Consider the following 144,179-nt stretch of genomic DNA (forward strand, 5'->3'; position numbering starts at 1 on the left):
AGTACAGGGGAGACAGTATGGGCAAATCCAAATTGGGAAATGAATGTGAACCCAAATCTGGTACTGTTTTTGGTAGAGGCTTGGTGCTGGGCATTGAGTCAGATATGATTACGTGCCTTTCAATTTCTGTAAAGAATCAGGAACTGATTGCAGGGATTGGACTTGTGTCAGTTAATGAGATTATATGAAGAGCCAAGCCATGCCTACCAATTGCCAAAAAAAAAAGTGCTACTCTATAAAATGGGCTGGTGAGTACTTCTCATAAGAAATATCTTTTGAGCATATTCAGAGGTGTTTGCTTGGAGGTAAATACATTCTGGCTCTACTTGGAATTAATCTCAGGTCAACTATAACCTTCTTGTGTGGGGGCTAGAAATGAGGAGACAGGCATCTCTATCTTCTTACTATTGTGTGAAAGACGGCCTTGGAGGTCTGTTAACTCCCTGTCTTGGGTGGGCATGGAAGTAGATATTTATTTATTTTCTATAGCTGCCCATCTCAACAAGTGATTCTGAGTGGCTATAAGTAACTCTGGGCAGCTAAGATATCTAAGTCCTGTGTTTAGATATGACCTCCCTGGCCTCTCCAGGAGACTCTGAATTGTTTTAGACCTGCAAACATGACTGCTGGATTGGGCCTGGCTTGCATTTTCCTCAAGAGGACACCTGTTGCCATGTGGAAAAGTCCCCAGGGTGTGTGTGGATGTGTGCACATACACATGTGGAAAACTTTCTGCATCCTCCTTTAAACAAACCCTTCTGTTCTTACTCTTCTTTAGATAGAGTAAGTTCTTGTCAAATGACAGGGCAAACAGATTTGAGTGTATGTTGGCAGGTCAATCTTAGTCTTAACGCCCCCCTGCCCCCCACTCTTCTGCTATCCCTTAAGGACTCTTAAAAAGAGCTTAATTCAGTGGCAAAGTGCCTGATTTATATGCAGACATTCTTAGGTTCAATCCACAGCAGCTACTTTCAGAAAGGAAAACTTAGCAAGCACTGGGAAAGAAGTACACTGGCCCCCTTCCATGCCCCCTCCTGCCCCCAGTCTCCTGCTGCCTCCTGAATACCAGAAACAGCTGCCTGTCAGAGGAGAGTGTTTCTGGGTTAGATGTATGAACAACTTCCATGGCTGCATTCACACAACATGCTAAATGTTAAAGCTGGTTTAACAAACACAACAGCTATGTTTCCATAACATGCAATGCCCAAAGAAAGAAACCTGAATGCCTTCACAGGACAGCCTGCTTCACATAATTTCCTGGCTTACCACAACACTCTGACCCATAATTATCCAGGCCATTTTAGGCTAGCATGCTGTGAGATCAGCCTTGTTGTTCCTTCTTCCTAGGTCAAGGGAGTTTATTTAAAGCCCCCACAAACCACTGTGCTGAGTATCCACCAAGAGATCTGTGTCCCCTCTGGTATTTGGGAGTATCCCTGTGAGGGGCAGGAAATTGGGAATATTTTCAAAGGGCTTGTCAAAAAGCTACAAATGATGTGAAACTATTCCCCCAGACAGAGAAACAACAGATCTAGGGAACCCATGCAGTTTTAGAGATGCCCCCCGCCGTGTTTCTTTCAGTGAGTCTCTGGCTGTGTGTGTGTGTGTGTGTGTGTGTGTGTGTGAGACAGAGAGTGAATGGGAAAAAGGACCTCCCTCTTATAGGATTCAGTACCTTGCCTGAGAAAAGGTATGTTTGTAAAGTTCAGGAAAGCGAGAAAAATTCTCTTTGGGGTAGTTCTTTGGGGCAATGTTAATACTAATTTGCTTTTAATGTGCATGTTTTACAAAATGCGAAGAGCAGGCTTGCTGGTGGGGGGACATGCATCAAGTTGACTGCAGGTATGGAGAAAGAATTTCTCCCCTTCTCTTCCCCTGCAGTCCCAGCAAAGCTTCTTTGAGCTCCTTCAAAATTCCTTTGAAGTTGGGAGGAAATACCTCTTAATGGCCAAAGAAATCATAACAGAGGGGCACTAACTGCCAGAGCTGAACTAAATACATTATTTACTCAAAAGTAAGTTGACCCTTAATTTAAGAGAATCCCCTTTCTCCTGCAAAAGAAGAAAGAAAGAAAAAAGAAAAAAGAAAAGACGCTTCCATAGACATATTCTCAACAAATCTAAGATGACCCTCCAATTTCAAAAGTAATTCCTTTGGAGAAAAACCTAGTCTTTCTTTCAGGCAAATACAGTGTTTTCGTAGCTTTGAGGACATCTTACACAGATGATAGGCAGACAGTGAAGGAATTCAGCCCTTCTGGGAACATGGGACTCCAGACTGCACAAGCCACTGCTGAGACTTATCCTGGACCTTGGCTTGGCAGAAAGCCTGGGATGGTCCTTTCAGTGCTTCCTGCAGCTCTTGGGCAGAGAAAGGGAGAAAGGGGCCAGCAAGGCCTAAGGAATGGGGAAGGAAGGAAGGAAGGAAGGAAGGAAGGAAGGAAGGAAGGAAGGAAGGAAGGAAGGAAGGAAGGAAGGAAGGAAGGAAGGAAGGAAGGAAGGAAGGAAGGAAGGAAGGAACCCTGTCATCACCCCATTGTCTGGGTTGGGCTGAGCACATGACTTGGGAGCAGATCTCTGCTAAGCTCATTCTGTCCCTGCCATAGGCCACTTGCCCACTGGGGAGCAGGAACATCGTGGCCCGGAGCCTCACCCAGGGCATGTGGTGGCAGGAGCAGCAGTGCTCGCTCGCTCCTGGGGGCTGTTCACTGGCCTCTGCCTTTGCAGGAGGCCAGGTGCCCCACTTATGCTTCTGCTCCTTCCCTGCCCAGCCTCTGCAAGCCTGCGTGCCCTCGGCCTCAGGCCAGTGGCTCATGGAGCCCTCCTCGAGGCCGTGTTTCCACACACACAGCCCTCCAGGCCTCCCAGGGTGGCCCTGTGATGTGTTGCTCTTGGTGGGGGTCTCCACGGGGGGGTGGGTCGGTGCGCATCACCCAACCAGTGCCTCCCAAGAGAGGTACAAGAAATGCCCCCTCCCCGAGGCCTGTTTTCTTTTCCGTTCTTTCTTTTTGCCTGAGAGCTGCTCTCCCGCTGGGTCACTCATCCCTCGCGATGCTCTCATCCATGGCGGGAAGGACGTCCAAGCTCAGCCCTCCACTGCTGTGCACACTGGAGAAGGACACCATGGTGTGCAGAAGCACAAGGACCAGGACGCAGAGCCGGATTTTGCTGTGGCTGAGGCGAGACCCAGCAGAGACTGGCAGCAGAGATGGGTGTGGATACTGGTGGTGGTGGTAGTACAGGTGGTAGTGCTGCTGCTGCTGCCGCTGCTGCTGCTGCTGCCGCTGCTGCTGCCGCTGCTGGTGATGGGGGGCATCGTGGCGTGGGCTGTGGAATGACTCCGACTCTGTGGATTTGGAGGAGGTGTTGTAGCTGCGGTCGGGCTGGTGGTCACAGGAGTCCCACTGCACATCACAGCACTTTGCTTCCCGGTCAGGCAGCTGGTTCTCCAACAGCCCTGAGAACACAATAGCACAAGGATTGTCTATGGAGCCCGGGAGGAGGCAGGCACCCTCAAATGACTATTTTACTTACTGCCTTCTATAGCCTCAAAGCCTGCGGCAGCCAAAATGGTAGTTAGAGAACAGCGAGGATAGGATATTGCACAAATATTTCCCAGATGACTCCTAAATATCTCTAGCATATAAAATCCACTGCGCGGCCTGCGTGGGCTGTTGGCTTGAAGAGCTCCTTTGCCCTGCTCTTAAAGAAACCGTCTCTGTGAGATTAGAACATGCGATGCCACATTTGGATTCAGAGGAATATTATCCAGAAACACTGACTGAGATGAAGCCCAGCTGCCTGATGGGTGGGGGACCGAGCTCAAAACAGGGAAAGTGAGTGGGGCTAGGGGGAAAAAAGCTAGGATAATGAGGTAAATAAATGGGCCAATAAAAAGCATGTGGAAGCCTGCCACATGCTTTTAAGAGAAAGGTCCATCAAGCCTTTAGAAAACAGGACAGCTGCTTTCATCTACTGTATACTGCCTAATATTGTGGGTTTTTTAATTAGAGCAATTGTTTCCAAATCTGCTTCATTACACTCTCTCCCTTCCCTCTCAAACCCATTTTGTCAACAACTGGGGTATCTGAAATGAAATCAAAAACAAGGTGCTGCTCCAAAATATTTTGAAATTTAACTTTATTTAATATTCATCCATATGCATAGCATCCCATATTTTTCCTCATGTTTCTTTTTTGGGTGGCTAATCCATTCACATTCTTTGAAAATGTTTCTAAGTCATTTGCTACCAAAGTATGGTAGTGCAAGAGGTCCAGGACCTTCAAAATAGTATTAGTAACTTAGGAACTCAAATAGCTTCCAGAGAGATCTCTCTTCATTTTATCCTTACAGCAGCAGCAACCCTGCGAGATATGGTGGGCTAAGGGAGAATCCAAAAACCTGAACTTGGATCACCCTAGTCTTAGTCCAATACTTAACTGCTACACCTGTCTCTCACTCTCTTCTTAAGAGATTGTTTGTGGCCCTGTTCCTGATGTGGTATTATGTAAGTGAAACATCTGACTTACACACAGAGACTTTAGAAACCACAAATAAGCAACCAATTGCAAAATAACTCAGGTACATCCTGTATGTTCACTGCTTCAACAGAAATGAACTTGATTCATAACACCATAAAAATAATCTGACTGATACATATTCTTGACACCTTCACATGACCTCAACTTGGGGTCTGTGCTGATGTCTTGCAAGGAATGTAAGCATCACATCTTGGAATATTCCATCTTCCCTAATCTACAGTTGTGACATCAGCTACTGCAAGGCTCTTTGATTATATTACAGTTAAAAATGTCTTACAATGTTAATATTGTATTAATATTAATATTTATGTTTTAATATACCTAACACTGTGGGAGGTCCATCTATATGTGGGTGTGGGTCCATCCCCCACTTCTAATCTGACTTGACTTTCCTCTTTTGAACACAAATAATCATATTTCTAAACTGAAACTTGCATCATCATTTCTCTTCAGTGCCATCTGTTTTGTCTCTTCTCTAATCTCATCCAACAGTTTTTCTGCTACCTTCAACGCAGAGGAATGAAGAACTGCCCTCTCTTGCTTGACTCCTTTCATAATCTAGTTTTGTCCACTCTCTTGAGCAATTTTCTTTCCTTTAGATTTCTTCATTCAAAAGTTCTTCTCCATAAAAATCCTGTGGCAGTCCATTCTTGCACACCTAATGCCTCCCTGTCTACCATTCTTCCTCTTCATCCAATTGCGTATCTCAAAGACTGACCTTTGCATAGCATTGTAAAGTTCTTGCTCTCCAACAAACCTTTTAATTCCTAATTTGATCATCTCCATGTGTTTTCTCCATTTCTATGTAAAGATCTCTCTCACCTTTACACAGAAATCTATCATACCCTTTTTAGCAATCATTTCCAGCCCTGAACACCATCATGCAATATTGCATTTTAATCCAAGAACCACACTGTTACCATTATTACTATGATGCTGTTTCCTGAAAAACTTGCATTTGTTTATGAAGCACTTGAACAAACCCCTAGCACCCATTCCAAGCATGGAAGAAAAAGCACTGTCAATACACTACAGGTAGTCCTCACTTAACAACCATTTGTTCAATGACCATTTGAAGTTATGACAGTGCTGAACGAATGGTAGTTACGGCTGGTCCTCAAACTTACGGCTGTTGCAGCATCCCTGCGGTCACGTGATCAAAACTTGGGCACTTGGCAGCCCACTCGCATTTATGACTACAGCATGTGCTTCAACTCTCCCCATCCCTCTCCCCCACAACTCTGCCCTTTTAGCAGCCATCGCTGCCTACTCCTGCCACCCCTGCCATCCTCCCACTGACCTTTACCATCTTCTTCCTCCCACTGCTGATGAGGTGCACCAGGCTGAGGCAGCAGCTGGCCCTTCATGAGACTGCATGGAGGCCTCATGAAGGGCCAGTAGCTGTCTTGGCCAGGTGCACCTTGTCAGCAGCATGAAGAAGATGGCAAAGGTCAGCTGGGGGCAGCAGGGGTAGGCCATGGCAGTGGAGTGGTGTGGCCAAAAGGCAGAGATGGGGGGGAGATAGGTGATGGAAGGGAGTTGAAGAAGAGGCAACCATGGCAGGACAGGAGAAATGTGAGGTCCTTGCCTAATGATCACAACCAGGACTACCAGAACTGCCACTGCTAAGTGGTATGGTCACATGATGTTTTGCCTAACATCTGCTTCACTTAGTAATGGAAATTCTGGTCCCAAATAGGATCATTAAGTAAGGACTACCTGTATCTGGATAGAGTTAAATCAACTCACTGCTTCTGGTGATTGGTCTTGTTCCCTGCCAGTTACCCCTGAAGCATGCCCCAGTGTGCACAGCTACAACCTATCTCCTGTTTCTTTGCAGCATTAGTATTAGCTTAATAAATAAGCAAATAAATGCCAGGTGTGAAATGCCTGTGCTGTCTGTATGCTCAAGGCTATTCACAAACATGTAAATGCAGGACGTCTGCCGTGATCCAGCAAGGAAAAGGGAGATGCTTGTGTGCTTTTTTCTGGGACACTTCCAAGTCCCCCTCCAAGTCTTACCCGTACAGAGGAAGCCAGGCAACCCTCCATAGATCAATTCATCGTTGTCAGGCAACACAAAGGGGCACCTAGTCTCCACCTCCAGGCAGTATTGCTTGCATGGAATCCGGTGTTGGCACTGTAGTTGTGTCACATCAAAATACTCAGAGCACAGCCAAGCCTTGTAGACAGCCTACATGAAAGGAACAAGAGTCCAGAGGCAATAATATATTAGCAAATGCCCCCAAAAGAATCTGAATGGTGGTTGTTGGGATATAGTCATGGACAACCTCAATTATGCATTGTCTTGCATAGTTTTACTGAACTGTTAATAATGTAAAATACATTGGTGGAAAATAATCTACCTTCAACTACAGTTCTCAATTTTTAAAAGGAGAAACCTTGAAACTCCTAAATCCTGTCTTGGAAGCCATTCTTCCAAAGCCCAGGTATGTGAGGCTGAGTCATTTGTGGGGACACTGGAGACTACTTTAATAGGAAATTATTGGGAGAAAGATTATCAGCACTGCTTAAGCTTTCCAGATGAGAACATGTGGTTGCTTATTTAGTGACCATTCCTCCAAGCAGCTGCAGAAGAGAAGTAAGAAGCAAGGCTGCTCCGGCACTTCTTCTAAGAGATCAGCTTCTTTAACTGCACTTGGCAGCAGCCAGTCCAACAAGCTGCTCAGCAAAAGAAAAGAGAAGCAAGGCAGTTCCATGGCTTCTGCACCAAGGTCAGATACTTGGCATCTCCTGAAACTAGCCACCACCCATTCCACAAAACTAGCTGGGTTGCAAAAACTACACCTTTAAAAGGTTGGGGGATGAGACAACTTGCTTTTTTACTTTTGTGAAACCATAAAACCCTATTGTTGGTGGCCATTGAGCCCAACCCCCAACTCAGTGCAGCAATTCCAACAGATGGCTGTTCAGCCACTGCTTGAAGGCCTCCTGAAAAGAGAGCCCACCACCTCTCTGGCTGACCGGTTCTACTATTGAACTGCTTGTACTCTTATTAAGTTCAGTCAGAATCTGCCTTTTTGTAACTTACATCCTGTCTTCTCTTCAAAAGAGACTCTTTCAATCTCCCTTTTTCTTTGTGCGTTTGTTCCTGAGGCTGGGGGCAAGTGGGGGACTCAGTACTGACATTTTCAAATTATTCTAAGGAGTTTTGGACTAAAAAGGTAAAAATCCTTTAAATGAATAATCAAATATCGTTCACTGTAATGAAGGGTACAAACCTGCACCATGGTTGTCAGGGAAAACACAGGCATGGCATGACTAGCACAACTAGGTAGACTTATAAAAAGTGAAAACTCAATGTAAAAGTTATATAGAAGAGTTTCACCGCCATGGGACGCTGACACACAACACAAAACAAAAACGTCTCCTGACTTTGTTATCGTCTTCTTGTTTCATCAGAAACTGGTTTGATTTTAGAGAAATAATGTTACTAAATGTTTAATTAATAGTAAGAGATTAACTTCTAGGTACTTTTATATCTGTGCTGGAGAAGGTCAGAAGCCACTTGTCTGATATGCTTTTCTGTTTATTCCCACATCATTTTAGTTTTTCCTGTTTCTTTTTTAGACTTGTATTCTATCGGCCTTATATTCTGCATTATGTGTTTTAATTATATCTTGAAAAATAAAAAAATAATAAAGAGGGGAAAAAAAGGGAAAAAAAGAATATGATGTAAAAGAACTGCACTAGTAATTGCCCGCTTACATGGAAAGATAACCAGGTCACCGACACTTGAAAAGAGCCAGATGTGACCTTCTATTCAGCAAATTTACATCTCTCCCTAATTTCAGCTAGATGTATTTGTTATATCCTGTCTTTTGCTGAGAAGCTCAAGATGGTGTACAGACCACTCCCTCCTCCCTTTTCTCCACACAACAACACCACACCATCCCCACCCCCACCATGAGTTCTGCTGGGCTAAGAGAGGGACTGTCCCAAAGCCCCCCAAGGAGCTTCCATGGCTGAGGGGGAAATAGAACTGGGTCTCTTTGCTACTAGTCCAGTACCTTCACCACAGAACCACCCTGGCTGTTGCTACTGCTCTTACGGGACAACTCGGTGCATTGTGTCTTGTCTCTATCCCCACGACCAAGGTAGAGTAGAGACCGGCTGTCATGTTCATCGTTTCAATGTTCTGTATACATCGTAACGTTTCGCATGTCACTTTTCTAACCCGTGTTTGCGGGTTGGAAATTTCCAGCCGTGCCAGGCTGTAATCTTCTTACTGCAACTGTGGAATGTATGTTTGGGTTAGTGACTCTGTTCAAGGTTACTTTCTCAGGCCAAGGTGGGTAACGGTTGCTAACACCTGGGAGGGGGTGGTTGCTAGGAGGGAGGAAGGGCGGGGCTGGTTTTGAAGTGAGGGTTTTTAGTTTGTATTTGGCGCGCTTTTGCTCATTCTCAGCTTTCTTCGTATTTGCATACTATTCTTTCAATAAATCAGTTTTTATTAAGAACCTGCTTGTGAGGCTGAGTATGTCAGAATAGGCAATCATTACACCAGCTCTCAAAAGAGAACAAATTATACTAGTATAATTTGGGCTAGTTCAAGGACTCAGGGAAAATACATTAAATCTGGATGTGCCCATTCTTTGGCAATATCTTTCTTAATGGCAAATCTTCTGAAAAATAACCAGAATTCTAGCAAAAAAATGGCCATTCCTACCAGAGAACAATTGCTTTACTTCAGCCATTAGAGGGATTCCCAAAGCTCTCAGTTCTGTTTAGCATGTTCCTGGTGCACCACTCCTGATAGTCCAGGTGTGGAGATCCCCTGGAGTTTGAAAACAGAGTAATGAAAGGCCTGTCTTTATTCATATAAACCTGGTCATCCAGTCCAATTCTCTAGAGGGCTAATCCATGTTCCAGAGGTGCAGCAGATGGAAGTGGACATTTTCTATTTTAGCATCTCAGCTGTAAAATGCCGTACCTAGTAGATTCAGTGGATCCTTCCTTCAATGCACCCAGATGCTAAGGGAAGCATTCTAGTTCCAGGATATGGACGAGCTGCCCTTGGCCTTTATTGGCATGCTGTTATTATCTTCTATATTATCTCTGTCTCTGCTATTTTAATATTTTATGTTCGTTTTGATTTAGATCTCCTTCCTTCCAGGACTGACAAAGGAGAGCCCCTATCTTGAAAGGAAGAGGATGAAATAGGTCATACAGTCATACTGCTGGGGAGTAGCGGGTTCTAGAAAACTGGCTGCAGGTGTCATCGTATCTTCCAACAGCTTGAGAGCAAATGATATATTCTGGGATTCTTTTTGGAATCAGCAGCAGCTGCTAAAATATTTGTCTGAAAAAGAATTACAAATATGCACTTGCGTACATGGATTCATCTAATCCTAAGTAAGTAGACAATTTGGAACCCATTTCCATCTTCCCGGGGTGGAATGAATGAGTCTGACCACTTTCTTTTCCAATTTTGGGTCTCCATGAAACTCTGCTATCAGGTAAGCTTCAAAAATTAGCATCACAAAAGTCACAGCCAAAATAAAAATAATTTCATTCATTTCATTCATTCATTCAGCACAGTTGTATACCTCCAAATATTGTTTCTCATTGATGCTGAGCTTCATTTTTAGTATTTTATTATGGTCCATTGTAGTTGGGCAGCTGTGAGAACTGTAGGTTCAGATACCACAATATTAATAAGCTTCACCACATGCCTCTTGGGATATAGGAAAGATATTTTACTGAGATACAGTCTATTCTCCTGCAAAGTCACAAGTGCGTCAGATTCCCTTGCACCCCGCATTAAGTCCATTGGGTTTTCCCACCTCCCTTTTGAAACTGAATGCTTGCAATGTCTTTCAGTTTTACCACTCTGTTCCCAGGCTCTGCTCTTTGAGATGGTGTCTTCGAGATGGTGTTACTTTAGATAAGCAAGTCGCTACAACAATTTCCTCTGTGTCTGCTTGTGACCTCTCTGTTCCTAGGCAACAAATCATTCTCCCCCCACCATGTATTTTTTATTTATCAAATTTATCACCACCCATCTCCCCCACAAGGAGGGATTCTGGGTGGTTTACAATAAAATTAAAATCAAGGGTCAACCCATAAGCAACCCATGGCAGTGGAGATGTTCCAGAAGCTATTAACTATTGCTTCTGGGATGATCCTCTGATAGCAGCTGTCATAAATTTGAATAAATAAATAAATGGACGTTGAATCAACTCAACTATCCTTTGAACAATATGGATCAGGCCATTCCTGGAATTCCATAGAGTATAATACATGCATTACATATCCATTATATTATTCCCTTTCAGGATAAGCAATGCTAGGCAAAGTGCAGAAATAAAGCAATAAATTAGCAAAACAAACAACATGAGATGAGAAAAAATAAAGAAAAATCTAAGACAACATCATTCCATCAAGCCTCCTTCCCTTTACCATAACCACACACACTTCTATGGCATGTTGCAACATAATTATTTCCTCACATCAACTTTTCATTTGTTCTGTAGTGTATCTTCTACCACTTTTTTAAGCAGGACTTTTCTCTTTTACTTTTCTTTCTTTTTCTTCCATGTCCATTTATCCCAATTCTGACACTGGTCTGTCCCACAGTGATACCCATTCATCAACCTTGAATCCTTCACTAATTCACTGTCTTCATTGTCTTTATAAACAATCAAATCAATCATTCCTTTGTTGTATTATAGATGAATAGACTATCCCCATTGCTAGTTATTCTTAAAGGCTCAGGCATTATTTCTGCATTCTTGTCTCCTTCCTACTTATCCATTCATATCATGTAACAGAATAACTTTTTTTTGCTGGATTGCATTTGTTCAGGTTTTTGTGCCATTTCCCCCCCAAATTCATGTCTGACTCTTCAATTATCATTGTCCATTAGATTGTAACATGGGTTCCTATTTTGAACATACAACACCATATTTTGACATAATTTTATTTTAGTCTTTCATTAATTATACCTTCACTTCCATGTTATGTATAGCGGCTGGATAGCATAGTGGTTAGAGCGCCACCTTTGGCGTGGGAGACTGGTGTTCAAATCCCAGCTGTACCTAACCTTACCAGTAGGGGTTCTTGGCAAAGATCCCCTAACACTTCACCTGCCTACCTCAAATATGAGAGTGACATGAACTAGGAGAGTCATGCCAGCTCGGATGTTGCCTAGATTAACAAGGTCCATGTCAGATGTTGGGGAACCAGGACAATTGGACGATAAGTGGGCTACTGGAACAAACCATACATGGATGTGGTGGATTCTGGCACTGCTGCTAGTTCTCAGGAAGAGGAGAGCACATTCCAGAGAGATAAGAGGATTCACAGTCTGAAAAGTGTTTGTGGGAAAGATAAGAGGTTCACGGTTGCCCTGCCCTAGAGTCTCCCTGGTTATTTGTGCTTAGGTCAGTTAGAGTAGCTTTATTCTGGCAAGATTCTGTGTATATGGTGAGAACAATAAAGAACTAGAGTTGGAGATATTGGCTCAGTGTGGTTCTTGGCCTGGTTCCTGACAATGGACGAGACAAGAGAACCTGGAATTGATGGAATGATATTACAACAGTAGACCTAATAAGCGGGGATATATGAAATGTATGAGGAAACTATGGATGGACAGAAGACCGGCATCCACACTAATTAAGAAACAGCTAGTTACCCAATGCTTCAACATAGTGAAGAGGAAGCTGCTCTTACAACTTGAGATAGGCCAGTCGGTCTACACATTATATCCCAGACTCAAGAAGACCTGGAAGAACAACCAGAGGTGCAGACAAGACCTGAAGCTGGAACGTCACTGCCACCCCCTTCATTACAGAGCACAGCAGCTGATATGAGGCAAAAGATCATGGATAAGCTAGCTACAGTCAACTCTCAAGACTGATTACCAAGCTCAGTGAAGAAGTACCATCAGATAGTATGCTAGAAGATGCCAATAGAGCCCTCATGACAATCCCTACTACCACTATAACTCAAACCAATGAACTGGTATATGCTACAGCTGCTGTAATCCCGGAAATGCTTGGCTACATGATCAAGAAGAACAGCAGTACATACCTCCCCTGGAAAATCAGGTTGGAGACTAAGATCAAGGCAACTTGGAAATAAGTTTGTCAGCTGGTGGAGCTACAGAGTAGGGTATGGAGATTAAGGATAAGACTTGACTACTGAAAAAATGTAAGGGCCTGACTCTACCTGAAGACCTAGAGACTGCTAAACAAAGGCTCTCAGGACTGGCTACCAGGCTAAGGAAATATACTAGAGAAGCAGAGACCAAGAAGATAAATGCCTTGTTCACCAAAGAACCATCCAAGGTGTACTCCCACCTGCAATGCAACAACACAGTAACAGCAGAGCCACCAACAGCAGAAACTGAACAGTACTGGAAGAACATATGTGTCATGACCTTGTTGCAAGGCACAAAGAGCCTCACAACGTAGATCATGATCATCAAGGAATAGAGGAAGAAGATAATTAAAACAGGGATTAAAACAAGCACCCAAAGCACCCACACCCATGGACCCATATACAGCTGAAAAGAAGGACATCGGATGAGCAGAGATAAGCCGCACCTGGTGCCCTGGAGGACACACCAGAATCGAGAGGACAGGAGAAGACACCGGGAAAACGCCCATGCAGCAATCAAGGGTCCCATCAAGAGGGATTGGGACAATAGAGGGTGGAGGAGCCCGGGACCATACAAGAGGGTATAAAATGGGCACCTCCACACCACACCCCCTGTTCCCGTTTTTCGTTCTGTCAGCCACCATTCCAATAAACCAGAAATCCTTAATACCCATTAAGTGAGTCTGTGTCTTATTGCGAAGCGAGACTGACCCTGACATAAAAACGGGAACCCCCAAATTTTTTTTACCTAGCACCTATCCAACAAGCGTGTGAGGGACCCAGCTAGGTATGGAAACTCACGGAGCGAGGCAGCGCAACCCCTCGGCACCTGGCGACGAAGCCCCGCTCCCCTCGGGCGGGATGTGGCTGAGGTCCGGGCGGTGTAACGCCCCGGTAAGTATGGGATCCAGCTCGGGGGAAGCGGAGGGGGAGGGAACCACCCCGGCGCCCCGGAGCCTGCGGGCCACCGGGGGCGAGATGAGGGGACCCTCTCCAGGCTCGCAGGCGACCCCAGAGGAAACGCGAGACGAACCGCCACCCAGGGCGCACGGAGCCGAGGAAGCGCCTGGCACCCCGGAGGGACCAAGGGAAGGTCCGTCCTCCACGACGGCCAACGGCGAGGGCAAGCAGAATGGCGAGGGCACCAGCGGGAGTCCGCAGATGGCGGCGAGGCTCAACGCGCTGGAGGAGGGGGTGCAGGAGATACGGCTGATGCTACAACAGCTGACAGCAGCACAGGGACCCCGCGGCGGCAGCAGCGCGGAGGCACACCCGAAGGAGAGACGGCGGGGCGAGTGCGGCGAGCGCGGCGGCGGCGACGGCGGAACCCAGCCCAAGGAGCCCACCCGACGACCGGAGGTGCACCTGGATGAGAGATGGAGTGGATACCCAGCGGATGGTGGCGACTACGGTGGAGCCCGATCCCAGGAGCCCACCCGCCGATCGGAGGCGCACCCGGATGAGAGATGGCAGGACGACCTCGGCGGCGGCGGCGGTGGAGCCCGATCCCAGGAGCCCACCCGATGGAGAACGTCCTGCCCCCCCACCCGGGCGACGGGTTGACTGACTTGCGAGGAGACCCAGAGAGAGACACAGATACCGCAAGAGGACAGGAGACAATCCAACCTGCAGCAGCCCCCGTGGAGCATGCTGCATGGCCCAGAGGGGACTGGGAGCCAAACCAGAACGGCTGCCAAGGACTTTGGCATAAAGTTTGATGGGGACCCCTCCAAACTCTCATTTTTCCTGATGAACGCGAGGTATTACCTCGAGGAATGGGGTCCCTGCTTCAGAACTGAAAGGGGCAAAGTGAATGCCCTGGCCATAAAGCTAAAAGGTCGGGCCGCCAATTGGTACGTCCAGCTGTGCCAATCAGGCGCCCAGGCACTGCAGGACAGCACAGAATTCCTGCAGGCGCTGGAGCTGCACTTCAGGGACCCCCTGGAGCAAGAAAGAGCTAAAAGGGCACTGAAAACACTCAGACAAAGCCAGCGCTCCATGGCAGAGTATGCCATGGAGTTTCAAGCCCTAGCCGGAAAAGTGGACACCTGGTCTCAATCAACTCTGATTGAGAAATTCAAACAAGGACTTAACTTAAACATTCTCTGGTGGGCACTCTGCCGCAACAATCCCAACTCCCTGACCGAATGGATCCGGCTGGCAGGGGAAGCAGAGGATGCCCACAACACGTTCCTCCATGCCAAGAAGGAAGTGCAGCAGACAGAGGCAGTGAGACCCCCATGCACAGCTGCAAGGCAGGGGAAGTCGAGACCCCAACCATGGAAGGAGGAATGGGACCGGCGCTTCGCCAAAGGGCAGTGCTTCACGTGCAGCAAGGAAGACTATAAGGCAGCAGCATGCCCCAAAGCGACACCCAGGGAGAGCATGAGGAGGGCACCAACCACACCAACCCCAGCGCCAAGAAAGCGACCATCAGCGAAGGGGGAGTACCGAGCCAGACACTTCCCCTACAGCTCAGAGGACAAGGGAAGCAATCCCGACGAGCCGACGGGAAACGACAACCACCTGGCCTAAGGGGTGCCGAAGGACAGGTGGAGAACAGTGACAGGCGCAATGACAAAGGGGTGAGTGAGGAATGCCCCACCCTCTATGTCACCCTCACCCATGGGGATAAGACTGAAAAGGTCTGGGCACTAATTGACTCTGGCTGCTCCAAAAGCCTAATGCACCCAGACCTGGCAGCCGCGCTTAACCTCCGCTGCTATCCACTTCAGCACCATTTGGTGTTTACGCAGCTCGACGGATCTGCAGCGGGAGGGGGCCCAGTCACCCAATACACCAGAGAAACCATGCTAAGGCTCGGCAGCCACGAGGAAAAATTGGCTTTCATCGTGGCACCGGTGGGACAACCCCTACTCATACTAGGGATCCCATGGCTCGTGCAGCAAAACCCAGTCATCAACTGGAAAACCAGAGAGATTAAGTTTGCTGACGGGCGTTATCAAGCACCTTCAGGGAACAGGGTCCCCTGAGCGGCCATGGGGGGGGCGATGACGACTGCAGAGCACAGAGAGGCGGCACTACCAGAGGGACTGCCAACCAAATACGCGGACTTCGCCGACATCTTCGGCAAGAAAGAGGCGGACAAACTCCCCCCCCCACAGGAAAACGGACTGTACCATTGAACTGGTACCCCTACCCAAACCCAAAATATATGCCATGACCCAGCGGGAGCTGGCAGCATTAAGGGACTTTGTGGACAAAAACTTGGCAAGAGGTTTTATCGAGCCTGCAAACTCTCCAGTGGGAGCGCCAGTCCTCTTTCGTGAGAAAAAGGATGGGTCACTGCAGCTCTGTACAGATTACCACGGATTAAACGCAGCAAGCATTTCAAATAAATACCCCCTACCCTTAATAAAGGACATCTTGTCCCACCTGGCAAAGGGTAAGGTATTCTCTAAACTGGACATAAGGGAAGCCTATTACCGTATACGGATATGGGAGGGGGATGAGTGGAAAACTGCTTTCAACTGCCCATTGGGGGCGTTTCAATATAAGGTGCTCCCATTCGGACTGGCAGGAGCACCGGGGGTATTTATGCAGTTAATTAATGAGGTCCTGCGTGACCACCTTTTTAAGGGTTTACCTCGACGATGTATTAATCTACACGGAAACGGAACGTGAGCACGAACGCTTGGTAAAAGAAGTGCTCAGGAAACTCCGCAAGGCAGAAGAAACTTCTTGCGAGTTTCACAAGAAACAAATTGACTATCTAGGGTATAGGATTTCAGCTAAAGGAATAGAAATGGACCCAAGCAAGGTCCAAGCCATACTGGCATGGGAGCGCCTATGCACAAGGAGACAACTCCAAAGCCTCCTCGGATTCACCAATTTTTACAGGGGGTTCACCCCAAGGCTGGCAGAGATTATTTTACCACTAACTAACCTACTTAAGACTAAGGGCTTGGGGGACACACGCAAATCAAGAAACCCAGGGGCGCTACTAAACTGGACAGCTGATTGTCAAATGGCATTCAAGAGACTAAAAAACCTCTTTACAGCTGAGCCAGTGCTACAACACCCCGACCCCACCAAGCCTTTTGTGGTGCAGGCAGATGCCTCTGACTTTTCCATCGGAGCCACCCTGCTTCAAAAGGACTCCGACAACCATCTAAAACCCTGTGCCTACCTTTCCCGCAAATTCTCCGAAACAGAGCGGAGATGGCATGTATGGGAAAAGGAGGCATTCGCAGTAAAGACAGCTCTGGAAATGTGGAGGCACCTGCTAGAAGGGGCCACCTGCCCCTTTGAGGTCTGGACGGACCACAAGAACCTGGAGGCACTCAGCACGCCAAAACGGCTCAGCCCGAAGCAGGTGCGTTGGGCTCAGTTCTTCAGCCGGTTCAATTTCATGCTAAAGTTCATACCGGGTAAGAAGAACTTCCTGGCGGATGCCCTCTCCCGACGGCCACAGGACGACATGCAAGCCTCCGACATCGTGGGGACAGTATGGACCGAGAAACAGCTGGGCTGCCCAGCGGTCACGCGCAGCCAGACAAGGAATCAGCGCATGCCAGCACGAATGACAGGGAACGATCGGAGCCGGCGTTCAATTTCACCGAACTGGCAACAAAGACTCACACAAGCACTACAAACAGATACATGGTTGCAAAACAACCGACACCATGTATCTGTCAAGGACAGCATTTCCTGGAAAGAGAAAGCCTTGTACGTGCCAGAATCACTGCGGGGAGAAATCTTACACAGATCGCATGATGACAACACTGCGGGACATTTTGGGTTTGTAAAAACCCTTCACCTAACGAGGAGGCAATTTTGGTGGCCAAACCTGAGAAAAGACGTGAAAGACTACGTGGCCAACTGCCCCACATGTGCCACCACCAAACGGAAAGGGGGGAAACCCCAAGGGCTGTTACAGCCAGTAGCCAGCCCCTCCCACCCATGGGAAGAAATTTCCATGGATTTTATTGTGGACCTCCCACCCAGCCAAAGGAAAACAGTGATATGGGTGGTAAAAGACTATTTCTCTAAGCAGGCACACATCATCCCGTGTGCAACCATCCCCTCCGCACAACAACTGGCACGCTTGTTCCTAACACATATATACAGGATCCATGGCCCCCCCTGCAGGTTGGTGACTGACAGAGGCACACAGTTCATGTCAAAGTTTTGGCGGGAATTTTTAAAACTAATCGGGACTAAGCAAGCACTGTTCACTGCGTGGCATCCACACACGGACGGATCTACAGAGATCCTAAACTCAACACTTGAACAGTTCCTGAGGGCATTCATAAACTACCAACAGGACAACTGGGTAGACCTACTACCTTTTGCAGAGGTAGCCTATAATAATGCGGTACATCAGAGCACTGGCCACACCCCATTTAAGGTGGTCTACGGAAGGGACTTTGTACCGATACCAGAACTGCCGCAACCAGAGACCCCGCCCTGCTCACCAGACGACTGGGCGGCACAGCTGGCAACAACCTGGCCAATCATCCAAACAGCCCTAGCAGACGCACAAACCACGTACAAAAAATATGCGGACAACCACAGGGCAGAGGCACCAAACTACAAAGTGGGAGATAGGGTCTACCTCTCCACTAAGTTCATAAAAACCTCACAACCCTCGAAGAAACTGGCACCGAAATTCATCGGACCCTTCAAAATCACACAGGTAATCAACCCAGTTACTTTCAAATTGGAACTGCCCCACAACTTGAGACGGGTCCACCCAGTATTCCACTGTGCACTACTGAAACCAACAAGCACATCCAAATGGCATACGGAAGAACCCCCGCCCCCACCCGTAATGATAGACAACCAACAACATTATGAAGTACAAGAGATACTGGACTCAAGAAAGCAAAGAGGTAAGCTGCAATACCTCGTTAAATGGAAACATTTCTCACACCCAGAGTGGGTCCAGGCACAACATGTCATGGCAAGACAACTAGCTAGACAGTTCCACGAGGCATACCCAGAGAAACCAGCACCATAAAGACATCTTTGGGGGGCAGCATGTCATGACCTCGTTGCAAGGCACAAAGAGCCTCACAACGTAGATCATGATCAAGGAATAGAGGAAGAAGATAATTAAAACAGGGATTAAAACAAGCACCCAAAGCACCCACACCCATGGACCCATATACAGCTGAAAAGAAGGACATCGGATGAGCAGAGATAAGCCGCACCTGGTGCCCTGGAGGACACACCAGAATCGAGAGGACAGGAGAAGACACCGGGAAAACGCCCATGCAGCAATCAAGGACCCCATCAAGAGGGATTGGGACAATAGAGGGTGGAGGAGCCCGGGGCCATACAAGAGGGTATAAAATGGGCACCTCCACACCACACCCCCCGTTCCCGTTTTTCGTTCTGTCAGCCACCATTCCAATAAACCAGAAATCCTTAATACCCATTAAGTGAGTCTGTGTCTTATTGTGAAGCAAGACTGACCCTGACAATATGGGAGAAAGGGAAGACACATAACACCAGTGTGAAGTGGCTGCAGGACCTGAGAGTAGACCACAGAAATCTCCCAGAGTAGGGACCAGTCACCATCACAGTAGCAGACATTCAGCAGGTCAAGAACATGAAGAGCTGGACAGCACCTGGCCCAGACATGATCCACACTTACTGGCTAAAGAAACTAACAACAGTGCATGAATGCCTACTGGAATAGATGAACCAGCTGCTAGCAGCAGGCTCCCACCCAGACTGGCTAACACAAGGTAGGACAGTGCTGATCATGCAAGACCCCCACAAGGGAACAATACCATCCAACTACTGGCCAATAACCTGCCTTCCCACAACATGTTAAGTCCTATCAGGCATCATAGCCACCAAGCTGCAGGATCATATGGGCCAATATATAAGAACAGCTCAGAAGGGCATTAGGAACAACACCAGAGGCTCCAAACACCAGTTGCTCATAGATAGAGGAGTTGCCCGAGACTCAAGGTTTAGACAGACCAATCTGAGCACTGCCTGGATTCACTACAGGAAAGCCTACAAGTCAATGCCATACATGTGGATCTGTGAAAAACTGGCACTATACAAAGTCAACAGGACACTCAGGACCTTCCTCAAGAACTCAATGGGGACTGTGGAAGATGACACAGGAAGTCAACTCAAGACAGCTGGCACAAGTGGCCATCAAGTGTGGCATATACCAAGATGATGCATTGTCCACTGCTGTTCTGCATGGGCTTGAACTCCCTCAGCCAGATTATCACAAGAACTGGATATGGATACAAGTTTAAGAGGGGAACTACCATCAGCCCCCTCCTCTACATGGATGACATCAATCTGTATGCCTCCTAGCATGAATGAGACATCAACTCGCTGATCCACCTGACATGGATCTACAGTGAGGACATTGGGATGTCATTCAGACTAGAGAAGTGTGGCCGGATGGTAGTAAAGAGAGTGAAGGTAGTTAAGACTGATGGGGTGGAACTACCAGCAGGCCTCATAGCAGATATACAGACCAGCCACAAGTACCTTGGTCCCACAGTCACATGGGAACCATGATGAGGAGGCAAGGAAGACAGCAACATCCAAGCACCTCCACAGGATGACAGGTCCTGAAGAGCCAGCTCAGTGGGAAGAACAAGATCCATGCCATCAACATGTATGCCCTGCCAGTCATCAGATACCCTGCCAGTATAGTGAGCTGGCCAAAGGAGGACATGGAGGCTGCTGATGTGCAGACCCGGAAGCTCCTCACAATGTATGGGGGTTTCCACCCCAGGTCCAACACCCAGAGACTGTACACCAGCCAGAAAGAGGGCAGGCGGGGTCTGGTGAGTGTCAGCCACTGTCCTGGATGAGACCCAGAGCATCCAGGAGTACATCAGTAAAATGGCACCTAAAGATGAGCTGCTGAGAGAATGCCTGAGGCAGCAGCAGCCATTGAAGGAAGATCAAACAGAAGAAGTGCCTTGGCAAGACAAGACCCCGCATGGGATGTACCATCAACAGATAGCTGAGGTGGCTGACATTGGGAAGTCCTACTGGAAAGAGCTGGAGTAAAAGACAGGACTGAGGCACTGATCATAGCAGCACAAGAATAGGCATTAAGCACTAGATCCATAGAAGCAGGGGTCTACCACACTAGACAGGACCCAAGGTACAGACTGTGCAGAGAGGCCTCAGAGACAGTCCAACACATAGTGGTAGGGTATAAGATGCAGGCAGGAACAGCATCCATTGAACGGCACAACCAAGTAGCTGGCATTGTATACAGGAATATCTGCAAAGGGTATGGGCTAGACCCTCCTGTCCAGATGGGAGTTTCCACAGTAGGTCATGAAGAATGACAGGGCTAAGATCCTGTGGGACTTCCAGATCCAAACAGACAGGCAGGTACTGGCCAATCAACCAGACATCGTGGTAGTAGACAAGGACCAGAAGACAATGGTGGTGATAGATGCAGCAGTGCCAAGTGACAGCAACATCAGGAAGGAGTATGAGAAGCTGGAGAAGTACCAGCCTCCCTCCAAATAACTGAAAGACCATAGTATCAGAATTAATCTGGATGAGAGGCAGGGCAATGGTGGCTGCTGATGGAAGTTTTTTCTGTCCCACTCTATGATCGAGATTGCTTTGTTTTGTTTTGTTTTGTTTTGTTTTGTTTTGTTTTGTTTTGTTTTGTTTTGTTTTGTTTTGTTTTGTTTTGTTTTGTTTTGTTTTGTTTTGAACTCCTAGCATTTTAGCCAGGTGTCAAGCTAAGAAAGCATGGCTGGCGAGCCCTGGGACACCTAGGCTGATTTTCAACATCCAGGACAGCGCAGAAGTGGCTCTCTACCAATGCGGTACAATGTGGCTCTGTACACCAACTTCTCAAATTGACTGCATTCACTTTACCCCCTCCACCCCCTGACATACATACACAAATCCCTCGCTGAAGATTTGAAAATACCTCTGAAATTCTAACTGCTTTCCTAGATTGGATATACTGCTACATTATACAAGATTTACAAATTACTCTTCTATATTGGATTTACAATATTTTTCGACAGCAGACCAGCAGAGTTTCCCACAGACAGAACCAGAGTCACCTTCATTCTAAGTCTGCTAAAGGGACCAGCAGCCAAATGGGCTATTCCCATGGTGGAGAACAACGACCCAATTCTCAATGACTACCAGAATTTTCTGGCAGGGTTCCAAGCACACTTTGATGACCCGATCAGAGAGGTCACTGCCAGCCGGGAAATTTGGAAGCTCAAGCAAGGCAACAAGAGAGTGGGAATCTACATTGCTGATTTCAAGCTGTTAGCAGGAGATCTGGACTGGAATGAGAGTGCCTTGAAAGACCAATCCAAACAGGGGCTGGATGAAGAAATTAAGAATGAATTAGTGTGCCAGGGAACACAGCTACCCTAGAAGCCTTATATCAGTTGTCTGTGGTCATAGATGCCAGGCTAGAAGAGCTCAGACAGATGCAGCCGAGGAGAGGAAGGGGTCTCAGGATGCTTCCAGGATTTCCAGCTCTCTCCACAGCACTTCCTTACTCAGGACCAGAGGAGCCAATGCAGATCGGGGTGAGCAGAAGGCTTACTTCCGAGGCTGAGAGACAGAGAAGGAGAGAGAGAGCCCTCTGTTTCTACTGCAGAGTCCAGGGGCACATGGTGAGAGCTTGCCCAGCGAGAAGCCAAGCAAATTCCGTAAGAGCCCCAGGGCAAGTGCCTCTACTTCCAACCAGGGAAACTCCATCGGTCTCCCTCCACAGAGCTCAGCAGGGAGACCATCAATCAATTAAGAAGAGCTCATTCCGAGGATTCCAAGCAATCCTTTTACTACTTACCAGAAATAATGCGCGTATCCCCAGAGCACCAGGTCAAGCTAGAGGCCCTCATGGATTCTGGAGCTTCAACCAATTATATTGATGTACAGACTGTACAAGACTTCAACATTCCAACCATAGAATTGCCACGTCCCATAGAAGTGGAGACCATTGACGGCCAGCCCCTCAAGGCAGGGCCGATTAGAAGGTTCACAGAACCTGTGCAACTAACAACGGGAGACCACATTGAGTGGATCCAACTTTATGTTACAGCATCACTTAATGTGCCTATAGTCCTGGGCACACCTTGGCTGAAGATCCACAACCCATTGTTGAACTGGACTATGGGAGCAATCTCCTTCCCAGCTAAGGAATGCCAGCACCACAAGATTCAAGCTGCTCTCCTCTCTCCAGCAACCAACGCAGTCACGGAAGCAGGGGGGGTCCAGTTGCCAGCCAAGTATGCAGATTTCACAGACGTTTTCAGCGAACAAGAGGCCACAGCACTACCCCCACATAGGGACTGTGATTGCACCATTGAGTTGATACCAGGAGCCAGGATTCCAGCAAGGAAACAATATCCCATGTCCCCCAAAGAACTAGCCACCTTAAAGGATTACTTGGATTCTAATCTCCAAAAGGTGTTCATCCGACCATCTACTTCCCCAGCGTCTGCTTCTACCTTCTTTGTACCAAAGAAGCCTGACCCGTTGGCACCGGCAGCTCAGGAGGCACCCATGAGAGTGATCCACGATTTCAGTTTTTTAAATAAACTCACATTAAAAGAAAATTATCCCATGCCGTTAATATCTGATCTGCTGGATCGCTTACAGAAAGCATGCATTTTTTACTAGGTTGGACCTCAGGAATGCATACAATCTGATCTGGATGAAAGAGGGACATGAATATCTGACTGCTTTCGACACCAGGTTTGGTAAATTTGAGTACCTTGTTTTGCCCTTTGGCTTGTCTAATGCAGGAGCCATATTTTCCCAATTTATGAATCAAATTTTCTCTGATTTACTAGATAAGTATCTGGTCATTTATCTAGATGACATATTAATTTTCTCTGAGGATGCTACAACTCATGTAATGCAATGTCTTACAAAGACTGAGAGAGAACAAGCTGTTCGCCAAGCTAGAGAAGTGTGCCTTCGATTTAACTGAATTACATTTCCTGGGCTATAAGGTATCAACAGAAGGCATATCCATGGATCCTTCTAAGGTCCAGGCAATTCTCTCTTGGCCACCTCCCCGAAATGTTAAAGAAGTACAAAGATTTCTAGGATTTTGCAATTTCTACAGGCGGTTCATAAAAAACTTTAGTGACAGGGCTAGACCCCTCACACAGCTTTTGAAGAAAGGATCAAAATTCATTTGGGGGGAGAGAGAGCAAGCAGCCTTCCAAGAATTTAAGCAACGCTTTGCATCCCAGCCGCTGTTAAGACACCCTGATCCCACGAAGCAATTCATAATGCATTCAGATGCTTCTGATATTGCCACTGGGGCAGCGTTATTGCAATATACAAACAAAACCGAGAATACATTGCTTCTGTGTGCCTTTTTTTCACGCATGCTCTCACCAGCAGAGAGAAACGATGATGTTTTTAACAAGGAGTTGCTGGCAATTAAAGCAGCATTCCAAGAGTGGAGGCACTGGCTAGAAGGTGCAGCCTTTCCTGTGAAAGTTTGCACCGATCACAAGAATTTACAGCTTCTACAGAACACCAGATCCCTCACCCCACGCCAAATCAGATGGAGCCAGTTTTTCTCCTGTTTCAATTTTGTTATTTATGTGCCCAGGGCGCAAAACTGCTTGGCAGATGCCCTGTCTCGATCCTTTCAGGCAACCCCCGCCACGCACCAGGAGGTACAGGCTACTATATTACAACCTCACAACTTTGATCAGTCTATGAGGGGGAACCAGAGATTTTAGCAGCAGGCAGACAAGCAGAGGACCTATTTACAAGAGTCAGAGCTCAGCAGCAACAGGACCCGTATGCCAGGGCCAGGATGGATGACCTCCAGAGGGGCCCGCAAGACACTGCCCCCCCATTCAAGGTGGAGGCAGGAATCCTCTAGCATAGTTGGCGATTATATATTCCCCCTTCATTGAGGGAAGAAGTACTGAGACTTTGCCATGACCATCAAACGGCAGGCCACGGAGGTGTTTTCAAAACTCTCCATAGAGCTCTGAGAGACTACTGGTGGCCTAAGATGACTGCAGACATAAAGAGTTACGTTGCTTCTTGTCACACCTGCAGATGAGCCAAGCCTCTCCCAGGGAAGCCCACAGGACTCTTGCAACCCCTACCCACCCCCAGTAGGCCTTGGGATACAATCTCCATGGATTGCATCACTGATTTACCCCAGGTCCAGGGGCTGACTTCCATACTAGTGGTGGTGGACCTTTTCACAAAAATGGCGCATTTTATTCTGTGCAAGGGCCTCCCATCTGTGCAAGCCACAGCACAGTTGTTCATGGACCATGTTTTTAGGTATAGAGGCATGGTAAATCACTTGGTGAGTGACAGAGGCCCTCAGTTCACTTCCAGGTTCTGGAGGGTGCTTTTCCAGTCATTAGGGGTCCAGATCCACCTATCATCATCGCATCATCTGGCTAGCAACGGGCAAGCTGAGAAAATTAACCAATGGTTACAGTAGTATCTCAGGTGTTACACCACTTATCAGCAGACAATTGGCCAGCCCTACTCCCCATGGCAGAATTTACATATAATAATTCTGTACAGTCCTCTACCAAGATGTCTCCTTTTCAAGCACTCTATGGGGTTAACCCTCGGGTGTTGCCCACCTCTTCCCAGCAGGGAGCTGTTCCAGCCGTGGCTGATTTTCTTAGAGCAACAAGCCGCACAGGAGTTGTTAAAGGAGCAGCTGAACAGGGCAAAGAGTGCTTACAAGAGAGCTGCAGATGCTCACAGACAAGAGGGGCCAGTGATTGCGGTAGGAGACAAAGTGTGGCTCTCTACCAAGTTTTTGACCTCTACCAGACCCTCCAAGAAGTTGGACTCTAAGTTTCTGGGCCCTTTCACTGTGGTACAGCAGATAAATCCAGTGGCTTATCGCTTAAAGCTGCCAGCATCCATGAAAATCCATCCAGTCTTTCACAGAGCCTTGCTAGCCAAGGACCCTCCCCCAAGTGCCTTACGATCGCAACTGCCCCCCCACCCCCAGTAATTGTGGAGGGGGAGGAGGAATACGAAGTCGAGGAAATTCTGGACTCTAGGAGGAGGGGAAGGGGCATCCAATATTTCATACACTGGAAAGGGTACCCTGAGGAAGAGTGCACGTGGGAGAATGCCAGAGATGTGCATGCACCAACGTTGGTTCATCGATTCCATCAACTTTTCCCTCACAAACCCAAGCCTCGCACTCTACCAGAGATTCCTCACTTGGCTGAGCAAGCAGAGGAGTCCCAAGCAGAGGAGTTCATAAGTTTGTAGTTTCCACCCCTGCCTGAAGCCTTGACACCAGTAACAGAGGAGGGGGGGGACCACAGCCCTCCACCTCAGGCTTGCATTTCCCAGGGGGGAGGGGGGACAACTCTTCTAATTATCTAGGTATTTTCCAGCAGCAGCTACCTGGGCCAGAAGAGTTATCAGACCTGGAGAGCAGCACTGATTCGTCCTTGGAGGAGTTTTCCTTTGAAGACTTTCCATTGTTGCCCAGTTCCCATGGGAGCTTAGAAGGAGACATAGACTCTTATCAAGCCTCTGGAAGGGAGGGGGCTGAAATGGAATGTGAATCTGGAGGGGAGGGTGATGTCATGAGTACTGATGGCGAGCAGGAGGGGGCATCTATCCAGGGTGGAAAACGCATGCGTACTACTGAGGAATTAAGCAGCCATTCAAAGAGACACAGATCAGACCCGCCTTAACTTGGGGTTTATCTATCTGGGTTTTTCCCACGCTTCTTCAGTTTGTTAGGATTCTGTTTTATGTAGCAGTAATAAACACTAGAGACCTACTCCTCGTCTCAGTGTGATTTCTGACTGTTTAGGACATAGCCCCTGGCCAGGTGCTATTCTGACATGGCGCCAGTGGAGAATGATTGTTAAACAACTCATAAACAGCAATAACCAGTGGACGTGCAGGCGGAGAGGAGCCGATGGTGATTCAGCACCTTGGACCAACAGTGCGCTGGTGAGTGAAGCTGAACAGGAGAGGCGCAAGACGAGAGGCACCACCGGATGAAAGGAACTTTTGGGAGGAGGGGAAAATGAATGTATTTATGCTGACAATTAGAAACTGATCATTTGGATCTTTAGTTTGTTTGGGATCACTGCTCAATAAAATCCTTCTATTCCTAACCAGTCTGGGTCAGAAGTGCTGATTATTGGCAAGGGATCAGGGCCATGACAGAAAGATCCAAATCATCAATGACAGACTTGAGAGTAGACAGCTCTATGAGGACAGCCTGCAGATGGGGGGACTGGACTCTGAAGGTGGACCCCTGACCCAGGATGGGGAGGGCGGCGGCACAGTTGGCCTGACCCCACTGAATCACACAATGGCAATGGAGAAACGGGGGGGGGGGGACCAGAGTGGACAGTGCCCCCCATTGGTGGAGAAAGCACACCACGACTGCAAACTATGGCAGAGTATAACCTGAGGTGGTCCCGAAACCTCAGGGGGAGACTCCAAAAGGGGATCGCTCGTGGGGACATTCGCTTCAGACAGGAACCCTGAACTGGGGGCTGGAAGTGGACTGAGAGGTGGACTGGAGACTTGGCCAGATGGAGGAGCACATGGATTGCATGCAGGCAATGCTTGAGAGGGTATTGAGGAAACTAGATTTGCGGGCATCCGGCGGAGCAGAGACAGGGAACCACTGAATGCCAGAGGGAGACCTCAGAGGTCCTGGGATGGGAGGGGGGCAGCAGGTGACAGAGGGTGTGGCCACTAACCTCCTGCCCCAGGAGGCTCAGCAGGGACAAGGAACCCTGCATGAGGGACCAACAGGCCCTTGATCCCAAGGAACTGAAGGCAAAATTTGCTGGGGACCTGAGAATGCTAGCCTGCTTCCTGACCCATGTCAGGGGTTTTATGAGGGAGTATGAGAGATCCTTCTTCTCTGAGATAAACTGCATGTTGACTTGCTTGGAGTGGCAGCTGAATGGTTGGTGGGGCTCCATGATGCAGGAGCCCTAGAACTGAGGAACTTTGATGAATTCACAAGTGCTTTAAGGGAGAGGTTTGAGGACCCCTCTGATCAAAGTGAAGGCTCAAGCGAACCTGCAGTGCCTTAAGCAGGGGAGCAAATCAGTCTCTGAATACTTGCTGAAATTCAGGAAACTAGCAGGGAGGCTGACAGACTGGCCTGAATCACTGAAAGTACAGTGTTTTCAAGGGGGGCTACAGTCAGAAATACTACAATGGGCACTGATGCGGGGCAACCCAGAGACTATAAGAGAGTGGATTTGCTTGGCTGGAGAAACAGAAACTCTGCAAGCGCACATTAAGGAGCAACAGCAAAATGAGTTTTTTTTCAATCATATGGCATAGCACTTTGGTGTTCATGCTGCTTTTTCTTGCTGGGAAATCCTTGTGAGGTCCAGCAGCCAGATGTGTAGACTATTTTGCTGTGACAAGTCACGTTGCCTGTGGTGCACCACAAGAAGGCTAGTCTACATTGCACCGAGTTGGGCTGAGAGAAAGTGACTGGCCCAAGGTCACCCAGCTGGCTTTCATGCCTAAGGCAGGACTAGAACTCACAGACTCCTGGTTTCTAGCCCAGCACATTAACCACTAGACCAAACTGGCTCTCGAGGTGAGAGGCAAGTGTTTGGTGACACCCAACCCCCAATCTGAGAACTGTGGATTTCATAAAACATGGGGGGAGGAGAAATAGCGCTGGGTAAGGAAGAGACTTTGCTTTAAGTGTGGAAGGGAGGGACACTGCATCGCAGACTGCCCTCAGAATGCAACCTTTGCAGGGAGCAAGGTGGGGGAAGGCAGTGTCAAGACCCCAGCAGCAAAGCCCAAGGGACCCACGGCTGTGGTGAAAGGGGGGAGACCCCATGGCACCCCGTTGGATGAGGAGAACTCTACTGAGGAGGAGTACCAAAAGGTGGGAAATAATGAAAGTCAGTTCTGAGCACCCATGAACAAGCTGAGCACAATGGGTGCACAAACTGGATGACAAATGGGGTCTACCCAGCAATGCTGGTACAAATGCAGATAGAAGCAATTGGAGGGAGGACCAGAGTAAGCCTCACAGGGCTCCTGGACTCGGGGTGCACTTGGTGCCTCATGCACCCTACTCTTGTAAACAAATTGGGATTAAAACTGGAAAAACTAAAAGAACCCATTGGCTTTGTTAAACTCGATGGGACTGAAATGAAGGGTGGACCAGCTAAATATTGTACTGAATTAGTACAGTATATTAGACATTAGGATGGGAAGTGCAAGGGAGCACAGCCCACAGAGCAACCAGCTAGGCAAGGACCAGCAGGTGCAGCCTCAGATATAAAGGACAACACGGGGGGGGGGGGGGAGTTGGAGATTGACAAAATCACCAAACAATACAGAGAGCTGAAGGAAGTATTTGGGGAGGAAGAATCAAACCAGCTTCCCCCCACCAAAAATGGACTGTGCCACTGACCTGGAACTGGGGGCGAGGCTGCGTAGAACAAGACTGTACCCATAGACACAAAAAGAGCTGCAGGCGCTACAGGAATTCATTGACAAAAACCTAGCATGCAGATTTATTCACCCAGCCACCTCCCTGATGGCAGCACCAGTACTCTTCAGAGCCAAGAAGGATGGCTCCCTGAGAATGTGCACTGACTATAGAGGGTTAAACACAATTTGCATGGTGAATAAATACCCACTGCCATTAGTAAAAGACATGTTGACACACCTATCAAAAGGAAGGATATTTACCAAGTTGGATTTAAGGGAAGTGTACTTCAGAGTGTGCATCCGGGAGGGGGATGAATGGAAAACAGCATTTAACTGTCATCTGGGCTGTTTTGAATTTTTGGTAATGCCTTTTGGATTAAGGGGCAGGTCTGGAGTGTTCATGCAATTAATGAAATCTTACATGATTTATTATACAAGGAAGTACTTGTATACCTTGATGATATTTTAATATTCAGGGAGACAATGGAGGAACATGTGGGTTTGGTAAGAGAGGTACTGAAAAGGCTGTCACAAAACCATTTTTATGCTAAGTTATCAAAATGTGAGTTTCACAGGGAACAGACTATTTAGGATACCGAATCTCAGCCAGAGGGATTGAAATGGACCCAGGGAAGGTATGGGATGTGGTAGCATGGGAGCCACCCAAGAACAGGAGGCAGCTCCCAAGTTTTTTGGGGTTTGCTAATTTTTACCACCAGTTCATCCTCCACTTTGCCCAAGTAGCACTGCCTTTCACTGACTTACTCAAGACCAAAGGAAAGGGGAAGAAGGGGAAAGCAAGGAAACCAATAGCTCCCATAAAATGGTCAGTGGAGTACCAAGAGGCTTTTGAATGGCATACGGCTCTATTCACTTCAGAGCTGGTGTTAAAGCACCCAGATCCTGCCGAACCCCTGATCATACAGGTGGATGCATCAGAAGTATAAATCAGGAGGATATTATTGCAGCAGGACCCAGAGGGGAAACTTAGACCCTGTGCCTACTTTTCTTGGAAATTCATTGAAACAGAGCACAGATGGCATGTTTGGGAAGGCATATGCCATTTGATGGACATAAGAAAATTGAAGGCACTTCTTAGAAGGGGCACAACAGCCATTTGAGGTGTGGACTGATCGCAAAAATCTGGAAGCATTGTGAACCTTGAGAAAACTGAACCCTAAACAGGTCAGGTGGGCTCAATTTTTCAGCTATTTCAATTTCACACTAAAATACTTACCAGGGGGGAAAATCTTCCTGGCAGACATATTGTCGCGTCTCCTGCAACACAATAGCCAGAGGGAGGAGGTGATAAACTCAATCATCCCCAACAAGCAGAGGGGGGGGGGGGCAATGGTAACCCAGAGGCAGAAGAGCAAGCCTAACTTAGACATAACAGAGGGCTTGTGGGGGGAACTCAGTGAGGCACAGAGAGCTGATGCTTGGCTACAAGCCAACAAAGACAACTTAATGGAAAAGCAAGGACTTTGGTGGCAGGGGGATAGGCTGTACATCCCAGACCCCATGAGGAGGAAAATTTTAGAAAGGTGCCACAAAGCAAAATTAGCTGGCCATTTCAGATTCTTAAAAACCATGCACCTACTGAGGCAGTTCTGGTGGCCAACACTCCACAAGGACATTGAAAGCTACTTGGCCAGCTGCCTGACATGCCATATGGCCAAGCGGGTAGGGGGAAAAGCAAGAGGGCTACTACAAGAGGTGGCTAACCCCTCGCAACCTTGGAAGCATATCTCCATGGATTTTATTGTAGATTTACCAGAGCCACAAAAAGATGGTGATCTGGGTGGTAATTGATCTATTTTCTAAGCAGGCTCACTTTGTATCCTGTGCCAGCATCCCAACAGCAGGGCAGCTAGTCAGATTATTCATACAACATGTCTATAGGCTCCACGGCACTCCTGAGTGTATGATCACAAACTACTGGGTCCAGTTCACCTCCAAATTTTGGAGGGCATTCTTTACAATGATTGGGGTGGAACAGGGTCTGAGTTTGGGTCACCACGCAGCCACAAATGGTGGTTGTGAATGATCTAAGCAAGTACTAGAACAGTACTTTAAGTGCTACATAAATCACCAGCAGGACAACTCGGTGGACCTGCTCCCTTTTGCTGAAGTAGCTTTTAATAATTCGGTATATCAAAGTACAGGATCTACCCTATTTAAGATAGTAAATGGCCAGGATTTCTTAGCATTCCCAGAATTGCCTATACCTGATCATGCAGTAGTTCCACTGAAAGAATGGGTAAATCACATAGCTGAAGGGTGGCCGATAATACAGAGGGCGCTAGAACATGCAAAAGAGACATACAAAAAACACGCTGACCGTAAGAGAGCTTCTGAATGGAAACTGGATAAATACACTTATCCACAATTTTTTTTAAATCCTCACAACCCTCCAAAAAGCTAGGACCAAAATTCATAGGGCCCTTCCAAATCACCAAAGTAATCAACAATGTGGCTGTGCAGCTACAATTACCAAAAAACCTTGAGAAAATCCACCCCATTTTTCATTGCAGCCTCTTAAAGCCACTCAAGGAATCAGACTGCTGGTACCCAGAGCGGAAGGTGCCGGTACCAATCATTATAGATGGAGAAAGTTACTTTGAAGCACAGGAAATATTAGACTCCAGACACCATAGGGGGAAACTGCAATACCTAGTGCAATGGAGCCATTTCCCCAAATCACATATAATGAGTGGGTGTACAGCTGAGACATTTGAGCGCCTCAGTTGGTAAAAGTATTCCACATAAAGTTTCCATCAAAACCAAAATAGAGGGGGGGCTGCTCTTCAGGGCGGCAGAATCTCATGAATAGCCCCTGGCCAGGTGCTATTCTGACATGGCACCAGTGGAGAATGATTGTTAAACAACCCATAAACAGCAATAGCCAGTGGATGTGCAGATGGAGAGGAGCTGATGGTGATTCAGCACCTTGGACCAACGGCACACTGGCGAGTGAAGCCAAACAGGAGAGGTGCGAGATAAGAGGCACCACCGGATGAAAGGAACCTTTGGGAGGAGGGGGAAACGAATGTATTTATGCTGACAATTAGAAACTGTGATCATTCGGATCTTTAGTTTGCTTGGGATCACTGCTCAATAAAATCCTTTTATCTATTCCTAACCAGTCTGGGTCAGAAGTGCTGATTATTGGCAAGGGATCAGGGTCATAACAAGTATCTGAACTGTTGCTGAGCACCACAGTAAAAATAGAAGGAAAGAGAGAACTTAAAGCAACAGAACTGATCCCATGGGGAGATGAACTTTTATTAGTCTGGAAAAAGTATTAGATTATAAATATAAAATTTCTAATGGATAAGAGTGGATATAGAATTGAATGTAGATCTACTATGCTAATTGCTTAAGGACCTGATTTGTGGGCTTAATCTCATTGCTTGTTGAATAACAGCTTCTGTGAAACCCAGAAAACTGAGAAAGGTTTGTTTGGGTGGAAACGATCTTGTTGTCCTTTATTTGTGCTTTACAAAAACAAAAACTGCCTTCTTTCTTCTCTTTTTTGGTCTCTCCTCCTATCTTATATTCTAAGAATGCTCCTCTAGGAATTACAAAGGTTATGTCAAAAGATTATTTTGTGCACTGTGACTCTCTAAACTGAATGTATATACTTATATATATATATATACAATTTTGATAAATTTGAACTGTGATTTTCTATATAGAATTTATTTATTTATTTATCAAATTTGTCACCGCCCATCTCCTCCGACCGGAGGGACTCTGGGCAGTTTACAATATAGAATAAATATACAATAAAAATTCAAATAAATATATGAGAAAATTCTAATAAAATCCTATTAAAACTAACACAATTTCTTAACTACCCCAGTTCATAAAATCCAGATGGCTATGATCTCTTCAATCATTATGTAGGAGGGGCACTTTAAGGCACTAGCCAACCCCAAGTATGTTGATTCTCCTCCCTGCCCCAAGCCTGGTGGCAGAGCCAGGTCTTCAACTTCCTCCGGAAGGCTAGGAGTGATGGGGCTAATCTCACCTCTGGGGGCAAGATGTTCCAAAGGGCGGGCACTACTGCCGAGAAGGCCCACCTCCTTGACACTGCCAGATGGAATTCTCTTATTGACGGGGTCCACAGCATGCCCTGTCTGCATGAGTGGGTGGGACAGGCTGATGATACAGGGAAGAGATGGTCCCTCAGGTAACCTGGTCCCATGCCATGTAGGGCTTTAAAGGTGATAACCGACACCTTGAATTGGACCCAGAAGCAAACTGGTATCCAATGCAGTTCACGTAGCAAAGGTGTTATGTGCGCCCTTCTAAGGGCGCCAAAAATAGCCTGTGCGGCTGCATTCTGGACCAGCTGAAGCTTCCAGATACTCTTCAAGGGTAGCCCCATGTAGAGCTTATTGCAGTAGTCTATATGGGAGATAACAAGGGCATGAGTGACCGTCCGAAGGGCTTCCCAATCCAGGAAAGGGCGCAACTGGTGCACAACACGAAGCTGTGCAAAGGCCCTTCTGGCCACGGCTGCCACCTGCTCTTTGAGCAGGAGCCGTGAGTCCATGAGGACCCCCAGATTATGCACCAGGTCTGGTGCATGTGCAGTGCAACCCCATCCTAAAGATGACAAAGAACTAAAGATGACAAAGTCCCGGATACGGAGGAAGCCTTGACCCACAGCCACTCCATCTTACCAGGGTTCAGCCGAAGCCTGTTGTTCCCCATCCAGACCCCTAAAGCCCCCAGGCACCAAGAGAGGGCAGTCAGAGCATCACTTACCTCACCTGGGATGAAGATATACAATTGAGTATCATCGGCATACTGATGATACCTCATCCCGTGGTGACGGATGATCTCGCCCAGCGGTTTCATGTAGATGTTAAATAGGAGAGGAGAGAGGACTGAACCCTGCGGCACCCCACAAAGGAGAGGTCAAGGGTCGGATCACTCCCCCACTATCACCACCCCCTGGCACTGGCCCTGGACGAAGGAGGTGAACCAGCGCAAAACTATGCCGCCCACCCCCAACTCCCTGAGCCAACCCAAAAGGATACCATGGTCGATGGTATCGAAAGCCTCTGAGAGGTCAAGAAGAGCGAGGATTGACCCCCATCCCACTCCCACCAGAGAGAGAGATATATATCAAATTTATATTTTTGAACATGAATATAATTTTGAAGAATTTGAAGGGGTGGCTGTAGGTGAAAGAAGAGAGAGAGACATTTAAGAGATCAGGTATGGCTTATTGGTAGGCAGTTGAAGAGTTTTTGAGAGTGTTAGAGAGTCATTAAGAGGTTCAAGAAAGTGGGAGAAGATCAGAGTAGGAAAATTAATTAACAGAGAGCCACCCTGTAGGCAGACCAACTATTATAAATAAATAAGATGAATGAGAAAACTTTAGAATTAAATTTTATGGTTGTTGAATTCAGTAAGAGCAATATTTGATTGAAGTTACATGTGTGTAAAAATAAATGAAATGCTTAGTAAATGATTCAACACTGAGCAGAATATGTGATATCACCTCAGTTGTTTAATGCTTTTATTGATCATATATAATGAATATTTGTGAAGAATTCATACGGGTGTTGGTTGGGGATATGAATATGTAGAATAAAATATCCTATGTGGTTGAATGACAACTTGAATGATTTGTAGTGAACGTTAGATAGACTGTGTGATGCAATGAGGCATATGAATAAGTAATTATTGTATCAGAGGCCAAATTAGTTCTGATTGACTGGAGATATGGGGTGAAAGGTTGCAAGTTACACATGAATGACAAAAAATAGATGGATTTCTGTAACTGGGTATAATGTTTAGTAAGAATGGGAAAATGAACACAGAAATTTTAAGATCTGCAAATGCTGGAAGAAAAATTGGATCGTATGTAGTAAAGAATAAATATTTGTTGAAATAAGTGAATGGCTGGGTATGAGAGTATGCTCATGTCAAATCCCAAAACAATCCAAAAACCAACCTATCCTGGGATAATTCCAACACTAATTCTAAGGAATTGTGCTTCCCCCAAAGGACCTAGTCCATAATATGAGGGAGTTTTCAGACCACAGTTCCTGCTACAACAGCAAGTGGAAGCAGGGGCCAGGAGAGCCTTTGTCCAGCTTTGGGCAACCGTTTCTGGAATGGGAAGCACTAGCAACAATTGCTCACATCTTTGTCACTTCATGAATGGACTACATGAGACTGCCCTTAAAAGCCACCCACAAACTTCTGCTATTGCAGCATATAGCTGCTTGTGTACTAATAGGAACTTCCTGATACAGGTAGTCCTTGTTTAGGAACTAGTAGCCATTTGCAGTTACAACAGTGATGAAAATGTAACTTTGCAACCAATCCTTGCATTTACAACCTTCACAGGTCAGTAAAGCAAAGGCATCAAATTAGATAAGTGTCCTAGATTGCATTTAGATGACAATTCTGAACTCTCATTGGATTGCTAAAACAACACTGGACTTCACCTTCCCTTTGTTTGCACTTCTGCTATGGACTCCATTTTGTGACATGAGTTAATAAGGCAGTGTTTCTCAGATTTGTTCTTTGGTCTCTCTTAAGGCAAAGAGAGATTTGGGAAACTAAGCAGTTTTCCTTATTCTCCTTGCTAGACAGAACATGAACCACCAGCTGTTTTTCAAATCTGATATTTGACTGACCAGGAAACTTTAGTGCTGAAAGGTGAATTCTGCATTCACTATAATTGCTCCCCACCCCCAGCAAAGCAGAGATGTTGGAGATTACAAGAGAGTAAGCAGGCACACAATGAGGAATACACCGGGCAGTTTGTGTAGCGCACTTGCAGCTGCTGACGCCAGGACATTGCTTTCAATGTATATTCCCCAGACTTAACAGATAGTTAAGTCTGCAGAAAGAATTATTGCAATCTGACTGCCTTCTACAGAAGACCTGTATATTGCAAGGGTAAAAGGAGGGTGGAGAAAATATCTGCAGACCTTTCGCATCCTGGACATAAACTGTTTCAACTTCTACCATCAGGATGGCACTACAGAGTACCGTATGTCAAAACATCTAGACATCGAAACAGTTTTTTTCCTCATGACATTGCTCTATTAAACTCCTAATTAATGTAGCATGATATAATGATTGACAATGTATGGTAAGACATGACTGCTAAGATGTGACTGGTAATGCTCTATTAAATGTGAACATTTGTTAGACAACAGATGCCGTATACTGTCCCTTACTTCTCCCTTTAAATATGAGTGTGTGCTAGTTAATAGCTGTAGTATTATTTCCTTCATTTTTTTTTCTTTCTTGATTGTATAGTTTTAGTAAATAACATTATTACTTTACTATTGTTTATTTTTGATGTTATGTAAATATATTGAGAGCTCTTGCACCGAAGTCAAATTCCTTGTATATCTAATCATACCTGGCCAATGAAGTATTCTATTCTATTCTATTCTATTCTATTCTATTCTATTCTATTCTATTCATCTTTTCATCTCCAATGACTGCTCTGCAAGGGGAGAAAAAATGAAAAAAACAACAGGTCAGGGATAGGACAACACATACTGACTGTAATGGTGATCACATGACTGAAGGACGCTGTGAAGGTCGTAAATGTGGGCATTGGTTGTAAAGTTATTTTTTCAAACAGTTGCTGAATGAGGCAGTTGGTAAGCGAGGACTACCTGTATTGCTATAGAACATCAGTACTTTGGGAGCTGCTGTGGCTACCAGTTTGTGTCTGGGTGTTATTCATGGTGCTAGTGATAACTTATGAAGTCTTACATGGCTTGGGACCTGGATATCTGTGGGTAGTGAGCATTCTTTGCTGAGCTCTCCTCCTACGGAATCAACTCCCACCAGAAATAAGATTAACATCCTCATTGCTAGTATTTAGAAGAGTAGTGAAAACTTAGTTACCTAAGCATAATGTTGTTGTTATGACTGTATTTTTATAGTGATGTTGCTTATTATAAGGTGATATATTAGGTTTATTGTATACCAGTTTTGTAAACTGTTTAGATTCATTATTTAGGTATTTATTTATCTAAGCAGTATAAAAGTACAAGGAAGGAAAGAAGGGTGAATGGGTCAAGGGGAAAGAGAAGGCTGAGAAAGCTGTGGTTGGATAGAAAGGTGAGAAGGTTAAAAAACAAAAAGTATATGATGTGATATATGGACATAATGGAAGGAAGGATGTAAAGGCACAACAGTATTGGAGAGGTATAATGATATTTACTGTATACTAGATTTAGCTAAAAAAAAAATCTCTTCTCACCCCTATGGGCAGTATGTGTCTTCTTGAACCTCAGGTCCTTCTACCAGAGGCCTGGGAGTTTGAGGGTTCTGCACAGTATCAGTACTACACTCTTCTGGACAGAGAGCTCTGATGTTGTTCCTGGGATCTGTTGGAGCCACTCTCCCAGCTTAGGAGCCACAGCCTCAAGTGCCCCTACCACCACTGGGACCCTTTGGCCTTCACTTTCCACATCCTCTCTAATTCTTCCTTCAGGCCCTGGTATACCTTGAGCTTCTTATACTCCTTCTTCCTGATGTTGCTGTCACTTGGCAATGCTACATCTATTAACACCGCTGTCTTCTGGTCCTTGCCTACTACCACGATGTCTGGTTGATTGGCCAGTATCTGCCCATCTGTCTGGATCTGGAAGTCCCACAGGATCTTAGCCCTGTCATTCTCAAATACATACATACATACATACATACAAAGATATATATCTCATATCTTTAATATCTTTTGCTCATTTTCTATTCTCTGCTTTTTGTAATGTTGCTTATCCCAAAATATAATAGTGTGATGGGACTGTATGTAAACATAATAAAATTCTAGTTTAAAAAAGAGCTGGAGCTGCTAAAATTCAAAAAAATAGATTTAAAAGTATTACATATCCAAACTGACTACAAAAACCACCACCACCACACCACAAAAACTCAGAAAAATGAAATGCATGCTACATAAAAGCAAGCATACAAAACAGCTGGCATATACATCACAACAAAAATGAAACAAAATTAGGTAAACATAGACCTTTTTTCCTTCTCCTTATCTTCTCTACCTCTCCAGAAAACTCAACATAATTCACTTTTTTTTTTTCCATGCAAGGAATAATCAAATCCCACTCTCCCTCACACTAATGATGTTACCTAGCTGGTAATGAAATATCTGCAAGGAAACAACCAAGCACAGAGAGAATCCAACAGGTAGATATCAATCAGGATATTTCTTGTGGAGTCCTTAGTACTCTCTGAGCCTTGTTGTTTTCTTCCAGACATTTCATTGCCAGACTAGGCAACATCTTCAGCACAAAGAGGGAGTGGGCCTTGCTCTCAGTTTATATACCGTGGCTTGCCCTGCTTGTGTTGGTAGGTGTGTTGTTCTCTCCTTGGGAGTTCTTTGATTGGGCTGTTGTTTGCTGCTAGGTTGACTGCCTGAGTTAATAGTTCCTTGATGTGTTATGCTGTTTGATGGTTCATCTGGTGTTAATCCTAGTGCTGATTTTTGCATATCTGGGGGTTGATTGCTGGCAAGGGAGTGTACTGGTCTTTTGGCTTTTCTATTGTCTCTTTTGAATGGTATGCAAATATTGTTTACCTCTATGTGTCTGTTGATGGCTGCTTTGTCTGAGTGCCAGGCTTCCAGGAATTCTCTGGCGTTTTTGGATTTGGCTTGGTTTAGAATGCTCACAGTTTCCCAGTTGAAACTATGGTTGAGTTTGTCCATGTGTTGTGAGATTAAGGAGTTCTCATAGTGTCTTCTGACTGCTAGTTGGTGTTTGTGGATGCACTCCACTAGTCTTCTGCCTGCCTGTCCTACATAGTGCCTGTTACAGTCTTTGCATACAGAAACTGGACAACCAGGTAAAAAAAATTCTCAGCAACCTCACCAAGAAAGTCAAATTACACAAGAAGAACAGAGGCGGATGAAAAGCAGTGGACCTGTCCTCCCATGCTTCCACAGATGCCCCAAGATACACAAGCCGGGCATACCACTTCAGCCCATTGTATCATTACCAGGGGCTCCCACATATAACATAGCTAAAGAGCTTACAAAGAAACTCAGACACCTCACAGAGGAGAGTGAACATTTGATCAACTCCCCACTACGGTGCCTCCAGAAAATCAAAAACATAAAAATAGAAGAAGATGAGATCATGGTATCATGCGATGTTACAGCTCTCTTCACATCCATAGACCTGGCGCTAGCGAAAGAATCCATGGCTGCAGTTCTGCACAACACACCTGACCTGGCCAAATACACCAAAATAGAAATACCCAGGATAATGGACCTCATCAACCTCTGCCTCACAACCTACTTTCAGTTTGATGGAGAAATATATCAACAGATCAAAGGAACAAACATGGGATCACCAATTTCAGGACTTATAGCAGAGTTTGTAATGCAGCGTCTGGAAAGGATAGCACCCCCACACATACAATCCAAAGTATGGATCTGGTATGTAGATGACACTTTTGTCATAATACAAAAGAAACAACTGGAAGAAACCCACAAAGCCATTAATAACATCTTTAATGGAATAAAATTCACAAGGGAGGAAGAAAACAACAACTCACTACCATTCCTGGACATCCTCATCAGTAGAGGAAATGATGGTAAGTTAGAAACACAGGTCTACAGGAAAGCTACCCACACCAACCAAGTGCTCCATTACCAAAGTAAGAATCCAACCTCCCACAAAAGAAGCTGTGTAAGAACATTATTCAGATGAGCACTTACACATTGCAGCAACCCAGAACCCAGAAAAAAGAAAAAGATCAACTGTACAGCATCTTCCAACAAAATGGATACCCACTCAACTTTATCAAAAAGTGCCTCACCACCCAACCCACTACAACCCAACCAATGGAAACAAGGAAAAGGATAACACTGCCATATATCAGAAACATCTCAGAAACCATCAACAGACTGTTACAACCACATGGCATCACCATAGCACATAAACCAACTAAAACTCTTCAAATCATATTAAGCAACCCAAAAGACCCAATAGCCCAAGAAGAAAAAAAACAGGAGTTATTTACAACATACAGTGCAAAGACTGTAACAGGCACTATGTGGAACAGACAGGCAGAAGACTAGCAGAGCGCATCCACGAATACCAACTAGCAGTCAGAAGACACGATGAGAACTCCTTAATCTCACAACATATGGACAGACTCAACCATAGTTTCAATTGGAAAACTGTGAGCATCCTAAACCAAGCCAAATCCAAAAACGCCAGAGAATTCCTGGAAGCCTGGCACTCAGACAAAGCAGCCAACAACAGACACACAGAGGTAAACATTTACATACCATTCAAAAGAGACAATAGAAAAGCCAAAAGACCAGTACACTCCCTTGCCAGCAATCAACTGTCATGTTCACTGATTCAATGTAGTTTATACATCGTAACGTTTCACATGCCATGGCGCTAACACGTATTTCTGTTTGGGAGGGAGCTGCTGTGAGACCTTGTACCAAGCTCTGTATGTGAAATCAGTACAATGGAATGTGTTTGGGTTATGTTCTCTGTTCAAGGACTTTTCCCGCAGACCATCAGAAACCGTTAGGAGCACCTGGGATTGTGAACTTGGGAAGATTCTACAGGGGGAGGGATTTCATTTGCACCAAGGGTTTTTAGTTTGAATTTGGTGCGCTTTCATCATTCTCATCTTTCTCTGTGATCCTGCATACTATTCTTTAATAAATCAGATATCTTTGAATTCACACACATGAGTCTGATGGTGTTTTAGAATAGGCAACCATTACATAAAGCTGATTATGCCCTGGAGTTTAAAGCTCTGGCTGGGAAAATCACTGACTGGTCTTAGTCAACTCTAATAGAGCATTTTAAAGAGGGACTCAACCGGGAAGTCCTGCGTTGTGCGTTGTGTAGAGACAACCCCGAGTCATTGTAAGACTGGATCTGTCTGGCAGGAAAGGCTGAGCACACTCAGCATGCCTTCATGCAAACTAGAAAACCTGAAAGACCACCCACCACCATGAGAGGATCCCAAAGTGCTGCAACTGCTGCCCGGCCAAGCTATAGAGCCTGGGATGAGGAGAGATTCAATTGATTTTATTATGGTCACTGATCAGTACAAGATACAATTCTATAAAAATATGCACATTAGCCATTAGCCATAAAATATGAGCCATCTAAATTAAAATAATTTTAAATTTGAGTTTACAAGTTCCAATTAAGTATTAAAATACGTTTGGATCACAATGTAAGTGAGCCCCTTAATCAAGTTTAAAAACAATCTTATTAATTTGCATTATCATGACTAATATTCTATCAGGTATAAGTGTCTGTAAAAATATATGTAAAATATTAAAAGGAGTGATAAAAAGAGTAAAATAATAAAATGTGTTATATAGACCACAAAGTTATAACAAGGGATACATTACTACATTTTTCCAATCATAATCTGACGTATCTTCATAGCAGTTGCGCAGAATCTGGCTACTTGCGCCGTGACAGTTGGATATTCATCTATAAGTAACATTTGCATACAATCTATATCTTTCCATCTAGGGCATTTACTAATCAAAGGTAATATTAGTTTACTCCTGAGCTCTTTATAAAAAGGACAACGGAGAAGCACGTGGTCTGTAGTTTCTATCTCTCCATTGTTACAAGGGCATCGCCTTGCAGCTATTGGGATTTTTTTGTATCTGCCTTCCAAGACTGCAGAAGGGAGTGCATGGCTTCGAGCTAGGGAGAAAGCTTTCTGCTGGCTAGGAATTTCAAGTTGAGAAAGGTAGTTAGCAGTATTGACAATATATTTATTATGCTCTGAAGATAGGAAATGAGGGGCCTTCTGTAAGTCCATTTGTCTCTCTATATCCTTTATCCTTTGCTTCAGGGTCAATTTTGCCTGTTCGTAATCCATCCTAAGAATTGAAACTGTAGAAAATCCTAGCTTTGTGAGGCTAAATTCAGTGTCCTTTAACCAAGAGGATTGGAAGTAATCTTGAAAAATGAGTGGTGCTAAACCTTGGGGATAATGCTTGAGTTTTAGCCAAAGGTTCAGGGAGGCTAGACGCACTCTTGCCTCGACTTTTATCATGCCGATTTCCAATCGAAGTTGAGCGTTTGTCACATATTTGGGCATTTGGAGTACTGCTGTAATAAATTTGGACTGCACTCTTTCCAGAGGTGTAATGCTTGAAGTCGGAGCACCAACACAGGACCCGTAAAGGAGCTGGGCTAATGACTTCACCTGGAAGAGCTTGAGCTGCTGGAATATAGTGCTCGCCTTTGCTTTGGAAAAACTTTAGAATGGCATTGGCTGATTTTTGTCCAGAATCAGCTGCATACTCAAAGTGAGGTTTCCTAGATCCAGTGGCATGCACAACTACCCCTAGGTATTCGAAGCTTGTCACTTGCTCTATTCTGTGCCCAGTTATATGCCAGGAGCGAAGTTTCGGCCTTTTAGCGAAGGTCATTATCTTTGTTTTCTGATAATTTATTTCTAACTGATTATTAATACAATATTGGGCCAAGGATGTCAAAGCTCTCTTGAGACCTATAGGAGCCCTAGAGGGTATGACCGCATCGTCTGCATACAGCAGCAGGGCAATACTTCGGTCCCCTAATTTAGGAGGATGAAAGTCTGGGTGACTTAGGCAACTTACCATATCATTAATATAAAAGTTAAAAAGTAGGGGAGCCAAAATGCAACCCTGTTTCACCCCCTTTTGTACTTTAATCGGCTTGGACAGTGACCCAGATCTATTGCACCTGACCTTCAAGGCCATATCTGAGTGTAGGGCACGTATTAGGTAGAGAAGCCTGCTATCTATTGAGGCAGCTTCCAACTTCTCCCACAGCTTAGACCTAGATATAGAATCAAAAGCTGCCTTTAAGTCTATGTAAGCAGCATACAATGATGTTATCTTGTTGGAACGATATTTTTCAATCAAGTGTTGAAGAATCAGGCATTGTTCAATAGTTCCTCTGTCCTCTTTAAAGCCAGCCTGTTCGTCCGCTATAAGATTTCTCTGGTCCAGCCAGTCTTTGAGTTTTCCTTGCAAATGTCTAGCATATAGCTTACTAATTATATTCAGTAGACTAATAGGTCAGTAATTGGCAGGATCATTTATCTTCCCTTTTTTAAAAATCGGGACTATAATAGCCAGGCCCCAATCCTCTGGGATTCTCCCCGAATTATCAATATAGGTAAAAAAGTGATGCTAAAATTGGGGACCACCATTCAACATTATTCTTTAATACTTCCGCTGAAATAAAATCCATTCCCGGAGCCTTCCCTTTTCTAAGTTGTCCAATAAGAAATTTGATTTCAGCCACTGAGACTGGGGGCCACTCGATTAGACCTTCGTTCATTTGTGTCAACATTGTATTGTTAGGATCCTCATACATTTTCTGGAAATGGTATTCCCACACCTCTGGTGAAATATGAGAGTCTAGAATAGTAGATGATCTGACAGTCTGATTGGATAATAGTTGCCAAAAAAGAGAGGTGTTCTTCAGTTTGGCAGCTTCAATAAGACGTGTCCATGTGGTTTTCATATCCTGCTTCTTCTTATCAGCCACCAATCTCTTATACTGTTTTTTGCTAGCAAGGAGGTGTTCAAGAGATTTTGTATTTGTGTTGTTAATAGACTCTGTCTTGGATTTATATAAGTGATAAGCTGCAGTGAGGGCTTTCTTAGCTTCAACACATTCTTTGTCGAACCATGTCTAACCCTTTTGCTGTCAGGGTTAGTAACGCGAGTCAATACCGGTTGTAATTTTTGTATTAAATTTTTATACAAAATCAATGGGTCTTGTGAGGTATTGGGAGACATAAACAATGATCAAATTGTTTGTAAATCATCCTCTGCCAATGTCTTCCTCACCCTTTGATCAAGTTGTAAGGTCCATCTGGCACGACAACTTACTTGTCCTGCTGGTACAATGACAGGTAAAATATGTCTCCGGCCGCAGCTGACTAGTAGGTATCTTCAAATGTAGACATAAAGGAAGATGGTCATTTTCTAGATGCGGAAGCACCTTAAAGGACTCCATTGAATGTAATGAATTAATAGAGACTAGCATATAATCAATAGTACTTTTCCTAGTTCCAGCCATAAATGTATATTCTCCTGGGTGATCACTTTTCATGGAGCCATTTAGTATATATAGATTAAACTTGTTTGCAAACTTGGCCAGACAAATCCCAGCATAGTTAGATCTTTTATCTTTGAAGAGGTGTACAAGAGTGGCATCAGGTAAATTAGGAGCATGGGTTGGCGGGTACTGCTGAAATTTGGAGAACAGTGTTTGGTCATCAGGACCTAGCCTGGTGTTAAAATCCCCCCCCCCTCCGAGTAGTACCAAGGCACTAGGATATTCCAAAAGGAGGTTATCCATGTACTGGTCTAGATCTGACCACATTGCCTCTATTTCGGCTCTTCTTTGTATTGGAGGGAAATACACATTAATAATTAATAAGGAAATATTTCCCAGATCTAAGAGTATAGCCATAGTTATTTGATTAAGTGGCTGAATGGATTTATGGCCTACTCTCAGAGCAGTAGAAATAAGAATTCCCAGTCCACCTTTCATCTGCCCTGGCCCTCTGCCAGAGGTTGCCTCCAACTTGTATGAATAATAGTAATTGAATACAAGATCATCGGCTGTCCAAGTTTCCTGAAGCAAAAGGACATCCATATCTAACAAATGATCTAAATGGTTAAGGCCTTTCTTATGATACCATCCGGCTATATTCCACGAAATAATTTTCAGGGGATTTATCTTACACTGGTCTGCGTACCGTCAGGCCATATGCGCTAATATCCTTGATCTAGACAAACCCTCTTTATGACCCAAATGGGTCCCATCCATATCCCCATCTTCTAAAGAGCCAAGGTTGGAAATTTCTAAGGGATGCTCGTGAACTTGGGCCACTGTAATAATTTTTGCTTTAGTTGTTTCCACTTGCTTCTGTGTGATATTAATACTTGCAGTGAGAGCAAAAGGCTCCTCTATCTCAGATATTACATCTGGATTTTGTAGTTCATGGTTCTCATTGACAGCTTTCTGCCTACAGCTAGTTTTCTCTCTCTTTTCAGTGCATTCATATTGTTGTCCCAAGTGAGGATTTTCTTCTTGCATTGTTTGAGGTGTTAAACTTAATAGAGGGTTCGCTGTGTGGCAAGTTGCCATTAAAGCTCCTTTTAAGTCATTTAATTTCTTAAGTGTATCAACTTGTCTATTATCTGGTGGAGCACTGGATAAGTTAATTAAGTTCCATTCTAAAGGAACAGGAGGCAACTGAGTTGTTATTGGGTGGAGAGAATGTTTACTATTATTGTTCCTTGGCATAGTCTCCATTAATGAGGTGTCCTTGGATTTACCTGCAGGAGTATTTCTACTATGAGTTAAATTTATAACACTATCTTGATTATGCTGAATTATAAGGGGACTAACTTCCTCTGAATGAAGAACTTGAATTGGGAATATTGAGGAAGTATTCAAAAAAGGTTTCATTTTTAGAAGCATACTTGGTATCACAGAAAGACCAAAAGTCAAGAGAATCCATCTAAAGCTGCCTCTGGCTGGTAGCCAGTCTATCTTTTGTAAATCCACAAATCGTTTCTCACATTGTAGTAACTGACTTAATGTATAGCTCTTTTTGACTCCCATTTGCCTCCATTATTATTAGTTTGTATTTGAAGGGCTATCTTATTGGATTGTAAGTAACATTTACCTAATACAGGTTTTTTACCCTTTTCATCCATTTCTATACAGATGTTTGTCATTTTCTTATCTTCCCTTTTAGTTCCTAATATAGGGTTAACTTCAGAGGCTGAAACTTCCTTTCCTCCGCAGCCTGACTGAGAGGAGCGGTGCAGGTGTAAGCCCTTAGCTTTATCAGAGGCCTCAGTTTGATTTGCAAGACTCATGCCAAATTCAACCAGGGAGTCTCTTAAAGAATCAACTTGAGTTTTGATCGTAGTCAGTAAATCAAAGATTGAGAGAACTGTCTGTGCCATCAATAGACTGTGTCTGGTTATAAATTCCAATGAGTTTTGGACTTCCAAGCTTTTATGATCAAGGAGTCCTTCCTTATTTAATTGGTCAGCAGCTGTGCAGACAGCAACAGCCTCTGGGGAAGAAGCATTTTCTATCAATGATGAAGAAAACTCCAACAATTGCTGACTCTCTATCTCAGCCTGTAAGTCCCACTCCAAAGAATCCTTTCTATTCAATAAGTAAGTTGGGGAATCATAGTTTACTGACGAGGTTCGCTTACTTGTAACAAATCTGTCCACCTTCTGTTGTTTCAGCGATTTAGAAGAGGGTTGTGTTGCCGAGGGAGTCCTTTGTCTCTTCCTCCTTTTCCCCATATCAAGAGATAAGTGGTATAAGTCAAATATAAATAAGCAAGGGAGGCTCCGTAGTAGGATAAAAAACTATCTGAAGTTGAATGGTGAGGTTAAAATGTGATAAAATAGAAATAAAAGGAACTTGTTAGAGGAGCTCATTACAAGACGTTGCAAGTGGGAGGCACTCAGCCAGAAGTCTGGTTGGAGAAGTAGGGTCAGTGTCTGAGAGAGATTGGCGCTACATGAGGGGTCAGTGTCTCTGATGTGGAAAGGAGGGCCATCGAGCATCTGATTGCCCGAAAGCCAAGGCTGGAGATCAAGCGGCCAGATTGCCCCCCCCCCCACCTCATGGTGAATGACAGCAGCCAAAGGGACAGCCAACACTGAAGAAGTAATCTACTTCTCAGGAGAGGCTGAAGACGACTCTAAGGAGCCGGCGGGAAACACCAGCCACCTGCCATGAAGGGCGCCAGCGGGCAGGTGGAAGAGGATGGGCGCGAAGATGCTATGGTGGTGCTGACTGTCCCACTTTAGCAGTAAAAGTGAAATTGGGTTCCCGCACAAAAACTACAGAGGTATGGGCTTTAGTTGACTCTGGGTGTTCCAGGTGTTTAATTCACCCTGATCTGGTTGCTGCTTTGGAACTGCCTAGTTTCCCCCTCCAGCATCCATTGATCTTCACACAGTTGGATGGTTCAACAGCGGGGGGGGGGGGGAGGACCCATTTCACTGGAACTGTGGCAATGCAAATGGGCAGCCACCATGAGACTCTGAAATTCATTGTAGCACCTGTTGGCAATCCCTTGGTACTCCTGGGGATCCCTTGGTTGACCTATTGAAGCCCCTATATAAACTGGGAGCACAGAACTGTGACTTTTAAAGATGGATTTTACCAAGCTCCTACAGCAGAGATAGTTGCATGTGTGGGGGTTGGAAGGGCAGCAATTGCCACACCGCGCCTTGACTTGCCACATTTAGAAGGCTTGCCTGCTCAATACCAAGAATTTGCAGACGTGTTTGGGGAGATGGAAGTAGGTCAGTTACCCCCCCCCCAAAAAAAAACTGACTGTGCAATAGACTTGGTCCCCAATGCTCAATTGCCCAAGCCAAAAATTTATCCGATGACTCAGAAGGAGCTCGAGGCATTACGGGACTTCATTGACAAAAATCTGTCAAGGGGGTTTATTGAACCTGCTAATTCCCCAGTTGGGGCTCCTGTGTTGTTCCGGGAAAAGAAAGATGGCGTGCTTCGACTCTGTATGGACTATCGAGGGTTAAATTCCATCTCAATTGTCAACAAGTACCTCCTCATGAAGGACATGTTAGCCCATTTGTCAAAGGGCAAGATTTTCTCCAAGCTCGATCTTTGCGAAGCCTATTTCCGCATTCGCATAAAAGCTGGGGATGAGTGGAAAACTCCTTTTAATTGCCCATTAGGATTGTTTCAGTACAAAGTCCTCCCTTTTGGGTTGGCAGGGGCACCCGGAGTCTTCATGAAATTGATTAATGAAGTATTACATGATCATTTGTTTAAAAGGGTCCTGGTTTATTTAGATGATGTTCTCATTTACACTGAAACCGAGGAGGAACACGAACGCCTCCTCAGACAGGTGTTACGCAAACTTAGAGATGCCAAACTCTTTGCCAAACTTTCCAAATGTGAGTTAACCCAACTTGACTATCTGGGCTATCGAGTGTCTGACCGGGGTATAGAAATGGACCCTGCAAAAATTCAGGCGATTCTAAGTTGGGAACATCCCCGCACCCAGAGGCAATTACAAATTTTCCTAGGGTTCAGTAATTTCTATCAGCAATTTATCCAGGGGTTCGCTGAGATTGCTCTGCCCCTCACTGATTTACTCCATACCAAGGGCTTGGGGGAGACACGCAAAGTAAAAAACCCTGGGGCAGTGCTGAATTGGACGCCTGAATGCCAGGCAGCATTTGAGAAATTAAAATCCCTTTTCACTGCTGAGCCTATTCTACAGCACCCTGATCCTGAGCGCCCCTTTGTGGTCCAAGTTGATGCTTCTGACTCCTCTATTGGGGCTATTTTGTTACAAAGGGATTCAGAAAATTGCTTAAAACCCTGCGCTTTCCAGGAAATTTTCCGAAACAGAACACCGTTGGCATGTTTGGGAAAAGGAGGTGTTTGCTGTAAAAGCAGCTTTAGAAACCTGGCGCCATCTCCTTGAAAGTGCTAAATGCCCTTTCGAGGTTTGGACCGATCACAGGAATTTGGAAGCCCTCCGCACCCCATGACATCTCAGCCCTAAACAGATTTGCTGGGCTCAGTTTTTCAGTCGCTTTAACTTCCAGTTAAAATTTATTCCAGGAAAGAAAAACTTTCTGGCCAATGCTTTGTCACAGTTGCCTCAGGACCTAAACCAGGTGGAAGATGTGGTTGGAACTGTTCTCACTGAACCACAACTGGGCTTGGTTGCTGTCACTCGGAGCTAGACCCGTGCACAGGCAACCCCGCCCCCAGCCCAGTCTGGGAAGCGGAAAGTGCAAGTTCCTTGTCAGTTACAGAGGGACTTTCTCCAGGCCCTGAAATCTGACACTTGGTTGCTAGCTAATAGAGACAATGTTTCTTTTGAAAACAGTCTGGCGTGGGTGGAACACCACCTTTATGTGCCTGAAACTTTAAGAGCTGATGTTTTGCAGCATTCCCATGTTGATAAACTTGCTGGACACTTTGGTTTTGTCAAAACCTTGCATTTGGTTTGCCGTCAATTTTGGTGGCCAACCTTAAGACGTGATGTAAAAGACTATGTTGCTTCCTGTCCTGTTTGTGCCATGTCAAAATGAAAAGGGGGGAAACCACAGGGGCTTCTACAGCCAGTGGCCAGCCCATCCCGCCCCTTGGATGAGATTTCTATGGATTTCGTTGTGGACCTACCTCCCAGTCAGAAGAAAACTGTCATTTGGGTTGTAAAGGATTTTTTCTCTAAACAAGCTCATTTCATTCCATGTGCATCCATCCCGTCAGCCCCACAATTAGCATGCCTATTTCTCTACCACATCTACCGCCTCCATGGTAGCCCCTCCTGTTTAATTTCTGACCATGGCACACAGTTTACTTCCCAATTTTGGAAATCATTTTTAAAATTGATTGGCACTAAACAAGCACTGTCCACATCGTCCCATCCACAGACTGATGATTCTACTGAGATTTTAAATGCCACTCTTGAACAATTTCTTAGAGCATACATTAACTACCATCAGGACGATTGGGTCGAGTTGTTACCTTTTGCTGAAGTTGCTTACAACAATGCTGTGCATCGAAGTACCAGACAAACCCCTTTTCGCGTGGTTTCTGGTCACGACTTTGTTCCCATCCCTGAACTGCCACAGCCCCCTTCCCAAACATGTTTGGCATCTGACTGGGCTGTTAAACTATTTGATTCCTGGCCAGTAATTCAACAAGCTTTGGCTGATGCCCAGGCTGCTTACAAGTCTCAAGCTGAGAAGCATCGTTCTTTACAAGACTTCAAAGTTGGGGATCAGATGTATCTATCTACTAAGTTTATCAAATCACCTCAACCCTCTAAAAAACCTCCTCCTCCTGCTCCAATTATGATTGACGACCAACAACACTTTGAAGTCAAGGACATCATTGATTCTCGCAAGCTTCGAGGCACCCTGCAGTATCTGGTCCGATGGAAACACTTTCCTCATCCTGAATGGGTGTCTGCCCACCATGTTTCCGCTCCTGATTTAATTAACCATTTCCACCTTGCTTATCCTTTGAAGCCTGCTGCTTAATGTATTCTTCATTGGGGGGGGCAGTATGTCATGTTCACTGATTCAATGCAGTTTATACATCATAACATTTCACATGCCATGGCACTGGCGCGCATTTCTGTTTGGGAGGGAGCTGCTGTGAGACAACATTTCACATGCCATGGCGCTGACACGCGTTTCTGTTTGGGAGGGAGCTGCTGTGAGACCTTGTACCAAGCTCTGTATGTGAAATCAGTACAATGGAATGTGTTTGGGTTATGTTCTCTGTTCTAGGACTTTTCCCGCAGACCATCAGAAACCGTTAGGAGCACCTGGGATTGTGAACTTGAGAAGATTCTATGGGGGGAGGGATTTCATTTGCACCAAGGGTTTTTAGTTTGAATTTGGCGCACTTTCATCCTTCTCAGCTTTCTCTGTGATCCTGCATACTATTCTTTAATAAATCAGATAACTTTGAATTCACACTCATGAGTCTGATGGTGTTTTAGAATAGGCAACCATTACAACAACACCCAGATATGCAAAAATCAACACTAGGATTAACACCAGATGAACCATCAAACAGGACAATATATCCTAATCAAGGGACTATTAACTCAGGCAATCAACCAAGCAGCAAACAACAGCCCAATCAAAGAACTCCCAAGGAGAGAACAACACCCCCACCAACACAAGGAGGGCAAGCCACAGTATATAAACTGAGATCAAGGCCCACTCCCTCTTTGCACTGAAGATTTTGCCTAGTCTGGCAATGAAACATCTGCAAGAAAACAACAAGGCTCAGAGAGCACCAAGGACTCCACAGTTCAACCCTGAGCTACAGATATTTGCTTTGAAGGATATTTCTTGCCTGCCCTAATTTAAGCATATGCTATAATCAAAGATATATATCTTTTTGAACATATATCCAGCAAAAATAAGCTAATTACAGCACACTGATCTATATTTTTTAAGGTTCAAAGACTTTTACTAATAACCAGATCTTGGGCATAGAGACGAAATCCATATGGCAGCCAAACGTCCAAAGAAAGGGCCTTCCACAATCTGGATGCTGCTATTAAGATCATTCCCCACATCAGCATATGATGTATACTTTCCAGTGGTGCGATGGAGAGGCGAACCAGTCTCTCATCTTTAACATTGACTTTAGATAAATGTGTTACTTACCTGTGACTGCAGCTCTTTGAATGGCCATCTGTAAATTCAATCACACTATACAAAGCCCCATTTGGAACCTTCCAGAGATTACAGTTAACCCTTCTAGAGCTCCCATAAATATGTGGCAGAAGCCCTGACTCTATGCTATTTTTGGAGAGTTAGTTCTGGCAAAGTCAGAAGCCAAGCACCTGAAGCCGGGGTCCATTACTATAACACACACACACTAAAAAGAAAGAAGCCTCTAGCCATGAAACCACATAAACAAAGGCATAAGAATGTTATCCTTAATTTCACTATAATTAGGGCTTGAATTGTTATATAAGCAGTCACTGGAATTATTTCACAGTCATTTCATGACAACTTCATTTGTTCTTGAAATGAGACCTATTTACCAGAATTCTGTGTCCTTGAATAGTTTCCTGTGTTGCTTCCAGTTCTAGTATCTTGTGAGGGAACTTTGACAGCAATTTCAGTAACTCTTTACTCCCTTTTTTACAGGAGGAAGAATCAGTTCAAGTTTCTACATCCAGACAGTGATGACCCTTGCAGCATCACTGTCCACTGGCAAGTCATTAACACTTCGCTCCTGTAGCCTAACATCCTTACTATATGGTGGCCCAGACAGACCATTTGAACCAAACGATGAATCAACCACCACAGCAATTGGTCTGGATCCGGTAATTGCCAGACATAAATGTTTCAGATCTATATTCAGGTCTAGGAATAAGAACTTGCCCATCCACCCCAACTGCCCCTGAGATGGCTGGAAGCTGCGAGGGTCCCTCCAGTGTGAATGAGAGAGACTTCCCCAGGGTGAGAGATGAGAGGGGGAGTCTGCAAGTGCGTTGGTGTAAAAGAGCACTCAGCCCCTGAGTGAGAGACAGGGGGTGGGTGAAGAATGAATGAGTGCCCCCTGTTGAGCAGTGAGAAAGTTCAAGGGGGGGCAGAGCGAATGGGGGGGTGATGGTTGGGCTCTGATGGTGCTGGGAGTGGAAGCTGGTGCGCCGGAGGGCCTACCATAGCCCTCTGGGTGATTGACTGTGAGTAAGGATGTATGAATGGAAGGAGGGAGCCCTACTTAGAGCCAGAGGCTCCCGAGGTCCAGGAGTAGGGGCTTATGGATCAGGAGTCACTGGGGGCTGTAGGGTGGGGCACATCATTGAGGTGGTGATGGGTAGGGGATGTTATGGTGGGAGCCAGAGGGCAGGCCATCTTCGGGGAAGATGCCCCCAGTGTGCGCTACTGGTGGCATGTTCCAGCCCTATGTGCTCAGACCCAGGCCCTGGTCAGCAGATCCATAGGGGCCCTGGTCCCCAGCTGCTGCTTTTTAATGCCAGGTCAGTTAATAACAAGGCCTCCCTCATATGTGACTTGATCACTGAAGAGGGGGCAGACCTGGCATGTATTACTGAGACCTGGCTGGGCCCTGAAGGGGGGGTGGCCTTTTCGGAAATGTGCCCAGCTGGGTTTACAATATAGCATCAGCCAAGATCCCAGGGCAGGGGAGGAGGGGTGGCTGTTGTCATCCGAGAGTCTCCTGTGGCCTTCAGGGGCGCTGCTCCGTGAGTGGCTGGTTGTGAGACCCTGTTTCTCAAGTTGGGTTCCCGAGAACAGTTGGGAGTATTGCTACCTTACCAGCCTCCCTGCTGCGTGGCAACCTCCCTGCCCAAGCTGCTTGAGGCCATCCCTGGGCTGGCAGTGGAGTTCCCCAGGCTCATGGTTCTGGGGACTTCAACCTGCCATCCCTGAGGCATGCCTTGGAGGTGGCTCGGGAGTTCATGGCTACCGTGGCAGCCATGGGCCTGTCCCAGATAATTCAGGACCCGACTTGAGATAGTGGCCTCACCCCGGACATGGTTTTCTTGTCAGAGCAGTGGCAATGTGATCTGAGGGGAGAATTACAGCTGTCCCCTTTGTCATGGTAAGATCATGCCCTGGTGGCCCTGAGATTCTCTTATGCCACCCCCATCCACAGGGAGGCAGGACCCATTTGATTGGTCCACCCCCGGCGACTGATGGACCCGGTAGAGTTTCAGAGGGAACTGGGGGTTATACCTGGTGATCTGCTGCACAGTCCAGCAGAGGCCCTAGCCGCAGCCTGGAATAGGGCAGCGGCTGGGGGCCTTGGACAGGATCGCTCCTGTGAGGCCTCTCTTGCCCCATCGAACCAGGCACTCCCTGTGGTTTACGGAGGAGTTGAGGGTTCTGAAGAGGATTAAGAGATGCCTAGAGTGCCACTGGAGGAAGACAAAGACTGAATTTGACCAAACACAGGTTAGAGCCACTATTAAGGCCTACCTCATGGCAATAAAAGCGGCAAAGTGTCAATGCTTCTCTGCTCTTATTGCATCCGCAGAATGCCGCCTGACAGCCCTGTTTAAGATCACTCAATCCCTTTTGGGGAAGGTGGGCTCAGCAACCCACCTACAAGGCCGTGCAGAGGAATTTGCTGAGCATCTGCAGGACAAAATTGCTCAGACCCACTCCAAGTTAGACTCCAGGCGTGGGAGCAGTTTGATCCTGTTGGACCTGAGGAAGTGGACAGGATCCTATGGACAGTAAATGCCACCACATGCCATCTAGACCCATGCCCCTCCTGGCTAGTAAAAGCCTGGGAGGTGACATGTGGTTGGGTCCATGCGATGATTAATACATCCTTGGGTGTTCCCAGGGGTGTTCCTGGCTACCTTTAAAGAGGCGTTAGTGCACCCCCTCCTCAAGAAGCCATCACTAGACCCTACTGTTCTGGACAATTTTCATCCAGTCTCCCACCTTCCCTTTTTGGGGAAGGTGGTTGAGAAAGTGGTGGCTTTGCAGCTCCAGAGGGTCCTGGAGGAAACAGATTATCTAGACCCCTTTCAGTCAGGTTTCAGGCCCAGTTATGGGACAGAAATGGGATTGGTCACACTTATGGATGATCTCTGGCGGGAGCGGGATGGTGGCAGTACATCCATCCTCGCTCTCCTTGATCTCTCAGCAGCTTTTGATACCATTGACCATGGTATCCTTTTGGGGTGGCTCAGGGAGTTGGGGGTGGGTGGCATAGTCTTATGCTGGTTCACCTCCTTCCTCTAGGGCCGGTCCCAATTGGTGTTGATAGGGGAGGAGAGATTGACCCCACAGCCCCTTCTTTGTGGGGTGCCACAGGGATCAGTACTCTCCCCTCTCCTTTTTAACATCTACATGAAACCACTGGGCAAGATCATCCGTCACCATGGGATGAGGTAACATCAGTATGCTGATGATACTCAATTGTATATCTCCATCCCGGGTGAGATAAGTGATGCCGTGACCACCCTCTCCGAGTGTCTGGGGGCTGTAGGGGTCTGGATGGGGAACCAGAGGCTTCAGCTGAACCCTGGTAAGACTGAGTGGTGATGGGTTAATGGTTCTTCTGTATCTGGGACATTAACATCTCTGGTTCTGGATGGGGTTGCACTGCTCCAGACAGACTCGATGCGTAACTTGGGGGTCCTCCTGGACTCACGGCTCCTGCTCAAAGAGCAGGTGGCAGTTGTGGCCAGGAGCGCCTTTGTGCAGCTATGTGCTGTGCACCAGTTACACCCCTTCCTGGATCGGGAGGCCCTTCGAACAGTCACTCATACCCTTGTTATCTTTCATATAGACTATTGCAATGCACTCTACATGGGGCTACCCTTGAAAAGTATCTGGAAGCTTCAGCTGATCCAGAATGCAGCAGCATGAGCTGTTTTTGGTGCCCCCAGAAGGGCACATATAACACCGCTGCCGTGTGAGCTGCATTGGGTACCAGTTTGCTTCCGGTTCCAATTCAAGTTGTTGGTTATCATCTTTAAAGCCCTACATGGCATGGGGCCAGGTTACCTGAGGGACCGCCTCTTCCCCATTACATCAGCCCATCCCACCCGATTGTGCAGACTGGGCATGCTGCGGACCCCGTCTCTAAGACAACTTTGTTTGGCGGGGTCCAGGAAGCGGGCCTTCTCTGCAGTAGTGTCCGCCCTGTGGAACATGCTGCCCCTGGAGGTGAGATTGGCCCCATCACTCCACCTTTCGGAGGAGTCTGAAGACCTGGTTCTGCCACCTCGCTTGGGGTGGAGAGGGGAATAGAGCTACATGGGGATGGCTGCTATAGACCACTCCTCCCACACTTGGACTGTTTTAGATTCTTTTGCCAGTTGGACTTCTTATCTTTATTCTTATTTATATTATTTATTATTGTAATTTTATATTGTATATTTTATGATTGTTGTTTTAATTGATTATTGCAAACCGCCCAGAGTTCCCTGATCAGAGGAGATGGGTGGGGACAAATTGGATAAATAAAAAATATTCCCAGAGCAGCAGTTCCTACAGATGTTCTGCCCCTGTCCTCCAGTTCCTTGCCTGACGGTGTTATCTGAAGTCCTGGGAGTTCATGGCTCTATGGGCAACACTTATTCTGGTACACAGCAGTCTGGATATAGACAATTGCTCCAATTTCATGATCAGATGGACAGCTGTCTTCAGTAAACCCCCTTGGTAGGCAACAGCAAAACACAGTATCCAACACTTATGATGAGGTAAGTGTCAAATACAGTTGTAGGTGGCTGACTTCCAATTTTTTGCTCTGAATATAGTCAGGAATGAGCTAGCTTTGGTCAACCAGTTTAAAGGGGATCTATGAACTAATGAACTACAGAAAGAGCAAATTCTATACAGTGGTCCAAACACCTTGGAAGAGATAAATGAATGATGCATAGCTATAGACAGGAGGAATTGTAGAAGAATATGAACAGGAAGGAGATATTCCATGACTGTTTTTCCCTCCTCCCTTATCCATGCCTCAGAGCCTCTGGATAGAAAATGGAGTCAGCAAATCAACACTTATGACTATGAAGAAGCAATGCCAATACATGCAGGATATTTGTTTATACTGTGGACATTTATTTATTTATTATTCAAATTTAATTACCGCCCATCTCCCCCAAAAGAGGAACTCTGGGCAGTTTGGGTTATTTTGCTTAAGACTGTCCTGTCAAACGTCCCTGCCCTGAAACACTATCTGAAGAATTATCAGCCCTGAAGCTGATATGTGGGAAAAGGTGGTAATTTGCAAGCACATGTGGTAAACATTTTAGACCTGGCTCCAAGCCCACCTGTGTTGGGAAATGAGCCTGCCTTCTGCCTCAAGGAACTCAGGGAGGGAGGCATATGACAGTGAAACAGTGCTCAGACTAATGACGCTCAGCACAGATACTTATTCTTCACAGTCACCCTGGCTTTGTAATAAACCTTTAGGCCCTAGAGACTCTAGAGCCACAGGCTATTTTATAGATTCTACAATGAAATGAAAATATACTTTGCCCACTGAACCAATAAAATGGCCAGTGAAGGGAGAAGCTGTTAATGATAATTTTTGAATGAATGCCTCCCTTCCCCTCACCCTCACCCCCATTTGTGACTATCAAGAATCTGTGCTACTCTATTTGGTTTTTTCCTCTACATCAGGGGCCCCAACCCCTCAGCCACAGACCGGTACCAGTCCGTGGCCTGTTAGGAGCCAGGCCGAACAGCAGGAGGTGAGCGGTGGGCAAGCGAGCGAAGTTTCATCTGTATTTGCAGCCGCTCCCCATCGCTCGCATTACCGCCTGAGCTCCGCCTCCTGTTAGATCAGCGGCAGCAGTAGATTCTCTGTTAGAATGCAGTATGAGTTTTACAGCAATGGCAGGAAAAGTGCTGAGCTCTGCAGCAACAGCAGAAAAGTCTCAACAGAGTCCAGCTTGACAGTTAGAAAGAGCACCAAAAAGAAAGCAGGCCCTTGGCTGCTATCTCCAAACAGCACAAAGAAAAAAGAATACAAGGTCAGGAAAAAGAGGAATGTGTTGTTGGGGACAACTGTTCTTCAGGCTCAGCTTCCAGACATCACCTATTACGATCCAGAACTGGGAAGACCTTCCAAAGCTTGCACAGCTGGACCACCAGACAAGCCCGCCTTCCTGCGCCTTCGCTGCCCTCAGCCACTTCCAGCCCTGCCCTACTGACCCATCCTCCACCAAGTCCTACCTTCCTATGCCTCCTCCACTCTCCACCACTGCCTCCATTGCTGCTGCGCTGCTGCGGAAGCCTCCAAGGGTTACCAGGCTGGGTCTCCTTGCCTGAACCTGCTGGTTTCTGTGCCAGTCCTAGCGCCTGACGTGTGCCTTGTGAATCCAAGGGATTCTGTGGCTGGGACTGCTTTGACTTTGCTGGTTTTCTGGAAAGGACTCTGCTCTTCAACCCTGCTGGCAAGCACTCAAGTACTCTGTGTCAAGCCTTGCTGTACCCAGTGCGAATCCTGCCAAGTCTTGTGGTTGCCCAGGTGAATCCTGCCAAGCCTTGTTGTACTCAGTGCGAATCCTGCCAAGTCTTGTTTTTGTGAGAGTGAATCTTGCCAAGCCTTGCTTGGATCCAGTGTGGAATCTACCAAGCCTTGCCTTTGCCAGTGCAACCTTGCCAAGCCAAGCTTACCACCATCCTGAGTTTTGTGCCAAGCCTGCCATGTGCCAACCAGCAACTAACCACTGAACTTGTATTGCACCTCCTGTATTAATAAAGGGTATTACTTCACCTTCCGTGTCGAGTCACAGTTCAGAACAGGACATTCTCATAGGAGTGCGAACCCTACTGTAAACTGCGCATGCGAGGGATCTAGGTTGTGTGCTCCTTATGAGAAGTCAGAATCTGAAACTTGTTTTAGTCGGCACATGGCCCGCCCATCATTTTATTTACCATTTCCGTCCGCGCCTCTTTCCCGCACTGTGCACTTATCTCAGTCATGGTTTTGGTAAGCCCACAAGCTACCCCTAGCCAAAATGAGTAAAAAAACAAACGTTGCTGGAGAGCTTCTTTGAAAAGGGGGAAGGACCCAGTGATGAGACAGCAGAAGACTCTAAGACTGCCAACAAAAGGAAAGCTGCATTTAAAAGAAAATACCAACAGTCCTACTTAAATTATGGGTTCATTGCAACAGGTGATTCACATTCTCCAAGCCCGCTTTGTATAATGTGTGGCGACCGGCCTTCAAAACTGCTTCGCCACATGGAGACCAAGCACCCTGCATTAAAAGACAAGCCTTTGGAGTTTTTCAAAAGAAAAAAAATGTGAACACAAAGAACAGAAGCAATTACTGAAGGCCACCACTTCATCAAATGTGTCTGCACTGAGAGTATCATTCTTAGTGGCTAACCTCATTGCTAAAGCTAAAAAGCCCTTTACTATTGGTGAAGAGTTGATCGTGCCTGCTTCTAAGGACTGCTGTGAACTTTTAGGAGAGGCTGCAGTTCAAAAGGTGGCACGTGTTCCTCTTTCGGCTAGCACCATAACTAGACGAATTGATGAAATAGCAGAGGATATTGAGGCACAATTATTAGAGAGGATTAATGAATCACCATGGTACGCAATCCAGGTTGACGACAAGGCAACAATGGTGTTGTCAACAAGGCAACAATGCTTGTTTTTCTGTGATATATTTTTCAGGAGGATGTGCCTGAGGATATGTTATGTGCACTTTCGTTGCCAACCAATACCACAGCTGCAGAACTATTCAAGTCTTTGAATGATTACATATCAGGAAAACTGAACTGGTCATTTTGTGTCAGTATATGCACGGACGGAGCGGCTGCCATGAGCAGACGGCTTTCTAGTTTCACTACTCGGGTCAAGGAGGTCGCTGCTGAATGTGAGTCTACACACTGTGTCATCCATAGAGAAATGCTGGCTAGCCGAAAAATGTCACCTGAACTTAACATTTTGCAAGACGTGATTAAAATTATCAACCACATTAAAGTATATGCCCTTAACTCACATCTGTTTGTGCAGCTCTGTGAGGAGATGGACGCAGAGCACACACGTCGTCTCTTACATGCAGAAGTGAGATGGCTTTCTAAAGGTAGATCACTGGGCAGTTTTTGAGTTACAAGAGCCACTCCAGAGATTTCTTTTAGAAAAACAGTCACCACTGGCAGCACATTTCAGTGACACAGAATGGGTCACACAACTTGCTAACTTGTGTGACATATTCAACCTGCTCAATGAACTCAACCTGTCACTTCAGGGGAGAACGACAACTGTGTTCAAGTGGCTGCATTCAAAGCCAAACTGGAATTATGGGGGTGACGAGTGAACCTTGGGATTTTTGACATGTTTCAAACATCAGCAGAGATTTTGAAAGAGACTGAGCCAGGGCCTTCTTTCTCCCAGCTGGCGCACGATCACCTGTCTCAGCTTTCAGAAGAGTTTGAGCATTGCTTCCCAACCACAAAAGACTCCCGAACTGGGAAGGAATGGATCCGCGACCCATTTGTGAATAAGCCAGGTGAATCGACTTTGTCTGTGCTAGAAGAGGATCAACTGCTTGAGATTGCAAATGACGGTGGCCTTAAAAGTATGTTTGAGGCAACTTCAAATCTCCACACGTTCTGGATTAAAGCCAAGGCAGAATATCCTGAGATTGCCACAGAAGCACTGAAAAGCCTGCTTCCATTTCCAACATCCTATCTTTGTGAAGCAGGGTTTTCTGCAGTGGCAGCAACCAAAACGAGATTTACGGAGTAGACTGGACATAAGCAATGCACTTTGGGTGTCGCTGTCTCCCATCACCCCTAGATGGGACCGTCTGTTGTTGTTGTTTATTCGTTTAGTCGCTTCTGACTCTTCGTGACTTAATGGACCAGCCCACGCCAGAGCTTCCTGCCGGTCGTCAACACCCCCAGCTCCCCCAGGGACGAGTCCATCACCTCTAGAATATCATCCATCCATCTTGCCCTTGGTCGGCCCCTCTTCCTTTTGCCTTCCACTCTCCCTAGCATCAGCATCTTCTCCAGGGTGTCCTGTCTTCTCATTACGGGGCCAAAGTACTTCAGTTTTACCTTTAATATCATTCCCTCAAGTGAGCAGTCTGGCTTTATTTCCTGGAGGATGGACTGGTTTGATCTTCTTGCAGTCCAAGGCACTCTCAGAATTTTCCTCCAACACCACAGTTCAAAAGCATCGATCTTCCTTCGCTCAGCCTTCCTTATGGTCCAGCTCTCGCAGCCATATGTTACTACAGGGAACACCATTGCTTTAACTATGCGGGCCTTTGTTGTCAGTGTGATGTCTCTGCTCTTCACTATTTTATTGAGATTTGTCATTGCTCTTCTCCCAAGGATTAAGCGTCTTCTGATTTCCTGACTGCAGTCAGCATCTGCAGTAATCTTTGCACCTAGGAATACAAAGTCTTTCACTGCTTCTACATTTTCTGCCTCTATTTGCCAGTTATCAATCAAGCTGGTTGCCATAATCTTGGTTTTTTTGAGGTTTAGCTGCAAGCCAGCTTTTGCACTTTCTTCTTTCACCTTCATCATAAGGCTCCTCAGTTCCTCTTCACTTTCAGCTATCAAAGTGGTATCATCTGCATATCTGAGATTGTTAATGTTTCTTCCAGAGATTTTAACTCCAGCCTTGGATTCCTCAAGCCCAGCATGTCGCATGATGTATTCTGCATACAAGTTGAATAGGTAGGGTGAGAGTATACAGCCCTGCCGTACTCCTTTCCCAATCTTAAACCAGTCCGTTGTTCCGTGGTCTGTTCTTACTGTTGCTACTTGGTCGTTATACAGATTCTTCAGGAGGCACACAAGATGACTTGGTATCCCCATACCACTAAGAACTTGCCACAATTTGTTATGGTCCACACAGTCAAAGGTTTTAGAATAGTCAATAAAACAGAAATAGATGTTTTTCTGAAACTCCCTGGCTTTTTCCATTATCCATCGGATATTGGCAATTTGGTCTCTAGTTCCTTTGCCTTTTCTAAACCCAGCTTGTACATCTGGCAATTCTCGCTCCATGAACTGCTGAAGTCTACCTTGCAGGATCTTGAGCATTACGTTACTGGCATGTGAAATGAGTGCCACTGTTCGATAGTTTGAACATTCTTTAGTGTTTCCCTTTTTTGGTATGGGGATATAAGTTGATTTTTTCCAATCTGATGGCCATTCTTGTGTTTTCCAAATTTGCTGGCATATAGCATGCATTACCTTGACAGCATCATCTTGCAAGATTTTGAACAGTTCAGCTGGGATGCCGTTGTCTCCTGCTGCCTTGTTATTAGCAATGCTTCTTAAGGCCCACTCAACCTCACTCTTCAGGATGTCTGGCTCTAGCTCACTGACCACACCATCAAAGCTATCCCCAATATTGTTATCCTTCCTATACAGGTCTTCCGTATATTCTTGCCACCTTTCCTTGATCTCTTCTTCTTCTGTTAGGTCCTTGCCATCTTTGTTTTTGATCATACCCATTTTGGCCTGGAATTTACCTCCAATGTTTCTAATTTTCTGGAAGAGGTCTCTTGTCCTTCCTATTCTATTGTCTTCTTCCACGTCCGCGCATTGCTTGTTTAAAAATAATTCCTTATCTCTTCTGGCTAACCTCTGGAATTTTGCATTTAATTGGGCATATCTCCCCCTATCACTGTTGCCTTTTGCTTTCCTTCTTTCTTGGGCTACTTCTAGTGTCTCAGCAGACAGCCATTTTGCCTTCTTGGTTTTCTCTTTCTTTGGGATGTATTTTGTTGCCACCTCCTGAACAATGCTGCCAACTTCTGTCCAGAGTTCTTCCGGGACCCTATCTACTAAGTCCAGTCCCTTAAATCTATTCTTCACATCCACTGCATATTCCTTAGGAATATTAGTGAGCTCATATCTAGCTGATCTGTGGGTCTTCCCTAATCTCTTGAGTCTGATCCTAAATTGTGCAAGAAGAAGTTCGTGATCTGAACTACAGTCAGCTCCAGGTCTTGTTTTTACCGACTGTACAGATGTCCGCCACCTTTGGCTGCAAGGGATGTAATCAATCTGATTTCGGTGTTGTCCATCTGGTGAAGTCCATGTATAAAGCCGTCTCTTAGGTTGTTGGAAGAGAGTGTTTGTTATGCAGAGTGAATTGTCTTGGCAAAATTCTATCAGCCTATGTCCTGTTTCATTTTGTTCTCCCAGGCCATACTTACCTGTAATTCCAGGTGTCATTTGACTGCCCACCTTAGCATTCCAGTCTCCTGTGATGAAAATAACATCTCTTTTAGGCGTGTTGTCCAGTAGGTGCTGCAGATCCTCATAGAACTGCTCTACTTCAGCTTCTTCAGCATTTGTGGTTGGGGTGTATATTTGGATCACTGTGATGTTAGATGGCTTGCCCTGAATTCGAATTGAGATCATTCTGTCGTTTTTTGGGTTGTATCCAAGCACTGCTTTAGCCACTTTACTATTAATTATGAAGGCTACTCCATTTCTTCTGTGGTCCTCTTGTCCACAGTAGAAGATCTGGTGGTCATTTGATGTGAAGTGGCCCATTCCAGTCCATTTCAGTTCACTGACGCCCAGAATGTCTATCTTTAATCTTGACATCTCACCAATAACCACATCCAATTTGCCCTGGCTCATAGATCTTACATTCCAGGTTCCAATGGTGTGTTGATCCTTAGAACATCGGATTCACCATTCACCACCAGCACCGTCGGCCGCTATCCGTCCTTTCAGCTTTGAGCTAGCTGCGTCATCACGTCTGGGGCTAGTTGAACCCCTCTGTTCCTCCCCAGTAGCATTTTGACCATCTTCCGACCTGGGAGTCTCATCTTCCGATGGTATACCAACATATCTCTGGTTGTACTGATCCATTTAGTTTTCACGGCAAGAATACTGGGGTGGGTTGCCATTACCTTCCCCAGGGATCGCATTTAGTCTGACCTCTCTGTCATGACCTTCCCGTCTTGGGTGGCCCTTCACGGTTTAGCTCATGGCATCATTGAGGTGCTCAAGCTCCAGCACCACGACAAGGTAACGATCCTTTGCTGAAGATGGGACCGTCTAGTTGCAGGAAAACAAGCTCAGGGCTCCCACTGATTCTGCATTATGGTTGTATAATTATTTCATTATATATTACAATGTAATAATAATAGAAATAAAGTGTACAATAAATGTAATGCGCTTGAATCATCATTTTTACTCAAACCCGAATATTTTCCAATGCTCCTTTCCCTCTTCTACTTGCGACCCAAGAACTTTGTGCTTCCTTCTCCAATACCAGAGTCTGTGAAACACTGGCATCCAGAAAGCAAACTCCTCACTTCACTAAGCAAACTCCTACAATAACTACCTAAGGCAGTGGCAGGACCTATATGTAGATAAATATAAATATATAGGCTCAGGCAGATTATTTTCAGAGCACCTTTTTCTTGGGAACAGAGAAAATTGTGCCTTAACAGCCAAATATTCATTCCTCCTTCCCTAAGAGAGGTTTCAATTGGGCATTTGCATATTTAAAACCACATACCTTCTGCTCTGAGATATTTGGTTGTCTTATGTCCAAGCAGGTATCAAGATCTACGTTTCCTCTTATCACACTGGTCTTTGTGCCAAGCCTTTAACCACTGAGCCTGATGCATTCCCTCCCTTTCCCTCAAGGACTTTGGAACTTGATCTCCCTAGATATTATTATTAACCCATCACTGTCAAATGTTTGGGTGCAATACTAGATGTTGTTGGCCTTTTTTTCAAGATGGCTCATTTCATCCCCTGTAGGGGCCTCCCCTCTGCTCCAGAGACCACTTGTTCATTTGTCTGCTGTTTTCCCCATGCTGGGGCTGTTGGAGGTTGAAGCTTTCTCTATGTGGCATGTGAGCATTCTTAAGATAAGCTTTATAATTATTGTAAAACCAGAGATTTATTCACAGGAAATACATTACTGAGTTAGGCAAAGTCTAACCTAGCTAACTGCATTCTAACAGGAGAAGACTTAAAGTTCATGTGTTCCACATGTGTCTAGGAAGAAAGACAGAAAAAAGTGACAGAGAATAGGCACAGCTGTGGAGAAAGAGAGGACCCAGAATAAATCCTTAACTCTCTATCTATATCCCACTGCTCTCTAGTAATCAGTAGATTATGAGGTGCTGAAGAGCCAATGCCATTAGATTTGGGCTATTGCTAATGGAAATTACATGTACTGTAGCCTAGTAGGCCTTTTTCTGCAGCTCATGAAGCCTCCCAAGATAGTGTTGCTTGAATTCAGCAATAACACACTGAAAATCAGTGTCAGTTTTTTACCTTTTAAAAGGTTTCTTAAGCCTCCTATAGGTTAATGCACTTATTTTACTTTTTTAAATCTATTAAGCACAATCCTAAAAAAAAGAGGTGGGAAATTCCACTTTGATATCATGTCATGTCAAAATCATGTCCTTGCTAGCTGTGGAAAAATTTTAAAAAGTGCAGCTTCCAACCATCAGAAGGTTACTTGACTCTGATTTGAAGGGTCACTAGCCCTCTGCATACTCCTAGGCACAGGGTTTCTAACATAGATTAGAAACCACAATAGTTTTTTCTCTCTTTCTTTTCCCTTCTGTTCAACTGAGAAATAGAGTCCCTCTTTTGGGGGGGAGATGGGCAGTGATAAAAATCTGATAAATAACTAAATGAATATGATAAGAAGAGATATGCTCTTGTGACTTGCAGGGGACAGTGCTGTGCTCGTTTTGTTCTCTAAAGACAAGAATGACACCTGCTGCAAGTGCAGGCTGATGGTCTTCCTGGGGAGGAAGTGAACCTTTCCACTTTCCAGATGAGGAATTTTTGGACCAGATACAGGAAGTGTTTGTAAAGGAATACCATGTAAAATGATACCAAGAAGCCTCCCAGAAGATAAAAGGCAGCCAGGTGGAGGGGATGGAGAGATGGAGGGATGTGACACAAAGGTCCAAATCTGTCAGGAGGAGATGACATATTCTGGGGGTTCAGAATTTGGATTCTGCTTATCATATCTCCTCTCAGTTTTCTCTTCTACAGAACTGATCCTACAGGCTAAACTTACCCTGATCCTTCAACTATTTCTCATACCCCCACCATCTTGGTAGCCCTCCTGTGAACTTACTCCAATTTGTTACTGGCCTTTTTGAATTATGGTGGCCAGAATTGGACACAAAATTCCATGAGGAGTCCAACCAGAGCAGAGCAGAATTATTACATCCCATGATTGCCTCTATGCTCCTGTTAATACATCCCAAAAGAACATAAGCCATTTTTAGCAGCTGCATCATACTATTGGCTCCTTTTTAACCTGTGGCTAACAAAAATACAAAGATCCCTTTTATATGTACTATTACTAAGCTAGGTCTCTCCATGCTATACTTGTGCCCTACACAGATGTGGAGCATAGTATTTCTTCTCACTGAATTTCATCCTGTTCATTTCAGCCCACTGCTCAAGCCTATCTAGGTTTTTTCCATGTTCTTTCTCTCTGCTAAAGTATTACCACCACTCCTTCCAGTCTGGTTATCTGCAAATCTGATAAGCATCTCCTCAACTCCTTCATCCAAGTTATATCAAATTAATGTCAGACCATTCCAACCCCCCAGGTTACTCAATTGCAGATCTAAAAGTGACTGTTTTGAAAAGAATGAGACTTTGGTAGCACAACTGAGTGAGAGATTGCTGAATGTATCAAAAATTTTCAGGCTGTCTCAAAAGGTCTCAGTAAACACAATGGGTTTTAACACATTCCAATGATTAATTGATAAGGTTCTTATAATCTATCTCATGTGTAACCTGCAGCTGCATAATCAATTTGTCTTCTGCCTCATCCCAATTTAAATCCTACATCAGTCTTACCACTCTGTCCATCTGATGAACTGCATCTCACAAAAGCTTATACCTTTTAATAGCACATGTTAGTCAGAAAAGGTGTTACATCTTCTGATTTTTGGCCTAGTCATTGACAAAACTGTTGAGCAGCACAGGACCAGGACAGAGCCCTTGGGTACTCCACTTAGTATTCCCTCCAAACTGAAGAGGAGCCATTAACAAGCAGTCTTTGGGCACAGTCGTTCAGCCACTGTGAGTCTAACAGTAATATATTTCAGCCCCAATTAAACCACTTATTATGGATAGTATTATGATAGACGCTGTCAAAGATGGTCCAAGTACACTATGTCTAGGGCATTTTCCTGATTTTTACGTTAAGATGGAAATTATTTGACATGATTTCTTTGTGGCAAACTCCTGCTGGCTCCTGTTAATTTGACCATGCCTAGCCAAGTGCTCACAACATGCTGACTGATGTTCTGTTTGAGGAACCTACCCAGTATAGAAATCAAACTGACTGGTATGTCATTTCACAGGTTTTCCTCCTTTCCCTTTTTGAAGATGGAAATGACATTCATTCATTCATTCATTCATTCATTCATTCATTCAAATTTAGGCACCACATGACTCCAAACTGACTTTTGCTCTCGGCTAGTCCTCTGGGACCTCACCAACTCTCAAAGATTACCAAGAATGGTTCTGTGGTTGCTTCCACTAGTTCCCTCAGTACCCTAGGATATAATCCATTCGGCCCTGGAGACCTGAATTCATTTACAGTAGCTAAATTCTCTCCAACCCTTTCTTTGCTCCCCCTATGGCATAACAATGACCAGCTAGGGCTCTATTTCCCTTCCTAGAGAAGAGAGATGCAATATAAGGGATAAGAAGGTCTGCCCTCTCCTCTTCAACATTACTAATTCATTCTCATTGGCTTTCTACTGTTTCTATTGTACACTTTTTGGTTGTTTTTAGTATCTCTCACAAGCCTCAGCTCACTCTGAGCTTTAGCCATTCTGATGTTTTGGCCTCTTTGGATGTCTCCCATTTTTCGTTCTTGCAACTGTACCTTTAGTCTCATTTCATTTCAGTGTCTCATTTCTCCTTTCAGAAGCTAACCTACCTTCCCTTGGAGTTCGTTAAAAGTCACTCTTCAGAATTCCAATATGCAGGTCTGACTCTTCTCAGTTCCCCTTTCCTGGCTGTTACACATTCAAAGATAACATGATCACATTCCACCAAGGTTCCAGTCACCTTCATTTCTTCAACTAACACTTCTCTGATAATGAAGATTAGGTTTTTTTCCTCCAGCTTCTGACAAGTAAAGTTGTCAATGACAGGGGAGAAGAATGTTTTCAACCTCTGGCTCTTGGCAGACTTACACTCCCAGCAAATATCAGTATAATTGAAAACTTCTACTATCATTTCCACATACCTCTTTGAGTGGCTCATCATCTAATACAGAACAATCTTGTAAACATCTTCTGCTTGCTAAGACAGTCTAATAAAACTCCCACAAAGGTATCACTTTTATTTCTCTCTCCTTTTATTTTTACCTAAATATTTGCAACATGATATCCATGTTCCAGATTTTTTTATTTATTATTTTCTATCCTACTTTTATTAGTTTTATAAATAACTCAAAGTGGCAAACATACCAACTACTCCTTCCTCCTCCTATTTTCCCCACAACAACAACCCTGTGAGGTGAGTTGGGCTGAAAGTGACTGGCCCAAAGTCACCCAGCCAGCTTTCATACCTAAGGAAGGACTAGAACTCTCCGTCTCCTGGTTTCTAGCCTGGTTCCTTAACCACTAAACCAAACTGGCTCTCCTACATTCCTGTGGAAATATATATTTTCTTTGACATGTAGTGCAACACCCTCACAATTTTTGTAAGGTCTGTTTCCTTCCAGTGCTGTGTGCCAATAATGAATATCATCCCACCAAGGTTCAGCGATTCTTATCACAATATTTGTGTTCCCAAATTAGGAACTCTTATTCTGTTTGTTTATTCTCTGATTTTCTGCATAGGTGTAGAAACATTTGAGGTTCTGAGTACCAGATACTGGCCTTGCTGTTTAGTTTCCTATGAAACTCAAGTCCCCACCTTGGGTACTTGCTTTTCCTGCCTTCTTGGCCCCACTCCTTGCCTGCATATTTGGTTCTGGGCTTTTTCCACCATCTCTCTTTTATATTAAATATCTTTTTATAAAACCAGCAAAAATGCTACCATTTACAGGAAACCAGCACAGTATGGTCAAGAACAAGTCATGTCAGACTAACATTATATCTTTTTTATGACAGGATGACTAGATCACCTTAGACCAAGGGAATGCTGCAGAGGTAGCGTATCTTGATCTCAGTAAAATGTTTAACAAAGTATACCATTATATAACCTTGGGGTCAAGAATGGTAAGTGTGAGTTAGAGAATACTGCAGTGGATTTGCAACAAGCAGGATAATCATATCCAAAGTGTGCTCATAATTGGAGGGAAGTATCTAATGGGATCTCAGGGTTCCACCTCTGGACCAACATCTTTATAAGTGACCTAGAGGATGGAATGGAAGTGATGATCATATTTGCAGATGTCACCAATATAGCAGAATTGGTGAATACCTTGGAGGCCCAAATCAGGATTCCAGATGGCTTTGATTGGCTTGAACATTGGGCCAAATCTACTAAGTGTTTAGCAGTGTGATGTGGCTGACAAAAGGGAAATGCAATTCTAGGCCGCATCAATAGAAGTACAATTTTTAAATCACTGAATAATTGCTATACTTAGTTCTGTTTTGGTCAGAATTACAGAGCCCAGTTCTGGGCACCACACTTTGAGAAGGATTTACTGCAACTGGAACAGGTTCAGAGAAGGGCAAAGAAGACCGTCATGGAACTAAGCCCTGTCAAGAAAAATTGAACAGCTGGGTATCTTGAGAAAAGATAAGAGCAAAAGAATGTGGTAGCACTCTTAAAAGTACCCGAAAGGATGCCACAGAGAACCTCAAGACCTGTTTCTCTCATGACAAAGTACAGGACTCTTCACTGGATGTGTTCAGGTAGGAGTTAGTCAGTCATCTTAGGTGATGACTTCCAGGGGATGTGAGGATGAGACCACCAGAGTTTACATGAGCTTTCAAGTCTTAAATTTTATTATATTTACCCTCTTTTGGAGTATAATCTCTAAAGCAAATTATTTATGAAACTTTATCTTGGGTTGCTCAGAGGGAGGACAGAGTAAAAGAAATAGAAAGCCTTATCTGAAACCCCTGGAAATAACCTAGTTACAGTGCTGAAGGTTATATCAAATGTGTGCACTTTAACACTCTGTTTGAATATTGCAACGGAACACAAAGAAATTGGAAGGTTGTGAGATTTGATATATAAACTAGACTGTGCTCCAGGAATATTATAAAGAGAGGATTTGCAATTTCAAACTATGCTTTTAAAACAATAGCCCCCTCTTTGTAGACTTCTGCAAATACTTACTGAAAGCTGTTTACAAACTGAGCTGATGAAGGAATGGCTCAGGTACTAAAAAAATGGTCCTCACTAGAGTTGGCTACAAACAAAAGGGTTTGTCCAGTAACTGAAGATGTTGATGTGTACATTAAATTTCAAAAACACTCAAGAATTACTGAGTTTCTCCAGAGGTGTAACCCCAAAAACTCTGGTGACCAAGGTAGTGGCATGAAAGAAAATGGAAAGGAAAACAAAATGCCATGTGAATGGTCTTTTGGTCCTTACTGCTCTTGGGCAGATATTACCAACATCATAGATAAGAGAACCTCCAATATTCCAAATATTGCTGAGGAAATAGCTATTGCTGAGAGACAGCTAGTTATCTTAGAATTCAGCACTGAGCACTGATGTTGGACTCTAGGGTTTGAAGTGTAAGATCTTGCATTGGGTAGGAAAAATTAAATGCATAGATACCAGACAGGAGACAGTACCTTGATGATAGCATGTGTGAGGAGGATGTTAATGAAGCTCTTGAATGTGAACAAGCATTGTGCTGCAGCAGCTGAAAAAGCCAATGCAATCTGGCATTGCATTAACAGAAGCATTCTATCCAGATTGCATGAGATAATACTGCACGGTCTAGATTGCACTATGGGGCACCACACTTTAAAAGGGAAATGAAGAAACTGGAGTAGGTTTAGAGGATAGTTACCAGGATGAGGAAGGATCTGGAAATAAAGCATGAAGAATGGCTAAAAGAGCTGGTGATAATTAGCTTGAAAGACTGAAGGGAAATAAGACAGCTGTCTACAATATCTAAAAGGAGTTGGAGGTGGGACAAGGACCAACAGGTTGAAATGAAAAGAGATTCATGGTGAATATTAGGAGAAAATTCTTGGTGATAAGAGCTGTTAAATGGGAACAGTCTGCCTAGAACAGTGGTGCAACCTTGCTGGAAGTTTTAAAACAAGGACTAGATCTCCTGGATAATTCAGTAGATTTCTGCCCTGACCAGGTGGTTGGATTAGATGATTTATAAGGCACCTCTGTGATCAGGTTGGAAAAAATATATGTAGTAAGTATCTAATATATAAATTCAGGGAAGAAAACTTTCGATTTAAGGGCTAAAGTGAATGCAAAACAAAAATATGGAAAGGAAATTGTAACTGAGTTGCCTTCTTTAATCTTTATGTCATGTAAGCAGTAAAATATGGTCCAAATCTGTTCCAAATGGATGCATTGCTTCCTAGGCTGGCAGGGCAAGCTATCATATATAAACAGGAAGCAAACACCACACTCACTAGCACGGATGATGTTACCTCATTGGGTAATGAAACATCTGCAAGCAAACAACCAAAATAAAATATTATTTTGTTGTTTGTGGTAATTTAATTATTTACTCAAATGATTGCTTTCTAAAGCTACTCACAACAGTTAAACAAAAAAGGTCTGCCTTAAGCTTTACAAAATTAAAAGAACAATAAAAGGGGGGTGGAGGAAAAAGATAAGAGGATGGAGGTCACTTCTTCGAGGTCCAGATGAAATGAATGGGCCAAACAAATGTATCTCTGTTTACTCATGAAGTCTTTATCTCATTTAGGCCTCACCTCAGATCCTGCTAACCAAGGTACAAAAATGCTAGCTATTTTTAGAGCACACTTCCTCATGACGTTGCCTTGGTCTCATCCCCCACCCTCCGCAGAAGCAACCCAAATTTGTCCTTAGCCCTTCCAATTCTAAAGTAGCGTTTAAAGCCTTCTCCAGGCACAAATATGCAATCTTGGAGACTGGGAGCTGGCATCAACCAAGCTTCCCTTGGCCTATTGAGGCTGCTGCAAGCAAACGTGCCCCTCCCTTCCGATCACTGAGAACTCTCCTGCACAGCCACTGCATGTGTTGCTTTGCTGGATGTACATCCTATCTTTTATTCAGCAGCGCAAGGCACATAAACAGCCCCCCTCTGTTTTTCCCCACAGTAACAGCCCCGCGGGGTGCGTTGACCTGAGAAAGAGAGTGACTCAAAGCCACCCAATGAACCTTCATGGCTTAGGGGCCACTAGAAGGTGGCTTTCTCCAGTGCCAGCCTGTACTTAGTCTCTCTCTCTCTCTCTCTCTCTCTCTCTCTCTGTCATTTTCCTATTTTGGCATTGGCTGCAGGAGAAACTGGGCCAGCATTTCCGAGGAGGCAGCCATCGAGTTCTGTTCAAACATTCCCCAGACTGGTTTCCCTGGTGGGACCATCCAGCCCTTTCAATTGCAAGCCCACTTCTTGTGCCCAGAGGGAGCCACCTGGCCCCTGAGGGCCAGTAGGGGCAGAGAAGGGGGCCTGCCAGGTTTTAGTGGGAGGAGCCTCTTGGTGAGGCAGTTGGCGGGAGGAGAGTTACCTCAGGCGAAGATGAAGTTATTTAGTCAGTCAGAAATGTTTTTAGGGTTTGTGGCAGTTAAACTCGGTGTGTCAGTGTGTGTGAACCTATCTTCTTTTGGCATCTTTAATAAAGTTTATTTTTTATCTCAGTCCTGACCAGTGGCCTTCTCTCACCTGCCTCAGCAGGGCTGAGCTACAGAATCCTGAAGTTTTTGGTTTGGTTTCCCTTTTCTGTGCTTAGCTAGACCTGGGTGAAGTGCAGATGTCCCCTTCCATCTGCTCTGGCTCCCCAGAGGGCCAGTGTGGAGGGAGAAACCAGTGGGCAACAGCAGTAAAGGGACCTACTTGGCCAGTCGCTGTTCACCCCACCCCACGCCTGGTGTGGGGACCTCGGAGCCAAAGGGCCTCAGAGGTGGTCTGCTTTGGCCCCAAGGTTGCCTCTTCCCTCAGCAATCCTTCAAAGACCAGCAGGCCTGGCTGCAAAAAGGCTGCTGGTTCAATAAAGCTGGGAGAGAGAGGGGTCACCAGGCCAGTTCCAAATGGATGCCTTGCCGCCTTCATGGGGCCATGCTTCTTCCTACTTCAGTTGCACTCAGATGGGAGTGCCCTTTGGCCTACTTCATTTAAATTTCCTTCCAAATTACAAAACAAAATTTCATTTTTTTTAAATTACTGTTTGCCCTGGTGACAAGTCCAGTTCAGCTGAAACCTGAGAAAACATCAGTTCCTCGATGGGACTCTCAGGTTTAGAATGTTCATTTGCCCTGTTGAGACTGTAAGCTTTATTCATACATTTATAAAGTATTTATTAAACCAGCAGTCCCCAACCTTTTTGGCATCAGGGACCAGTTTTGTGGAGGACAATTTTTCCACGGACTGGGAGGGGGATGGTTTCGGGATGATTCAAGCACATTACATTTATTGTGCACTTTATTTCTATTATTATTACATTGCGGCAGCAATGGAGGCAGTGATGGAGAGTGGAGGAGGCATAGGAAGGTAGGACTTGGTGGAGGATGGGTCAGTAGGGCAGGGCTGGAAGCAGCTGAGGGCAGCGAAGGCGCAGGATGGCAGGCTTGTCTGGTGGTCCAGCTGTGCAAGCCTTGGAAGGTCTTCCCAGTTCTGGTTCCTAAGAGGCAAGACTGAAGCTGAGCCTGAAGAACGGTTGTCCCCAACAACACATTCCTCTTTTTCCCAACCTTTTATTTTTTTTTCTTCGCGCTGTTTGGTGATAGCAGTCAATGGGCTTGCTTCCTTTTTGGTGCTCTTTCTAACTGTTGAGCTGGGCTCTGTTGTGACTTTTCTGCTGTTGCTGCAGAGCTCAGCACTTTTCCCACCATTGCTGCAAAACTCAGACTGCATTCTAACAGAGAATCTACTGCTGCTGCTGATCTGACAGGAGGCGGAGCTCAGGTGGTAACGCGAGCGATGGGGAGCTTGCCCACCGCTCACCCCCTGCTGTGTGGCCCAGTTCCTAACAGGCCACAGACTGGTACCAGTCAGTGGCCCGGGGGTTGGGGACCCCTGTATTAAAGAACAAAAGAACAGGCAACCCCTACCTGCTACATCAGGGGTTCAGAACATTTTTTCTGAGGGGGGGAAGAGGTGCTTTAAAGGCACACTCCAAAAAGTAGTGGGTGGGGTAATGAAAACTACATTTCACTCAATCAAAATTAATAGAGTTAATGGTTGTGTTTGTGCAACATGCTTTAATTGGGTCATGGGTCAGTATGTCACACAGATAGGAAAACTGGGTCAGTTGATGCAGCCAATTCCAAAGAGAGGAGATTGAGTCCCAAACAGGTTAAGCAAAAGCCCTTTCTCCCAGATGTCAACAACACCTATAACTCTGTGGATTGAGTCCACAATCTCCATTTTGAGCTGCAGACTGCATGGCTGAAAATATCTAGCTTGATCCTGGGAATCAAGATCTGGGGAGGCTCCTCATCTCACCTAGTACCCTACGCTGCATGATCATGGACCACACTTCTATTTTATGCAGGTCTGCAGACTGTCTCCAGAATCTTCCACAGGGGTGGGGTCAAGAGAGGTCAAATGACCAAAGCAACGTCAATATAACGCATATATATATGCCACCCTTTTGTATATTCACTGTGACATTTCTACTCAAAAGGGGTGGAGTTTGCATTAGGATGGCACACTGCTACTTTTGCTACAGTGATGAAAGCCCGGTGGGTATAAATCTTTGAGAGAGGTGAGGGGACCATATTTATACAGTAACACCCTTGAATGAAGAAGGTAGAACTCCTATTGGACAGGCAACACCTCCTCTTTTGGCTTTCTACCTTCTGGGTTATTTGAAAGCTCTGAAAGTCATCCCTCCTTTCTTAAGAGGAGGCAAGCTCACAACTTGCCAGAAAATTGTGCTATCTCACAGGAATCAAAGCTCAAGTGGCAAAGGTGTTGTGTTCACAACTCAGCCTAATTAAGTCCCAGTATCATGTTAGCAGTTGCTCAAAACCTTCAGCCAGACTTTATACAAGCCCATTGTTGTTAGAAAAGCAAAAGCAGCAATGAAGTGCTTGAGACCTCCGCTCTCCCCAAATACTATTGGTTCTTGAGTTGAAGACACTGCTTCAAGCCATGTGCATTTTGACCTTGGCTCTGTACCAACTAGCAACCAATGCAGCACTTTCAGCACAGGATGATGAATGCAACATGCACTGCCTTTAGTAACCAGTTGCTGTGGCTTCTGGGCTAGTTCAAGGGGCAGCCCAATATTGAGTAATGTTTCCAATTTCGAAATGATCATGCAAGAAAAATCCTTTTGTAGGAACAGGTGCAGCTGGTATACCAGCATAAACAGGTTAGCTGCAGAAGTCACCTGGGCCTCACTGACAATGAGGGAACCAGGAACATTCCTGAACCTACAATCTATTGCTTTGGAGGAATGCAATTATCCAGGATAGACAATTTCCCAGTTTCCGCACGGAGAAATACTCACCCACAAAGTAGAAATTAGGTTTCTACTTCCTCAAGCAGCAGGGTAAATTGTCTGACTGGTATTGTGGAGCAAGAGAACTATACGTATCAACAACATAGTAATACCTCTTATGCCAAATCCTCTAAAAAAAGAATCTGAGGGATTCATATACGTATTAAAAGGTATGTATGTATGTACTATATCTGAAAACATAGCAAGAACTCATTCAAAGTTTTTGAATAAGCTGCCATAAATACACTAATAATACAATATACAATACTCTAGTACCAGTGATATGCAATTTTACTGGACTGAGGACTGCTTTTAAATAACCACACCAGAAGTCACACTGCAAATAAAGTAGCTGAACCAGGAAAAGGTTACACTTTTAAATTAAATCCTCTCTAGTGCCACTTCTAACTTGTTTGTGTCTTTTTCTGGACACTTCTCAAAAGAGGCCAGTCAACACTATCTTTTCCTAAGAATATCTACAGGACTGAAATGTGATGATCCCAGAGTAATTCTTAGACATGAACATGTTGTTTTTTAAATTAACAGAATACCTGACAAAATAAAATGAGGCAGCTTTGGACATACTGAGACCCATGGGCACTGAGTTACTAATCTCCAAGGTAAACTAACCACACACTTACATATCTGCATCCTCCAAAAGTTGAAATGGTAGGATAATCCCCTCTCATCCAAGTGTACAAATCTTGCATATTTCAGTGGAACTAAACCATCTGCATTCTGATTATGGCTTTCTTTTCCAACACTGCTATCTTGTGACAAGGCAGAAAAATCTCAGGCACTCTCTATTCCTTCTCCCCATGAAGGCCCTGGAGTCAAAGCTGGTATGCAAATATAAACAGAACCACCAGAAATGTTATCTCCTCTCCTATTATTTAAAAGCCTACATTCGTGTTATATTAAACACGCATGGTATAAACATGTACTTTTAATGTAATGCTACGTGTTCAAACGATTTGGTTATAAAGAAATGCTCCAGGCCTTATTTTCAACTCTAATTACTCATCTCCATCCCTCCAGTGAGGCTATTGGTTCTCTGGGCTTCTATTATCAACAGGGACATCTTATGCCCAGATGTTGGCTGAGGGGGGGGCAGGTCAGGAGGTCTGTGCCCATGCCAATGCCCTGGCTTCCCAGGCAAACTTTCATTGAGTTCTGTGTGACTGGCATCTGCAAATGTTACCCACTGAACTGGGCCTTTTGACATCTTGAAGTCAAGCACAACCACATCCATTTGGCCAACATTCATGTCTATTAGCAGGGGCAACTTTTTGAAGAGAACTTGGGGTGTGTTAGCTGCCCTGGACTGCAGTTATGTACATTAGTCCTAAAGGCAAGATCTGGGGAACTTTGGAAAGTAGCAGGTACTTATGATCAAACATCCCAAAGTAAAATTTCAAGAATGTTTTGATGTAAGCAGAGTTTTGAAATTATATATAACTGATACACAGTTGCAGGGGAAAAAAACCCCTTGGGCCACCACAGGAACACATAATAACTAGATGTTGCTGTAATTTTATTCATTTGTTTGATTGATTTACGTTCCATCTTTTTGTTCAGCAAGGTCTCTCAAGGCAGCTAACAACAAAAGGAAACGTTGAGTTTAAGTTATACAATAAAAAGAGTGCTATCAACAAGGCAGATTCAGGGCCTTCTTACACAAAGTAATGTGTGGGAGAGAAGATTTCAAAAAGCTCCTTAGTTCTAGATCAAAAGGATGAGCCTTATACAGGAAGGCAGTGGGTTGTCCTGCGTCCCGGATTCAGGCTGGCCACATTTGATTAAGCTACGTAGTCACAGGATATTTCACTTCAAAGGAAGACTAGATTCCCAGCCATTAACTTGCCCTACTGTAGAGCAAGTCATTGAGGAGACCGAATGGCACACTGCTTCCTTCCCAAGTGATTCTGAACTAGGGCTGCTGCAAGAAAAGCAGACTTGGGGGTTACAGTAGCCAGCCTGCAAGACACCAACTGCCTGGCTACCTGTGGCTAGCATTCCTCCCATCCCCACCCATCTGTCAAGGTACAGTCTTGCTTATCAGCCATGAGAGAGATGGTTCGCTAGCAGTCAAGAGAGGATGGCAGCAGGCCTGGCTGAGGCTGAAAGCTGGGGGTTGGCTAGCAGAATCCTAATAGGTGGGCTAGCTGTTCCACCCCAAAGCCATGGACAAGCCCAAGAGGGGCCAGCTCCAGGGAAAAGCTTCTGGCCCGCCCACCCAGCCACTCTACTGCCTCCCTACCTTGCATTCTCTGATGCAGGAGCGCACAGAATAGTCCTCGGCTTGCAGGTATTTCTCCAGCAAAAGCTCGAACTCCTCGTATTTTTCCTGAGCGTGTTGGTCCAGCCTTTGATATGCCTCCAGGCAGCTGCTACAGGCCTCCCCTCGCTGGGCTCCCGCCGCAGCAGAGAAGAAGTCCATCAGGAGGTTCGGCAAGCTGCAGTCCAAGCTTTCCGGGCCGGCCATGCCAAGCAGCAGGTCCCAGGCCGTGTAAGTGTCACAAAAGGGGAGGCGAAAGTTCCGAAAGTGTTCCTCCAAAAAGTCCAGCTGGGGGGAGGCGGCGGCCGCGGCGGCCGCAGGAAGCCTCAGAGGCACGGCGGGGAAGGCGGCCAGAGCGCCCTGCTGCAAGAGGCGCCGTTGGGAGCACGCAGAGCTCAGGTCCGGGCGCCGACCCGGGGCGCCGGCGGCGGAGCAGTGGGGGTGGGCCGGCGGGGCGGGGCCCTCGCTTCGGTTGCGCGGCCCTCCGACGAGAGCGGCCCAGGGCGCCGACATGGCGAAGCTCTCAGCCTGAGCTCCGAGCTGGGCTCCGGCGGCGCCGCAGAGCCACAAATGGTCGGAAAGGAGGACGGCGAAGAAGAGCAACGAGCCCAGCGACAGGCGCCATTTCTGGGCCCGCTCCGAGTCGGCGCAGGGCTTCTCGGGCTGGCTCGGGGGGGCGAGGCGGGCAGCTAGTGCGGCGGCGGCGGCGTCATTTTCTCGTGGCTGCATCCAAGCGCCGCTGGTCATATTTTTCGGGGGCGGCGCGGAGAAGGCAGAGCGCGCTCGGCGGGGGGCGGCGGCGGCGGCGCTCCTGGGCTCCGCCGCTCCTCTGTGTCCCCCCTCCCCGACAACAATGTCACCTACCTCCCCCTCCTCCGCCGCCGCCCCGGCATGGTGGTAGGGTGAGGGGCAGCAGCATCGCTCGCCCTGCGGCCGGCGACGAGACACCGCCGGACCCGCCTGCTCCTTCTCCACCGCCGCCGCTGCGGCTGCTGACCCCCGCGCGGACGCCCCCAGCCTCCCGCCGCGGGGCTGCTGCTAAAGGCTTCCGCGGGCCGGCGCATGGTGCTGCGCCGCTACGGCGCTTCTCACCATGGCCAGCCCTGGCGGGGCGAAGGCGCGCCGTGCCGCACCGGCATCCCCCCCCCTCTCTCGAGCGCAGGCGCCCCTGCCGCTCCGTCCAGCGCTCCGTGCCTCACCGTTTGGCCCTCTTCATCGTCCGTCTCGATGGGCCAGCCTTGTTCGCTCGCTCCCGACCGCCTGCTCGGCTGTCCCACGGCGACTGGGCGCCGGCCGCCCTCACTCGCCTTTTCTCTTGCGCCTCAGGCGGGCCGCAGCTTGGCCACTCCGGAGCGCCCGGGCGCGGCGGCTAGGCCTGTCCATCTCCCCCTCCCGCGCCCGCCGCTTGCCTTCAGTCTGTCGCCATCTTCAGTCGTGCAGAGAACACCTTGAGAAATCGATTGGGTCGGAAAGGAGGGGGCGGCAAGAGGCGGAGGCGCGTGCGCGCTCCTCTCCGCGCCCGAGGAGCACTTCCTTCCCTTTGCTCCCCTGCCTTCGCCACAGCGCCCCCGACGTCGCGGGCGCCATCCAGGACCTCCCGGGCATTTGCTTTCCTCCGTTTCCGTCCGTCCCTGTCCCTGAAAACCCAGGCGCCTGGCTTTGGGGAGGGTGGCCGGAGGCTGCCCGACTGACAGCTTCTCAGCGACAGCTCCTCCTCCCCTGCAGTCCGTCCCCGAGTTGCAGGGGTTTGTAGCTGCCACCCGTCACCAGGAACGCGGCGGCCAGCCCGGAGCGACCCGACGCCGTGGTGCTGAAAAACAGCTCCTGAACGGAAGGAAACACTGCTGCCTTTGAAAGCGAGCGGAGAGGTTTCCTCTGCTGCGCGGCTGAGAAATGATGGGCGCCCTCGGCTTCCTTCGGAGCGTTTAGTAGCGCGGTGATACTTGCGCGGCGTGGAGGGGACGTCCCGCGATAGATAGGAGGGGCAACCATTGGAGAGGCTCGATAGCGGCCCACGAGGGTTACGGCGCCTGGAAAGTCTCATTGGCTTCCTCCACGTTTCCCTGTGGCTGAGAGAGATGATTTGTGCAAAGACCTTAAAACAGTGCCCCGAGGCGATGGGCCTCTTGACTGCCTCCTCCCTCAACACTTCATACCAGCTTCTCCCACCATCGAACAGTCCTAACTCCTCCACTCCTCCACACTTCCCGTCCAAGAAGATCTCAACTAAGACTGAGAGCTTTGCCAGACGAAGGAGATTGTCGTGAGCTTAAGTGGCTCTTTAACAGTTTTCATCCAATTTTCAACCTGAAAGTCCTGGAGGAAATTGATAATCTATACCCCTTCTAGTTATGTTTCAGATCTAGACATAATACTGAGACATCATTGGTCTTGTTTTTTGATGACCTTTGGCAGAGCCAGGACAAGGGTAGAACAACCATCCTGGTTCTTTTTTTAATCTCTCAACAGTTTTTGATACGTTTACCATGGTATCTTGCTGGGCTGTCTGTTGGGAATGGGAGTGTAAGGCATAGCGTTGTGATGGTTCTCCTCCCTTTTCTGTCGTTGGGTCTAGGTGGTGTTTGTAGTGTTGGAAGTTTTGGCAAATCCAGCATGCCTCATTACCATGTAAATTAAGTTACCCAAAATGCAACTCTGAGGAAGCTGTTTGTTGCCACTCCCACTTCCTGTTTTTCTCTTTTTCTCTTCTCCACCCAGGGAGAGGCAGCATGGATACTGCTCTCTTCATCAGGGCCATGTACTTGGGCCTTGATGAGGGATTCTGCCCCTTTCTTTCACACACCTCTTGGCAGCTGCAGGGCTGAGAGTTTAGGGCAAACTAAGTATTTAGAAAGGAAAGAAAGGAACTTCATATTTTTCCACCAAGATGGATGTAGCAGAAGCAACAACCAATAAAGTCAGTAAGCTTCTTTTTACTTCTTAACCTAATATGTCTAAGCGTGTGATTCTTTATGCTTGGGAGGGCTGAGTGTGTAAGAGCAATAACCTATGTTTCTCTGGCATGCTCATTGAAGCTATTTTAAGATAATTCTTTTTCTGTGCCAGCTTCTCAACTGTGTTATAAGCTCTGCTCCATTTCAGTGGTTCTAGCAGGCCGCTGAATTGGCTTCATGTAAGCGGGGAGAGGTTGAATCTGAGGCCCCTGGCATATGGGGTGCCACAGAGCTATAAACTCTTGCCCCTTCTCTTTAACATCTATATGAGGCTGCTGGGAAAGGTCTTCCATCAGTTTGGGGTCAGCAGTATTATCAATGTGTACATTAAAATTATACAATAATTATACATCTTGACCACAGAGCTATCAGGCAATGTTTTCAGAATCTTGTCTGAGTGTCTGGAGGCTGTGGGAGACTGGATGAGGAGGTACAGACTAAAGCTGAACCCCAACAAGACTGTATTTTTGGATACCCCTTCTCCCCGGGCTGGGGGTGTTTCAGCTTTAGTCCTGAATGGTGTTATGCTTTCCCCCTCAGGAATGGAGTACAATTTGAGGAGCTTCTTGGACTCACAGCAGGCAACAGCTGTGGCTAAGAAAGTCTTTACACAGATCCATCTTGTGCACCAATTGCACAAGAAGAAGATGCTTCAGACAGCCACTTATGCTTTGGTCACCACACACATGGATTATCGCAATGTGCTCTGCATGGGGGCCACCCTTGAAAACCACTCAGAAGCTGCAGCTAATCCATTTCACAACATGATCTGGGATTTAAACCACTGCACCGCTGAGAGTCCCTTGCCTGAATTGAAGAAATGCTTAAGACCACATGTGGGCAGGAGGCTGCAAGCTAGAGCCTAACAGCAGAACTCATGTCTGACAACCAGGACTCTTCTCATAAGGAAATTCCCTCTGAGTGTTGATGACTGCCAACTGGGACCTGGTGACATTGCAAAGCATGCTCATTTACATACGTGTATGCATATTGAGTATATGTGTTTGAATTGGACATGCATGCAGAATTGACTGACTTGGACCATGGTTGCATTAAAAAAAAATCTGATACTCCAAAGGAGTACACAGTTCTCTGAAAAGTAATTATTAAAAGAAAAAAGTAAAGCAAGTACAAAATGCATATCAAAGGAATCATCACAGATTAAACAGAGAATGTTAATCAGAGCATTAGAATTATGTATAAAATTAACATGAAAAAGCAGTATCCCAGCAAGATCCAGTAAAAATAATGTTTGTGAGAGTGTTTGATTAGAAAACAGTTTCTATGAATGAGGTGACAGACATCTTACATTCTGGACCTGCCATTCATCACATACCCACCCAGACCACTTGCCAGCAGAAGCCCAGGTTTACTAGTGGGAAGCCTTTTGGAATTATGCTTCACTGGGCTTCCCCTCCTGGTATCCTTCTGGAATCCTGCCCCCTGAGGAGCCTGCCTGGAAAAATCTCTGCAGTTTCTTGGCAAGATTTCAGAAGTGGTTTGCCATTGCCTGCTTCTTCCTAGGGCTGAGAGAGAGGGACTGGCCGAAGTTCACTCAGCTGGCTTTGTGCCTAAGGTGGGAATGGAACTCTGGGTCTCCTAGTTTCTAACCTGATGCCTTAACCACTGCACCAGACTGGCTCTCTCTTTTAATTGTCAGTGAAACTAAATGCTTGATTTAACCTTTGTAAAAAGCCTATTTCTGTAAGACATTCAAAACCAAAGGGATTTCCAGGCTTCCAGTGGGAACATGGCTGACTGAGCAGCTGTGTCTATGGGCTCCATGGGCAGAACTGACAATGCACACTTTTGGGGGGGCTCAGGCAGGATTTTTCCTGGAGCCCAGAGCTTTTTCATGAATAAAGAAAAAGCTCAGAATCTATTAGGACTTAGAGCAAAGAACTATGCTGAGACTGAAATTTGAAGCTCTAGTGTTTATTGTTCTACTCTACTAGACAGAATCCTGCTAAACTGAAAGGCACTAGCAAATTCTACTAGAAAAAACCTGAGAAACCTAGGCGAGTCTTTTCTGACCTTCTTGGCTGGGAGCCTAAGAGATTCAACACTGCACATGCACTTTTGCCCCTGGAGAAGCCCCCCCCCCTCTTCTTCACCAGCAATCTCCATCACATCACCCTCCTCTCCTGAATAACTCCATCATAGCCCCCTCCCTTCCAGAGCCCCTTCCTCCCTCCAAAATCTCATGGGAATCCATCTCCTCCTCTAAATTCTCATGGGAACTGGGCAACAGGGGAAGTTCTTCAAGGGAAAAATCTTCAAAGGAAGAAGTGCTGCTGCTCTCCAGGTCTGATAATGCCTCAGATGGCTCTTCCTGCAAAATAGCTAGAGGATTAAAGAATTTCTCCCCCCTCCCCCTTGGGAAATGCATGCCAGAGGTGGAGGGTTGAGTTTCCCCCTCCTCCTCATGCTCTGGCCTCTGGGCCTCTCGTGGAGGTGAAGGTTGCCAACTTACGAACTCCTCTGCTTGGAATTCCTCTGCTTGCTTGGCCAAGGGAGGAATTTCTGGAAGTTTGCAAGGCGTGGGTTTGTTAGGGAAAAGCTAATGAAATCTTTGAACCAGCAAGGGTGCGTGAATGTCTCTAGCATTTTCCAATGAGTGCTCAGCCACAGGATAGCCCTTCCACTATATCAGATATTGAATGCCACTTCCCCACTGTCTTGAGTCCAAAATTTCCTCTACATCATATTCTTTTTCCCCTTCCACAATCACTGGAGGGGGGCAGTTGCAAGCACAATGCACTTGGGGGTGATTCTTTGGCTAGCAACGACCTATGAAATACAGGACAGACTTTCATGGTGGCTGGCAGCTGCAAACTATAAGCCACTGGGTTTACCTGCTGCATTGTTGGCAGAATGCTGGGAAAGCCTTTAGCCCAGGAGAGATCAGAAAAGTCACACACACCAGGCATATCTATAAAAATAATTTATTTACAGAAAGCAAAACATATTTAAAGGACTTAGCTCTCATTGAGAGCTACCTGGCTTGCTACATATCAGCAGAGAGAAAAAAACAGGAAGTAAGAACAAGTCCGGGCAGGTTTCCTCCCCCCAGGCAATTTGCATGAAGCAAGTGAGAGGAGACAATCAAATACAACCTCTTCACCCGGCCAAAATGATTAGGTACAATAGCAGTCTTAATCGTTAGTAGGAAAACCTCAACACTCCCCTTTTTACACTATAGATTAAGATGCAAACCAATCTTCTCTGACAACTTTATATGTCTTTCCATTCACATTACTTTACCATTATCTCCCCTTTGGTTTAACAGAAAGCTACCATTCTTCTTCCTGTGTTTTTCCAAACCTAGGTTATTATAATTCCAAGGCTTCTTAATGTGAAATGGCTTTTCATGCAGGCTTCAAAATCAAGCCTTTGTTTTTCTGTTGATGTGAACAGCAGCAAATCATCAACATAAATGCACAGATACATACAGCTTTGTTTGTCCTTCTTCATATATACACAGGGATCTGCTTTTCCTTTTTCAAAACCAAAATTCTGCAGTTTTTCATCTACTTTTTGGTTCCAGGATCTAGCAGCTTGTTTTAACCCATAGATTGACTTCTGCAGTTCACAGACTAGATTCTCCCCTTTTTCATAGCCAGGGGGTTGCTGCATGTATAATTTGTGATCTAAATCTCCATAGAGAAATGCAGTTTGAATGTCATAGTGGTTAACTGACATTCCCTTGAGTGCAGCAACTTTTAACACTAATCTAATTGATTCACCTTTAGTAACTGGTGCAAAAGTCTTGTCAAAGTCTAAATCTTTCCTTTGAGTGAACCCTTTTGCAACCAACTTTGCTTTATATTTTTGGATTTTGCCATCAGCATCCCTTTTCAGTTTGAAAACCCACCTACAACCCAGACAGCATTCATTGGGAGGTAGATTTACCCGTTTCCATGTTTTATTTTCTTTCAAGGATGCTAATTCCTGTTGCATGGCAGAATGCCAATTTTGTGCAATCTCAGGTGGTAAAGCATTCACTTGTTCTAAAGGCTCAGGTTCTGTGAATATGTGAAAAGCCTTTACTGTTTCAGCCTGAAAATGTGATGGAGGAACGCCTTTATTACTCCTCTGAGATCTGCGAGGTAATACAGGGCTTAAATTTTGACTCCTATCACTTTCCTGAGAAGCATCTGTCTCATCAGACAGGTCTTCAGTTTGCTTTTCGGTTTTAATGTCCTCATCAGGCAAAAGATCACCATCAGCAAGTCCTTGCTGTTCTCTTGTGGTGGTCAGATCAACTGGAGAGCTAGAATTTAATCTCCCCCAGTTTTGTTCAGCAAAAGAAGCGCTTTTGCTAATTATTAATTTTTCTCCCATTATGAACCTGTAGCTCCTCTGGCTTTGTTCATAGCCAACAAAGATGGCTTTCTTTGTTGTGGGGCCTCCTTTCCTTCTCTGTTTTGGAATGTGAACCCATGCAGTGCTACCAAACACTCTAAGATGGTTTACCTTTGGTTTCACACCATAAAACAAATGGAATGGAGTGTCCTGAATCACAGAGTTATACAATCTGTTCTGTACATAACAAGCAGTCGATAAAGCTTCTCCCCAGTACTTAAAACATAATCGTGAATCTTTTAACATGCATTCCATTGCATTTTGCAAGGTTCTGCCCTTTCTTTCAGCAACACCATTTTGCTGAGGGGTGTAGGTAAAGGTAAAGGTTTCCCTTGACATAAAGTCCAGTCGAATCCGACTCTAGGGGGCGGTGCTCATCTCCGTTTCTAAGCCATGGAGCCGGCATTGTCATAGACACTTCCGGGTCATGTGGCCAGCATGACGACTCGGAACGCCGTTACCTTCCCGCCGAAGCGGTACCTATTGATCTACTCACATTTGCATGTTTTCGAACTGCTAGGTGAGCAGGAGCTGGGACGAGCAACGGGAGCTCACCCCGCCACGCGGTTTCGAACCGCCGACCTTCCGATCGGCAGCTCAGCAGTTTAACCCGCAGCGCCACCGCGTCCCTGAGGGGTGTAAGGGTTAGAAATAATTTGTTCTATCCCCTTTTCCACTAGGAACCTTCTGAATTTGTGAGAAAGGTATTCTCCTCCTCTATCACATTGGAGTGCAGATACAGGCCTAGGGAATTTTCCATTTGCCCATGTCACAAAACTTTTAAATTTCTCAAATGCCTCATCTTTATGTTTTAAGATGTAGATAAATGTGTATCTTGAGAAATCATCAATGATGGTCATTGCATACCTTGCTTGTCCAAGACTTGGAGCAAAAGGACCAATAATGTCAGAGTGTACAATTTCCAAAGGTCTAGTTGTAACTCTGTCACTGTGCTTACTCACAGGAGCTTTTAGTGTTTTGCACTCTTTGCAAACTACACAGTCTAAGTATTTATCACAGGGTTTTATCTTTAGGTCAGCACACAGCTGTGGCATTTGTGCTATATACTTGAAATTAGCATGACCAAATCTCCTGTGCATCAGGTGTACACATTGGTCATGATATGGAGTGTTGCCAACTGCAGCCTTGCAGCTTGGCTTCCTTGCATTTTGCACAATGTACAAGGAGTCTTTTAACATACCAGTAGCACACAATTTCCCATTTTTACGTATCTCACAACCATTTTTCTTAAATGTTATGATATACCCTGTTGCAGCCAATGGTGCCACAGATAAAAGGTTTGATTGTAAATTTGGCACATACAACACACCTTTTAAAGTTTCTCCCAAGCAGGATAAATACAGGTCACCTTGTCCCATAATTTTGGTCACAGACCCATCAACCAAAGATACACTTTGTCTTTCAGTTTTAGACAGTGACACAAAAGAGCTTTTACAATTACATAAATGACAACTGGCCCCAGAATCTAACACCCATACATCAGAGTTACCCTTCTCAGAAACCTGTGCAATCTGGGTTGTCTGAAGAGCCTTCTTCTGTGTTGCCCTTGTGTTTTTCTTCTCTGTCTTTCTACTCTTGGGTCTCATGGCACAGTCTCTTTGCAAATGTCCAGCTGAACCACAAGTGAAGCATTGCTGGCTGGCTAGCGCTGTAGCCTCAGGTTCCTTTCCCTTCTTTTCCCTTGTTTTCTGGTACTGCAGCTTTCCAGAAGAGATGGGGGGGATCTTTCCTCTCTCTTCTCCCATTCAGCGAGTAAGCGCTGTGTAACATACGATGGGGTGAGGTCTGCTTCAGGCATAGCCTCCAGGGTACAAATCAGCGTGTCCTACGTTTCATTTAGTGAGGACAGGAGGATATAGAATTTTGTGAGAGGTGTAAATTCCATTCCTCTCTCCTGCAACTCAACGAACAGCTGCTGAATATAATGCAGGTGCTCAGGAAGGCTATCTCCTTCTGCAAGGTAGGCTCTATACAGCTTTTTCGTCAGGGTAACTTTACTCCCTGCTGTTGCCTTTACATATAAGTCTCTCAAAGCATCCCAAAGTTGCTTTGCAGACTGCATGCCTCGGACGTGGACTAGCTGATTGTCCTCAACTCCCAAGATAATGGTGGCTTTAGCCCGCTCATCCTGTCTCAGCCATTCAGCACTGGGATTTTGGGGGGTTTGCTCACCAATTGGCAGCCAAAGATTCTCTCTGCGAAGATACATTTCCATCTTCAGGGCCCAATTCAAATAGTTGGTCTCTGATAGGCGCTCCAGAGGCATCGCTGAGGGCTGGGAGGTAGCCATGGCTTCTTCCTTCTTTTGCAAGTCACCTCAGCTAGCTTCTTTGTCCTGTAGACTGGCAGTTGCTGGAAAATCTCCAGGTGGCTCCAAAGAAAATCTTCACAGGTCTTTGCTACCTGCCTTTAAATTGTGCATGAGGTGTGGAGCTGATCTCTCTTTTCTCTCTGGGTTTTACTGGGCTTACTGGGTTGCTCACTGGGCACATAACCTGTTGGCAGAATGCTGGGAAAGCCTTTAGCCCAGGAGAGATCAGAAAAGTCACACACACCAGGCATATCTATAAAAATAATTTATTTACAGAAAGCAAAACATATTTAAAGGACTTAGCTCTCATTGAGAGCTACCTGGCTTGCTACATATCGGCAGAGATAAAAAAAACAGGAAGTAAGAACAAGTCCGGGCAGGTTTCCTCCCCCCAGGCAATTTGCATGAAGCACGTGAGAGGAGACAATCAAATACAACCTCTTCACCCGGCCAAAATGATTAGGTACAGTAGCAGTCTTAATCGTTAGTAGGAAAACCTCAACATGCATCACTGTGAAAAGGCCAACAAACTTAGAGTCCAACTTTTTGGAAGGCCTGCTAGAAGTCAAAAACTTGGTAGAGAGCCACACTTTGTCTCCTACAGCAATTGCTGGCCCCTCTTGTCTGTGTGCATCTGCAGCCCTCTCGTAAAAGCTCATGGGCAGCCTGATGTTCTCTGAGAAAGTCTGTAGCTGCTGGGACTGTCCCCTGCTGCAAGGAATCGAGCAAGACCTGAGGATTAACGCTGTAGAGTGCTTGGAAGGGGGACATCTTGGTAGAGGAATGCACAGAATTGTTATAAGTGAATTTTGCCATGGGGACCAGGTCTGGCCAATCATCTTGCTGATAAGAGGTATATCATCTGAGATATTGTTATAACACACAATTAGTTATCTCAGCCTCTCCATTTGTTAAAGAGTAATGTGAAGAGGACAGATGGATCTGCACCCCCAATGACTGGAAGAGTACCCCTCAAAACCTGGAAGTGAATTGGTGATGATGTGATCAACCATGCCTCTATACCTAAAGACATTGTCTAAAAATAGCTGGGCTGTGGCTTGTGCTGTTGGAAGGCCTTTGCATGGAATAAAATGTGCCATTTTAGTGAAAAGGTCCATCACCAATAGTATGGAGGTAAATCCCTGGGCCGGGGGTAAATCAGTAATGAAGTCCATGGAAACTGTCCCAAGGCTGGGGTGGTGGTGTGTGGGTAGTGGTTGTAACAAGCCTGCAGGTTTCCTTGGAACAGATTTAGCATGTCTACAGGTATGACAAGAGGCAACATAATCTTTTATGTCTGCAGCCATTTTTGGCCACCTGTAGTCTCTCAGGGCTTTATAGTGTTTTGAAAATGCCTCCATGTTCAGCTGTTTGGTTGTTGTGGCAGTTTCAGGACTTATTCCTTCAGTGGGAGGGGAATATATAGGCACCTGCTATGCCAGAGAATTGCTGCATCTACTGTGAATGGGGAAACAGTACCTTGTGGGGTCCCCTGGAGGTCATCCATCCTAGCCATTGTGTAATGGACCTGCTGCTGCTGAGCTTTGACCCTTGTGAAGAGATCCTCCACCTGCCTGCTGGCTGCTAAGATCTCTGTCTGGTTCCCCCCAGGTGTCTGCTCAAAGTTGTGAGGCGGTAGTATTGTTGCCTGAGCATTTGGGTTTGAGGCAGGAAAGACCTGAGGTTGGCAGGATAAGGCATCTGCCAAACAATTCTGATTTCCAGGCAAATAAAATATGAAGAAGTTGAAACCAGAGAAAAACTGGCTCCATCTAATTTGACATGGAGTGAGCGATCTGGTGTTCTGTAAAAGTTCTAAATTCTTGTGATCTGTGCAGACTTTCATAGGAAAAGCTGCCCCCTCTAGCCAGTGTCTCCACTCTTGGAAAGCTGCTTTAATTGCTTGCAATTCCTTGTTTAAAACATCATAATTTCTCTCTGCTGGTGAAAGTGTGTGAGAGAAAAAAGCACAAGGAAGCATCCCATTCCCTTTTGGATTCTCCCCTTTTGGATTCTCAGCCTGCAGTAGCACAGTGGCTATGGCAAAATCAGAGACTGTTGTGTTGGGTCTGGATGTCTTAGGAGAGGTTGAGATGTAAAAAGCTGCTTAAACTCTTGGAAAGCTGCTTGCTCCTTCTCACCCCAGAAAAACTTCTTCCCTTTCTTTAAAAGTTGTGAGAGAGGCTTTGTCTTGTCAGCAAATTTATGTATGAATTTTCTATAGAAATTGGCAAAGACAAGAAATCATTGTACCTCCACATTGTGGGGAGAGTTCCAAGAAAGAATTGTCTGGACCTTGGAATTGCCTTTTGTGGAAATCCTGTAGCCCAGGCAGTCCAATTGAGTTAAATCAAAGGCACACTTATCTAGCTTGGCAAAAAGCCAGTTTTTCTGTCTTTTCTCAGTATCTGACTCTTCTGGACTTTGTGGCAAGGCAGCAGTACTCAACCCAACTGGGCTTCTTGGCAGTTGCAGCAAGGCAAGACATGACTGAGCTTCAGGGCAAGTTGGCAGGGCTCAGCTCAGCGGGGCTTCTTGGCAGGGTGGTAAGGCAAGACTCGACTGGATTTTGTGGTGAAGCAACAAGGCTAGGCTCAGCTGGGACTCTCTGCAAGGTAGCAAGGCAAGGTTCAGAAGGCTGGGAAGGTTCTAGCGGCTACAGGGCAGGGCTCCGAGAACAGTTCTGGCTTTTCTTCTCTGTTGGGTGCTGTTAGCTTAGTGGAATGTTTGTCTCTGGCAGCCTGGTCCTTGTGCTGACTCCTTTTTATTTTGTTCCCTTCATGCCATTTTTTCTCCGGAGCCAATCAACCTTTTTTGCTTGGTGTGCTTTTTGGCTTGCCTTTCTCTTGCACTGATTGGCAGCTTTGAATCCAGTCCTGGTTTTGTCCAATCAGCTGCTCAGGACTTTCCCACTCTGCTGAGTCACTGAGTTTTGATTTCCCCGATTTGCCTAGCATAGGTTTCAATTTCCCCTTCTTCAGCCTCAGACTTGACACTTACACCTGCTGTCGAAGAACGTGGCACACTGCATGAGAAAGGTCTGTAGTTGCCTGGCTTCTTCCCCGAACTTTTCCGGCAAGCTGCCCTGGGATCTCAAGATGACTGGTGGGTCTGCCTCTGCTGCCACTGGCTGTGGGGTGACTGGTCCTGGTTGCTGAAGCTGTTGTAACATAGCCACCTGTAATGTGTTAACCTATCGACCTGCTGCTGATCTTTCAGAAGACCTGCCGTGAGTTGTTGTATAGCTTGTCAGAGCTCTTGTGCATCCAAAGACATTCTGGGGGGGGGGGGGAAATCTTCCTCCCTCTTTCAATGGGAGTACGAGTTTAGCAGGATTGATTAGGACTTAGAGTGAAGAACCACACTGAGACTAAAAGTTGAAGCTCTAGTGTTTATTGTTCTAGCTACTAGACAGAATCTTGCTAAACTGAAAGGCACTACCAAGCTCTACTAGAAACCCCCCCAGAAACCTAAAGTGGGTCTTTTTTGACCTTCTTGGCTGGGGGCCTAAGAGATTCAATACCGCACATGCACTTTTGCCCCTGGAGAGGGCCCCCCTCTTCTTCACCAGCCATCTCCATCACTGAATCACCCCATCTGCTCTCCTGAACACTGTCTTGCAGCCAGAGAATCACAAACAATTCACAACAATCTGGTAAGAGACAGTGGGAGGCAGAGATGTCAACATTTCCAAGCCACGTTTGTAGCCTTAAAGGGACATTAGGTCGAGCCACCCCATTTCTAAATCACCCAATTTATATATATTTTTCAAGTTTATGTACCCCAAGAGAGGCTTTCTACAACAAGAAGAAGTGGACTCTCTTGGTGCTTATCGTTATTTCTGGATTAATTTTTTTTTAAAAAATCTTTTGAAGTTCTGGCTTGCCTTCTAGTTTAAAGATTAAAGAGGACTGAGAATAAATAATTGCCTTCCTGCTATTATTTTTGTACTAAATTTGAAGGATTTAATATGCTCTTACATGTTGAATCTGCAGTTTTGAATTTCCAGCCTTCTGTTAACTTTCCCTGGGACCTGCTTGTCAATGTACTTTCTCTTGTGCCAATTTCATTTGGAACTTTTCTATTATTAACTCCTATCTGCCCTAGTCAAGTATCTAGGAGGCACTATAATCTACTGCCTGAAACATGGAGGATTTCAAAGAGAGTCTTTCAGAGTTCACTTGTGAGCTTAGGCAGACCCATAAACAGATCTTTTCACATTCCTGTCAAGCTATTTTGCAAGATATTCAGGACATTACAGAAAATATCTGTTTTAAACTGTGTCATCTTGCTGAGGATGTTTTGGAAGAAGATGAAGATTTTCCCAAAGAAAGAGATGTTTCTACTGACAGTGAGACTGAAGTTCTTTCTGAAATGCCAAATGAAGATTACATTTTGGTGGTGAAGGAGTTAAAGGGACAGCAAATTAGTAATAGAGTTGTTTTTCTGAGAGAATGTTATAGGAAAGCAGAAGTCTTGTTCTGTGGGAGGTTTTCTGCTGAGAACTCTGAGTTTTTAAGGGGGGCAGCTGGGCTGTTTGATTTCTATATGAAAAATGCCTTAATTGTAAAATTGAGGTATGTAAATGTTTTGGTATATTTTGAAGTGGGATAAAAATTTAAGAATGTTTAATCGGATCGACAGTGAGGTTTTTATGATTTTATTTCTTTTTAATGATTTGGATTAAGATTTACTGGTCTCTTTTTAAGGTTTGATTTTTAAGATTTATAAGTGTGAGGAACGTGGGGTCAGATATCTCAATAGCAATAATCCTCACTATAAGCCATTTAGGTTTTAGGAAGGAAATTTTATTAAGATGCAGTCTCTTGCCATTCAAAGACACAAGTGAATGAGATTCCCTGGATCCCTCCCTTAAACTCATTATGTCTTCCCACCTTTCTTTTGAAATTGAATCCTTGCAACTGCTTTCAGTTTTATAACTCAGTTCCCAGGCTGCATTCCTCGGGTTGGTGTTAATTGTAGATAAGGCGATCACTAAAAGAGTTTAGTCCCATCTCTGCTGTGTCTGCTGGCAATGTCTCTGTTCCCAAGCAGCAATCAATCCAAGCAGCAATTAATCCACCCCCCTCCCTCCTGCACTTTTCATGACAGAGGAGAAGAACCAGAAACATTTTATGGTGTTTGGGACAAGCCTTTGACATACTGCCAACATGAAAGATACCTACCCTGTAGGAAAAGATTTCTCTGGAAAAGAAAAGAGATAGGTTATGTAATAAAAAAAAAATGATTACATTCAGTTCATTATTTTACTTAGGTTTATCAAAATAAGTATTGTGGAAGTCTCTGTAAGTTTCTTGGCTCTTACATCTTGCTATTCACCCACTCTGATTGGGCAGGAGGGAAATGCTTCCATCTAACTATGTACTGTAGTTGTCCTTTGTGGATTCTGGAGTCTAAGAGGGAATGTACTTCAAAATGTTGTTCTCCCTCTATCATTATAGGAGGTGGTGGTTTAGGTTTGGGGTACCACTGTTCTGAATCTTGAAAAGGCTTCAGAAGACTGCAATGAAATTCAGGGTGAATTTGCTTTAGGTTCTTTGGCAAGTCCAACTGCACTGTTACAGGATTTATTACCTGGATAATGGGGAATGGACCTATATATTTAGGTCCTAGTTTTTTGGAGGGTTGGGTTGATTTCAAGTACTTTGTAGACAAATAAACTTTATCTCCCACATTCATCTTCCACTCTGAGTCCCATTTGTGATCAGCATATTTTTTGTAGTCTTCTCTGGCTTCCTGCAAGGCTTTCTGAATGGTGCTCCAACTGTCCAACAGTTGTCTAATTCAGCCTTCCAGGAAAAGTTCTGCGGGTGGTTCTGTTGGAAGTTCTGGAATTGCTATGAAGTTTTGGCCCATTGCAGCTTGAAAAGGAGTGAAGCCCATACTTTGGCTCACTGCATTGTTATAGGCTACTTCTGCAAAAGACAGTAGGTCTACCCAATCAACTTGTTGGTAATTTACATAACACCTCAGGTACTGCTCCAATATTTGGTTCTGTCGTTCAGTTGTCCACAAGGTCTCCACACTGGGAGCACACTTGAATTGGACTCCTGACTGCCAGACCACTTTCGATAGTTTGAAAGCTCTTTTCACCACAGATCCCCAAACATTCTGATCCAGAACACCCATTTATCATTCAAGCTGATGCTTCTGACCAAGCCATTGGGGCTGTGCTACTTCAAAAGGACTCTAACCAGATCCCACATACCTGCACCTACTTGTCCTGGAAGTTCACTGATGCTGAAAGTCACTGGCATGTGTGGGAGAAAGAAGCATTTGCAGTAAAAACAGCTTTGTTGGCTTGGTGCCACCTTTTAGAAGAAGCCAAGCATCTCTTTGAAGTGTGATCACAAAAATTTGCAGGCGTTGTGAACGCACTGAAAATTAAATGTGAAGCACGTGTGCTGGGCTCAATTTTTTAGCCATTTTAATTTCACCTTGAACTTCTTCCCAGGCAAAAATAATCTTTTAGCGGATGCTCTTTCCCACTTTCCCCAACACAAGAGTCAACAAGCTGAGGTAGTAGATACTGTTTTCTCCAAAAAACAATTGGGAATGATAAGATTTATGTACCTAAAACTTTATGCTTAAAAATATTACAGAGATCCCATGACAATAAATCAGCTGGGCATTTTGCATTCACAAAAACTTTACACTTGATCAGGTGCCAGTTTTGGTGGCCTACTTTAAGGACTGATGTAAAAAAATTATGTTACTACTTATCCCACCTGTGCACAAGCAAAAAGGAAAGGAGGAAAATCTCAGGGGCTGTTTCAGCCAGTAACTGACCCTTCTGAACCATGGAAGGACATTGCCATGGACTTCATTGTAGACTTACCTGACAGTAAGAACAAGACTGTAATTTGGACTGTCATTGACATATTTTCAAAACAAGCACATTTTATTCCTTGTAAAAAGCTACCCACCGCTCCACAGTTAGCCAAGCTGTTCGTTCAACACATGTACCGTTTCCGGAGATGTCCTGAACATGTAATTTCAGACCGGGGTATACAATTTACTTATAAATTCTGGAAGTCCTTTTTAAATTTAATTGACGTTCAGCTCATCGCATCACCCCCAGACAGACAGAGTGACCAAACGGGTTCAATCAACTCTAGAGCAATTCCTACGCTGCTACATTAACTTTCAACAAGACGATTGGGTTAATTTGCTTCCTTTTGCAGAAGTGGCTTACAACAATTCAGTTCATCAAAGTACTGGTTTAACCCCAAGCCAGATTGTTTTGGGACAGGAGCTCGTTCCAATTCCTGAACTCCCCCTCAAACTGCCGGCCACTTGCTCAGCAGCAGACTGGTGCGCTCAAGTGGCTGCTCCCATTAAGCAGGCTTTAACCAATGCCCTACCAATGGCAAGGACCTAACAGAAGAAGAAGAGATCAAGAAAAGGTGGCAAGAATATACAGAAGACCTGTATAGGAAGGATAACAATATTGGGGATAGCTTTGACGCTGTGGTCAGTGAGCTAGAGCCAGACATCCTGAAGAGTGAGGTTGAATGGGCCTTAAGAAGCATTGCTAATAACAAGGCAGCAGGAGATGATGGCATCCCAGCTGAACTGTTCAAAATCTTGCAAGATGATGCTGTCAAGGTAATGCATGCTATATGCCAGCAAATTTGGAAAACACAAGAATGGCCATCAGATTGGAAAAAATCAACTTATATCCCCATACCAAAAAAAGTATGTTCAAACTATCGAACAGTGGCACCCATTTCACATGCCAGTAAGGTAATGCTCAAGATCCTGCAAAGTAGACTTCAGCAATTCATGGAGCGAGAATTGCCAGATGTGCAAGCTGGGTTTAGAAAAGGCAAAGGAACTAAGGACCAAATTGCCAATATCTGATGGATAATGGAAAAAGCCAGGGAGTTTCAGAAAAACATCTATTTCTGTTTTATTGACTATTCTAAAGCCTTTGACTGTGTGGACCATGTCAAATTGTGGCAAGTTATTAGTAGTATGGGGTTACCAAGTCATCGTGTCTGCCTCCTGAAGAATCTGTATAACGACTAAGCAGCAACAGTAAGAACAGACCACAGAACAACGGACTGGTTTAAGATTGGGAAAGGAGTACGGCAGGGCTGTATACTCTCACCCTACCTATTCAACTTGTATGCAGAACACATCATGCGACCTGCTCGGCCTGAGGAATCCAAGGCTGGAGTTAAAATCGCTGGAAGAAACATTAACAATCTCAGATATGCAAATGATACCACTTTGATGGCTGAAAGTGAAGAGGAACTGAGGAGCCTTATGATGAAGGTGAAAGAAGAAAGTGCAAAAGCTGGCTTGAAGCTAAACCTCAAAAAAAAAAAATATTATGGCAAGCAGCTTGCCGTCCAAAATCCAACATCGGAAAGTACACGTAACCCTCCAATTCCACGCCAAATCTCATGGCGGTGTTCATTTTAACATTCGGCCTGATTCCGCCCGGCTGATAACGCGAGGTTTCCCTGACCCCGCGGTCAAGAATTTTTTGATTTCTTGGCCAAAAATTGTTCCATCCCAAATCGAGCATCCAAAAGCACAACTAACCCATAAATTCCACCCCGAATCTGATGGCGGTGTTCATTTTAGAATTCAACTTGCTTCCACCCGGCTCACCCCGCAAGGATTCCCTGACCCCGTGGTGAAGAATTTTTTGATTTCTGTGCCAAAAATTGTGCCGTCCCAAATCCAGCATCAGGAAGCACATCTAACCCTCAAATTCCACCCCGAATCTGAGGGCAGTGTTCATTTTAGCATTCGGCCTGATTCTGCCTGGTTCATCCCGTGAGGTTTCCCTGACCCCGCGCGGTCAAGAATTTTTTGATTTCTGGGCCAAAAATTCTGCCGTCCCAAATCGAGCATGCAAAAGCACACCTAACCTTAAATACCACTCCAAATCTCATGGCGCCCTTCATTTTTGCATTCCGCCTGATTCCGCCCGGCTCACCCCGCAAGGTTTATCTGACCCCGCGGTCAAGAATTTTTTGATTTCTTGGCCAAATATTGTGCCGTCCCAAATAGAGCATGCAAAAGCACATCTAATGCTTAAATTCCACCCCAAATTTCATGTCGGTGTTCATTTTTGCATTCGGCCCGGTTCCGCCCAGCTCACCCAGCAAGGTTTCTCAGACCCCGCGGTCGAGAATTTTTTGACATCTGGGCCAAACATTGTCCATCCCAAATAGAGCATGCAAAAGCACACCTAACCCTTAAATTCCACCCAGATTCTCATGGCGGTGTTCAATTTTGCATTCTGCCTGATTCCGCCCGGCTCACCCCGCAAGGTTTCCCTGACCCCAAGGTCAAGTATTTTTTGCATTTCTGGGCCAAATATTGTGCCGTCCCAAATAGAGCATGCAAAAGCACATCTAATGCTTAAATTCCACCCCAAATTTCATGTCGGTGTTCATTTTTGCATTCGGCCCGGTTCTGCCCAGCTCACCCAGCAAGGTTTCTCAGACCGCGCGGTCGAGAATTTTTTGACATCTGGGCCAAACATTGTCCATCCCAAATAGAGCATGCAAAAGCACACCTAATGCTTAAATTCCACCCAGAATCTCATGGCGGTGTTCAATTTTGCATTCGGACTGATTCCGCCCGGCTCACCCCGCAAGGTTTCCCTGACCCCATGGTGAAGAATTTTTTGATTTCAGGCCAAAAATTGTGCCGTCCCAAATAGAGCATGCAAAAGCACCCCTAACCCTGAAATTCCACCCCGAATCTCATGGCGGTGTTCCTTTTTGCATTCCAACTGATTCCGCCCGGCACACAACGCGTGGTTTCCCTGACCCCGCGGTCAAGAATTTTTTGATTTCTGGGCCAAAAATTGTGCCGTCCCAAATCGAGCATGCAAAAGCACCCCTAACCCTTAAATTCCACCCTGAATCTCATGGCAGTTTTCATTTCTGCATTCTGCCTGATTCCGCCCGGCTCACCCCGCAAGGTTTCCCTGACCCCAAGGTCAAGTATTTTTTGCATTTCTGGGCCAAAAATTGTGCCGTCCCAAATCGAGCATGCAAAAACACAACTAACCCTTAAATTCCACCCTGAATCTCATGGCAGTTTTCATTTCTCCATTCCACCTGATTCCGCCCGGCTCACAACGCGTGGTTTCCCTGACCCCACGGTCAAGATTTTTTTGCATTTCTGGGCCAAAAATTGTGCCGTCCCAAATCGAGCATGCAAAAATACAACTAACTGTTAAATTCCACCCCGAATCTGATGGCGGTGTTCATTTCAGAATTCAACTTGCTTCCGCCCGGCTCATCCCACGAGGTTTCCCTGACCCCGCGCGGTCAAGAATTTTTTGATTTCTGGGCCAAAAATTGTGCCGCCCCAAATCGAGCCTCCAAAAGCACAACTAACCCTGAAATTCCACTGTGAATCTGATGGCGCTGTTCATTTTAGCATTCGACCTGCTTCCGCCCGGCTCATCACGGGAGGTTAACCTGATACTGCAGTCAAGACTTTTTGGATTTCTGGCCAAAAAATTGTGCCGTCCCAAATCGAACCTCCAAAAGCACACCTAACCCTCAAATTCCACCCCGAATCAGAGGGCAGTGTTCCTTTTAGCATTTGGCCTGATTCCGCCCGGCTCATCCCACGAGGTTTCCCGGACCCCGCGCGGTCAAGAATTCTTTGATTTCTTGGCCAAATATTGTGCCGTCCCAAATAGAGCATGCAAAAGCACATCTAATGCTTAAATTCCATGCCAAATTTCATGGCGGTGTTCATTTTTGCATTCGGCCTGGTTCCGCCCAGCTCACCCAGCAAGGTTTCTCAGACCCCGCGGTCGAGAATTTTTTGACATCTGGGCCAAACATTGGCCATCCCAAATAGAGCATGCAAAAGCACACCTAACCCTTAAATTCCACCCCGAATCTCATGGCGGTGTTCAATTTTGCATTCGGCCTGATTCCGCCCGGCTCACCCCGCAAGGTTTCCCTGACCCCATGGTGAAGAATTTTTTGATTTCTGGCCAAAAATTGTGCCGTCCCAAATCCAGCATCAGGAAGCACACCTAACCCTCAAATTCCACCCCGAATCTGAGGGCAGTGTTCATTTTAGCATTCGGCCAAATTCTGCCTGGTTCATCCCGCGAGGTTTCCCTGACCCCGCGCGGTCAAGAATTCTTTGATTTCTTGGCCAAATATTGTGCCGTCCCAAATAGAGCATGCAAAAGCGCATCTAATGCTTAAATTCCACCCCAAATTTCATGGCGGTGTTCATTTTTGCATTCGGCCTGGTTCCGCCCAGCTCACCCAGCAAGGTTTCTCAGACCCCGCGGTCGAGAATTTTTTGACATCTGGGCCAAACATTGGCCATCCCAAATAGAGCATGCAAAAGCACCCCTAACCCTTAAATTCCACCCCGAATCTCATGGCGGTGTTCAATTTTGCATTCGGACTGATTCCGCCCAGCTCACCCCGCAAGGTTTCCCTGACCCCATGGTGAAGAATTTTTTGATTTCTGGCCAAAAATTGTGCCGTCCCAAATAGAGCATGCAAAAGGACCCGTAACCCTGAAATTCCACCCCGAACCTCATGGCGGTGTTCCTTTTTGCATTCCAACTGATTCCGCCCGGCTCACAACGTGTGGTTTCCCTGACCCCGCGGTCAAGAATTTTTTGACTTCTGGGCCAAAAATTGTGCCGTCCCAAATAGAGCATCCAAAAGCACCCCTAACCCTTAAATTCCACCCCGAATCTCATGGCAGTTTTCATTTCTGCTTTCTGCCTGATTCCGCACGGCTCACCCCGCAAGGTTTCCCTGACCCCAAGGTCAAGAATTTTTTGAATTTCTCGCCGAAAAAGTGTGCCGTCCCAAATCGAGCATGCAAAAATACAACTAACCGTTAAATTCCACCCCGAATCTCATGGCAGTTTTCATTTCTCCATTCCACCTGATTCCCCCCGGTTCACAACGCGTGGTTTCCCTGACCCCACGGTCAAGATTTTTTTGCATTTCTGGGCCAAAAATTGTGCCGTCCCAAATAGAGCATGCAAAAGCACATCTAATGCTTAAATTCCACCCCAAATTTCATGTCGGTGTTCATTTTTGCATTCGGCCTGGTTCCGCCCAGCTCACCCAGCAAGGTTTCCCTGACCCCATGGTGAAGAATTTTTTGATTTCAGGCCAAAAATTGTGCCGTCCCAAATAGAGCATGCAAAAGCACCCCTAACCCTGAAATTCCACCCCGAATCTCATGGCGGTGTTCCTTTTTGCATTCCAACTGATTCCGCCCGGCTCACAACACATGGTTTCCCTGACCCCGCAGTCAAGAATTTTTTGATTTCTGGGCCAAAAATTGTGCCGTCCCAAATCGAGCATGCAAAAGCACCCCTAACCCTTAAATTCCACCCCGAATCTGATGGCGGTGTTCATTTCAGAATTCAACTTGCTTCCGCCCGGCTCATCCCACGAGGTTTCCCTGACCCCGCGCGGTCAAGAATTTTTTGATTTCTGGGCCAAAACTTGTGCCGCCCCAAATCGAGCCTCCAAAAGCACAACTAACCCTGAAATTCCACTGTGAATCTGATGGCGCTGTTCATTTTAGCATTCGACCTGCTTCCGCCCGGCTCATCACGGGAGGTTACCCTGATACTGCAGTCAAGACTTTTTGGATTTCTGGCCAAAAAATTGTGCCGTCCCAAATCGAACCTCCAAAAGCACAACTAACCCTCAAATTCCACCCCGAATCAGAGGGCAGTGTTCATTTTAGCATTCGGCCTGATTCCGCCCGGCTCAGCCCACGAGGTTTCCCGGACCCCGCGGTGAACACCTTTTGAATTTCTGGGCCAAAAATTGTGCCGTCCCAAATCGAGCATGCAAAAATACAACTAATCATTAAATTCCACCCCGAATCTGATGGCGGTGTTCATTTTAGAATTCAACTTGCTTCCACCCGGCTCGCCCCGCAAGGATTCCCTGACCCCGCGGTCAAGAATTTTTTGATTTCTTGGCCAAAAATAGTGCTGTCCCAAATAGAGCACGCCAAAGCACACCTAACCCTTAAATTCCACCCTGAATCCGATGGCGGTGTTCATTTTAGCATTCGACCTGCTTCCACCCAGCTCATCCCATGAGGTTTCCCTGATAATGCGGTCAAGAATTTTTTGATTCTGGCCCAAAAATTGTGCCGTCCCAAATCAATCTTCCAAAAGGACACCTAACCCTAAAATTCCACCCCGAACCTGATGGCGGTGTTCATTTTAGCATTCGACCTGCTTCCGCACGGCTCATCCCATGAGGTTTCCCTGACCCCGTGGTGAAGAATTTTTTGATTTCTGTGCCAAAAATTGTGCCGTCCCAAATCCAGCATCAGGAAGCACACCTAACCCTCAAATTCCACCCCGAATCTGAGGGCAGTGTTCATTTTAGCATTCGGCCGGATTCTGCCTGGTTCATCCCGCGAGGTTTCCCTGACCCCGCGGTCAAGAATTTTTTGATTTCTTGGCCAAATATTATCCCGTCCCAAATAGAGCATGCAAAAGCACATCTAATGCTTAGATTCCACCCCAAATTTCATGGCAGTATTCATTTTTGCATTCGGCCTGGTTCGGCCCAGCTCACCCAGCAAGGTTTCTCAGACCCCGCGGTCGAGAATTTTTTGACATCTGGGCCAAACATTGGCCATCCCAAATAGAGCATGCAAAAGCACACCTAACCCTTAAATTGCACCCCGAATCTCATGGCGGTGTTCAATTTTACATTCGGACTGATTCCGCCCGGCTCACCCCGCAAGGTTTCCCTGACCCCATGGTGAAGAATTTTTTGATTTCTGGCCAAAAATTGTGCCGTCCCAAATAGAGCATGCAAAAGCACACCTAACCCTGAAATTCCACCCCGAATCTCATGGCAGTGTTCCTTTTTGCATTCCAACTGATTCCGCCCGGCTCACAACGCGTGGTTTCCCTGACCCCGCGGTCAAGAATTTTTTGATTTCTGGGCCAAAAATTGTGCCGTCCCAAATCGAGCATGCAAAAGCACACCTAACCTAAGATACCACCCCGAATCTCATGGCGGTGTTCATTTTTGCATTCAGCCTGATTCTGCCCAGCTCACCCCGCAAGGTTTCTCAGACCCCACGGTCAATAATTTTTTGACATCTGGGCCAAACATTGGCCATCCCAAATAGAGCATGCAAAAGCACACCTAACCCTTAAATTGCACCCCGAATCTCATGGCGGTGTTCAATTTTGCATTCGGACTGATTCCGCCCGGCTCACCCCGCAAGGTTTCCCTGACCCCATGGTGAAGAATTTTTTGATTTCTGGCCAAAAATTGTGCCGTCCCAAATCCAGCATCAGGAAGCACATCTAACCCTCAAATTCCACCCCGAATCTGAGGGCAGTGTTCATTTTAGCATTCGGCCAAATTCTGCCTGGTTCATCCCGCGAGGTTTCCCTGACCCCATGGTGAAGAATTTTTTGATTTCTGGCCAAAAATTGTGCCGTCCCAAATAGAGCATGCAAAAGGACCCGTAACCCTGAAATTCCACCCCGAACCTCATGGCGGTGTTCCTTTTTGCATTCCAACTGATTCCGCCCGGCTCACAACGCGTGGTTTCCCTGACCCCGCGGTCAAGAATTTTTTGATTTCTGGGCCAAAAATTGTGCCGTCCCAAATCAAGCATGCAAAAGCACCCCTAACCCTTAAATTCCACCCCGAATCTCATGGCGGTGTTCATTTTTGCATTCATCCCGATTCCGCCCGGCTCACGCAGCAAGGTTTATCTGACCCCGCGGTCAAGAATTTTTTGACTTCTGGGCCAAAAATTGTGCCGTCCCAAATAGAGCATCCAAAAGCACCCCTAACCCTTAAATTCCACCCCGAATCTCATGGCAGTTTTCATTTCTGCTTTCTGCCTGATTCCGCACGGCTCACCCCGCAAAGTTTCCCTGACCCCAAGGTCAAGAATTTTTTGAATTTCTCGCCGAAAAAGTGTGCCGTCCCAAATCGAGCATGCAAAAATACAACTAACCGTTAAATTCCACCCTGAATCTCATGGCAGTTTTCATTTCTCCATTCCACCTGATTCCCCCCGGCCCACAACGCGTGGTTTCCCTGACCCCACGGTCAAGATTTTTTTGCATTTCTGGGCCAAAAATTGTGCCGTCCCAAATAGAGCATGCAAAAGCACATCTAATGCTTAAATTCCACCCCAAATTTCATGTCGGTGTTCATTTTTGCATTCGGCCTGGTTCCGCCCAGCTCACCCAGCAAGGTTTCCCTGACCCCATGGTGAAGAATTTTTTGATTTCAGGCCAAAAATTGTGCCGTCCCAAATAGAGCATGCAAAAGCACCCCTAACCCTGAAATTCCACCCCGAATCTCATGGCGGTGTTCCTTTTTGCATTCCAACTGATTCCGCCCGGCTCACAACACATGGTTTCCCTGACCCCGCAGTCAAGAATTTTTTGATTTCTGGGCCAAAAATTGTGCCGTCCCAAATCGAGCATGCAAAAGCACCCCTAACCCTTAAATTCCACCCCGAATCTGATGGCGGTGTTCATTTCAGAATTCAACTTGCTTCCGCCCGGCTCATCCCACGAGGTTTCCCTGACCCCGCGCGGTCAAGAATTTTTTGATTTCTGGGCCAAAACTTGTGCCGCCCCAAATCGAGCCTCCAAAAGCACAACTAACCCTGAAATTCCACTGTGAATCTGATGGCGCTGTTCATTTTAGCATTCGACCTGCTTCCGCCCGGCTCATCACGGGAGGTTACCCTGATACTGCAGTCAAGACTTTTTGGATTTCTGGCCAAAAAATTGTGCCGTCCCAAATCGAACCTCCAAAAGCACAACTAACCCTCAAATTCCACCCCGAATCAGAGGGCAGTGTTCATTTTAGCATTCGGCCTGATTCCGCCCGGCTCAGCCCACGAGGTTTCCCGGACCCCGCGGTGAACACCTTTTGAATTTCTGGGCCAAAAATTGTGCCGTCCCAAATCGAGCATGCAAAAATACAACTAATCATTAAATTCCACCCCGAATCTGATGGCGGTGTTCATTTTAGAATTCAACTTGCTTCCACCCGGCTCGCCCCGCAAGGATTCCCTGACCCCGCGGTCAAGAATTTTTTGATTTCTTGGCCAAAAATAGTGCTGTCCCAAATAGAGCACGCCAAAGCACACCTAACCCTTAAATTCCACCCTGAATCCGATGGCGGTGTTCATTTTAGCATTCGACCTGCTTCCACCCAGCTCATCCCATGAGGTTTCCCTGATAATGCGGTCAAGAATTTTTTGATTCTGGCCCAAAAATTGTGCCGTCCCAAATCAATCTTCCAAAAGGACACCTAACCCTAAAATTCCACCCCGAACCTGATGGCGGTGTTCATTTTAGCATTCGACCTGCTTCCGCATGGCTCATCCCATGAGGTTTCCCTGACCCCGTGGTGAAGAATTTTTTGATTTCTGTGCCAAAAATTGTGCCGTCCCAAATCCAGCATCAGGAAGCACACCTAACCCTCAAATTCCACCCCGAATCTGAGGGCAGTGTTCATTTTAGCATTCGACCTGCTTCCACCCAGCTCATCCCATGAGGTTTCCCTGATAATGCGGTCAAGAATTTTTTGATTCTGGCCCAAAAATTGTGCCGTCCCAAATCAATCTTCCAAAAGGACACCTAACCCTAAAATTCCACCCCGAACCTGATGGCGGTGTTCATTTTAGCATTCGACCTGCTTCCGCATGGCTCATCCCATGAGGTTTCCCTGACCCCGTGGTGAAGAATTTTTTGATTTCTGTGCCAAAAATTGTGCCGTCCCAAATCCAGCATCAGGAAGCACACCTAACCCTCAAATTCCACCCCGAATCTGAGGGCAGTGTTCATTTTAGCATTCGGCCGGATTCTGCCTGGTTCATCCCGCGAGGTTTCCCTGACCCCGCGGTCAAGAATTTTTTGATTTCTTGGCCAAATATTATCCCGTCCCAAATAGAGCATGCAAAAGCACATCTAATGCTTAGATTCCACCCCAAATTTCATGGCAGTATTCATTTTTGCATTCGGCCTGGTTCGGCCCAGCTCACCCAGCAAGGTTTCTCAGACCCCGCGGTCGAGAATTTTTTGACATCTGGGCCAAACATTGGCCATCCCAAATAGAGCATGCAAAAGCACACCTAACCTAAGATACCACCCCGAATCTCATGGCGGTGTTCATTTTTGCATTCGGCCTGATTCCCCCCGGCTCACCCCGCAACGTTTCCCTGACCCCACGGTGAAGAATTTTTGCATTTCTGGCCAAAAATTGTGCCGTCCCAAATCGAGCATACAAAAATACAACTAACTGTTAAATTCCACCCCGAATCTGATGGCGGTGTTCATTTCAGAATTAAACTTGCTTCCGCCCGGCTCATCCCACGAGGTTTCCCTGACCCCGCGCGGTCAAGAATTTTTTGATTTCTGGGCCAAAAATTGTGCCGCCCCAAATCGAGCCTCCAAAAGCACAACTAACCCTGAAATTCCACTGTGAATCTGATGGCGCTGTTCATTTTTGCATTCGACCTGCTTCCGCCCGGCTCATCACGGGAGGTTAACCTGATACTGCAGTCAAGACTTTTTGGATTTCTGGCCAAAAAATTGTGCCGTCCCAAATCGAACCTCCAAAAGCACACCTAACCCTCAAATTCCACCCCAAATCAGAGGGCAGTGTTCATTTTAGCATTCGGCCTGATTCCGCCCGGCTCATCCCACGAGGTTTCCCGGACCCCGCGCGGTCAAGAATTCTTTGATTTCTTGGCCAAATATTGTGCCGTCCCAAATAGAGCATGCAAAAGCACACCTAACCCTTAAATTGCACCCCGAATCTCATGGCGGTGTTCAATTTTGCATTCGGACTGATTCCGCCCGGCTCACCCCGCAAGGTTTCCCTGACCCCATGGTGAAGAATTTTTTGATTTCTGGCCAAAAATTGTGCCGTCCCAAATCCAGCATCAGGAAGCACACCTAACCCTCAAATTCCACCCCGAATCTGAGGGCAGTGTTCATTTTAGCATTCGGCCAAATTCTGCCTGGTTCATCCCGCGAGGTTTCCCTGACCCCATGGTGAAGAATTTTTTGATTTCTGGCCAAAAATTGTGCCGTCCCAAATAGAGCATGCAAAAGGACCCGTAACCCTGAAATTCCACCCCGAACCTCATGGCGGTGTTCCTTTTTGCATTCCAACTGATTCCGCCCGGCTCACAACGCGTGGTTTCCCTGACCCCGCGGTCAAGAATTTTTTGATTTCTGGGCCAAAAATTGTGCCGTCCCAAATCAAGCATGCAAAAGCACCCCTAACCCTTAAATTCCACCCCGAATCTCATGGCGGTGTTCATTTTTGCATTCATCCCGATTCCGCCCGGCTCACGCAGCAAGGTTTATCTGACCCCGCGGTCAAGAATTTTTTGACTTCTGGGCCAAAAATTGTGCCGTCCCAAATCGAGCATGCAAAAACACAACTAACCCTTAAATTCCACCCTGAATCTCATGGCAGTTTTCATTTCTGCATTCTGCCTGATTCCGCCCGGCTCACCCCGCAAGGTTTCCCTGACCCCAAGGTTAAGTATTTTTTGCATTTCTGGGCCAAAAATTGTGCCGTCCCAAATCGAGCATGCAAAAACACAACTAACCCTTAAATTCCACCCTGAATCTCATGGCAGTTTTCATTTCTCCATTCCACCTGATTCCGCCCGGCTCACAACGCGTGGTTTCCCTGACCCCACGGTCAAGATTTTTTTGCATTTCTGGGCCAAAAATTGTGCCGTCCCAAATCGAGCATGCAAAAATACAACTAACTGTTAAATTCCACCCCGAATCTGATGGCGGTGTTCATTTCAGAATTCAACTTGCTTCCGCCCGGCTCATCCCACGAGGTTTCCCTGACCCCGCGCGGTCAAGAATTTTTTGATTTCTGGGCCAAAAATTGTGCCGCCCCAAATCGAGCCTCCAAAAGCACAACTAACCCTGAAATTCCACTGTGAATCTGATGGCGCTGTTCATTTTAGCATTCGACCTGCTTCCGCCCGGCTCATCACGGGAGGTTAACCTGATCCTGCAGTCAAGACTTTTTGGATTTCTGGCCAAAAAATTGTGCCGTCCCAAATCGAACCTCCAAAAGCACACCTAACCCTCAAATTCCACCCCGAATCAGAGGGCAGTGTTCCTTTTAGCATTTGGCCTGATTCCGCCCGGCTCATCCCACGAGGTTTCCCGGACCCCGCGCGGTCAAGAATTCTTTGATTTCTTGGCCAAATATTGTGCCGTCCCAAATAGAGCATGCAAAAGCACATCTAATGCTTAAATTCCACGCCAAATTTCATGGCGGTGTTCATTTTTGCATTCGGCCTGGTTCCGCCCAGCTCACCCAGCAAGGTTTCTCAGACCCCGCGGTCGAGAATTTTTTGACATCTGGGCCAAACATTGGCCATCCCAAATAGAGCATGCAAAAGCACACCTAACCCTTAAATTCCACCCCGAATCTCATGGCGGTGTTCAATTTTGCATTCGGCCTGATTCCGCCCGGCTCACCCCGCAAGGTTTCCCTGACCCCATGGTGAAGAATTTTTTGATTTCTGGCCAAAAATTGTGCCGTCCCAAATCCAGCATCAGGAAGCACACCTAACCCTCAAATTCCACCCCGAATCTGAGGGCAGTGTTCATTTTAGCATTCGGCCAAATTCTGCCTGGTTCATCCCGCGAGGTTTCCCTGACCCCGCGCGGTCAAGAATTCTTTGATTTCTTGGCCAAATATTGTGCCGTCCCAAATAGAGCATGCAAAAGCGCATCTAATGCTTAAATTCCACCCCAAATTTCATGGCGGTGTTCATTTTTGCATTCGGCCTGGTTCCGCCCAGCTCACCCAGCAAGGTTTCTCAGACCCCGCGGTCGAGAATTTTTTGACATCTGGACCAAACATTGGCCATCCCAAATAGAGCATGCAAAAGCACCCCTAACCCTTAAATTCCACCCCGAATCTCATGGCGGTGTTCAATTTTGCATTCGGACTGATTCCGCCCAGCTCACCCCGCAAGGTTTCCCTGACCCCATGGTGAAGAATTTTTTGATTTCTGGCCAAAAATTGTGCCGTCCCAAATAGAGCATGCAAAAGGACCCGTAACCCTGAAATTCCACCCCGAACCTCATGGCGGTGTTCCTTTTTGCATTCCAACTGATTCCGCCCGGCTCACAACGTGTGGTTTCCCTGACCCCGCGGTCAAGAATTTTTTGACTTCTGGGCCAAAAATTGTGCCGTCCCAAATAGAGCATCCAAAAGCACCCCTAACCCTTAAATTCCACCCCGAATCTCATGGCAGTTTTCATTTCTGCTTTCTGCCTGATTCCGCACGGCTCACCCCGCAAGGTTTCCCTGACCCCAAGGTCAAGAATTTTTTGAATTTCTCGCCGAAAAAGTGTGCCGTCCCAAATCGAGCATGCAAAAATACAACTAACCGTTAAATTCCACCCCGAATCTCATGGCAGTTTTCATTTCTCCATTCCACCTGATTCCCCCCGGTTCACAACGCGTGGTTTCCCTGACCCCACGGTCAAGATTTTTTTGCATTTCTGGGCCAAAAATTGTGCCGTCCCAAATAGAGCATGCAAAAGCACATCTAATGCTTAAATTCCACCCCAAATTTCATGTCGGTGTTCATTTTTGCATTCGGCCTGGTTCCGCCCAGCTCACCCAGCAAGGTTTCCCTGACCCCATGGTGAAGAATTTTTTGATTTCAGGCCAAAAATTGTGCCGTCCCAAATAGAGCATGCAAAAGCACCCCTAACCCTGAAATTCCACCCCGAATCTCATGGCGGTGTTCCTTTTTGCATTCCAACTGATTCCGCCCGGCTCACAACACATGGTTTCCCTGACCCCGCAGTCAAGAATTTTTTGATTTCTGGGCCAAAAATTGTGCCGTCCCAAATCGAGCATGCAAAAGCACCCCTAACCCTTAAATTCCACCCCGAATCTGATGGCGGTGTTCATTTCAGAATTCAACTTGCTTCCGCCCGGCTCATCCCACGAGGTTTCCCTGACCCCGCGCGGTCAAGAATTTTTTGATTTCTGGGCCAAAACTTGTGCCGCCCCAAATCGAGCCTCCAAAAGCACAACTAACCCTGAAATTCCACTGTGAATCTGATGGCGCTGTTCATTTTAGCATTCGACCTGCTTCCGCCCGGCTCATCACGGGAGGTTACCCTGATACTGCAGTCAAGACTTTTTGGATTTCTGGCCAAAAAATTGTGCCGTCCCAAATCGAACCTCCAAAAGCACAACTAACCCTCAAATTCCACCCCGAATCAGAGGGCAGTGTTCATTTTAGCATTCGGCCTGATTCCGCCCGGCTCAGCCCACGAGGTTTCCCGGACCCCGCGGTGAACACCTTTTGAATTTCTGGCCAAAAATTGTGCCGTCCCAAATCGAGCATGCAAAAATACAACTAATCATTAAATTCCACCCCGAATCTGATGGCGGTGTTCATTTTAGAATTCAACTTGCTTCCACCCGGCTCGCCCCGCAAGGATTCCCTGACCCCGCGGTCAAGAATTTTTTGATTTCTTGGCCAAAAATAGTGCTGTCCCAAATAGAGCACGCCAAAGCACACCTAACCCTTAAATTCCACCCTGAATCCGATGGCGGTGTTCATTTTAGCATTCGACCTGCTTCCACCCAGCTCATCCCATGAGGTTTCCCTGATAATGCGGTCAAGAATTTTTTGATTCTGGCCCAAAAATTGTGCCGTCCCAAATCAATCTTCCAAAAGGACACCTAACCCTAAAATTCCACCCCGAACCTGATGGCGGTGTTCATTTTAGCATTCGACCTGCTTCCGCACGGCTCATCCCATGAGGTTTCCCTGACCCCGTGGTGAAGAATTTTTTGATTTCTGTGCCAAAAATTGTGCCGTCCCAAATCCAGCATCAGGAAGCACACCTAACCCTCAAATTCCACCCCGAATCTGAGGGCAGTGTTCATTTTAGCATTCGGCCGGATTCTGCCTGGTTCATCCCGCGAGGTTTCCCTGACCCCGCGGTCAAGAATTTTTTGATTTCTTGGCCAAATATTATCCCGTCCCAAATAGAGCATGCAAAAGCACATCTAATGCTTAGATTCCACCCCAAATTTCATGGCAGTATTCATTTTTGCATTCGGCCTGGTTCGGCCCAGCTCACCCAGCAAGGTTTCTCAGACCCCGCGGTCGAGAATTTTTTGACATCTGGGCCAAACATTGGCCATCCCAAATAGAGCATGCAAAAGCACACCTAACCCTTAAATTGCACCCCGAATCTCATGGCGGTGTTCAATTTTACATTCGGACTGATTCCGCCCGGCTCACCCCGCAAGGTTTCCCTGACCCCATGGTGAAGAATTTTTTGATTTCTGGCCAAAAATTGTGCCGTCCCAAATAGAGCATGCAAAAGCACACCTAACCCTGAAATTCCACCCCGAATCTCATGGCAGTGTTCCTTTTTGCATTCCAACTGATTCCGCCCGGCTCACAACGCGTGGTTTCCCTGACCCCGCGGTCAAGAATTTTTTGATTTCTGGGCCAAAAATTGTGCCGTCCCAAATCGAGCATGCAAAAGCACACCTAACCTAAGATACCACCCCGAATCTCATGGCGGTGTTCATTTTTGCATTCAGCCTGATTCTGCCCAGCTCACCCCGCAAGGTTTCTCAGACCCCACGGTCAATAATTTTTTGACATCTGGGCCAAACATTGGCCATCCCAAATAGAGCATGCAAAAGCACACCTAACCCTTAAATTGCACCCCGAATCTCATGGCGGTGTTCAATTTTGCATTCGGACTGATTCCGCCCGGCTCACCCCGCAAGGTTTCCCTGACCCCATGGTGAAGAATTTTTTGATTTCTGGCCAAAAATTGTGCCGTCCCAAATCCAGCATCAGGAAGCACATCTAACCCTCAAATTCCACCCCGAATCTGAGGGCAGTGTTCATTTTAGCATTCGGCCAAATTCTGCCTGGTTCATCCCGCGAGGTTTCCCTGACCCCATGGTGAAGAATTTTTTGATTTCTGGCCAAAAATTGTGCCGTCCCAAATAGAGCATGCAAAAGGACCCGTAACCCTGAAATTCCACCCCGAACCTCATGGCGGTGTTCCTTTTTGCATTCCAACTGATTCCGCCCGGCTCACAACGCGTGGTTTCCCTGACCCCGCGGTCAAGAATTTTTTGATTTCTGGGCCAAAAATTGTGCCGTCCCAAATCAAGCATGCAAAAGCACCCCTAACCCTTAAATTCCACCCCGAATCTCATGGCGGTGTTCATTTTTGCATTCATCCCGATTCCGCCCGGCTCACGCAGCAAGGTTTATCTGACCCCGCGGTCAAGAATTTTTTGACTTCTGGGCCAAAAATTGTGCCGTCCCAAATAGAGCATCCAAAAGCACCCCTAACCCTTAAATTCCACCCCGAATCTCATGGCAGTTTTCATTTCTGCTTTCTGCCTGATTCCGCACGGCTCACCCCGCAAAGTTTCCCTGACCCCAAGGTCAAGAATTTTTTGAATTTCTCGCCGAAAAAGTGTGCCGTCCCAAATCGAGCATGCAAAAATACAACTAACCGTTAAATTCCACCCTGAATCTCATGGCAGTTTTCATTTCTCCATTCCACCTGATTCCCCCCGGCCCACAACGCGTGGTTTCCCTGACCCCACGGTCAAGATTTTTTTGCATTTCTGGGCCAAAAATTGTGCCGTCCCAAATAGAGCATGCAAAAGCACATCTAATGCTTAAATTCCACCCCAAATTTCATGTCGGTGTTCATTTTTGCATTCGGCCTGGTTCCGCCCAGCTCACCCAGCAAGGTTTCCCTGACCCCATGGTGAAGAATTTTTTGATTTCAGGCCAAAAATTGTGCCGTCCCAAATAGAGCATGCAAAAGCACCCCTAACCCTGAAATTCCACCCCGAATCTCATGGCGGTGTTCCTTTTTGCATTCCAACTGATTCCGCCCGGCTCACAACACATGGTTTCCCTGACCCCGCAGTCAAGAATTTTTTGATTTCTGGGCCAAAAATTGTGCCGTCCCAAATCGAGCATGCAAAAGCACCCCTAACCCTTAAATTCCACCCCGAATCTGATGGCGGTGTTCATTTCAGAATTCAACTTGCTTCCGCCCGGCTCATCCCACGAGGTTTCCCTGACCCCGCGCGGTCAAGAATTTTTTGATTTCTGGGCCAAAACTTGTGCCGCCCCAAATCGAGCCTCCAAAAGCACAACTAACCCTGAAATTCCACTGTGAATCTGATGGCGCTGTTCATTTTAGCATTCGACCTGCTTCCGCCCGGCTCATCACGGGAGGTTACCCTGATACTGCAGTCAAGACTTTTTGGATTTCTGGCCAAAAAATTGTGCCGTCCCAAATCGAACCTCCAAAAGCACAACTAACCCTCAAATTCCACCCCGAATCAGAGGGCAGTGTTCATTTTAGCATTCGGCCTGATTCCGCCCGGCTCAGCCCACGAGGTTTCCCGGACCCCGCGGTGAACACCTTTTGAATTTCTGGGCCAAAAATTGTGCCGTCCCAAATCGAGCATGCAAAAATACAACTAATCATTAAATTCCACCCCGAATCTGATGGCGGTGTTCATTTTAGAATTCAACTTGCTTCCACCCGGCTCGCCCCGCAAGGATTCCCTGACCCCGCGGTCAAGAATTTTTTGATTTCTTGGCCAAAAATAGTGCTGTCCCAAATAGAGCACGCCAAAGCACACCTAACCCTTAAATTCCACCCTGAATCCGATGGCGGTGTTCATTTTAGCATTCGACCTGCTTCCACCCAGCTCATCCCATGAGGTTTCCCTGATAATGCGGTCAAGAATTTTTTGATTCTGGCCCAAAAATTGTGCCGTCCCAAATCAATCTTCCAAAAGGACACCTAACCCTAAAATTCCACCCCGAACCTGATGGCGGTGTTCATTTTAGCATTCGACCTGCTTCCGCATGGCTCATCCCATGAGGTTTCCCTGACCCCGTGGTGAAGAATTTTTTGATTTCTGTGCCAAAAATTGTGCCGTCCCAAATCCAGCATCAGGAAGCACACCTAACCCTCAAATTCCACCCCGAATCTGAGGGCAGTGTTCATTTTAGCATTCGACCTGCTTCCACCCAGCTCATCCCATGAGGTTTCCCTGATAATGCGGTCAAGAATTTTTTGATTCTGGCCCAAAAATTGTGCCGTCCCAAATCAATCTTCCAAAAGGACACCTAACCCTAAAATTCCACCCCGAACCTGATGGCGGTGTTCATTTTAGCATTCGACCTGCTTCCGCATGGCTCATCCCATGAGGTTTCCCTGACCCCGTGGTGAAGAATTTTTTGATTTCTGTGCCAAAAATTGTGCCGTCCCAAATCCAGCATCAGGAAGCACACCTAACCCTCAAATTCCACCCCGAATCTGAGGGCAGTGTTCATTTTAGCATTCGGCCGGATTCTGCCTGGTTCATCCCGCGAGGTTTCCCTGACCCCGCGGTCAAGAATTTTTTGATTTCTTGGCCAAATATTATCCCGTCCCAAATAGAGCATGCAAAAGCACATCTAATGCTTAGATTCCACCCCAAATTTCATGGCAGTATTCATTTTTGCATTCGGCCTGGTTCGGCCCAGCTCACCCAGCAAGGTTTCTCAGACCCCGCGGTCGAGAATTTTTTGACATCTGGGCCAAACATTGGCCATCCCAAATAGAGCATGCAAAAGCACACCTAACCTAAGATACCACCCCGAATCTCATGGCGGTGTTCATTTTTGCATTCGGCCTGATTCCCCCCGGCTCACCCCGCAACGTTTCCCTGACCCCACGGTGAAGAATTTTTGCATTTCTGGCCAAAAATTGTGCCGTCCCAAATCGAGCATACAAAAATACAACTAACTGTTAAATTCCACCCCGAATCTGATGGCGGTGTTCATTTCAGAATTAAACTTGCTTCCGCCCGGCTCATCCCACGAGGTTTCCCTGACCCCGCGCGGTCAAGAATTTTTTGATTTCTGGGCCAAAAATTGTGCCGCCCCAAATCGAGCCTCCAAAAGCACAACTAACCCTGAAATTCCACTGTGAATCTGATGGCGCTGTTCATTTTTGCATTCGACCTGCTTCCGCCCGGCTCATCACGGGAGGTTAACCTGATACTGCAGTCAAGACTTTTTGGATTTCTGGCCAAAAAATTGTGCCGTCCCAAATCGAACCTCCAAAAGCACACCTAACCCTCAAATTCCACCCCAAATCAGAGGGCAGTGTTCATTTTAGCATTCGGCCTGATTCCGCCCGGCTCATCCCACGAGGTTTCCCGGACCCCGCGCGGTCAAGAATTCTTTGATTTCTTGGCCAAATATTGTGCCGTCCCAAATAGAGCATGCAAAAGCACACCTAACCCTTAAATTGCACCCCGAATCTCATGGCGGTGTTCAATTTTGCATTCGGACTGATTCCGCCCGGCTCACCCCGCAAGGTTTCCCTGACCCCATGGTGAAGAATTTTTTGATTTCTGGCCAAAAATTGTGCCGTCCCAAATCCAGCATCAGGAAGCACACCTAACCCTCAAATTCCACCCCGAATCTGAGGGCAGTGTTCATTTTAGCATTCGGCCAAATTCTGCCTGGTTCATCCCGCGAGGTTTCCCTGACCCCATGGTGAAGAATTTTTTGATTTCTGGCCAAAAATTGTGCCGTCCCAAATAGAGCATGCAAAAGGACCCGTAACCCTGAAATTCCACCCCGAACCTCATGGCGGTGTTCCTTTTTGCATTCCAACTGATTCCGCCCGGCTCACAACGCGTGGTTTCCCTGACCCCGCGGTCAAGAATTTTTTGATTTCTGGGCCAAAAATTGTGCCGTCCCAAATCAAGCATGCAAAAGCACCCCTAACCCTTAAATTCCACCCCGAATCTCATGGCGGTGTTCATTTTTGCATTCATCCCGATTCCGCCCGGCTCACGCAGCAAGGTTTATCTGACCCCGCGGTCAAGAATTTTTTGACTTCTGGGCCAAAAATTGTGCCGTCCCAAATAGAGCATCCAAAAGCACCCCTAACCCTTAAATTCCACCCCGAATCTCATGGCAGTTTTCATTTCTGCTTTCTGCCTGATTCCGCACGGCTCACCCCGCAAGGTTTCCCTGACCCCAAGGTCAAGAATTTTTTGAATTTCTCGCCGAAAAAGTGTGCCGTCCCAAATCGAGCATGCAAAAATACAACTAACCGTTAAATTCCACCCCGAATCTCATGGCAGTTTTCATTTCTCCATTCCACCTGATTCCCCCCGGTTCACAACGCGTGGTTTCCCTGACCCCACGGTCAAGATTTTTTTGCATTTCTGGGCCAAAAATTGTGCCGTCCCAAATAGAGCATGCAAAAGCACATCTAATGCTTAAATTCCACCCCAAATTTCATGTCGGTGTTCATTTTTGCATTCGGCCTGGTTCCGCCCAGCTCACCCAGCAAGGTTTCCCTGACCCCATGGTGAAGAATTTTTTGATTTCAGGCCAAAAATTGTGCCGTCCCAAATAGAGCATGCAAAAGCACCCCTAACCCTGAAATTCCACCCCGAATCTCATGGCGGTGTTCCTTTTTGCATTCCAACTGATTCCGCCCGGCTCACAACACATGGTTTCCCTGACCCCGCAGTCAAGAATTTTTTGATTTCTGGGCCAAAAATTGTGCCGTCCCAAATCGAGCATGCAAAAGCACCCCTAACCCTTAAATTCCACCCCGAATCTGATGGCGGTGTTCATTTCAGAATTCAACTTGTTTCCGCCCGGCTCATCCCACGAGGTTTCCCTGACCCCGCGCGGTCAAGAATTTTTTGATTTCTGGGCCAAAACTTGTGCCGCCCCAAATCGAGCCTCCAAAAGCACAACTAACCCTGAAATTCCACTGTGAATCTGATGGCGCTGTTCATTTTAGCATTCGACCTGCTTCCGCCCGGCTCATCACGGGAGGTTACCCTGATACTGCAGTCAAGACTTTTTGGATTTCTGGCCAAAAAATTGTGCCGTCCCAAATCGAACCTCCAAAAGCACAACTAACCCTCAAATTCCACCCCGAATCAGAGGGCAGTGTTCATTTTAGCATTCGGCCTGATTCCGCCCGGCTCAGCCCACGAGGTTTCCCGGACCCCGCGGTGAACACCTTTTGAATTTCTGGCCAAAAATTGTGCCGTCCCAAATCGAGCATGCAAAAATACAACTAATCATTAAATTCCACCCCGAATCTGATGGCGGTGTTCATTTTAGAATTCAACTTGCTTCCACCCGGCTCGCCCCGCAAGGATTCCCTGACCCCGCGGTCAAGAATTTTTTGATTTCTTGGCCAAAAATAGTGCTGTCCCAAATAGAGCACGCCAAAGCACACCTAACCCTTAAATTCCACCCTGAATCCGATGGCGGTGTTCATTTTAGCATTCGACCTGCTTCCACCCAGCTCATCCCATGAGGTTTCCCTGATAATGCGGTCAAGAATTTTTTGATTCTGGCCCAAAAATTGTGCCGTCCCAAATCAATCTTCCAAAAGGATACCTAACCCTAAAATTCCACCCCGAACCTGATGGCGGTGTTCATTTTAGCATTCGACCTGCTTCCGCACGGCTCATCCCATGAGGTTTCCCTGACCCCGTGGTGAAGAATTTTTTGATTTCTGTGCCAAAAATTGTGCCGTCCCAAATCCAGCATCAGGAAGCACACCTAACCCTCAAATTCCACCCCGAACCTGATGGCGGTGTTCATTTTAGCATTCGACCTGCTTCCGCACGGCTCATCCCATGAGGTTTCCCTGACCCCGTGGTGAAGAATTTTTTGATTTCTGTGCCAAAAATTGTGCCGTCCCAAATCCAGCATCAGGAAGCACACCTAACCCTCAAATTCCACCCCGAATCTGAGGGCAGTGTTCATTTTAGCATTCGGCCGGATTCTGCCTGGTTCATCCCGCGAGGTTTCCCTGACCCCGCGGTCAAGAATTTTTTGATTTCTTGGCCAAATATTATCCCGTCCCAAATAGAGCATGCAAAAGCACATCTAATGCTTAGATTCCACCCCAAATTTCATGGCAGTATTCATTTTTGCATTCGGCCTGGTTCGGCCCAGCTCACCCAGCAAGGTTTCTCAGACCCCGCGGTCGAGAATTTTTTGACATCTGGGCCAAACATTGGCCATCCCAAATAGAGCATGCAAAAGCACACCTAACCCTTAAATTGCACCCCGAATCTCATGGCGGTGTTCAATTTTACATTCGGACTGATTCCGCCCGGCTCACCCCGCAAGGTTTCCCTGACCCCATGGTGAAGAATTTTTTGATTTCTGGCCAAAAATTGTGCCGTCCCAAATAGAGCATGCAAAAGCACACCTAACCCTGAAATTCCACCCCGAATCTCATGGCAGTGTTCCTTTTTGCATTCCAACTGATTCCGCCCGGCTCACAACGCGTGGTTTCCCTGACCCCGCGGTCAAGAATTTTTTGATTTCTGGGCCAAAAATTGTGCCGTCCCAAATCGAGCATGCAAAAGCACACCTAACCTAAGATACCACCCCGAATCTCATGGCGGTGTTCATTTTTGCATTCAGCCTGATTCTGCCCAGCTCACCCCGCAAGGTTTCTCAGACCCCACGGTCAATAATTTTTTGACATCTGGGCCAAACATTGGCCATCCCAAATAGAGCATGCAAAAGCACACCTAACCCTTAAATTGCACCCCGAATCTCATGGCGGTGTTCAATTTTGCATTCGGACTGATTCCGCCCGGCTCACCCCGCAAGGTTTCCCTGACCCCATGGTGAAGAATTTTTTGATTTCTGGCCAAAAATTGTGCCGTCCCAAATCCAGCATCAGGAAGCACATCTAACCCTCAAATTCCACCCCGAATCTGAGGGCAGTGTTCATTTTAGCATTCGGCCAAATTCTGCCTGGTTCATCCCGCGAGGTTTCCCTGACCCCATGGTGAAGAATTTTTTGATTTCTGGCCAAAAATTGTGCCGTCCCAAATAGAGCATGCAAAAGGACCCGTAACCCTGAAATTCCACCCCGAACCTCATGGCGGTGTTCCTTTTTGCATTCTAACTGATTCCGCCCGGCTCACAACGCGTGGTTTCCCTGACCCCGCGGTCAAGAATTTTTTGATTTCTGGGCCAAAAATTGTGCCGTCCCAAATCAAGCATGCAAAAGCACCCCTAACCCTTAAATTCCACCCCGAATCTCATGGCGGTGTTCATTTTTGCATTCATCCCGATTCCGCCCGGCTCACGCAGCAAGGTTTATCTGACCCTGCGGTCAAGAATTTTTTGACTTCTGGGCCAAAAATTGTGCCGTCCCAAATAGAGCATCCAAAAGCACCCCTAACCCTTAAATTCCACCCCGAATCTCATGGCAGTTTTCATTTCTGCTTTCTGCCTGATTCCGCACGGCTCACCCCGCAAAGTTTCCCTGACCCCAAGGTCAAGACTTTTTTGAATTTCTCGCCGAAAAAGTGTGCCGTCCCAAATCGAGCATGCAAAAATACAACTAACCGTTAAATTCCACCCCAAATCTCATGGCAATTTTCATTTCTCCATTCCACCTGATTCCCCCCGGCTCACAACGCGTGGTTTCCCTGACCCCACGGTCAAGATTTTTTTGCATTTCTGGGCCAAAAATTGTGCCGTCCCAAATAGAGCATGCAAAAGCAAACCTAATGCTTAAATTCCACCCCAAATTTCATGTCGGTGTTCATTTTTGCATTCGGCCTGGTTCCGTCCAGCTCACCCAGCAAGGTTTCTCAGACCCCGCGGTCGAGAATTTTTTGACATCTGGGCCAAACATTGGCCATCCCAAATAGAGCATGCAAAAGCACACCTAACCCTTAAATTCCACCCCGAATCTCATGGCGGTGTTCAATTTTGCATTCGGCCTGATTCCGCCCGGCTCACCCGGCAAGGTTTCCCTGACCCCATGGTGAAGAATTTTTTGATTTCAGGCCAAAAATTGTGCCGTCCCAAATAGAGCATGCAAAAGCACCCCTAACCCTGAAATTCCACCCCGAATCTCATGGCAGTGTTCCTTTTTGCATTCCAACTGATTCCGCCCGGCACACAACGCGTGGTTTCCCTGACCCCGCGGTCAAGAATTTTTTGATTTCTGGGCCAAAAATTGTGCCGTCCCAAATCGAGCATGCAAAAGCACCCCTAACCCTTAAATTCCACCCTGAATCTCATGGCAGTTTTCATTTCTGCATTCTGCCTGATTCCGCCCGGCTCACCCCGCAAGGTTTCCCTGACCCCAAGGTCAAGTATTTTTTGCATTTCTGGGCCAAAAATTGTGCCGTCCCAAATCGAGCATGCAAAAACACAACTAACCCTTAAATTCCACCCTGAATCTCATGGCAGTTTTCATTTCTCCATTCCACCTGATTCCGCCCGGCTCACAACGCGTGGTTTCCCTGACCCCACGGTCAAGATTTTTTTGCATTTCTGGGCCAAAAATTGTGCCGTCCCAAATCGAGCATGCAAAAATACAACTAACTGTTAAATTCCACCCCGAATCTGATGGCGGTGTTCATTTCAGAATTCAACTTGCTTCCGCCCGGCTCATCCCACGAGGTTTCCCTGACCCCGCGCGGTCAAGAATTTTTTGATTTCTGGGCCAAAAATTGTGCCGCCCCAAATCGAGCCTCCAAAAGCACAACTAACCCTGAAATTCCACTGTGAATCTGATGGCGCTGTTCATTTTAGCATTCGACCTGCTTCCGCCCGGCTCATCACGGGAGGTTAACCTGATACTGCAGTCAAGACTTTTTGGATTTCTGGCCAAAAAATTGTGCCGTCCCAAATCGAACCTCCAAAAGCACACCTAACCCTCAAATTCCACCCCGAATCAGAGGGCAGTGTTCCTTTTAGCATTTGGCCTGATTCCGCCCGGCTCATCCCACGAGGTTTCCCGGACCCCGCGCGGTCAAGAATTCTTTGATTTCTTGGCCAAATATTGTGCCGTCCCAAATAGAGCATGCAAAAGCACATCTAATGCTTAAATTCCACGCCAAATTTCATGGCGGTGTTCATTTTTGCATTCGGCCTGGTTCCGCCCAGCTCACCCAGCAAGGTTTCTCAGACCCCGCGGTCGAGAATTTTTTGACATCTGGGCCAAACATTGGCCATCCCAAATAGAGCATGCAAAAGCACACCTAACCCTTAAATTCCACCCCGAATCTCATGGCGGTGTTCAATTTTGCATTCGGCCTGATTCCGCCCGGCTCACCCCGCAAGGTTTCCCTGACCCCATGGTGAAGAATTTTTTGATTTCTGGCCAAAAATTGTGCCGTCCCAAATCCAGCATCAGGAAGCACACCTAACCCTCAAATTCCACCCCGAATCTGAGGGCAGTGTTCATTTTAGCATTCGGCCAAATTCTGCCTGGTTCATCCCGCGAGGTTTCCCTGACCCCGCGCGGTCAAGAATTTTTTGATTTCTGGGCCAAAAATTGACCCTTCCCAAATCGAGCATGCAAAAATACAACTAACCGTTAAATTCCACCCCGAATCTCATGGCAGTTTTCATTTCTCCATTCCACCTGATTCCCCCCGGCTCACAACGCGTGGTTTCCCTGACCCCACGGTCAAGATTTTTTTGCATTTCTGGGCCAAAAATTGACCCTTCCCAAATCGAGCATGCAAAAGCACACCTAACCCTTAAATTCCACCCCGAATCTCATGGCGGTGTTCAATTTTGCATTCGGCCTGATTCCCCCCGGCTCACCCCGCAAGGTTTCCCTGACCCCATGGTGAAGAATTTTTTGATTTCTGGCCAAAAATTGTGCCGTCCCAAATAGAGCATGCAAAAGCACCCCTAACCCTGAAATTCCACCCCGAATCTCATGGCAGTGTTCCTTTTTGCATTCCAACTGATTCCGCCCGGCTCACAACGCGTGGTTTCCCTGACCCCGCGGTCAAGAATTTTTTGATTTCTGGGCCAAAAATTGTGCCGTCCCAAATCGAGCATGCAAAAGCACACCTAACCTAAGATACCACCCCGAATCTCATGGCGGTGTTCATTTTTGCATTCGGCCTGATTCCCCCCGGCTCACCCCGCAACGTTTCCCTGACCCCACGGTGAAGAATTTTTGCATTTCTGGCCAAAAATTGTGCCGTCCCAAATCGAGCATACAAAAATACAACTAACTGTTAAATTCCACCCCGAATCTGATGGCGGTGTTCATTTCAGAATTAAACTTGCTTCCGCCCGGCTCATCCCACGAGGTTTCCCTGACCCCGCGCGGTCAAGAATTTTTTGATTTCTGGGCCAAAAATTGTGCCGCCCCAAATCGAGCCTCCAAAAGCACAACTAACCCTGAAATTCCACTGTGAATCTGATGGCGCTGTTCATTTTAGCATTCGACCTGCTTCCGCCCGGCTCATCACGGGAGGTTAACCTGATACTGCAGTCAAGACTTTTTGGATTTCTGGCCAAAAAATTGTGCCGTCCCAAATCGAACCTCCAAAAGCACACCTAACCCTCAAATTCCACCCCAAATCAGAGGGCAGTGTTCATTTTAGCATTCGGCCTGATTCCACCCGGCTCATCCCACGAGGTTTCCCGGACCCCGCGCGGTCAAGAATTCTTTGATTTCTTGGCCAAATATTGTGCCGTCCCAAATAGAGCATGCAAAAGCACATCTAATGCTTAAATTCCACGCCAAATTTCATGGCGGTGTTCATTTTTGCATTCGGCCTGGTTCCGCCCAGCTCACCCAGCAAGGTTTCTCAGACCCCGCGGTCGAGAATTTTTTGACATCTGGGCCAAACATTGGCCATCCCAAATAGAGCATGCAAAAGCACACCTAACCCTTAAATTGCACCCCGAATCTCATGGCGAATTTTGCATTCGGACTGATTCCGCCCGGCTCACCCCGCAAGGTTTCCCTGACCCCATGGTGAAGAATTTTTTGATTTCTGGCCAAAAATTGTGCCGTCCCAAATCCAGCATCAGGAAGCACACCTAACCCTCAAATTCCACCCCGAATCTGAGGGCAGTGTTCATTTTAGCATTCGGCCAAATTCTGCCTGGTTCATCCCGCGAGGTTTCCCTGACCCCATGGTGAAGAATTTTTTGATTTCTGGCCAAAAATTGTGCCGTCCCAAATAGAGCATGCAAAAGGACCCGTAACCCTGAAATTCCACCCCGAACCTCATGGCGGTGTTCCTTTTTGCATTCCAACTGATTCCGCCCGGCTCACAACGCGTGGTTTCCCTGACCCCGCGGTCAAGAATTTTTTGATTTCTGGGCCAAAAATTGTGCCGTCCCAAATCAAGCATGCAAAAGCACCCCTAACCCTTAAATTCCACCCCGAATCTCATGGCGGTGTTCATTTTTGCATTCATCCCGATTCCGCCCGGCTCACGCAGCAAGGTTTATCTGACCCCGCGGTCAAGAATTTTTTGACTTCTGGGCCAAAAATTGTGCCGTCCCAAATAGAGCATCCAAAAGCACCCCTAACCCTTAAATTCCACCCCGAATCTCATGGCAGTTTTCATTTCTGCTTTCTGCCTGATTCCGCACGGCTCACCCCGCAAGGTTTCCCTGACCCCAAGGTCAAGAATTTTTTGAATTTCTCGCCGAAAAAGTGTGCCGTCCCAAATCGAGCATGCAAAAATACAACTAACCGTTAAATTCCACCCCGAATCTCATGGCAGTTTTCATTTCTCCATTCCACCTGATTCCCCCCGGTTCACAACGCGTGGTTTCCCTGACCCCACGGTCAAGATTTTTTTGCATTTCTGGGCCAAAAATTGTGCCGTCCCAAATAGAGCATGCAAAAGCACATCTAATGCTTAAATTCCACCCCAAATTTCATGTCGGTGTTCATTTTTGCATTCGGCCTGGTTCCGCCCAGCTCACCCAGCAAGGTTTCCCTGACCCCATGGTGAAGAATTTTTTGATTTCAGGCCAAAAATTGTGCCGTCCCAAATAGAGCATGCAAAAGCACCCCTAACCCTGAAATTCCACCCCGAATCTCATGGCGGTGTTCCTTTTTGCATTCCAACTGATTCCGCCCGGCTCACAACACATGGTTTCCCTGACCCCGCAGTCAAGAATTTTTTGATTTCTGGGCCAAAAATTGTGCCGTCCCAAATCGAGCATGCAAAAGCACCCCTAACCCTTAAATTCCACCCCGAATCTGATGGCGGTGTTCATTTCAGAATTCAACTTGCTTCCGCCCGGCTCATCCCACGAGGTTTCCCTGACCCCGCGCGGTCAAGAATTTTTTGATTTCTGGGCCAAAACGTGTGCCGCCCCAAATCGAGCCTCCAAAAGCACAACTAACCCTGAAATTCCACTGTGAATCTGATGGCGCTGTTCATTTTAGCATTCGACCTGCTTCCGCCCGGCTCATCACGGGAGGTTACCCTGATACTGCAGTCAAGACTTTTTGGATTTCTGGCCAAAAAATTGTGCCGTCCCAAATCGAACCTCCAAAAGCACAACTAACCCTCAAATTCCACCCCGAATCAGAGGGCAGTGTTCATTTTAGCATTCGGCCTGATTCCGCCCGGCTCAGCCCACGAGGTTTCCCGGACCCCGCGGTGAACACCTTTTGAATTTCTGGGCCAAAAATTGTGCCGTCCCAAATCGAGCATGCAAAAATACAACTAATCATTAAATTCCACCCCGAATCTGATGGCGGTGTTCATTTTAGAATTCAACTTGCTTCCACCCGGCTCGCCCCGCAAGGATTCCCTGACCCCGCGGTCAAGAATTTTTTGATTTCTTGGCCAAAAATAGTGCTGTCCCAAATAGAGCACGCCAAAGCACACCTAACCCTTAAATTCCACCCTGAATCCGATGGCGGTGTTCATTTTAGCATTCGACCTGCTTCCACCCAGCTCATCCCATGAGGTTTCCCTGATAATGCGGTCAAGAATTTTTTGATTCTGGCCCAAAAATTGTGCCGTCCCAAATCAATCTTCCAAAAGGACACCTAACCCTAAAATTCCACCCCGAACCTGATGGCGGTGTTCATTTTAGCATTCGACCTGCTTCCGCATGGCTCATCCCATGAGGTTTCCCTGACCCCGTGGTGAAGAATTTTTTGATTTCTGTGCCAAAAATTGTGCCGTCCCAAATCCAGCATCAGGAAGCACACCTAACCCTCAAATTCCACCCCGAATCTGAGGGCAGTGTTCATTTTAGCATTCGACCTGCTTCCACCCAGCTCATCCCATGAGGTTTCCCTGATAATGCGGTCAAGAATTTTTTGATTCTGGCCCAAAAATTGTGCCGTCCCAAATCAATCTTCCAAAAGGACACCTAACCCTAAAATTCCACCCCGAACCTGATGGCGGTGTTCATTTTAGCATTCGACCTGCTTCCGCATGGCTCATCCCATGAGGTTTCCCTGACCCCGTGGTGAAGAATTTTTTGATTTCTGTGCCAAAAATTGTGCCGTCCCAAATCCAGCATCAGGAAGCACACCTAACCCTCAAATTCCACCCCGAATCTGAGGGCAGTGTTCATTTTAGCATTCGGCCGGATTCTGCCTGGTTCATCCCGCGAGGTTTCCCTGACCCCGCGGTCAAGAATTTTTTGATTTCTTGGCCAAATATTATCCCGTCCCAAATAGAGCATGCAAAAGCACATCTAATGCTTAGATTCCACCCCAAATTTCATGGCAGTATTCATTTTTGCATTCGGCCTGGTTCGGCCCAGCTCACCCAGCAAGGTTTCTCAGACCCCGCGGTCGAGAATTTTTTGACATCTGGGCCAAACATTGGCCATCCCAAATAGAGCATGCAAAAGCACACCTAACCCTTAAATTGCACCCCGAATCTCATGGCGGTGTTCAATTTTACATTCGGACTGATTCCGCCCGGCTCACCCCGCAAGGTTTCCCTGACCCCATGGTGAAGAATTTTTTGATTTCTGGCCAAAAATTGTGCCGTCCCAAATAGAGCATGCAAAAGCACCCTTAACCCTGAAATTCCACCCCGAATCTCATGGCAGTGTTCCTTTTTGCATTCCAACTGATTCCGCCCGGCTCACAACGCGTGGTTTCCCTGACCCCGCGGTCAAGAATTTTTTGATTTCTGGGCCAAAAATTGTGCCGTCCCAAATCGAGCATGCAAAAGCACACCTAACCTAAGATACCACCCCGAATCTCATGGCGGTGTTCATTTTTGCATTCAGCCTGATTCTGCCCAGCTCACCCCGCAAGGTTTCTCAGACCCCACGGTCAATAATTTTTTGACTTCTGGGCCAAACATTGTGCCGTCCCACATAGAGCATACAAAAGCACCCCTAACCCTTAAATTCCACCCCGAATCTCATGGCCGTTTTCATTTCTGCATTCCGCCTGATTCCGCCCGGCTCACAACGCGTGGTTTCCCTGACCCCAAGGTCAAGAATTTTTTGACTTCTGGGCCAAAAATTGTGCCGTCCCAAATCGAGCATGCAAAAGCACACCTAACCTTAGATACCGAATCTCATGGCGGTGTTCATTTTTGCATTCAGCCTGATTCTGCCCAGCTCACCCCGCAAGGTTTCTCAGACCCCACGGTCAATAATTTTTTGACTTCTGGGCCAAACATTGTGCCGTCCCACATAGAGCATACAAAAGCACCCCTAACCCTTAAATTCCACCCCGAATCTCATGGCCGTTTTCATTTCTGCATTCCGCCTGATTCCGCCCGGCTCACAACGCGTGGTTTCCCTGACCCCGCAGTCAAGAATTTTTTATTTCTCGCCCAAAAATTGTGCCGTCCCAAATCGAGCAGGCAAAAATACAATTAACCGTTAAATTCCACCCCGAATCTGATGCCGGTGTTCATTTTAGAATTCAACTTGCTTCCACCCGGCTCGCCCCGCAAGGATTCCCTGACCCCGCGGTCAAGAATTTTTTGATTTCTTGGCCAAAAATAGTGCTGTCCCAAATAGAGCACGCCAAAGCACACCTAACCCTAAAATTCCACCCCGAATCTGATGGCGGTGTTCATTTTAGCATTCGACCTGCTTCCGCCCGGCTCATCCCATGAGGTTTCCCTGATAATGCGGTCAAGAATTTTTTGATTCTGGCCCAAAAATTGTGCCGTCCCAAATCAATCCTCCAAAAGGACACCTAACCCTAAAATTCCACCCCGAACCTGATGGTGTTCATTTTAGCATTCGACCTGCTTCCGCACGGCTCATCCCATGAGGTTTCCCTGACCCCGTGGTGAAGAATTTTTTGATTTCTGTGCCAAAAATTGTGCCGTCCCAAATCCAGCATCAGGAAGCACACCTAACCCTCAAATTCCACCCCGAATCTGAGGGCAGTGTTCATTTTAGCATTCGGCCTGATTCTGCCCGGTTCATCCCGCGAGATTTCCCTGACCCCGCGCGGTCAAGAATTTTTTGATTTCTGGGCCAAAACTTGTGCCGCCCCAAATCGAGCCTCCAAAAGCACAACTAACCCTGAAATTCCACTGTGAATCTGATGGCGCTGTTCATTTTAGCATTCGACCTGCTTCCGCCCGGCTCATCCCGGGAGGTTACCCTGATACTGCGGTCAAGAATTTTTTGATTCCTGGCCCAAAAATTGTGCCGTCCCAAATCAAACCTCCAAAAGCACACCTAACCCTAAAATTCCACCCCGAACCTGATGGCGGTGTTCATTTTAGCATTCAACCTGCTTCCGCACGGCTCATCCCATGAGGTTTCCCTGACCCCGTGGTGAAGAATTTTTTGATTTCTGTTCCAAAAATTGTGCCGTCCCAAATCCAGCATCAGAAAGCACACCTAACCCTCAAATTCCACCCCGAATCTGAGGGCAGTGTTCATTTTAGCATTCGGCCTGATTCTGCCCGGTTCATCCCGTGAGGTTTCCCTGACCCCGCGCGGTCAAGAATTTTTTGATTTCTGGCCAAAAAATTGTGCCGTCCCAAATCGAACCTCCAAAACAACACCTAACGCTCAAATTCCACCCCGAATCTGAGGGCAGTGTTCATTTTAGCATTCGGCCTGATTCTGCCCGGTTCATCCCGTGAGGTTTCCCTGACCCCGCGCGGTCAAGAATTTTTTGATTTCTGGCCAAAAAATTGTGCCGTCCCAAATCGAACCTCCAAAACAACACCTAACGCTCAAATTCCACCCCGAATCGGAGGGCAGTGTTCATTTTAGCATTCGGCCTGATTCCGCCCGGCTCACCCCACGAGGTTTGACTTGCGTTGAACACCTTTTGAATTTCTGGGCCAAAAATTGTGCCGTCCCAAATCGAGCATGCAAAAGCACAACTAACCTTGAAATTCCACTGTGAATCTGATGGCGCTGTTCATTTTAGCATTCGACCTAATTCCGCCAGGCTCACCCCGCGAGGTTTCCCGGACCCCGCAGTGAACAACTTTTGAATTTCAGGGCCAAAATTTGTGCCGTCCCAAATCCAGCATGCAAAAGCACACCTAACCCGAAAATTCCACCCCGAATCTCATGGCCGTGTTCATTTTTGCACTCGGCCTGATTCCGCCCGGCTCACCCCGCAAGGTTTCACAGACCCCGTGGTCAAGAATTATTTGACTTCTGGGCCAAAAATTGTGCAGTGTTCATTTTAGCATTCGGCCTGATTCTGCCCGGTTCATCCCGCGAGGTTTCCCTGACCCCGCGCGGTCAAGAATTTTTTGATTTCTGGCCAAAAAATTGTGCCGTCCCAAATCGAACCCCCAAAACAACACCTAACCCGCAAATTCCACCCCGAATCGGAGGGCAGTGTTCAGTTTAGCATTCGGCCTGATTCCCAGACCTTTTCGGTTTTATTTCGATGGGTGAGGGTGACACGGACGTAGAGGGTGGGGCATTCCTCACTCACCCCTTTGTCGAAGCGCCTGTCAGTGTCCTCCACCTGTCCTTCGGCGCCCCTTAGGCCAGGTGGTTGTCGTTTCCCGCCGCCTCATCGGGGTTGCTTTCCTCCTCCTCTGAACTGTAGGGGACGTGTCTGCGTCGGTACTCCCCCTTCGCTGCTGGTCGCTTTCTTGGCGCTCGGGTTGGTGCTGTTTGTGCCCTCCTTGGGCTCTCTCTGGGCGTCGTTTTGGGGCATGCGGCTGCTTTGTGATCTTCCCTGCCGCACGTGAAACATTGCCCTTTAGCGAAGCGTCCGTCCCGTTCCTCCTTCCAGGGTTGGGGTCTCGCCCTCACCTGCCTTGCGCTGGTGCGTGGGGGTCTCGCTGTCTCCATCTGCTGCGTTTCCCTCCTTGCGTGGAGGAACGTGTCGTGAGCGTTCTCCGCTTCTGCTGCCAGCTGGATCCAACCCGTGAGGGAGCTGGGGTTGTCGCGGCCGAGTGCCCACCGGAGGACATTTAAGTTGAGTCCATGTTTGAACTTCTCAATCAGTGTCGATTGAGACCAAGTGTCCACTTTTCCGGCTAGGGTTTGGAACTCCATGGCATACTCTGCCACGGAGCACGGGCTTTGTCTGAGTGTCTCTAGCGCCCTTTTCGCCTTTTCTTGCTCCAGGGGGTCCCTGAAGTGCTGTTCCAGTGCCTGCAGGAATTCAGTGCTGTCCTGCAGCGCCCGGGCGCCTGATTGGCACAATTGGACGTACCAATTGGCGGCCCACCCTTTTAATTTTATGGACAGGGCATTGATTTTGCCCCGCTCAGTTCTGAAGCAGGGACCCCATTCTTTGAGGTAGTACCTCACGTTAGTCAAAAAAAAGGAGAGTTTCGAGGGGTCCCCATCGAACTTTATGCCAAAGTCCTTGGCGGGTGTCCTGGTCTAGCTCCTGGCCCCCTCTACGTCGTGCCTCGGGCACTGCGGGAGCTGCGGCGGGTCGGGGTGTCTCCGGTTCTCTTGCGGCATTGGTGCCTCTCTCTGGGTATCCTCGCAAGGTCGTCGTCCCGTCGCTCGGGGGGGAGGGCGGGGTGTTCTCCCTCGGTGGGGCTCCTGGATCCAGGCTCCGCCGTCGCCGTCGCCGCCCGCCGGTTCATCCCTCCACCTCTCAGCTTGGTGCGTCTCCCGTCGTGGGGTGGGCTCCTGGGGCCGGGCGCCGCCACCACCGAGGTTGTCCCGCCGTCTCACGTCCGGGCGCGCCTCCGATCGTTGGGTGGCCTCCTGGGGTCGGGTCCCGCCGTGGTCGCCGCCGTCCGCTGGGTCTCCACCCCGTCTCGCATCCCGGTGCGCCTCCGGTCGTCGGTTGGGCTCCTTGGGTCGGGTTCCGCCGTCACCGCCGCCCCGCTCGCCCTGCCGCCTTTCGTCCGAGGGTGCCTCTGCGCCGCCTCCGCCGCAGAGTCCCTGTGCCGCCGTCAGCTGTTGGAGCATCTGCCGCACCGCCTGCATCCCTTCCTCCAATGCGTCAAGCCTCTCCGCCGTCCCCGGCTTCCCGCCGAGTTGTTCGCCGCTCCGCTCGCCCTCACCGTTAGCCGTGGTAGAGGACGGATCGTCCCTCGTTCCCGCCGCGGTGCTAGGCGCGCCCTCGCCTTCTAGCGCCCAAGGTGGCGGTTCGTCTCGCGCTTCCTCCGGGGTTGCCTGCGGGCTTGGAGAGGGTCCCCTCGTCTCGCCCCCGGTGCCTCGCGGGCTCCGGGGCGCCGGGGTGGGTCCCTCCCCCGCTGCTTCCCCCCAGCTGGGTCCCATACTTACCGGGGCGTTGCATCGCCCGGACCTCAGCTGCATCCCGCCCTGCGAGAGCGGGGCTTCGTCGCCGGGCGCCGAAGGGTTGCGCCTCCTCGGTTCCTGGTTCTCCATGCCTGGCTGGGTCCCTCACAAGCTTGTTGGATAGGTACCAGGTGGAAAAAATTTTTTTTGTGGTTCCCGTTTTTATGTCAGGGCCAGCCTCGCTTCGCAATAAGACACAGACTCACTTAATGGATATTAAGGATTTCTGGTTTATTGGAATGATAGCTGACAGAACGAAAAACGGGAACGGAGTAGGTAGTGTGGGGGTGCCCCTTTTATACCCTCCTGTATTGCCCCGGGCTTCCCCACCCCTCAATACCCCGATCCCTCTTGATGGGACCCTTGATGGCTGCTTGGGCGTTTTCCCCGGTGTCCTCTTTGTCTCCCTGCGACGGTTGTGTCCTCCGGGGGACCATGTGCTCCTTATCTTCACTCCTCTGATGTCTCTCCTTTCAGTTGTTTATGGGTCCATGGGTGTGGGTGCCTTTGGGTGCTTGTGTTAATCCCTGGTTTGATTATCTTCTTCCGTTTTTCCTTAATGATCATAATCCACGTTGTGAGGCTCTTTGTGCCTTGCAAAGAGGTCATGACAGATATGGTCTTTCATTGGGCTGCAAACTTGAGTTGTAAATGTTGAATTCTCCCTTCCCATTAATAGGGCTTATACGAGTTGTTGAGAGCAGGCCTCCCTGTAACCATGCCGGAAACTGAACTGGTATCCTAGACTGCATTTGGATATCAATTCTGAACTCGCATGTTATTGTTAATACAACGCAGAGTTTGACATTCCCCTACTTTGTCTGTTTGCGTGGAGGCCATGTTGGGCTGTTGAAATAGTGATTCTTCTCAGTTAGCTTTCTCTTCAGGCAGACAGAGATAAATGAAAATGCAGGCATTTCCAGATTCTCCTTTCCAAGCAGAACATGAATCGTCACTGTCTTTCAGAGCCGGTCTTTCACTGCGCTCCAAACTCGAGTTGTAAAAGTTGAATTCTGCCTTCCCATTCATAGGGCTCATACGAGTTGTTGAGATCAGGCCTCACGTGACGCTGCCACAAACTGAACCGGTGTCCTAGACTGCATTTGGATGTCAAATTCTCAGTTAGCTTCCTCTTCACACAGAGATTCCCGGATTCTCCTTTCCACGCAGAACATGAACCTACTGTCTTTCAGAGCTGGTCTTTCACTGGGCTGCAAACTTGAGTTGTAAAAGTTGAATTCTGCCTTCACATGAATAGGGCTCATACGAGTTGCTGCGAGCAGGCCTCCCTGTGACGATGCCAGCAACTGAACCGGTGTCCTAGACGGCATCTGGATGTCAACTTCTCAGTTAGCTTCCCCTACAGAGATTCATGAAAATACGTAGATTCCTGGATTCTCCTTTCCAAGCAGAACATGAATCATCAACTGTCTTTCAGATCTGCTCTTTCACTTGGCTGCAAACTTGAGTTATAACAGTTGAATTCTGCCTTCATATGAATAGGGCTCATAGGAGTTGCTGAGAGGTGGCCTCCCTGTGACGATGCCAGCAACTGAACCGGTGTCCTAGACTGCATTTGGATGTCCATTCTGAACTCGCATCATATTGCTAATACAATGCAGAGCTTGACTTTCCCCTATTGTGTATGTTTGTGCGGAGGCCATGTTGGGCAATGTGTGAAAATAGCGATTCTTCTCAGTTAGCTTTCTCTTCAGGCAGACAGAGATAAATGAAAATGCAGGCATTTCCGGATTCTCCTTTCCAAGCAGAACATGAATCGTCACTGTCTTTCAGAGCTGGTCTTTCACTGGGCTGCAAACTCGAGTTGTAAAAGTTGAATTCTGCCCATTGATTGGGCTCATAGGCCTCCCGGTGACGATGCCAGAAACGGAACCGCTGTCCAAGACTGCATTTGGATGTCAATTTCTGAGTTAGCTTCCTCTTCAGAGATTCCTCAAAATACATAGATTCCAAGATTCTAGTTTACAAGCAGAACATGTATCATCAACTGTCTTTCAGATATGGTCTTTCATTGGGCTGCAAACTCGAGTTGTAAAAGTTGAATTCTGCCTTCCCATTGATACGGCTGATAGGAGTTGCTGAGAGCAGGTCTCATGTGAGGTTGCCAGAAACTGAACCGGTGTCCAAGGTGGCATTTGGATGTCAATTCGGAACTCGCATGGTGTTGCTAATACAACTCAGAGCTTGGCTTTCCCCTACTGTGTACGTTTGTGTGGAGGCCATGTGGGGCAATGTGTTAAAATAGCGATTCTTCTGAGTTAGCTTTCTCTTCAGGCATACAGAGACTAATGAAAATGCATGCATTTCCAAATTCTCCTTTCCTAGCAGAACATGAATCATCACTGTCTTTCAGATATGGTCTTTCACTGGGCTGCAAGCTCGAGTTGTAAAAGTTGAATTCTGCCTTCCCATTGATAGGTGTCATGCGCTGCCTACCTCTGAATAATTCTCAGACACTGGTTCTGTGGAACAGGCTCTCATTTATTCACAGCGTAGATGCAGTTTGGAAAAAAAGCTGAGAGTGACAGGAGCGCGCCGGTGCGGGGTTTAAATACCCCGCGCCGGTCAGCGCCCCCTCACTCGCAGTTACGTCACCCCCCTTTGTCCAACACGTTGTCCTGCCGGTAGGTGAGGGGTTGCGAGGCCCCGCTGGCGTTCCGGGATCGCCCATCATCGGTTTCTCTATTCCTCCGGTGTTTGCTGTCAGCTGGGCGATCTCCGTTGCGTTAGCGCTAACAGCTTGGGTGTGCCTCGCGATCCGTTTAGCCATTGTTTCTTGACCTTCAGTCTTTGTGAGTTGATGGCTACTTATCTTGAGCCCCTTCCCCTGTTTCCTTTCTATTGTCATGTGTGCCATTGCGCTGATGTCTTCAGCTCAACGGCACTCATGACATACTGCCCCCTGTCCGAATAGTGCCCTGCCCCCCCCCCCGGATTTCTGGTTTTTTGTTTTTTTTTTTTTTTTCAGGAGAGCTGTCAAAAGAAACTTTTGAAATTCCCGCCGGAGTATTTTTCGCCCCTCCCTTCGTTCCGCCCTCTACCACGTGCCTTCCTAGGGTGTGTCCTTAGTGCGCATGCCCAGGTCGCCCCCTGGCGTGCGCATGCTCCGGCCACTCCCTGCTAGTTTGGCTCAGTTCGACGAGGAGAGAGGCGTGGCTGGTCGGGTGCTTATCGGCTCCAGGTAGGGCCCTTCTTTTTTATTCAAAGTGCGTCGCCTTTGTTATGTGTGCTCCTGGGCGTTGCCCCAGGATGCCCCGTTGACTTGCTTGCCACTCCCCCGTGGGCCCGGGGCGGGGGGAGGGTGCTGGCGAACGCTTGTTACTGCCTCGTGGGCCCGGGGCGGGGGGAGTGAGTCCCGGGGGGGGGAGGTCCACCCAAGTCGCGGGATTGGGAGGGCCCTTTCCCTTGGGGCACGGGAGGCGGGGGGGCCCGCGGGGGAGGGGTTTTGCTGGTGAAAGCTTGCTGGCCTTGGTTTTGGCTTGTCGGGGTATGCCCGGTGAAAAGCCCGGGTCAGGTCAGGCGCGTTAACGTTGTGCGCCACCACCCATTCTGGGTGGGGGAAGTGTTTCCACCTGACCAAATAGTGTAAAGTTCCCCGTTGCCTGCGAGAGTATGTCCCTTACGTCAAAGTGATGTTGCCCATCGATCATCACCGGTGAGGGCTGTGTCGTGCTTGGGTGCCATCGTGAGGTGGTTGCCGGTTTCAGGAGGCTGGTGTGGAACACTGGGTGGAGTCTCCGTAGGTTGTGTGGCAGGTCCAAGCGTATTGTTCACTATTTGCGTGACTCGGAACGGCCCGATGTACTTAGGCCCCAGTTTTTTCGAGGGTTGGGGTGACTTTAGAAATTTGGTGGATAGGTAGACCATATCCCCCACCTGGAACGTCGGTTGTTGGCGCCGGTGCTTGTCGGCCTGCTCTTTGTAGGCCGCCTGTGCATCCTTTAGCGCTGCCGTGATTATTGGCCACGATTCCGCAATCTTCCGTCCCCAGTCGCTAGCGTCCACCTGGGGTTCCGGGGGTTGGGGTAGCTCCGGTATGGGGACGAAGTCGCGCCCCGAGACTACCTCGAACGGAGTTTTCCCCGTGCTCGTGTGGACGGCGTTGTTGTATGCGACTTCGGCGAACGGGAGCAGTTCAGCCCAGTCGTCTTGGTGATAGTTAGTATATGAGCGTATGAATTGCTCTAGGGTGGCATTAAGGACCTCTGTGGCTCCGTCCGTCTGGGGGTGCCAAGCAGTGGATAGGGCCTGTTGGGTCCCCGTCAGCTTTAGGAAGGCCCGCCAGAATTTAGAGGTGAACTGTGTACCCCTGTCGGTCACCACACTTGCGGGACATCCGTGTAACCTGTACACGTGGATGAGGAAGAGTTTGGCTAGTTGTTGTGCGGACGGGACCGACGTGCAGGGGATGAAGTGGGCCTGTTTCGAGAAGTAATCCTTCACCACCCAAATGGCCGTTTTCTTCTGGCTGGGTGGGAGGTCCACTATAAAATCCATAGAGATTTCCTCCCATGGGCGGGAGGGTTCTGCCACCTGTTGTAATAGCCCCGCGGGTTTGCCTGGTGCCCGTTTGGCCCTAGCACACGTTGGGCAGGACGCTACGTATGCTTTCACATCTCGTCTGAGCGCGGGCCACCAGAATTGACGCCTTGTTAGGTGTAGGGTCTTGAGGAACCCAAAGTGTCCCGCTTGCTTGGCGTCGTGTGCCCTATGCAAGATCGCTTGGCGTTGCGAGTCCGGGACATAGATTCCGCCTTCCCCCCATGCCAGGTCCTGTGCCATCGTTACCTTGTCGGGGTTTGCCAGGAACCAGGGGTCGGTTTTGAGGGCGGCGGCGAGGTCCGTGCATATTCCCCCTGGTAGTTGCGGTTGGCTTCGTCTGGTCGCAGGTTGTCCCGCCGTCGGCTGCGCCGTAGAGTCGAGCTGCCTCCGAGCGCCGCTTCGGGTGGTCACGGCCATCCCCAGTTGCGAGGCGGATAGGACCGTCCCAATGGTGTCTGGGGCGGGTTCTTCGTCCTGGGGCAGTTGGGAGAGGGCGTCCGCCAGGAAGTTCTTTTTGCCCGGCATGAACTTCAGCTGGAAATTAAAGCGGCTGAAGAATTGGGCCCATCAGACCTGTTTTGGGCTAAGGCGTCTGGGCGTTCGGAGGGCCTTGAGGTTCCGGTGGTCGGTCCAGACCTCGAATGGTTGGGTGGCTCCCTCGAGTAGGTGTCGCCATGTTTCTAGCGCCGATTTTACCGTAAAGGCTTCTTTCTCCCAGACGTGCCATCGCCTTTCTGTCTCGGAAAATTTCCTCGACAGGTAGGCGCATGGTTTCAGGAGTCCCGTGGGGTCCTTTTGGAGTAGGATGGCCCCCAGGGAGAAGTCTGAGGCGTCGGCTTGGACCACGAACGGCCGTTCTGGGTCCGGGTGCGCAAGGATTGGCTCCGTGGTGAACAGCGCTTTCAGCTTGTTGAATGCGGTCTGGCACGCGGGAGTCCAATTCAATACTGTGCCCGGGTTCTTGGCGCGTCGGGTGTCCCCCACCCCTTTGGTTTTGAGGAGGTCCATTAGGGGGAGGGCTATCTCTGCGAACCCCCGGGCGAATGACCTGTAAAAATTCGCGAAGCCGAGGAAGCTCTGGAGTTGGCGTCTGTTGCGGGGGCGTTCCCAGTCCAGCACTGCCTCGACTTTTGCGGGGTCCATTTCTATGCCGTCTCCGGAGATTCGGTACCCCAGGTAGTCTAGGCGCGCTTTATGAAATTCGCACTTTGTAGGTTTGGCGTAGAGCTGTGCCCTTCTGAGCTTGTCGAGGACTTGCCTGACTAGGGTCACATGTTCTTTGTGCATTTTCGTGTAGATGAGGACGTCGTCTATGTAGACAAGGACCCCTTTGATGAGCTGCATAAACACCCCGGGGGCCCCCGCGAGTCCGAACGGCAGCACTTTGTACTGGAAGGCGCCTAGAGGGCAGTTGAACGCAGTCTTCCATTCGTCCCCCTCCCTGATTCGGATGCGATAGTACGCCTCGCGAAGGTCCAATTTGGAAAAGACTTTGCCCGTGGACAGGTGGGCGAGCATGTCTTTCACCAGGGGTAAGGGGTATTTGTTGGACAGGGAAGCCACGTTTAGGCCCCGGTAGTCGGTGCAGAGCCGTAGGGTGCCGTCTTTCTTCTCCCGGAATAAGACGGGGGCTCCGACCGGTGAGCATGCTGGCTCTATGAATCCCCTCTCTAGGTTTTTATCGATGAACTCCCGGAGGGTTGCCATCTCCTTCGGGGTCATCGAGTAGATCTTTGGTCTAGGTAAGGGGACGTCGGGCAGCAGGTCGATCCGGCAATCCGTCTTGCAGTGGGGGGGTAGTTGGTCAGCTTCCGCCTCTCCGAAGACCTCGGAGAAGTCGGCGTATTGTTCCGGTAGGTCCGCTGTGGTAGCGGCGGCGTCGTGTGTAGTCGCCTCTGCTCGTCCCACAGTGGGGTTGGTTCTGCCCGCTGGAACTGGTGCCCGATACTTGCCGTCGCCAAATGTGAAGGTGCGGGTCTCCCAGTTGATGCGCGGGTTGTTTGTCGCGAGCCATGGCATTCCCAGGACTGCAATGGGCCGCCCGATGTGGGTGACGACGAACGATGTGCGTTCGGTGTGAGTGCCCATTTGCAGGGTGACCGGCTCGGTTTGCATCGTAGCCGGTTTCCCTCCCGCTGTAGAGCTGTCCAGCTGGTGGAATGCCAGCGGCGTGGGGAGGGGGAAGCAGCGGAGGTCGAGTTTGGCGACTAAGTCGGGGTGGATGAGGTTTTTTGAGCACCCCGAGTCCACTAGTGCCGCGGCCGTGGTGGCTCCGTTGCCGGCAGAGAGTTTAATTGCCGCCATTATCACGGAGCTTTCGTCGTTCCGCAACGCGTCTCAGGGCAGGCGGGGAGCTTTTCCCGCCGGCTGGTCTGGGTCTACATTGTCCTCTTCCCCCCAGTAGGCGTCCCAGCCTTCCTCTGGTGTCGCTGTGGCTACGGTCATTCGGCGGTGAGGGGGCGGCACCAGGTTAGGTGGTTTGGGGCTAGCTTTCGGGGTGGGTTTAGGCGCACTGGTCGGCAGTCGGTTGGCGAAGCAATCCGCCGTCTTGTGCCCAAGTTTTCCACACCTCCCGCAGGGCTCCTGATTAAATTTCTTCTTTGGGTATGTGGGGCCGGCCGTCCCCACGTGTGGTGCGGGTACCTTTTTGCAGCTGTAGTTCGCGTCTTCCGTAGTTGTCATGAGGAAGGTGCGGTGCGTGTGTTCGGCTTTCCCCGCGAGGTGGATCCACCCGTGTAGAGTTTCTGGGTCGTCGCGGTAGAGGGCCCATTGCAGTACGTCGCGATTGAGCCCCCTTTTGAACATTTCAAGCAGGGTGGTTTCGGACCAGTCGCTGACCTTCCCCACGAGGGCTTTGAACTCGAGGGCGTAGTCTGGGACAGTGCGTGTGCCCTGTTTAAGTCTTTGGAGTGCGCTCTTCGCCCTCACTTTGGCTAGTGGGTCTTCGAAGTAGCTTCTCATCTCCTTGATGAAGGCGGGGAAGTTGGCGAGGGCGGGGGAGCTGGACTCGTACAGTTGGACATACCAGTCCACCGCCCGGTCTTGTAATTTGATCGCCACGGCAGCGATTTTGTCCGCTTCGGAGTCGTAGGAGTGTCCGTGCCTCCCCATGAACTCCCTGGCGTTCGTAATAAAGAACGACAGTTTCGCGGGGTTCCCATCAAAGAAGATGGGGAAGTCCTTTGGGGCCCGGGCATTTTGTGCGGCCCTTCCTCTCGCTTCCTGGCCTGTGGTGTCGTCCGACTGGGCCATCTGTTGACCTTCATTTGGCCCGTGGGGGTTCGGCGCTTCGCTCGGGGTGCAAACCTGTGTGGGGACGTCGTCGGGCGGCGCGGGGGGCATGAGCGACTGAAGCATGGTCCGGAGTTCCTCCAGTTGGGTCTGCATGGCCGCGAGACCCGCTCGAGCTTCCTCGTCCATGATCCGCGCCGCCGCTGGGGTCGGTTCTGTCGGTGTGTCGGCGGGGGTGGGTTGCCGGTGGGTTTCAGTCTCTCTCAGCCGTTGGTCTGCTTCCTCCGCCGTCTGCTGGGTGTCTCCATCGTCCTCCTCCGTGCTTTCCGCCGTTGGGCTGTCGCTCCACGCCCGTTGCTGGGGTGCGATGTGGGGCGCGGGGTTCTCCGCTGGTTTCGGGAGGTATGTTGCTCCCTCCCGTGGTCGGGTTGCCTCCGTCCCCATCTCCCCTTGGGGTTGGAGCTGAGGCTCGGGTTGGGTCGGGTGGGCGTCCATGGCTCCGGGAGTCCGCGGTGCCTCTGGCCTCGGTCGGTCCTCCTCCGCTTCTTGCCGTGCGGCTCGCCCTCCTTGTCTGCGTCGCGCCGGCCTCATCTTCCTGGTCTTCTCGCCGTCTACTCCTCCCGCGGCTCGTTGTCGTCCGGTGGGGCTCGGCGAGGCTGAGTTTATGACTCTCAGCTTTATGTCATGCGCTGCCTACCTCTGAATAATTCTCAGACACTGGTTCTGTGGAACAGGCTCTCATTTATTCACAGCGTAGATGCAGTTTGGAAAAAAAGCTGAGAGTGACAGGAGCGCGCCGGTGCGGGGTTTAAATACCCCGCGCCGGTCAGCGCCCCCTCACTCGCGGTTACGTCACCCCCCTTTGTCCAACACGTTGTCCTGCCGGTAGGTGAGGGGTTGCAAGGCCCCACTGGTGTTCCGGGATCGCCCATCATCGGTTTCTCTATTCCTCCGGTGATTGCTGTCAGCTGGGCGATCTCCGTTGCGTTAGCGCTAACAGCATGGTTGTGCCTCGCGATCCGTTTAGCCATGGTTTCTTGACCTTCAGTCTTTGTGAGTTGATGGCTACTTATCTTGAGCCCCTTCCCCTGTTTCCTTTCTATTGTCATGTGTGCCATTGCGCTGATGTCTTCAGCTCAACGGCACTCATGACAATAGGGCTCATACGAGTTGCGGAGAGCAGGCCTCCCTGTGACGATGCCAGAAATTGAACCAGTGTCCTAGACTGCATTTGGATGTCAATTCTAAACTCGCATGGTATTGCTAATACAACGCAGACCTTGACATTCCCCTACTTTGTATGTTTGCGTGGAGGCCATGTTGGGCTATGTTTTGAAATAGCGATTCTTCTCAGTTAGCTTCCTCTTCAGGCATACAGAGAGTAATGAAAATTCACGCATTTCCAGATTCTCCTTTCCAAGCGGAACATGAATCATCACTGTCTTTCAGATCTGGTCTTTCATTGGGCTGCAAACCGGAGTTCTAAAAGTTGAATTCTGCCTTCTCATGAATAGGGCTCTTAGGAGTTGCTGAGAGCAGGCCTCCCTGTGACGATGCCAGGAACTGAACGGTGTCCTAGATTGCATTTGGATGTCAACTTCTCAGTTAGCTTCCTCTTCAGAGATTCATGAATATACCTAGATTCCCAGATTCTCCTTTCCAAGCAGAACATGAATCATCAACTGTCTTTCAGATATGGTCTTTCACTGGGCTGCAAACTCGAGTTGTAAAAGTTGAATTCTACCTTCCCATTGATTGGGCTCATAGGCGTTGATGAGAGGAGGCCTCCCTGTGACGATGCCAGGAACTGAACGGTGTCCTAGAAGGCATCTGGATGTCAACTTCTCAGTTAGCTTCCTCTTCAGAGATTCATGAATATACCTAGATTCCCAGATTCTCCTTTCCAAGCAGAACATGAATCAACAACTGTCTTTCAGATATGGTCTTTCACTGGGCTACAAACGGGAGTTGTAAAAGTCGAATTCTGCCTTCCCATTGATACGGCTGATAGGAATTGCTGAGAGCAGGTCTCATGTGAGGATGCCAGAAAATGAACCGGTGTCCTAGATTGCATTTGGATGTCAATTCTGAACTCGCATGGTGTTGCTAATACAACGCAGAGCTTGGCTTTCCCCTACTGTGTACGTTTGTGTGGAGGCCATGTTGGGCCATGTGTTAAAATAGCGATTCTTCTCAGTTCGCTTTCTCTTCAGGCATACAGAGAGTAATGAAAATGCATGCATTTCCAAATTCTCCTTTCCTAGCAGAACATGAATCATCACTGTCTTTCAGATATGATCTTTCACTGGGCTGCAAGCTCGAGTTGTAAAAGTTGAATTGTGCCTTCCCATTGATAGGGCTCATACGAGTTGCTGAGAGCAGGCCTCCCGGTGACGATGCCAGAAACTGAACCGCTGTCCAAGACTGCATTTGGATGTCAATTTCTGAGTTAGCTTCCTCTTCAGAGATTCCTCAAAATACATAGATTCCGAGATTCTAGTTTACAAGCAGAACATGTATCATCCTTCAGATATGGTCTTTCACTGGGCTGCAAACTTGAGTTGTAAAAGTTGAATTCTGCCTTCCCTTTGATACGGCTCATAGGAGTTGCTGAGAGCAGGTCTCATGTGAGGATGCCAGAAATTGAACCTGTGTCCTAGATGGCATTTGGATGTCAATTCTGAACTCGCATGGTGTTGCTAATAGAACGCAGAGCTTGGCTTTCCCCTACTGTGTACGTTTGTGTGGAGGCCATGTTGGGCAATGTGTTGAAATAGCGATTCTTCTCAGTTTGCTTTCTCTTCAGTCATACAAAGATAAATGAAAATGCATGCATTTCCAGATTCTCCTTTCCAAGCGGAACATGAATCATCACTGTCTTTCAGGTCTGGTCTTTCATTGGGCTGCAAACTTGAGTTGTAAATGTTGAATTCTCCGTTTCCATTAATAGGCCTCATACGACTTGCTGAGAGCAGGCCTCCCTGGGACGATGCCAGAAACAGAACCGGTGGCCTAGACTGCATTTGGATGTCAATTTCTCAGTTAGCTTCCTCTTCAGAGATTCATGAAAACACAAAGATTCCCTGATGCTCCATTCCAAGCAGAACATGAATCATCACTGTCTCTAAGATATGGTCTTTCATTGGGCTGCAAACCGGAGTTCTAAAAGTTGAATTCTGCCTTCTCATGAATAGGGCTCATACGAGTTGTTGAGAGCAGGCCTCCCTGTAACCATGCCGGAAACTGAACTGGTGTCCTAGACTGCATTTGGATATCAATTCTGAACTCGCATGGTGTTGCTAATAGAACGCAGAGCTTGGCTTTCCCCTACTGTGTACGTTTGTGTGGAGGCCATGTTGGGCAATGTGTTGAAATAGCGATTCTTCTCAGTTAGCTTTCTCTTCAGTCATACAGAGAGTAATGAAAATGCATGCATTTCCAGATTCTCCATTCCAAGCAGAACATGAATCATCACTGTCTTTCAGATCTGGTCTTTCACTGGGCTGCAAACTTGAGTTGTAAAAGGTGAATTCTGCCTTTCCATTAATAGGCCTCATACGAGTTGCTGAGAGCAGGCCTCCCTGTGACGATGCCAGAAACCGAACCGGTGTCCTAGACTGCATTTGGATGTCAATTTCTCAGTTAGCTTCCTCTTCAGAGATCCTCAAAATACATAGATTCCAACATTCTAGTTTACAAGCAGAACATGAATCATCACTGTCTCTAAGATATGGTCTTTCATTGGGCTGCAAACCGTAGTTCTAAAAGTTGAATTCTGCCTTCTCAGGAATAGGGCTCTTAGGAGTTGCTGAGAGCAGGCCTCCCTGTGACGATGCCAGAAACCGAACCAGTGTCCGAGACTGCATTTGGATGTCAATTTCTCAGTTAGCTTCCTCTTCAGAGATCCTCAAAATACATAGATTCCGAGATTCTAGTTTACAAGCAGAACATGTATCATCAACTGACTTTCAGATATGGTCTTTCATTGGGCTGCAAACTTGAGTTGTAAATGTTGAATTCTCCCTTCCCATTAATAGGGCTCATACGAGTTGTTGAGAGCAGGCCACCCTGTGACGATACCAGCAACTGAACTGGTGTCCAAGACGGCATCTGGATGTCAACTTCTCAGTAAACTTCCCCTACAGAGATTCATGAAAATACGTAGATTCCCGGATTCTCCTTTCCAAGCAGGACATGAATCATCAACTGTCTTTCAGATCTGCTCATTCACTTGGCTGCAAACTTGAGTTATACCAGTTGAATTCTGCCTTCATATGAATAGGGCTCATAGGAGTTGCTGAGAGGTGGCCTCCCTGTGATGATGCCAGCAACTGAACCGGTGTCCTAGACTGCATTTGGATGTCCATTCTGAACTCGCATGGTATTGCTAATACAACGCAGAGCTTGACTTTCCCCTATTGTGTACGTTTGTGCGGAGGCCATGTTGGGCAATGTGTGAAAATAGCGATTCTTCTCAGTTAGCTTTCTCTTCAGGCAGACAGAGATAAATGAAAATGCAGGCATTTCCGGATTCTCCTTTCCAAGCAGAACATGAATCGTCACTGTCTTTCAGAGCTGGTCTTTCACTGGGCTGCAAACTCGAGTTGTAAAAGTTGAATTCTGCCCATTGATTGGGCTCATAGGCCTCACGGTGACGATGCCAGAAACGGAACCGCTGTCCAAGACTGCATTTGGATGTCAATTTCTGAGTTAGCTTCCTCTTCAGAGATTCCTCAAAATACATAGATTCCGAGATTCTAGTTTACAAGCAGAACATGTATCATCAACTGTCTTTCAGATATGGTCTTTCATTGGGCTGCAAACCCGAGTTGTAAAAGTTGAATTCTTCCTTCCCATTGATACGGCTGATAGGAGTTGCTGAGAGCAGGTCTCATGTGAGGTTGCCAGAAACTGAACCGGTGTCCAAGATGGCATTTGGATGTCAATTCGGAACTCGCATGGTGTTGCTAATACAACGCAGAGCTTGGCTTTCCCCTACTGTGTACGTTTGTGTGGAGCCCATGTGGGGCAATGTGTTACAATAGCGATTCTTCTGAGTTAGCTTTCTCTTCAGGCATACAGAGACTAATGAAAATTCATGCATTTCCAGATTCTCCTTTCCAAGCGGAACATGAATCATCACTGTCTTTCAGATCTGGTCTTTCATTGGGCTGCAAACCCGAGTTCTAAAAGTTGAATTCTGCCTTCTCATGAATAGGGCTCTTAGGAGTTGCTGAGAGCAGGCCTCCCTGTGACGATGCCAGGAACTGAACGGTGTCCTAGAAGGCATCTGGATGTCAACTTCTCAGTTAGCTTCCTCTTCAGAGATTCATGAATATACCTAGATTCCCAGATTCTCCTTTCCAAGCAGAACATGAATCATCACCTGTCTTTCAGATATGGTCTTTCACTGGGCTGCAAACTCGAGTTGTAAAAGTTGAATTCTGCCTTCCCATTGATTGGGCTCATAGGCGTTGATGAGAGGAGGCCTCCCTGTGACAATGCCAGGAACTGAACGGTGTCCTAGAAGGCATCTGGATGTCAACTTCTCAGTTAGCTTCCTCTTCAGAGATTCATGAATATACCTAGATTCCCAGATTCTCCTTTCCAAGCAGAACATGAATCATCAACTGTCTTTCAGATATGGTCTTTCATTGGGCTACAAACGGGAGTTGTAAACGTTGAATTCTGCCTTCCCAATGATACGGCTGATAGGAATTGCTGAGAGTAGGTCTCATGTGAGGATGTCAGAAACTGAACCAGTGTCCTAGATGGCATTTGGATGTCAATTCTGAACTCGCATGGTGTTGCAAATACAACGCAGAGCTTGGCTTTCCCCTACTGTGTAAGTTTGTGTGGAGGCCATGTTGGGCAATGTGTTGAAATAGCAAATCCTCTCAGTTAGCTTTCTCTTCAGTCATACAAAGATAAATGAAAATGCATGCATTTCCAGATTCTCCTTTCCAAGCGGGTCATGAATCATCACTGTCTTTCAGGTCTGGTCTTTCATTGGGCTGCAAACTTGAGTTGTAAATGTTGAATTCTCCGTTTCCATTAATAGGCCTCATACGACTTGCTGAGAGCAGGCCTCCCTGGGACGATGCCAGAAACAGAACCGGTGGCCTAGACTGCATTTGGAAGTCAATTTCTCAGTTAGCTTCCTCTTCAGAGATAAATGAAAATACATAGATTCCCTGATTCTCCTTTCCAAGCAGAACATGAATCATCAACTGTCTTTCAGATCTGCTCTTTCACTTGGCTGCAAACTTGAGTTATAACAGTTGAATTCTGCCTTCATATGAATAGGGCTCATAGGAGTTGCTGAGAGGTGGCCTCCCTTTGACGATGCCAGCAACTGAACCGGTGTCCTAGACTGCATTTGGATCTCCATTCCGAACTCGCATGTTATTGCTAATACAACGCAGAGCTTGACTTTCCCCTATTGTGTACGTTTGTGCGGAGGCCATGTTGGGCAATGTGTGAAAATAGCGATTCTTCTCAGTTAGCTTTCTCTTCAGGCAGACAGAGATAAATGAAAATGCAGACATTTCCGGATTCTCCTTTCCAAGCAGAACATGAATCGTCACTGTCTTTCAGAGCTGGTCTTTCACTGGGCTGCAAACTCGAGTTGTAAAAGTTGAATTCTGCCCATTGATTGGGCTCATAGGCCTCCCGGTGATGATGCCAGAAACGGAACTGCTGTCCAAGACTGCATTTCGATGTCAATTTCTGAGTTAGCTTCCTCTTCAGAGATTCCTCAAAATACATAGATTCCGAGATTCTATTTTACAAGCAGAACATGTATCATCAACTGTCTTTCAGATATGGTCTTTCATTGGGCTGCAAACTCGAGTTGTAAAAGTTGAATTCTGCCTTCCCATTGATAAGGCTGATAGGAGTTGCTGAGAGCAGGTCTCATGTGAGGTTGCCAGAAACTGAACCGGTGTCCAAGATGGCATTTGGATGTCAATTCGGAACTCGCATGGTGTTGCTAATACAACGCAGAGCTTGGCTTTCCCCTACTGTGTACGTTTGTGTGGAGGCCATGTGGGGCAATGTGTTAAAATAGCGATTCTTCTGAGTTAGCTTTCTCTTCAGGCATACAGAGACTAATGAAAATTCATGCATTTCCAGATTCTCCTTTCCAAGCAGAACATGAATCATCAACTGTCTTTCAGATATGGTCTTTCATTGGGCTGCAAACGGGAGTTGTAAAAGTTGAATTCTGCCTTCCCATTGATACGGCTGATAGGAATTGCTGAGAGTAGGTCTCATGTGAGGATGCCAGAAACTGAACCGGTGTCCTAGATGGCATTTGGATGTCAATTCTGAACTCGCATGGTGTTGCAAATACAACGCAGAGCTTGGCTTTCCCCTACTGTGTAAGTTTGTGTGGAGGCCATGTTGGGCAATGTGTTGAAATAGCGAATCCTCTCAGTTTGCTTTCTCTTCAGTCATACAAAGATAAATGAAAATGCATGCATTTCCAGATTCTCCTTTCCAAGCGGGTCATGAATCATCACTGTCTTTCAGGTCTGGTCTTTCATTGGGCTGCAAACTTGAGTTGTAAATGTTGAATTCTCCGTTTCCATTAATAGGCCTCATACGACTTGCTGAGAGCAGGCCTCCCTGGGACGATGCCAGAAACAGAACCGGTGGCATAGACTGCATTTGGAAGTCAATTTCTCAGTTAGCTTCCTCTTCAGAGATAAATGAAAATACATAGATTCCCTGATTCTCCTTTCCAAGCAGAACATGAATCAACAACTGTCTTTCAGATCTGCTCTTTCACTTGGCGGCAAACTTGAGTTATAACAGTTGAATTCTGCCTTCATATGAATAGGGCTCATAGGAGTTGCTGAGAGGTGGCCTCCCTTTGACGATGCCAGCAACTGAACCGGTGTCCTAGACTGCATTTGGATCTCCATTCCGAACTCGCATGTTATTGCTAATACAACACAGAGCTTGACTTTCCCCTATTGTGTACGTTTGTGCGGAGGCCATGTTGGGCAATGTGTGAAAATAGCGATTCTTCTCAGTTAGCTTTCTCTTCAGGCAGACAGAGATAAATGAAAATGCAGGCATTTCCGGATTCTCCTTTCCAAGCAGGACATGAATCATCACTGTCTTTCAGAGCTGGTCTTTCACTGGGCTGCAAACTCGA

The 144,179-nt window shown here is 47.0% G+C and overlaps 1 protein-coding gene across 1 annotated transcript; it reads right to left on the minus strand.

Annotated features, from left to right (window-relative positions):
- Positions 1 to 2,406: 2,406 nt before the first annotated feature.
- Positions 2,407 to 78,429, minus strand: NALF2 (NALCN channel auxiliary factor 2). The gene is made up of 3 exons (XM_063313654.1): positions 76,964 to 78,429; positions 6,563 to 6,734; positions 2,407 to 3,456 (listed from the first exon to the last, which is right to left on the minus strand). The coding sequence occupies exons 1-3, from the start codon at positions 77,726 to 77,728 to the stop codon at positions 3,035 to 3,037; spliced, it is 1,359 nt and encodes a 452-aa protein (XP_063169724.1). The 5' UTR covers positions 77,729 to 78,429; the 3' UTR covers positions 2,407 to 3,034.
- Between the last annotated feature and the right edge of the window lie 65,750 nt (positions 78,430 to 144,179).

Source organism: Candoia aspera, chromosome 12, assembly GCF_035149785.1.
Source record: "Candoia aspera isolate rCanAsp1 chromosome 12, rCanAsp1.hap2, whole genome shotgun sequence".
Classification (NCBI taxonomy): Eukaryota; Metazoa; Chordata; class Lepidosauria; order Squamata; family Boidae; genus Candoia; species Candoia aspera.

Bases quoted from the DNA above. Each gene is read 5' to 3' on its own strand.
- NALF2 (XM_063313654.1), bottom strand. From the start codon at position 77,728: ATGACCAGCGGCGCTTGGATGCAGCCACGAGAAAATGACGCCGCCGCC. The intron at 6,735-76,963 runs GTAGGGAGGCAG...CCTTTCATGTAG, and splicing joins CCTGCATCAGAGAATGCAAG to GCTGTCTACAAGGCTTGGCT. The intron at 3,457-6,562 runs GTAAGACTTGGA...TTGTGTTCTCAG, and splicing joins GCCTGGCTTCCTCTGTACGG to GGCTGTTGGAGAACCAGCTG.